Source organism: Lepidothrix coronata, unplaced genomic scaffold, assembly GCF_001604755.1.
Source record: "Lepidothrix coronata isolate B3197 unplaced genomic scaffold, Lepidothrix_coronata-1.0 Scaffold310, whole genome shotgun sequence".
Taxonomy (NCBI): domain Eukaryota; kingdom Metazoa; phylum Chordata; class Aves; order Passeriformes; family Pipridae; genus Lepidothrix; species Lepidothrix coronata.
Genome location: NW_016690490.1, coordinates 90,153 through 212,048, shown reverse-complemented (window position 1 = coordinate 212,048; position 121,896 = coordinate 90,153). Strand labels below are relative to the sequence as shown.

The window sequence follows — 121,896 nt, the reverse complement described above, 5'->3', positions numbered from 1 at the left end:
AACCTCAAATTGGCAGTGCACCTCGAGATTAAAAATCTGCCCAGCACTATAAGAAATGGATGTTTTCAGCAGAAAGAAGAGAATAGGAGTTAACAACACTACAGTCTAATATCACTCAATTACAAGGTATATTAAGGCTACACTAAGGTGCCTGTCATGAACACTCTCGCAGGAAACACTTAAAGGATGAAAACCACTAGGCTTGGAAACAGTTTTGTAGCTATTATTAACCTGGAAGAAGGGTGAGATTCCTATCAACTGACCTTTTCAGTGAAAACCTATGTGTCAGGCACTCTGCAACCATGAAGCCCAAGTAATGTCTTTTATTTTCAAAATGTGTAATCCTGACGAGAAGAAAACGCAAATAGATGTCTGAGGTCTTCTATTTTTCTACCAGTTACAGCTACTGTCTGTTTTAGAAACACAGTGAGATTTTTCTCCTAAGTAAGAAAGCAGAGTGTCTCTGTGGTGGAGTGAGCCTGAACTGGGAAGCAGCTGCAGGTGTTCTGAGGTCTTGCTGGTACAGAGGTAAGAGCAATTCAGGCTGCATTCGACGGGGCTCCTCAGCAAGTCCCTGTTCCTGGAGGCCTGCTCTCCATTTTTGTTTTAGGCCCATTATCGCAGACTGATCAACTCAACAGGCGCTTCCATCCTGCTGATACTGCAAGAAGGCAACCTTTGTGATGTCACCTTATTTTGGCATCGTCCTTTTTAACCTCTCTAACCCCTCCTGCGCGCCTGCCCCACACAGCCAGCGGGCCGACACCTGAGGGGAGCGGGTGTGACTCGCAAAGCTCCCAGGCCGGCGGCGCTTCCCTCCAGGAGAACCTGTCGCCGCGCTACCCCGGCGTGCGGCGGGGCCGGGGCGCGGCTCGGGGCCGGCGGGTCCCTCGGCGTGCGGCAGAGGGCGCCCCGTGTTCCGCAGAGCGGGGCCGGGAGGAGCCTCCGGCGCGGCCGGGGAGGGACGGAGGGAGGGCTGGAGCTGCCACGTCCTCGGCGCCGAGCGGCGGGCGGGGAGCGCCAGCCCGCGCCTCAGCCCCACGTGTGGCGGCGGAGCGGGGAAGTTGCCGGCGGCCGGCGCTGCGGAGTCTGCCCCTCTCCCGCCGCTGCCCGTCCCTCCCCGTCCCTCGGGCGAGCGCAACTCCAAGTAAGGGCGCGCGACGGCCCCGCTCCCGCCCGCTGTCCCGGGAGAGGCCGGTGGGTGCGGGAGGCGCTGGGAAGGGGGCGGCGGGGAGCGCTGCGACGGGGCGCGGGTCGAGCCCGCGGTGTCCCGGGGGAGGCGCGGGGCGGCGGGCTCCGCTCCAAGGCGGGACAACTTCCCGCGGACTTTGGCTCCGAGCGCTCCGTCCCGGCGGCCGGGGCGTCGCGGTTAAGCCCGGAAAGTTTTGGAAGGCGGCGGGCGGGCTGGGTGCCGCGGCGAAGAGCCGGGAGCCAGCCTGGCTCGGCGCGGGCGGGCGGGAGCCGCCGCCGGGCCACGCTGCAGAGCCCCCGAGAAGCACCGCTGAGAGGTTAACGAGGAAAGTAGCTGTTCAGATGACTCATAGAAGACTTTCGGGATTTGTGTGGTTTTGCCTTTTTTTTTTTTTTTTTTTTTAATATACCTAATTTCGGTTCCCAGTCGCGAATACAGTTGTGCCGGGAAACGACTGAGACCTATGTTTAAGCAGCGTGTTGGAAAAAAAAAAAATCTCAGGAAAGCATTAAAAGGTGACCCAGGATAGAATCAAAACAATCTATTTTGACTGTAAAAACGTGGGGTTTGTATCTTCTTTGAGCGTGTTTTGTCCCTGCGATGAGCTGACGTGAGTTCGGTGCGTAGTTTTGTGGTTCTCTTTATTGTTGGTTACCTTAAAAAAAATTTATTTTCTGCTGTTTATAAGTCGATAATGGTTCATAGCTTTATTTTCTCTACTGCTTTAAATTTTCTCGTGTCACAGAGATTTACATTCCGTGGTTCCTGTCCTGCCTGAAATTTGTATGATATTTTTATCGATCCGTGTAGTACCACCCTGGGCCGGACCTCTTGGGGTTTCCGTATTTCTCTCAATTTTGAAAATCTGATTGTCAATTATTTTTAGCTTTGTTCAGAATTTCCTACCTCAAATGAACTAGAAGTCTTATAGGAATTCCCTGATGCCCTGTTAAAAAGAAAGTGAAATGAGTTTCTCATTGGTACATTTTTAATAACTTTTTGCTCTCCTTCACTCTCTTAATTGCCTTTTAGTGGCCTATTTATAACATACAGGTCTCCTAAATTGAAGCTAACAAGAAAACTGACTTTAGATTGTTCTTAACTGTTTTTGATTTTACTGATCTGTGTCAGAAAAAAGAACTGCTCCTTGTCACAGCAATTTTAGCCCCTAGTTTCCCTCATGCTTTGTGGGAAACATTGAAAGGACACCTACCAACAGGAATTTTGGGTGCAGCTGTCAAATACCCCCCAATATTTTGAGAGAAGTGGGAACTACCTGTTTCTTTATTGATTTTTTCAAGCGTGGACTTGCACAGGTCTCTATTCTGCTCTTCGAGAGGGTTTTTGGTGGAGCACTTGGCTCTAAAGGCATGGTGGCTCAGAACAGCGTGGACAGCACTGGCAGACATACAGAAATAAAGACAAGCCATTAGCAGAGCTGGGCATTTTCAGATGCTGCCAGGGTGGACATTGGAAAGCTCTCCTAGGGAGTCCTTAGCACACATAACACGCTTTTGCGATATGATTGGTGTTCACAGACTGATGGGTTTGGTTTGTGTGAGACGTAAGATGTTTAGTAGTGGCCGCATGTCCGCACCTCCTGTTTGTAGAACACTGTCAGAGCTTTGTAGCTATCCCAGAGCATCAGACACAGGTGGAAGTTGGCCTGTGTGAGGTGACAACCCTCCGTCATGCTCCCTAGCTGATCACGGGCTCCTTGCTGCTTGTTTGGATGTGTGCGTGCAGTAATAGTGCGAGAGAGGACTATATGCTCACTGGTTGCTGCTATATCACTATGCTAGCAAAATAACTTCAATATGTTTTTAAAAATCAAATCATGTTTTTTAATGCATTAAATGAACAGGGAAATGCTTTTGCATATATATAAGATATACATGCTGATTAGGTGATATGACCTATGTTCTTATTGGATGGTAGCTAAACTATACCCTAAATCTTTGATCATGGCGATGTAATGCAGTTTCCTTGTTCGTTTTTGTTACAAATTTTCCTCCTTGTCTTTCTCCTTTGCCTGTCACCTTGAAGCTCAACGAGGCTTGTCCTGGTGGTGGGGTCCCACCAAGAAGCAGTGGTGAAGAGATGATGAAGGAATTTCTCCATGAGGAGTCACAGGAGTCCAGATTCAGCAGGCAGCACTGCTGTCATAGGGACCGCACTCAGAGAGAGATACATTGATCTTTTACAGTAGGATCAGGGTTTGAGGAAACCGACCACTAATTCTCTCTGCTGAACTGGGCTGGGTTTTGCTTGTACAGCTACAGCTGTGCTCCAGCTACTCCCAAAGCCATCTGAGCCCTTCAAGAACGGATCTGGCATCTCTTGATTCAACTACTTTGGTGCAGGTGCTCCATAATAAAATGATCTTTATTTCTGTACTAATCTCTCCATCATGGATTGAAAGAAACATATATGGGTGGATTGATGTCTTATGGGTGGATTGTTGTCCATGATGTGCAATTTGTGTTGCATGCCAGTATGGATTTCTCTAGTTTTTGACTGATTATGGAAATCCTGTCATGCTTGGAGAAATGTCCAACAAAGAGATCTTGACTGTTGTCTTCTCTGGAGATTTCCCCAGGGCTGATTGCTGTACAGGGCCACCAGAGCAATGGCAGGGCTGTAAGACCACAAGTTCTGTAACCAGGTGAGGTTATTCTTCACAGGGTGAGAGACCCTGAGTGGTCTCCATGACTGTGTTGTTTTATGTTGCTGCCTTTTTGGTTTTTAGTTGTTTTGTTTTGTTTGTTTGTTTGTTTTTTTAATTATAGCAGTAACAGCTTTAGAGTAAGTGCTCCATAAAACTGAGAAGTTACCTTTGTTTTTGCTCATTATGGGAAAGAGTTATGTTAACAGATGTGGGCTCTGTGAGGATTTGCTGAGCTCTTAATCCTGTTTGTGGCTAATAGACCATGCTAATGTGGAAGAGCATCTCTTTCAGTATATAAAGGTCTTAACTGCTCCCTACCTTACAGAAATGTGGTGTTAAAATGCTCTAATTGTCTTAGCAGTAGTGACAGGCCATGAATTCATAGATGTAAAACCCTGCCTTTTTTTTTTTGTTAGATGGAGAGAGATATTTTTATTTGTTAAGACAAACCCTAAAATAATTGCTGTAGGCAACAGAGGAACCAGGCTTTTTATATTGAGTGGGGCAAACAGCCAGAGGTCAGGTATTTGAGTCCTTTAGGCACACGTGTATCTTGAGGGGATGAGAATGTGTGTTGGTATTCTCTTTGTTGTCTTTTGCCCTATCACTAGTTTAATTTCAGGGTTGTTTAGGTTTGGTGGGGGTTTTTTTGTTTGTTTTCATCCTTCTTTGTTTTTTGTCTTGTACACCGGTTTTAGGTGCAAAGAAGTTAGTCACTTCTTTCTCTCTTAAATGTCCAAGCTCTACGCTTTTGGATGTCAATGTACCTAGAAGTTTCTGTTGCCCGTTGTCATTAGAAATGTTGTAGAACTTCTCAAAATATAGGGCATGCCCCATCAAAGTATTAAAGTTCTGAAAATGCAAGTATAATTTTAAGTATATTAGCAACTTGACAGAGACTTATCTTTCTAGTCCGTCAACATGCTGGTCAAAACTTAATCTAAGTAAAATAGTGTGCGGTGACAGGACTTTCCACTGCAGTTTCATGTGTTTGTACAAAACACCGCTTTCCACCCTGTGTAATTAATGTATGCTATTTAAGTAGCTACGTCATTGATGGGGGCTACATTCTTGGGGGTCAAAGGAGTTACACTGTGTAGTTTTGTGGTGAGATGCTTTGTGGATAAAAAGCTTCTGAGCAAAGCGTCTGCTTGCCTTCCTGTTTGCTCGTATGCAGTATTAAAGGCACATGCAAGACAGGGACCGTAGTTCCACCGAAGTTCCATATTAACCAAGCATTCAGTGGGAGATGTTGATAAAACCAGAAACTGGAGCTGGGCTTCTAGATGGAACATGGAGGGTAAGTGATTTGTGACACTGACTCGCAGTATGCAAGACACTTGATTTTTGGGTTTCTCTTGAGTGGAGGTTGCTAACAGTGCTACAACACTTCTATTTGCCCCTATCTATAACAGCTGCAAGGGAAGGCTGCTTCCAAGACCGTAATGCATTCTCTACTGGGCTTATAAAAATGAGACAGTAATACAGAAATTTAGTGAAAGTGTCAACCTTGAGGAATTTTTTTTCTTTAAATAGGTAGTAACAATAAGGGTGGGCTTCTCTCAGTCTTCTGCCTGTGGACCTGGAGGTAAACGGATTTAGAAAAGGAGTCTGACTGCATGCAGAATGGGTAGGTTCTGAGCCACTCAGGCGGGTATTGACTTTCTGCTTTATGGAAGAAGGTCAAAGGAGACAAGTGTACAAGGTTTTGCGAAATGGCCAAATGTGTGGTAGCAGGAATGCTGAAACTTACTTTGGACTTACTAAAGCCTGTGAATCAGGATAGAATGTGAACTCGTGCCCTAAGCCTTAATGCCAGCTTGTCTCTTATCCGATCCCTTTCATGATCTTTATTTTATCTTGTTTGGATTGCACGTTTTCCATTAGACGTTTCTCATTATACTTTTCTTTGCACTGTAGGTATCTGTATTTTTCTTTCCTATTTACGCCCAGCTGTTCTTTGTCAGTTTGTCTTATTTTATTTTTAATTGCATTGTTAGATTTTTCTCCTGTGCACCCCTCATGTTGTTTACATTTGTTCTTCCTTTATTCATCTTCTTATGTTTTCCGCCTTTTAACTCTTATCCTTAGAGGAACCAGTTTTACACTTGGAGACCAGCCCTTTCGTATTGATTGCCAGCTGCTTTTATTGAAACTAATTTGCATTCTCTGCTCTTATTGTGCTAGACAGAGGACTAGTGATTTTGAGTAAAGCTCTTTCCCGAAAGGCTTTGCTCAGAAATTGTCTCTGTATTTCACAAAAAGAGTGGAAAATAAAGAGTAGCATCAGTGCAGAAGCTGCTTCTGCCTAAACCAATGTGTTTGTGTCTGTGTCACAGAAAGAGTAGAAATGTGGCCTGCCCTGCTCCAGGCACAAATGACTTCTCCAGCCTGAAATGAGCTGGTGTGGTGAGGGGAGTGCAGAATGACATGGCCATGTATTTACTTATGTGGGCAACCCTTAGACTCTGGCAGTAACAAATCCAATCCATTTTGATTGTGACTGTGTACTGCCTTGGTACTTTTGTTTATGAACACTTATGTAGCTGTGATTTTTTTTTTTCTACAGACAGGTCATAAAAAAAGCTATGAATAGTAAAGATGTACTACAGTTAAAGAGTTGAAGAGCTGTGGTTGCGTGATGGTAAACTTGCAGGGGGGGGAAAGAGTTAAATTAGAGATGACTGGAGAGACTTTAAGACTGGAAGTACCATCTGCCTTCAGATAGGCTCTTTCAATGAGTCTCTAATAAGGCTCCTCGAGCCTTACTAATTATTGCTAAGTATAAAACCCTTGTGTTTGGGTCATGTTGATTTTGGGCTTTGTATCGTGGTAGAGCTATGGATAATCATGACTTGGATGTACCATACCTCAGGATGTATATCCCATCTCCTTCTCAGACTGCTTTGGGTTTATAAATTGGTCTCACTGCTTTTTCACCCAATGTCTGTTTGGTTTTGTCCGACACCTTGGCTTTGTTTGTATATTTAGAAAGGAGTTCTCTGACCATGGTACAGTGCTTAGTATCAGGTCTGGAGGGGAGGTGTGTTACATAAATTTGTTATTAAAACTCATTGAAGTGTTTTGCCTCTCAAGTGTTTATTCTTAGCATGGCTACTTACTGGTAATTATGTGTCAATAGCATTGTTGCATCATGAAAGATCTTGTACTTTGACATTCAGCTAGAAGGATAACAAAGAGCAGGATACAGCTTTTAGTTATAAAAATGCACTCTCAAACACAGCTTAGGTACATGGCTGTCATGATACAAATAAGATAGAAGATCCCAGAGCCTTTTATTGGACGTTACTGGTGCCAGTATAGAATATGGCTCTGAGCTTGCAGTCATGCCACAGAAGGGTTCAGGAAATTCACCTCTGGTTGCTTGTTTTTGCAAATTTAGGTCTGCTTGGACAAACTAGTACACTTGCTGTGCTGAGTATGGCCATCAACTCAACCTTTACAATGCAGCCTACTTTGAATAGAGGAACATACAGTTAAACTCTAGAGTAGTTTAGGACGGAAACTAAGGATCAACATGTGTCTGAAGAGGCTTGAGAGGTTTCAGTGTTGAAGCTGCACAGCATCAGAAAAACTCAAGTTTACTGAATTGATAATTGTTAAAGAAGATGCTTGTAGTTATACTATTATAATCTATGAAGTATGTTTGAAGGCTTGGAGACTTGGAGTTACTTGTGATGAAGTACTTCAGCATAGAGGAAAAGTCTGCATGTCAACTTTTTGCCTTAATGTTAGAGTTTGATACTACTATTTAGAAGTCCTGCTGCTGCTTCTTGCTGCTGAATTATTATTTGTCTGCAGAGCTAGCAGTTTCCCTCCATTGTTTAAGTTCTACAGTTGTAAGAGAAATATTTAACAGTACAGGAAACTGTCTGTAGAAGTAAGATTTGATCTGAAATCTGATTGCCTGAACTATAGCTAAGTCTTTTACATTTCTAAAAATTGAAGGTGACTTAGTTCTTTCTGTTCATAATTTATTTAGGATGTTGAACTCATTGTACAGTAATCTCCAACAAACACACTTTTGTTTTGCTTTTAAATTGCTTTATAAAGTGAGGAAGAGAAACAGAAATATTTGTATAAAATAATTTTATTGTTTTTTTTCCCATGTCTACCAGCGATAGCACTGCCTTCCTGCATGGGAGAAAGTGAGACCTTTCTGTTTTGTTTCCAAACAGAACAAAATGTAGAAGCCAATAGAAGTAGGAGTGAGAATCCATTTGGCTTTTCAAATGGTTGCCTTTGTTAATAACAGGATGGGTTATTACTATTGAATATGATGGGGTTTTTTAAAATAGAAAGTTATTAAATTTAGCATGTGCTTAATGGCGGAGTAAGGGGAGTTCCAAACACCGAAAGAAAACTGTAGGAATAAATCTTTGGAGCAAATTCAGTAACAAATAGAAATATTCAAGTTGGTCTGTATATCTTAACACTGATTTCCTCCTGGACTAATTGTGCCCCCCCCCAACACAAAGAAGGTATAGCTGTACTGTGCCTTGCAGACTGACTGACGCTTTTCTGCCCACTCTTTCAAATAATTATAGAGGAGTAGGATCTTGTCTGTAACCCTTTGAGCTTTATTTCAGTGCTGTACTCAGTGTAAAATGCAGTATTGAGAAACTGGCCTTCTTTAGCATAGGCACAGCATCTGGAGCTGGTTTGCATCTCATCCTCTCTGAACAGGAGTGAGGAAGTTTGGGTCTGCCTGTGGTGTTCCACCCTGTCATACCCCATGACTGGTTCTGGTAAATCAAAGCTGTTGACAGCTGGCTTAGCTATTTTTTCATGTTTTTCCTTTGGAACTAGATGATCTTTCAGGTCCCTCCAACCCAAACCAATCTATGGTTCTCTGTATATGTTCCTGCGATGCCCAAATGCCCGAGGTCAATCCTAGCTGTCCTTTGTGACTGAAAAACTTCAGTGGGGTTTGGTGAGGGCTGCGGTTTATTTGGGATGGGCTTTTTTGAGAGTTGTTTTTTTTGGTTGGTGTTGGGTTTTTTGGTTTTTTGGTTGGTTTTTTTGGTTGGTTTGGGATGTTTTGGGGGTTTTCAGAAGAAGGTACCAGTGCAGTTAGTATTAAGCTTTTAACTTCTAGATATGTTTTGGCAAAGATTATTTTTGGTTTCCCGCCCCGCCCAGTGCCTCTCAGAATAGTGAAAAGAACCCTCTGGTCCCTAAAGCTTTCCTACTTAATGCACTTCCTTGACCTTTTCAACTACTTTGTGCTTTTGCAAGGATATAAACCTGGATATTTTACATATCCCATGTTACTGAACTAAATGACAAATTTGGGGTTTTGAGAGATATGAGCTTTGATGATAAATGCATTTTTTTCCCCCGTATAACTTTATCTGTATTCTCTGTGCTGGGCACTCCTGAAGGAGAGATTCAGTGTGAAGAGAGGTCTTCTGACAGTTTTGCCCTTAGCAACCCTTAGAAGCACAGGAGAGGAAGAATTAAAGGAAGGAGCTGCAGTGTGCAAAGTCTGAAGAATTAACATCAGTCCCTTTTTCATATAAAGGAAGGAAAGAGTTGACTGGAGGAAGAAATCTTTCCTGTGGTGCTGGTAGAGAAGCACAGACAGTATTTGAGAGCCAGATAAGACCTCAGAAGCAGCAGAAGCGTATTACACTGCAGAAGCTTTCTGGGTTGTGATCAGTGTTCTAAAACACAGTCTAAGAAACAGTCAACAAAATACGTTTCCCAGGGGTTGAAAAGACTTCCAGTTAGTGAGTCCTGTTCCTCTCCATGTATTTGATAATCCCCATATAATGCAATTCAAAAGTATTCTTAAACTTAACCTTATTTTAATTAAAAAGAGCATCATGGCAGACTATTCCACATTGCATGTTTGTTGAACAGCATATACTATCTGGACAAATGACTGAAAACTTTGCCACATGGTTTTTATTTGTTGCTATATTTCATGCCAAATTTTATTTGTTGCTGGGGTTTTTTTCTTACGAAATGAATGGGTATGAACCTTTTGCTGAATATTTCTATCCCATGAATGTTTTTACTCATTGCGTGAAAATATATGATGCTGTGTTACCAAAACAGAAAAAAAATCAGGTTGTAGGCATATATTGTAATGTCATCGGCATTTTTTTCCCTGTAAGAATTATATTAGATGCCAAAGGCTTGTTAAGCTTGAGGAGGGATATAGTCGCTTTCCAAAATAAATGCTATTTATGAAAGTTTATTTCAAGTTGTCTACAGGAGAGTGAACATGCAAGCAATAGGGTATATAATGTTTTCTTTGTAACATACCTTTGGTAAATGTATTTTTAAAGGTTGGTAATCTGTTTCCTGTCTAGGAAACCAAGGAAGTCAAAGAGAAAGGGAGATTATGGACGTAGCTGTTATTCAGTGCTGTGTTGTTTCTCTGACTTCCATCTCCTGCACAGTTGTAAGCTCTGCAGGAAAGGGATATGCAACTTGTGTTGAAAACTTTTAGATTTCCTGTTTCTCTGAGCAAGTAGGTTTCTGGCTGAGCAAGTTAACTTTTACTGCTGGGCCATCTCTCCATGTTTTCCCTTGCCCTGGAAAATTTGTGGTCTACACTGTTCTTGACCACCCTGCATAGTTAGCAGTCCCTCCAGTCTCACAATGCCAGCAGTGTAGCGGCACCAACTCTATACAAGTCCCTTTGAATTCTGCTGTCAGTTGTATTTCCTATGAATAAAGTGTTGCTGTTTTAGAATTCCAGGGAGCCCTGAATATAAACGTATCAATTATGTGTCAACACAACAGCATCTGTCGTTGAAATTGGGTATCATTTATTTGGCATCAGCATAGCAAAGATTTGGCTGACAGCCAGAGTGAAATATTCCAGCAGAAACTGCTGCAACAGGAGCCATCTCTGAAGTAATTCTGTGAAATTCAGGTGCCCTAACATAATATTTTAATATATTTGTAAGACATTAGGGACCTTAAGCAAATACCTTTCATGTTGCACATTCTTGCCTGCTGTTATTTCTTTTTCATGGCTAATTTTTTGTTGTTGTTCCTGCTCTCTGAAGAAATACATGCAAGGTTCTAGGATGTATATATCCCACAATTTAATATCATTTTTTGACTTTCCATTTCTTATTTCAACATAGTTTGCATAAAAATTCCAAATGAATGGAGACGATGCCTGCTTTGGGGAAACTTTGCTTAACTATGAAAGAGGCAAGGCTTTCAAAATAGGAGCATAAGAAATTGTCCCTTTCCTTGTAAAAGATATATAGTTTACAATTTTTTATTAATAATTTAGTCTCTCTCATCTTCCTTGCTTTTTCCTAAATTTGTTCATAGATCTAAGTAAGTTTCACATTCCTAAAGATGTGAGTCAAAACAGTATTTACATAACTGAGTAAATATTTTAGAGTACCTGTGGGAAATGGGGAACTGGGATCACTTTGGTCTTATAGATGATCCTTATTATACTTGAAGGAGGGGAAAAGATAACTCTTTGATTATTGATATAGCTTGTAATAGTTAGCTGGTTGATTTTAATACCTTTTAAAAAATGAAAACAGGAGCATCAGAGTTAGAAAGACAAACTCGAGATCATGTAACGTATCCAAATGTTTACCTTGTACCTTTTTATTGACTCTGGGCTACAATCAGTCCCCAACCCTTCATCAAATTAAAGTTTCTCACTTGTGTGCTAAAAAACCTCCTTTCTAGGGAAGCTTTAAGAACAATACAGAGATAAGAGTAGTTGGAAGAAAATACACATTGGATTTTAAGTGCTGGAGGAAAAGCTTGTAGAATAAAGATGAACTGCTTTATTTTAAAGTTTTTAGGGTTTTTTTGTGTGTTCCTTCCTCTTACCTGAGGTTTGAAGTCCTGTGGAAGTTCAGTTTCTCTCAGAGGAGAGAGAACAATGAAAGGGAGGTCGGTCCATCATATTGTCTGCATTTTAAATAAGTTGGTTTCTCTTTGGGCAGAAAAGAAATAGTAAATTTGGATTAGCTCTTAACTTCTTATTCTCAAAAGAAATCAGAAATCTAGAGTTAAGTAATGAAACCTCTTTAGGAAAATCAATGTTACCTTTATCCGAGCTCAATTTATTCAAGAGGTCAGCTTTGTTGGCTGCCCTGGCATATCTTGAATTTAATGATTAACCTCTTAATGACTGTTCATGTAACTTCCATCCGGTATTTTATATAAGCATAAGCCAAGGTGATAATACAACGCTTTAGTAGAATGGTGTGTGCTATTCAGGGGAAAATCTCTTTCCAAATCCTATATGCAGAATGCATCGGCCCCAGTGAAACTGAGAGAAGCCCATTAAGAAATCCGATAAGCTGTCTGCTCTCTAGGTGAGTTAAAATCTCTGTCCGGTGTGGTAATCAGTGATGTCTAACTGGTGGCTTATCTGGTAATGGTGCTGTCGCCTTTTATAGAGGCGCCTTCCCTTGCAGTTCCGCCAGGCGTGGGTATTCATTTCAGCCACGTACAACACTGAGTGTCGAAGTGAGACCCTGTAATAAATTTTAAAATCCTCTTCAGAGCTGAAGCCGGCACCGTCTTGTTCTGTTGTGTCGCCCTTCGTTTCAGCAGGTTTCCTTGTGAGATCTCTCTAAGTGCTGTGTATGCGGTAGCAGGCAAGAGGAGGGAGAGTGGGCTTTCTGTGAAAGCAGCACGGAAAAGTGCAGCATTAGGTTCAAGTTTCAATGTAATGTCAAGTACTAGTCAGTGGGCTTGCTCCAGTGGTAATTTTCTGCAGGTAAAAAAAAAAAGAAACATATAGTTTTGGGAAGTAAATATCAAAAATACTTCAGAAGTAGCTTTAGTTAATGTAATAGCCTGTAAAGTCTAAATCATTTTCCTGTTAAAATGGAGAATGTGAGGAAGAGCAATTCTAACGTCAGTAGTCCTTTATGTATTTATCTCCATAAAATACAGACCTGGTGTCCTTTCCATATCCATAGAAGTTCATGCCCATGGGGAGACCTGGCTGAAACCTGTGGAGCACTGCAATAGCAATCGAGACAAGTTGCCAAATGGGAACTGAACTTTTCATCAGCTCTTGCCATATGAACATAGTCCTCTGTCTTTTGAAGGTGTCATCTGTTGGTAGTTGCTTCCCATCAGTGTTTGTTCATCTTCCTTCTTTCCTTTCACTCAAAGAGGGGGAATTTTGAATGCAACTGTTATGATGGTTGGAGTTTTTGTTAATTGTTATATGCTTTTTGCTTGTGGGTTCCAGCAAGTTAGTTAGCATTAGCCATGCTTTGTACCTTATTTTGTATTTCATTCTAAACTTGCTATTGTGAAAGATATTAATATTGTGTCATTTCTGTCTAGAGGTTTATGAAAAACTCTGACCTGTTGTTAGCATCCCCAGTTGATTGAAACTTCAGCGTACCCTCAAGGAAAGTGAGATGATACATATGGTACAGCACAGTAGATAAAAGGTTATGCTTCTCTCTTCCCTTTTTCAAAAATCTGCTTTCTGGTTGTAATTCTGGTTTCAAGTCTTGGATAATTTGTGAAAAGAAATCTCAGTGTTGGACAGAGGGGTAAGCAATGGCTGATGGCCTATATCATAGGGTGAATAAGCAGATATGATACCTCTAGCCCTTTGTAGGAAAAAGATGGTTCTGACAATCCTTTTGGAGGTGTTGTGTGTTGCCCTCTCCTCGAAATGCACAGAATGTGCTTGTTGATTCCCACAGGTTTTGGAGAGCCCATGCTATGGAGTATGGGTTCATTACATTTGGCGTTATTTAGAATATTCAGGTTTTGGACTGGTTAGTAAGAGGCTCCATGAAACCACTGTCTTGTTTTCTGTCCAGATATTTGGTTTATTTGCCTCTCTGTGTTGATCCTCTATCCCTCTTCTTAGTCTCCCCTCTTCCTCCCAGTTCAAATTAATGGCAGTTTTTGAGGAAATGAATATTTTCCTTTTCCTTTACACTTGCGCCAGAACATCAAAGGACAAAATGCCACTTCTTCACTCTTAGGAGTGAAGTGCTATTTTATAGCACCCTCGGATTAAATATTGGGGTTGCTAATCTACTTCTCGCACCGTAGTTCTTGTACTGAGGAACAGCCTGTTTGGAGCAGTGTTTGCAAAACCATTTCAGTGCATCTCACTATTACCAACTCAGTACTGCAACCTTATATAAGCCAGTCTCCATCCACTTAACTCCAGAACAACTGCGGTGATTAATATTTATATAAAAGCTTTCATGTTTCCACTGCGAAATTGTCTTACTTTGAAAAGAAAAGGTGGCTTTTTCCCTGTTGACTTCATGTGAAAAAGCTTGCAAAGGCTTTCAGCAGCACTGCAGCTGAGGCAGGCATCAGGAGAAGAACTAGGGTCATCTTTAATTCGGTATTTCACTTTGTGAAATTGCCTATTCCAAAAGAAATAAAACATTTACATGTATATTAACCAATGTTTGCCAGCTCTTGGAAAAAAGCCAGTTCTCTCAGGGCCAAACAAATGCTCTGAGTGAATGAGTAATAATCTGCTATTGTCACTCCTAATTTATGGATGAGTAGATAGAGCAATGTTTGCCATTTTAAGTTGTCCTATTCACATGAAAGACTAGAAATCATGATTAGCTATCAGCTTGGATTATCGATAGCATGTCTGTTTATAGCTGGTTTACTCAGTATAGCTGTTGCAAAAGTTCAAAACCTCCCCACATGATAAAAAGTAACTGTGGAAGAGGATGAGAATACATAAAGGTTGCAGAGGTTTTGGGACACTAATTTGGAAGCTACAGCCAGAGGCTGAAAGATACATGGCATATCCTCTTTATAAATGACGTGTCAGGTCTCTCTGTGCCTTGTTTATTTTCTGAGGAAATTTGTATCGTCATCTTGCTTGTAATAGAAAATTAAAAATCTATGGATTCTCAAGATAATGGCTGTATTGAGCTTTTGTTGTTGATAGATGAGGGGGGGCATAATCCTGAGTACCTTACAATGACATTTTTCTGTGTCTCTGAGCCTTTCCATTTGCTTAATCTTCCAACAAGTGCAGTTAAAAACAGTTTTGAAAACTTTGTTTTACACATTTATGAGCATTCTTTTGTCATGAAGTTAACAACCATCTTGGCACAATTGGGGTGAATAAAAATAGCAATGAGAAAAATGGGTGTTTCTAAAGGGAACACTTAAAATCCTACCCTATGAAGGCCATATTAAATACTGCAGAGAGGCACACAGCCCCTCTGGAGTAGGAGTTTAAGGGAATGAGAGTCACTCTTGAGATTAAATTGTCCACAGATTGTCCTGTGAAGTCTCCTGAGATCTCCTGACTGGCTGTGGAGGAGTGTGCTATATCACACCTAAATACATACGTAGGAGATGGATGAGAAGTAGAAACCTCAGCTGTCAGCCACTAAAAGGAAAGAAACACAGTAAAGAGGTGAGGCTGATCATTGATGTCTGTCTTCTCTGATGGATGGACTCTTCCACTTCTTTCAGTCTTTATTTCACTTCCACGCAGCTTTTCTCCCATGCAGTGGTTTGTCTTTCTTTTCATTTTCCTGCTTTTCTTGCACGCTGAGGGGGCTTTCCTGTGCTTTCGGTCTGGACTTCGTTGTCTTGCTCACCTACTTACACTGCATCATAACTTTCTTTTTTCCTCCCCCCCCCTTCATTAAACTTCCTATCTGTCATCTAGTTAAATGAAATAACAGCGAGAGCAGTTGGTGTTGATGTTGTAGATACCAGGATGTCCACAGCCCAGAGTGCAGCCAGTAATATTCTGTCTGTAAGCTGTGGAAGGCTGACTCTGAAGAGATGCCTAAGGACGTGATTCCTCAGCCCCTCTGAAAGGTCAGACGTAGGACTTAACTTCTGTACTGTGTAGCCTTAGCTGTCACTTGGTGTTCACAAGCACTTTGATAAGATTAAAAACTAATATGTCCCTGTTTTGAGAGAAGGTCAAATAATACATGATTCAAACTCTACATTCAAACCCTGCATCACGGGCAGGAACCTTTAAACACCTGTTCCCTGCACACGCACGGTTCCCAAAACCATCCATGGGCCCCAGTGCTGACTTGACTTCCACTGTTAGGGGTTCAGGGAACAACTGAATACTCCAGTAAAATAATATATAATAATACACATATCAAATGTGGCTGATATAAACAATGAAGTAAAATGAGTCGTATTTTTAAGAGCTGGTCAGCAGCATCTTAATAAAAATGAGGGGGTGGGAGGAGAACTAACTGTACCACAACACAAACAAAACCCCCACATTAAAGACAAAAAAACCCCAACTCCCCCAAAACCCAACCCACAAAAACAAAAAAACCCCCACCCCAAACCAAACGTAAGAAACCAACACTCCAAAAGAAACAACCCCACAACCAACCTACCCAGCAGCTTGGAGCAATGTTTCTTGAAATTGCTCTAAAATATGAAACTATTAAGATTAATCTGAATCAATCTATACAGAGTAAGATAGATGTGTGCCTAGATCTCAGCAGCAGCAGGTGCTTGCAGTATTATAAATAGAAAGCAATACAAATTGAGGTGCTTATTAAACTTGCCTTTATGATGCTTTGAAGAATTGCCATAGAACAGAAAAGAAAAATTACTAGAGGCTCTGGATTAGAAGGATGACTTAAATAGCTGTGCTGCCAAAGGAAACAGAACATAAACTAGAATAAGTGATAGACTTGTTCAGAAAAGGTTATCTAACAGCAATTTGTCTCTAACATGGAGAGGTTGGCCAAGAGCTTTGGAGGGTTGAGATTGAACAGAGGAGGGCTTAATTTTTTTTGTCAATTTTAATACGGTATTGAGTTTTAATACATCTTCCAGGAGATTGCACTGTAATCCTTTGTAGCACTTACGTTTCTCAAGTTTTTCCTTAGTTCCCTTTTCTCCTTCCCCCAGCTGACAAAACCTAATTCTTTGCTGTGTTTGTGAAATGGACTCGTTCAGAATTTTTGTTGACTTTCAGATAAGGCCATGATGAGGATCCTGTATGTTGTCCAGCATTTTCTAAAATTCTTGAAATACTGTAGGGCCTCTGCAGAGAAGTGGCTGAGTGGAGCAGCTAACAAATCGTCAAATAAACCAGATTAGAGCAGAAGGCTCAACTGGCAGACTAATAAAAATAGATCAAAATCTGCAATGTTTTTTTCTTTAATGAGATACTCAAATTGATTTCATTTGGCAGGGAGTATATCGGGAAGTCTTAGTGTGGGAAAATCAGTGCTTTGGGGAGCAGTGAATTGCCCCATGTGAGATCTACAATACTACTTTTTAATAGCCAAACACAGGCGTGCTTGCTGGTGGAGACAAGGTCTGCAATGTCACAGTGTTGCTCCTGCACCTTTCTCATGCGGTTACTGTCTTGGAAAATGGCTGGCATAGAAACAGTGAGGACATCCAGGTTAGAAGTGGTGATAACACATGTGCACATGCAGAACAAGTGAGTCATTATCGCAGAGTGAAGGGGGAAAGGGGACACAACAGGACTCCTGGCAAACATACCCAGATCTCCTTGGCACTGCACACATGGGCTTACATGAGCTAAAGTGGCTGTTGTGCCATACTAAGCATTTAATATATTTTACCTATGGTTAGGAAATCACTTGCATCCATGTGCTTATGAGTTGCAGGAAAAAGACAACCTAGCCAATGCACGAGCACCTCTACCTTTGGAAAAATTCAGCAGGGAATGAAGCTGGTATCTTGAATTAATCTTACTGGGTTAATGGAGTATTATGTATCATTGGTGAGTCTCTGAGAGCACTGTGAATATAGCAGATTGCTTTAAAAACAACCCGAGTGGAAAAGAAGGCTGTACAGGACTAAATGAGAAGGGTCAAAGTGAATACTGTTGCATAGGGGGAGGTCACGTTTTGGTCTTGGTAAGTGCTATAAGAGGAGGTCCCTTGTAGTTTACAGTGGTTGAACTGTGGTACTGATCGGTAGCTGTTTGCTGAATGTTGCAGAGGAACTTCGGAGACATCCTTCTCTGACTGCCTGGGCTTGCTCGTAATGGACTTTGTTACACACACGGCTCCACATCATTTTACTTCTGAGTTTTTGAGCTGGTGGAAAGTCTTGGCAGTAGAGGTGTAAATAAGAGTACATAAATAGGTGGTGCAAAGGCCAGTGTTGCAGAACTGATGAGGCAAAATAGGATTATGTTTAGAGGGTGGCTTTGCTGTATTTGGTTAGACTGTGCAAAACCTTTTTCTTTTTGTCTGTAATTTTATTAAGTCTTAATTAAAATTTCTGCATTTAAATTAGTTTACATTAATGTCACACTGTCTTATTACGTGTATATTGACAGACACTAACAAGGATTTGATCAGCCTAATCCAGCTGTATGTAATTATGTGCCTTCTCCTTAAATAATTGCAAAAAATCTATCAATCATGGCAGGAAAGCCAACTGCTTCATTATAATGTGGGATTATTTAGTGAAATGTAATAAGACTTCAAGTTTAAGCTGGAGAGTAAACAGAATGAGATTTTACTGAGACCAGTAATAGGAAGAGAAAATTCCCCACCCATCCTGTGTTGCAAGTCTCAGTTCTTATCTTCCCTTCCCCCCCCCAAAAAAAGGTGTCCTGATTGCATCGTTGTCACACTGATGTTGAGAACATTTCTGTAATTGGAAAGGAATTTGGGAAAGATGTAGATTCCTGACTGCCAGAGAAGAGGTCTAGCCTAAACCTATGGTGCTGTTCTAATGTAATGTATTCATTGATAACTTGATTACCCAGATCAAATGAGAGCATGCAGAAGGCCACTGAGGTGGGAATGAAAGCCAAGCACTGCATAAGCTTTAAAACATCTGCCCTGCTTGGAAAACAAGTAAGGAAGGGAGTAACACAGGCACCCACTTCATCAATTGTATTTGGGTCGATTTTTGTGTGATTTAGTTACGTTCTAGTGCCATACAGTCCTTCCCTGCCACATGTACAAGCAGGGAGAGACAGGCATTTTGCCAGCAGTCTTTCCTCAGCCTCCTACTTGAAAACCATCCGTGCCAAAAAAAGGTTGAAAAACCAGAACTTCAGACAAGCCCTGAAGGGGGTGAGTTTTGAGATCTGAACCCTTTGTCGAGCGTGCTCCAGCACTGCATCTAGCTTGCTTTAAAACTGTGAATACCTCCAAGTTACTGCATAAAATAAAATAAGTGCAGTTGTTGGTGCAGTGCTGTCCATTTTCCCCTGCAGGACTGTCTCAGGAGTATTTCAGGAGCCCAGGTACATGTACTTTTGCTTATACCTGTGGCAGAAAGTTCTGTGTCTTGAGCTAGAAGAGCAAGATTTCCCTTTGTGCCTTCTGAAGAAACAAACTGTTTCTTCAACAAGAAGAAACAAACTATTTGTTTCACAAATAGTTTTGAGTCCCTCATACACAGATTGTCATGTGGTCAGAAAGTATACATATCTGCATGTTGCCCTGGTGTCTTGGGACTGTTCTTTCAGCTTTTCTCTTGGTCACTCTCCATTGTCCCCCTCTCCAGTGCACACACACGTGTGTACACGCACACCCCCTGCCGCCCCAGGCTCAGCCCTTGCCTTTGTGGGTTTTGTGGGTTTAGATTTAACATTCCATTCTTGGTGTGGGCATGGATTTTCTGCCTGCCAGTCTTTACCCTGGACTGAATTTTCAGTGCCAAAGCTTTAATGATAGTAGAATTATAATGAAAAGCAGTGACAGTCCCTCAGCTCTCCTGTTTGCATTACAAAACTGTAACATCAGGCTTTCGGACTGGCTGGCGTTCTGCCTGGTGCATGCCTCAGGGATCTGTTTCCAACACCTTTATAGTGATGCTGTCTCACAGAGTGACTGTGTTGGGAAGCTCGTAGTTTGAACAGGAGAAGTATCAGCCAGACCTCATGCTGGATTGTAGGTAAAGTGTGTTTCCCATCTAGGTTGTCATCATATCAGAAGATGAGCGCTGCTACCTTCTGGTGACAGTTCAGCTTGAGGTGTAACTTAGCAGCGACAGTTGAAGGTCTCAGTGGGCTGGCACAGTTATACTGGACAACAGGAACATGGTTTTCACACCAGATTCCTGATGCTGCCCCTTCTTGCAGCTGCAACATTCTTGGGATTGGTCTAGGAAACCAGCACTTCAATTTTGAGGAGCTCTGACATCAGTGACTAGTTTATTTTTATTATTTATTTAGTGTAGCTATTCAGAAACTGACTGAATATCCGTAAATACTCTGGAAAGAGAAATGTTTTGCATCCAAAGGAACATTGTCAGAAGCAGCTGAGAAAATTACTTTTTAAGAAACCAGCTGAGCAAACACATAATATCAAGTCACCTGCTAGGTGTTGTGGTTTGCTGCATTTATGCACGAGATCATCTGTAGCTGTAGAGATGGAGAATGGCAAGCTCTTCTTGTATAGCCTCCCCTATGAATCAAATTTATGCAGTGGCAGAAATTACATGTTTGTTTTTCTTGTGTTTTCAGTAAACATTAGTTGTATTTCTTCACTGGACTGCCTGTTGCAAAAGTTGTCTTGATGCTGGTTCTTAATCTGCAAAGAAAAATACGGGTTATTTATCCACCTGTTCATGGAGCAAAATGATTTGTCTTTTTATTTATTTTGTTTTAATTGAATTCTGCTCTGTTTCTTTGCTGTGTTCGGGACAGATAGTATTGCACTGCAATGCTGTATGTGTCAAAACCACCATCACCTCGCCTCTGTTTAACAAGGCCTTCCCAAATGCAAAGATCCAGAGCTTTTTGTTTCTAATAGAGATTGCTCGCTATACCCAAGTCCTTAGAATTGTGAAAATCATATTGAAATAGCTTTCTGCTTTGGCGGCCTTGCTCTCCCTGACTCTCTGGCAGCATTCACTGCTGGCTTTCATTTTCCAAATGCTGTGAGTAGTTTGGAGACTCTCAAAGCTACATTTACAGTAAATGTGATGTTGCAGTAACGACAGGTCAATTCAGATTTAGAAAAAAAGCCACCACCTCTCACTGAAAAATAATGTTAAACTGACTTCAAACAGAATCTTAATAGTTCCATATTGTTATGTGTGTAATTAAAAGCTTTTACCCTTGAAAACAGGGTTCTTTTGATTTGCTAATTGTAATTCCTCGCTACAGTCAAATAGACTGAGGTAAATTTTTATGGTATTAAGAATTGGCCTCATGCTGTAACATGAAAATCCATTTTTCACAGAGCAAAAAATTTCTCTTAATGCTTTTCTTCATTTTTAGCAGACTCTGAAATCGTGACAGTGTCACTGAAACAGAAGATCTCAAATTTAGCATTGCAAGCATTATCTTCAGCTATGCATCAATTCTGCTGTGCAGTTTCAGTCTAAAAGGAATGGAGGACCCAGAGCATTTGACCATGCAGAAGCAAAAGTTATTTGTGTGGCTGTTGTTGCAGTTGTTTGTTTTGTTATGGAATGGCTTGTACAAATTAAAAGTTGTGGGGTTTTTAAATAGGTGATAATTTCTCTTCTTTAGTGATTGCACAGAGCTGTGTTTCACTACCAAAAGAAGCTGTCCTGTAGCTGTAGGAATATTCACTTAATCATGGGACTGCTTTTGTGTTGCTCAAAGTGGTTTAGCTGGGAAGGCATGGAGGAGGGATGGAGGATGAGACTAGGATTGAAGTGTTTTGTTAATGCTCTGGGCAGGCTTGCCCTTTATGGTTCAGCTCTCTTAGTCAAATCGGCAAATCTCTACTTCTAGTCTTTGTCACCCACACAAGTGGTTACACAGAACCAGTCAAATAATGAAGATTTTTTAAACTATAATTTTACATTTAGTGTTTAAAATTAAGTGTCATAACTGGGCTTGACTATGATGGAAATCGTGATGGACGACCTCTGCTGCAGTTGCCTAAAACTGTTACAATCAAGCTTTTTTGCTTTTTTTCCCCTCTAGAACCCCCTGCATAGAGCCAGTTTGGCGAGGCACTGAGTGCCTAATGTGTCTGATTCAAACACAGGGGCAGGTTTAGCTTCTGTCTCTGCTTGGGAGTTGGGTGTGAACTGGTCCAAGTGCCCCCTGCAAATCCTATCCAGGTAATAGCCACACAAAGTAATGAATATGTTCTTCAGAGATGATGTCAGGATTGTTATTCTTCTGACACCTGCCAAAACTTAAACAAAGTTTATTCCTGCAATGACCAGATTCTTAGAGTTGCAGGAAAAAAAATTCCTCATCCAAAATGTGGTATGTCACCTTGAGGTAAAATCAGTTATGGAGTAATGATTAAAAAAATAAATCTGGGTTCCATGGGGTAGCCTAAAATAAGACTTGTCCTTCATTAAATTCGTTCGTGTAATGTGCAGTTCAGTCATTCACTAAAACCCAAACCATTTGCCTGGTTTCAAAGGTAGGAAATAACATGTCTCTGTTGCTTAGACCCCACTTTAATTAAAGCTAGAAATAAGAGTGATATTACTTCAGTTAATTTGTTGATTCTGGGTTCCTTGTGCTGGCTGGGGCAGCACGTCATGTCAGGTTTCCTTCTGCTCTGTCAGAGCTGCCTTGCAGCTCACTGGCCACTGGCTCAGCTGCAAGGAAGTTGAAGTTGCACGAGGTAAGGGGGGATTAGAGCCTGGTGTGTAGAAGACCCTGCACTGCTGCTCTGGCTGCACAGAGCTGTGCCTCCGTTCTCCTGGGGCCATGCAAGGAGAGTGCTTTGTGCCATGGCCTGAGGCTTCAGCAGCCTGCGAGGAACAACCCTGTTTCCCTGGTGGGAAGGGTGGTCTTTGTCATGAAGATGGGGAGTGCTCCTGTTGTAATGACTGCTCAATGCTGAGTAGTGGTTCCCTGCTAACCAGCCTTCCTTTTGCCCCTTTAGTTCCCACCTCCTTCTCTTCCCAACTCTTAGACCCAATTCTTCCAGCCTGTGTGTAGCAGCTTTGGCTGCAGTACCCTGAAGTAATCAGCCCAGCAGCAAAAATTAGTAACAAGCTGATAAGCTTGTTGGTTTGGGTTCTTGACTCTGATGCTGCTATGTCCTGGTGATTGAGAACTACTGGTTTGGGGGCTTTTTAATGCTCAAATAATCTGAGGAGTATTGTCTGGTTAGATTTCTTGTGTCCTTTTTCCCTAGTGTTGACAGGCAATTTGAATACAGTGTGTCCAGACTATCTGCTGGTTTGTTGTTTGGTTTTATTTTTAATGTCTCAGTAACATCCATGGCCCTAGGGGAAAATTTAAATTATAAAAATTAATTCTTGTCAGATTGATTATTTGAATTTCAAGTTGTTTTGCTGTTCCAGAAATGTTACAGCGTCGGTTTCAGGATCATGAAGCCAGGTTGATCCAAATTGGCTTTCAAACACTTGTAATTTTGGATTTGGGGAAAAACTAGTCATTTTAAAACACACGGCTAATATGTTCATACTGTAAGGTTGGTGATAGTAAGTTCTTTAGACATTTTGAGACGTGCAGTTACACCAAGTGCAGGTAAACAAAACCTTTTGTGCGTGTGTTGCATTTACAGTGATCTCCAGGTTTGCGATACTCCACGAGCACTGGTGTAGCCAGAGTCAAGACTGCCTTTCGAGGCTCACAGGAATAGCCATGTGTGGCATGAGGAGCCTTTGATTGCAGATTACTAAGGCTCAGAGTTATTTTTACCGAAAAAAGGAGTTCTTCTGCAGCTGTTTGAGGGTTAGAGTTTGCACAGGATTGAAGTCCCCATGGGACATCACTTTTGCATGGACCTTTTGATAGCAACTTGCTCTGAAATGTTTTAAATGGGCAGTGCTAATGAATCTGTTAATTACACCCATCCCAATGCCAAATTATTTCCTTCCTCTCTTCACTTGAGTTCAGCCTTCCCAGTGCACAAGCAGGGTGATTGCTGACTGAAGGAGGACATATCTCAGTAATGTCAGATAAAGTGTTCTCATGAGCTGTGCACACCACAGGAAGCAAGACCCTAATGTTGTAATCCTGTCCCTGTCACTGACTTGATGTGCTTTATGGATCTGTTTCTTTCCTTCCATAATTTTTAGTAGTCAATTAAGTCCATAGGGGCTGGCAAGAGGCTTGGCAGCAGAAGGGGATAGCTGTGGCACCCTTACTGTGCTTGTGTACAACATGGGCTGTAGAATTTCCTCATATACCACTGAGCACTGGTTTTCCACTGCTGTTTCCTACCAAGATGAACATAGCAGAATCTACAACATCCTGGACTTTTCCTGTGGGGAAGTGTTGTCTCTTGCAGCAACTGCCCAATCCTGGTAGTCACAGCCTGGCGCCTGGTGGCAGCAGGAGCCTGGCAGCAACTTGCAGAGATTTACCACTTCCATTTTATGGTTAAGATGAACCCTAAGGCTCATCGCTCTGAAAACTGTGGGCCAGTTTCTATGCGAGTCCCTCTTTGCCAGTAGCAAAGCCAAGCAACCCAATCTACTGGAAACATATCTGGAGATTGATGCCAGATTCCCAAACTGGAGAGCATCAGCTTGCAATTCAAGTGGTGCTGACATTTGTGGGAAGGCTTTCTGTTCTAAGCCGTCAGATGTTAGCCAGTGTATGTAATTAACTTGGTGTAATTTTGCTTCAGAATGAAATATTCATTCAAAAGAGACACTAAAAAACATCCTGATGTTTTTAATGTCTGGCTAGCAAGTGATGCTACATAGATCAAGGCATACATTTATTGTTAGAGGGATTGGTTTCATGGCAACTCCTGTTTGTTGCTATGGTACACAGGAAGTCCCAAAGACTTTTACTGTCTGTCACTTATTGGGTCTTGTGAGTAATCTGGATACAAAACTCACTGACACACACTATCGGTAGAGACAGAAAACAATACAAAAATACGGCCTGAAATGCTGTGGTAGTCTAATTATCCCAAAGGACAAACGTAAAACTTTATTTTTTGGATAGCAGTTTTTCTTGAGTTTGGTAATAAAGCTTGTGACCAGAGCAAGAGGAGAGGGACTGGAAATGGAAGGGGTAAAACAGATTTCTTTTGCCCCAGAGGAAATTCAGGAGTTAGTTAGAGAAGTGATAAAACAACAAAACCAAACCAGAAACCCGTAGTTCGCAGAACGTGGAATACCAAAAGCTCTGCCCTGAATCACTAAGAGAGTTGATGATTTGCTGGGAATAAAGTTATGAAAGTTTAAAAATTAAATAGTCCCATTTGATTAAAAGACTGATACAGGGTGTTGTGTTTAGTTTCTCCATCCAACTGCTGTCTACCTCTCCATCCCAAAGTTCATTGACCACTGTTATATATTTTGATTCTAATGGTGCAGCGTGTAGAAGGAATTAATTCTTTACAAGACTTTAACTTTACTGTTTTCTCTTTTGAAAAATATCCCAAGCACCAAAATTTCTCTTCTGTGCTTTATCAAAACTGAAATGAAGGGTTTGTGTTAAAGTGCAAGTTGAATTTGCAAAGTTTATGATCACAAAACAACTGCCTGTGTGTGCAGGAGATGCAGAATTGATGAATCTGGCTGAACACTGACATCTTGTCATGCTTGAGATTTTTTTTTTGGGGGGGGTGCTTTTTTGTTATTGTTTTCATTGTTTGTTTGTTTAGATTGTATCCAGGAAGGACCATTTAAAGCCAGAAATACTGATGGTTTGATCTGTTATCGGTTTTCTAGTACCAAGTGGTTTCTCTGATAGTCTGGTTGATTGCAGCAGTTCAATTTAGCAGTTATTCTGCATTTTACCTTAAATATTGCAGTATCTCACTAAGCTTATTGCCTGAATGAGATTCACAGCAGGCAGATTGCTGATGTTATGAGCGAGGGTGAAAACTCCTTTGTAGCTGCAGATAACCTAGAGGTGAGTATTGTTGCTTGGTATGTGAGTGTTTTAGTTCAGTTTTGCTTTTGTGGTTGGGCTGACAAATCAGGTTGAGTGCTAACACCAACAGAAAGCATTCCATTTTCAGTGAAACCTCTTCTTGTTATTTTAAAAAAAGTAGTCGCAAGACAGCTTGTAGCATTGACCAGAGACAATACATCAAGAGGAAGTTGTGTCTGGGGTGAACTGAGAGAGCTTTGCAGTTTTGCTTGATGACACATGCTCCTCACCTACAGCAGCACATTAAAATCATCTTTATATTTTGAAATAAGAGGGAAAGAAAAGAGGAAGTTGCAGTAACTACTAATTTCTACATACATTTTATTCTGAGTATGTTAGAGTGGTGGAAAAATGTGAGTTCATAATTTACTTCAGTTCAGCTCAGGATTTGACACCAGTAATCGTTACTGTCCAAATTTGTGTTTAGGTACGTGTGGCCTGTGTCCAGCTGTTGTGCTGTGGCAGAACCGAGGAATGTAGTGAAGAGGAGTGTAACCAAGGGCTGGCACCCGCCCTCACTGCACAGTCAGCCTGATTTTGGAGGCTTCTGTACCATGCTGTGTTTTTGTTAATCTCACATTATAGATACTTCTGCTTTTAAACATTGTCTAGTAGATGCTTCAGATCAACAGCCTTCTCCTTTATTAATGACTGCTTGTCTACACCAGTGATTTGTAAGCAGGCTGGTTATCACTTGGGCTCTTCTTCTTCTATCAATGACAGCTGCAATAAGAATGACAGCACTGAGTCATGTTACGATTTAGACTTTGTTCTGTGGCAGCAGAACCAGAAGTATTAAATTAAGCAGTTCTTTCTCCCCATTTCTTCCTGTTAGAATACACTTTATTCTAATAAATGCGTGTTGTGGGTGATAAACACTTACGATAGGGCGTGTGCTTGCCCGTCCTCATTCTGCAGGTTTGTGGGGAGCCACAGCCCCTGAGCAGGGGCCTGCTGCTCTTTGAAGGAAGGGGCAGCTGGTACCCTGTGTTGACACAAGACTAATTCATATTATTTTCATTAAGTCTTCAGGTGTGTTACCTTGTTTGCCTTCGAGGATAAAATGTATGGTGCCAGGCTTTGTTTCTGGCTTAACAGAGTGCAAGTTCAGGGCTCTTGAACAGATATATGCCATGATGAACTGCTCTAGTTTTTAAGGGGAAAGTATTATGTGGATGATCTGAGTGAGCACACTGAGATTCTCTTTCCTTGAAAGAAGTTGCATTAATGTCTGTTGGATGAAAGATTTACCAAGTGGAACAGCAAATGGTTTTAATAACTGGAATATGAATTGTTCTCTTTTTCTTGCAGTTTCTTGCACAGCCAACCACTTGAAGGAGAAGGAATTCTTCAACCCCTTGTTTCAAAAGACCTTGGACTGTTTTCTGCTGTTCCACTCCCTTTGCTCCCACATTCGGCAAACAAAAGATCCGAAGAGGAGGATGAGGCAGCTAAGAGGAAAACCCAAAAAAGAGACTTCCAAAGATAAAAAGGAGAGAAAACAGGCAATGCAAGAGGCTCGGCAACAAATCACCACCGTCGTGCTTCCCACGCTGGCTGTCGTAGTACTGCTGATTGTTGTGTTTGTTTATGTAGCGACTCGTCCAAATACAACTGAATGATGCAGCTTTTCAGACTCTCTAGCTTTGGGGTATTAATAATTTTACCAAGAGCCAAAAGGAACTCTCTGCCACTCTTTCAGTACTTTACAAAGGAACTTGCTGGTATTTTCAGTCTTTCTCTTGGTTAGGGTCCTGCGGATTCTCTTTAGGAATGTCACATAAAACGTATTAGTGAATATGCCAGTACGTTTTATGGCCCAGTTCATGTGCCTTTCAGACTTTTAAAATGGTGTTTTTCTTAAATCTGTTTGAAGCTCTATATTGTAAAAGGAAATTGTGTTCTGCTATAAATTTGTAAAAAATCAGCTTTCGGCTTTTATCGTTGTTATGGATAATGTTGCTCCCATGAGCTCTTGTGTGTCTCCTTCAGAACTTCCAAAGAAGTACATTTCTTCTTTGTACTTAATGTCATATGAAGTGCTTAGATTCAGAAAGGATATATTTATTTTTTGAATAAAAGAGAGAAGTCTTACTTGGAATCTTCAAATTATTTTGCAAAAAATGTGACTTACTGTGAAAGCCTACATTGTGTAATAATTTTTTCATTAACCACTATATAGTTCACTCAAAAAGAATATCTTTTTGGTGTGAGATGCCAACATGCAAAGTGAATACTTCAGGCTCTGCTGGAAGGAATCTTACAGAATTTAGAAAGGGAGATTCTGCCAGGTTACGGTGAAGTACCTAATAACAATCTGCATAAATACAGATAGTTGTTTATCTGAATGTTCAATATTTAAATCTGTATNGGCAATAAAAAGGCGATTTTGAATACAGCTCTTGACTATTCTTTTAATTAGGAAAGAAAAGTAACATGAGTGTAGCTTTTGTCTCTAATCTCTGCTGAAGTGAGTTGCTGTCCTGTGACATGCCCCATCCCCTCATTTGAAGGAAGCTGTGAGCACAGTTTGGGCAGTTTTATTCTAGTAAATCAAGCTATACATTCTCATCAAAATGCTTCACTGACCCTGTGTTCTACTACAGCTCTTTCTCATCCAAATCTTTTAAGGCACTCAGTAGGCATTAACCTTCAGAAGACTTTGGGGAGGGAATTTGAAAACTCTTCACTGCTGCTTAAACGCAGGCCAAGCAAGGAAGAACGTGATGCTACAGTGCACTGAAGCATGGCAGGAAGTATTTCTGTGTCGAAAGTCAAAGACCTCTCGGTTCTTTCCCTCACATGTTGTCTTTTGGCACAGGAATAGTCCCAGCAAAGTCAGTGGGAATGTTCAGAGTTCCAGTGACATAGGGGCTGTGCTTCCTGTGTTACCCTTGTGTACTGCTATGCAGAATGCTGCTGCCAGCCAGAGTTACTGTACAAAAAACCAATTTACGCAAGCAAATGCAGGTCCTTGTAGTGCACTTTGCCCTAAGGCCCGTGTTCCCACAGTGGGATGAGCCTGTGGCCAGCTGTAAACCAACTCCACTCAGAATGACACAGATACCTGATGGTGCAGGGATGGCCACGGCTGCTGATGCTTGCTGTGCCACTGCTGGCAGGAGCATCTAGAATTAAACTAGCCCTGCAGACTAAGGTGTTTTTGAAATTCAAAATTCACTGAAAGCTAAAACGAAGAGGTTGGATGAATTGTTAGATTGTTCCCCTGCTCAGCTTGCATCATAGTTTTTGGGATATAAGCACGACAAACACAGAGAAGATGGCCATTGTGGTGTGCCCACGAGTGACCAGCGGGAAGTCTGCTGTGGAACCCGTGTGCTCAGTGAGCCGTTACTGACACTGAAATTATCTGTGCTTTGCACTGAGAACTGCTTCCTTCAACGGGAGAGCGATGCATCTGTAAAAGTAATTGCTTAGTCTGTGTCATCTCCCAGCTGTTTCTGTTCTCCCAGGCACCAAATCCTTGTCCTATTTTTATTTTATCCTCAGTCAGGGATGGCTGAGATGGAGCTCTGGTAGATTGCACCTTTTTCAGTGGAGCTGTTCAGCTTGAATAAAATTTGTGCCTGAGGACGCAAACAAAAGCGTGTGTATTTTACATGTGTGTGTCCTGGGGTACTTGGTGTCTTGGGCTCTAGAATGGAAGCAGAGTTTCTGCTAATCACTTCCATAGGTTCCTCCTCATCCTCCTCTTTTGTAGATCCTTAACCAAGATTTTCCTGTCCCTGCTTGTTCTGTGATACTTTCTGATGGCTCTGACAAAGTCCCTGTGACATTCCCATCTCTGAGTAGTAGGCTTATTTCAGTCCCTTCCACCTGCAGGGCTTTTTTATGAGCCCAAGCAATGATTTTATAATTTGGAGAGCTTTCCCTGAAGTTGTTCAGAGTCCTTATGTGATTTTTCCCCCTTTTCATTTTCTGCAAGAGTTGAGTCTGTGACACATGAGAGCAATGAGCTGATGTACTGGTTGATAACAACTAAATAGGTAAAAGGTCAGTTGGGTTAGATAACATTTATTATTACTTCTCTAAGGAGATGTTTAATTTCTGCTGCTTTTTCTTATTCCCTCTGTCTCTCGTAGTCTGAAAATTCTTCGGGTCACAATAATAATCTTTTCAGAGCCAAATGTCCATTAATATGAACCTATAGCTTGTTGCTAATAAGAGACATTGTGTATTTCAATTCTCTGAGATGTGCAGTTATACTGAGTGCTAATTGAGAGGACATTCTGAATGATTCCTTATGCAGAAACTGGAATTGATTTCACAGTTCGACTCTTAAAAAAAATATTTTTTTCTCTAGTAAACAGTGAACTTGGATTCTAACATTTTCTACCAAATTCCTTTTTACTAGTATTGAATATGAGAATGTGCATTTGTAAAAAAGGTATGAAGCCTCTGCAGACAGAAACTGTCAAAAATCACTGGGTAATAATGGGGAAGTAAATTAATGGCAGTTGCTCAAATGTCAACTTGTGTGAGCTTCTCAACTGAAGGTGTAACTGTGTCTCTGGTTTTTTAACTGTATGTATTACTCCAACTGTCAGTTGCCTTCAAAAATGTTTTAGAAATAGGATTTCAAACCTTTTCCCAGCATACAGTAGCTTGTGGGCAAAACTGAATGATTTATTACAAGCATTTTACCAGAAAACTCATGCTGAGATACTTCTTCAGCAGTGTCTTATGATATGGTTTCCAAGAGTGCTCATTATCAGGTGAAGTCATTAAAAACCTGCCATTGCATTCTGATAAATCAAATTATAGAAGCAGTTTTTTAAACCCAATTTTCCAAAGCATAAATCAAATCTAGTCAAATACTTAAACATCAAAGTTTGAATGGAATTTTATAAATGTCTGCAAAGTGCTAAGAAAACAAAGCAATTGTGTCAAGCATTCTTGCAATGGCTAAAGCCGTGCCCATCTGCATTACACATGGACCCAGCTCACCAAAGCCAAGTGAGAGAAGCCAGTGGCACTGCTTGTGGTCAGAAGGAAGAACTACACGTACTTTAAGAGCTCAGAGAGATTTACTTATTCACGTCCTGATGTTCAGTTTAAATACATACATCAGAGAAGATGAACTGTTCTTTTTCCAGACTGTTTATGTTCAGGTTTGAACACTCCTGTAGCTCTGGAAGAGGTGAACTAGAGCCTGCACTTTGCCTCTGATTTGGACCTGCACTACAGAGACTATGACACTAAGTTGGGAGGAGCTGATGACTCCTTTGAGGGCAGAGAGGCCCTACAGGGAGACCTCGACAAATAGAGAGATGAGCAATCACCAATCTTAAGAAGTTTAACAAGGGCACGTATGTGCTGGATTCTCCACATGGGACAGGGCAACCCTGGATGCGTGTATAGACTGGGGAATGAGAGGCTGGAGAGCAGTGCTGCAGAGAGGGACCTGGGGGTCCTGATCAGTGGCAAGTTGGATATGAGTCAGCAGTGCTCTGGCAGCCAGGAGGGCCAACCGTGTCCTGGGGGGCATAAGGCAAAGCATCGCCAGCTCGTTGAGGGAGGGGATTGTCCCACTCTGCTCTGCACTGGTGTGGCCTCGACTTGAATATTGTGTGCAGTTTGGGGCATCACAATATAGGAAAGATATTAAGCTATTAGCATCCAAAGGAGGGCAACAAAGTTGGTGAAGGGCCTTGAGGAAAAGCCATGTGAGGAGTGGCTGAGATCACTTGGTCTGCTCAGCCTGGAGGAGACTGAGGGGAGACCTCATTGCAGTTACAAATTCCTCGTGAGGGGAAGAGGAGGGGCAGGCACTGATCTCTTCTCTGTGGTGACCTGTGACAGGACCCAAGGGAATGGCCTGAAGTTGTGTCAGGGGAGATTTAGGTTGGATATTAGGAAAAGGTTCTTCACCCAGAAGGTGGTTGGGCACTGGAACAGACTCCCTAGGGCAGTGGTCACAGCCTGACAGAGTTCAAGAACCATTTGGATGATACTTTCAGGCATATGGTGTGATTCTTGGAGTGTACTGCACAGGGCCAGGAGTTGGACTTTGATGAATCCTAAGGGTCCCTTCCAAATCAGGATATTCTATGATTCTTACCAGGAGAACTTTCTTACCAGAGCAGGTGGTTCCAGTTCACATGCCAGGCACCAGCAAAGCAAAGCCCTGCCATCCATGCCCCAGCTGAGCATCTTCATAATCACTACAGATGGAGCTCTTAGTTGATGTTGTCTTCTGCACAATACCTTTATTTGGTGAAGCTTCTACCAAAAAAAGTTTTGCTATGGTGCTTACAGGGGATGCTGAGGACCAGGACTTCAGTAGGATTTCTTGCTCCATGTGTAATTTTACAAGGGTTAATATCAAGTAAATTCTTCATCTGTTGCAGGAAATTTGGTGACAGAATGGTTCAGGACTGTTCTTTGCATGCAAACATGTTCTCATAAAGTAACTGGGCATTTTTTCTTGATAAATCTGTTTCAAGGTCCCTGGTAGTTTGGTTAAGAGTAGATTAGAAGAACAAACTGATCAGTCTGTTGATTTAGGAAGAGACACCACAGTGCAGCATATCAGTGTCTAGGGGCACTGCTCAACCCACTAGCAGAAATTTATATGCACTACATTAAATTGCAGCCTATTTATGGATTTGAGGATATTCGTGTGATTAAATAGAAACTCCAACACAGTGAACTTTGAGATCTGATCCCTACAGTGAGGAAAAAACAACACACAGTTCCCACATTGGTTTGGCCAATTCCAACGAACTCTGCTTTGAACAATCCTTAGGCTAGCATTGTCTCAGCAGACTGCTGTGCCTGAGAAAAAAAACCAAAACACTTCCCTAGCACAAGGGAGTTAGTGTACAATTTAGTGCATAGCTATTCTGAATGGAATGTGCTTATGAATGCTATAATTGGCTCTCAGGTTGTAAAGCCAGACAAGAATGTAAGCCCATGATACAGGCTAAGGACCTTCTGCCAGTGCCCTCTGCCTTCTCCTAGCTGTTGAGTCTCTGGGAGACCCAGGAGCAGAAAGCAGCAGGACTGAATGGAGTTCAGTGCATACCTGAGCTGGCTGTGTAATCCAAGCTTTGATGACTGGCATGATACACCACAGCTGTAAAGTCACCTGAGGCTCACCTCATTAGGCAGTCTTTGTTGATGGCTTCCATCTCATTCTCACTGCTGGTGGTAGTCTAGCTTTGAATTATTAATTGCTGGTGGGCTTGATTCTAGGCACTGTTGTACCACCGTTAAATCAGGAATTATAAGCCATTCCAGTACAATAAAACCAGAACAGTGAGACTGGGGGGGTCAGGCACTTTCTGTAGCATCTCTGATCACAGCAGAGATTTATTAGCCTTTTGACTGGGTAAGCTAAAGTCATTGTTTAAGTCTACCCATTGGAAAAGCAAGAAAGCTGTGCCTGTGCTCATTCATTTTTGTGTTCATTTGGCATTTGTGTTTTGCTGCTGCAGTTTGCATTCCTCTCTGCGTGGCTCAGAGTACGCACCATCTGACACACTCCCATTCTTACACTCCTAAATTTCCCATAGATAAGGGAGTAAGACATGGAAGAAAATGCATTAAATACCCAACTTTCATGTGAGGCCCTTTTAAATGATTCTGTTCAGTTACTGTCATTTCAGGCCTCTCAGAGTAAGTTTTGGGGAGTGAATTGGACAGCAATGCTCTGGCAGCTCTTATGCCACCGACTATTTCAAAATTACATCTTGATGAAACATGTTGGCGATTGCGTGCACATGACCTCGGTTTTTCCTTCAGCAAAAGCTGGTGGCAGCCTGAACCATTGTTCTTTGTATTTAAAACAAGTCTTTCAACTGGGAGCCAAAAAAATGCTTTTCAGTAAAGCTTTGAAAAATCATCAAAGTCCAGCAGAGCTTACAAAAATTTTCCATTGCCTGGCTATTCACAAAGTAGAATAGAAATTGTCTATATGTTTTGGGCAATCCATAGCTCCTGAACATTGTGCCTTGTCCTGTCAAATGAACTTAATGATTAATAATTCTTTTTTTTTTTTAATTTTTATTGGTGCTTTCAGGGATTTATAGCCTTGGACCCTTCTGATTATTCCTTTTTATGACAATATACATACATGCCCAACCCCTGTTTATAAGGTGTGTAATTTCTCAGTCTTTATTATTTTTGCTGTCCATCATTCTTTAAAAAGTTTTTTTGCCATGATAATATCAGGAACATATCTCTTCTTTCAGAAACCTCTCATCAGCTCAGTCAACCTTCTACCTTTTAATACAATAAGGTATTCAAACCAGTGGTGTGGCTCCAACCATACTGTGGCAGCAAAGGGCTCATTTAAATTGGGGATTGTCAGATGAGCAACTTATGCTGTTTGGCTGGGGAAGAGAAGGGTGACCTTTCTGGTAGGTAGGTGTTAAAAAAATGGCACTTTGATCCATACTGTCTAAGCACATTTGTGGCATAATATACTCTGAGCAGGCAATAACAATAACAAGTAGGCTGTTAAGCTACAGGTACTTTGCAGTTTTCAGTGCTTTTTACAGGGACTTTATTATATGGCGTTGCACAAAAACCAGGCTGAAATTAACTCTTATTGTTTCATTGGCCAAAATTAGTAGCTTGGCCAGATCTTAAAAAGCTTTAGAAAAAAAAAATCTTATTCATTTTTTGATAATTTCATTCACTCACTCTGTATCATCACACAGACCTTGAGACGTATCCTCATGCCTGGACTGGACTCAGACACATACAGTTCTTCGAAGACATGGAGCATACTGTTATCTTGTGTGTTTAAATGCCTAACTGGTTAATTTATTTCTCTTGCACTTCTGAAAGACAATATTTTACTGTCTTTTCGCTTCTACAGATCTTGCCTGGCTTAAAATTGAGCTTTGTTTTCAGAGGTTCCTGAATTTCTTCACTAGTTCTTTTACAACTCCCAGATGCATCTCCCCTTAAGTTGAGGATGCATACATATTTAGTTTGTTCAGATGTCCTTCCGTCATCTTTTTATTCAGTCCTTGTTCCTCCAGCTGAGTCTAGTAATTTTCCTGAAATTTCCTGTAAAAGGTTCTTTGATGTCCTCATCTTCATTACTCATTTTACTGCAAGCTGAGCCAAACTGGTATTTAAAATCTTGGTATTTTGTGTAAGTGCGATGTAGTGTATTTTGTCTTAATGGAAATATCGCATCGAAAAAGAATTTACATTTTAGCCATGGTCTTGAATATTAATGAGGCTTCTTTTACTCACAAACTGGAGCAGTTTGACAGCCTGGTATTATTTTTATCCAGATTTTCCCAGGAAGTTGGCAACAGTATATGCTAGAAAGCAGTTCTTCAGTATCTCATTCACTAAAATTGGTGGTTCATCAACAGTGTCTGTAATTTCTGTTTCGCTTGCACAGCAATAGAATTCAGTATGAATTGCAAATAAAAGGAATCTCAACATTTTGCATTTTTTCAGCACATGGAGTTGAATTAGCTCTGCTCGGTTATATAACTCTTCCTATGTTGTAGAAAAATGTAAAGAATTTAAACCCTTACCTAAGACAGATCACAAGTTGTCTGAAGTTAAAGTTTTTTGTCCCATTCCAATGTAGTTAAACAAGGAGCCAAAACATCAATACCCAAAGAGATGCTTTTGAATAGAGGATTTAAAAATTATAAAATGTTAATGTAAAGATCAGGCTCTGCCCCGGGTGAAGTCTATAGGTCTGGTAAAAGGGGCAATATGGGTGTCTTTAAAATATATACTTTGTCTATTTATGTTCCCCTCATGGACTGACATGGCTTAGAGTGTAAGAAAGAAAGAGGTCGAACTTCTCATTTCCAGAGTCCCAAGGGCTACTTCCACAGCCAAGAATAACCAGAGCATAGATAAGCTCTTTATGCCAGGAGCTATAACATGGCTAAAGGCCCTTATTAGTCTTCTCTACAATCTAGAGAATTTCTCTTGGCTGATTCCAATTTCAAGGGAATAATTCCACTTATTAGCCCTCTGTACACTACAGAATTTTAATATCTTACTTATTTTACAGAGCTGCACACAATTTGACTGCGCAAAACCAGCCTGTATATTTTAGAATATGTTTAGAGTTTATTTTGTAATATAGTCAGGTTACAACGTATTTAAATCCATAGGATAACGATGATCTTATTGAAAACATGGTACTAAAAATAAATGGTATTGGCAATGTGCCTAAATGCATTAAGCAACTAGTTGCAGATTTTAGTTTTAAGAAACTCATGGGTCATTACTTGGTTTTCTTTTCTTAACTGTGTGACTGGCTTAAGTATGTCTGCTTTGCTGTATCCTGGAATGTTTTTTTAGAATATTTTCAGAATATCTTTGCAGCTCTTCAAGGTGCAAATTTAAACGTTCTTCAAACTCTCTTGCATGTTTATCTTCCTCTTGAAGGAACTTTTCTGTTGTTGCAAGGAAGGACATCTCATGGGGAGACTGAGCAAGGAATAGAAAATCATGGTTATTAAAAGCCAGCAAGTACTACAACATGTTTTCATTATCAAATTCTAGATGTGAAAAACATCTTGACCTATAGCAGCTAGTAACGCTATAACGCTTTATACCTCACCAAGAAATTTTTAAAGGCATCCATGTACCTAAATGACATCAAGTAAACGTGATGTTTGATTATCTCTGATATTCACAACATTAGAATGTAGATTTAGGATTAAAAATTTAAATATCCCATTAGACAGAATTGTGCTGCTGCAGAACCTCTAAATTCTTTGGATCAGCTACAGGTCATGTTAGTTATTTGTATAATGTAGACCAATGCAGAGGACAATAACATTTTTTGGAATTACAAAATATAATTAGTGTTGGATACTGCTGCTTGCCTCCTGGAATTTTAGCTCTGCTTCTGTGATGTGATGCTTTCTGAGGAAAGAAAGAAAACCTATGCTCATTTCAGTACTATTAACTCCAAGCTCTGACATTCTGGAGAATGTACTAAATTTTATTCGCTGCAAGTAATTCAGCTGAAAAATCTCCTTTCCATTTAATGAGCATTCAGTAGCCTTAGACATAAACAATACCAAAAATCAGCCTTAAAATTGTTGTCATGGGATTCGGAGTTGTATGAAGCAAAGGACATTGAGTGAGTCTCTGCTGGAACAAGTTCTAAATTTTTAAGCAGCAATTTTTGTTAATTCTTTTGCTAATACTTAAGATGCATTCATCAGAATGTCTTTATCAAAAAAAAAAATGAAATAGTTTTTCTTTGCCTAAAGATACTATGCTTGTTTAAATTCATTCAGTGCTTATTTGTATAGATAAATGCAATTTTATGACATGAATTTTTAATATTTGACTAAGAAGAAAACTTAGTATAGTAGCTGTAATATTAAAAGAAAGATTATTTTCTATCTTTATATGGTCATATATTGAGAAAAATAATTGGCATTTTTAATTTTAATTAAACCATATCTTAATAGTTCTAGTTACTGATTGAGTTATTAGTCTGGAATTTTGGGTTTTGCTTTTTCTAGAATTTAGAAAGGAGAGTTAATATCTCAGCACATCAAATAAGAATTCAACTATTCAAATGTTCTGTGCTAAAGGCCAATTTTATTACACCTGTAAGCTTTTACTGTAGACTCCATTGTATCAAAGTGGGATATTCCGTATTTCCACAGCAACTAGAGACAGATTTGGGTTTTGTTTTCAATTTCGTTGGAAACTACCCTTTAGCAGCTTGTAGGTCCAAAAAATGCTAGGTAGAGAAATGCTTTAAAGCACCATTCTATTCAAACTATTTGCAGGAGACTTTGAGATGAAATTTAGAGATTTCCTATAGGAAACCCCTTTTCTTTTTGAAGTACAGCAAGTAAGCGATAGCTGGAAATGAATTCTGAATTTAATACCATCCTTCTAGAATGAGACAGGCTTCCTGATGTATAGGGCTCCTAAAATGAAATTCACAGATAAAGCAGAATCTTCCTTTTCTCAGTCCCTCCAAATTAGTGTTTTACAAGGATGGGGGAGAAAAATTTGCCATGTACGAGTAAGAAACTCAAAGGTATTGGATCACTGTGTGCCACAACAGTCCTCTATCAATCCATGCACTAGCAGGAATAAGAAAGAATGTCAGTCTTCTAAAGTTTAAGAAACTGGAGGGAAATCACCTGTCTTCTGGTTTTCTTTATAAACCCATGCATGATTTCCCACCCATAAATTATCAGTGTTTTCACATGAAGAGTTTTATCTGAGATTCTGAATGCCATGGCCATATGCAGATGTATTCCTTCATGAGGATCACAAATACATCTCCTTTTGACGTTAGGACTTTACTGATAGAGTTGGCAGTACTATTTTAAATTATTTGAAGAAGGCTTTTGTATTATGAAGAAGACATTAATTAGATTTGGAGGCTTTACTTAAAGAATCACCATGTGTTTTGCTTACTGAATACCAGCTCTGAAATCACTGATTCAATACTGAGCAAATACTTGCAGTGAGAAGCATGAGAAACTGGGAAAATCTCAATTTGAAATATAAATTTAATAGGTGTCATCACCTAGAGAAAAAAGTCATGTCGGACTTTTCCATATGGACAGCAGATTTACACAGGTGCTAATCTTTGGAAACACTGCATCAAGTTACAAGAGATCCTTAGAGATTCGTTATAACAATGCTTGCAGTTACTGACTTGTCATTTGAAACAGGTTGGCCTCATGATCAAGCTACCTTCCTAAACTGCTTCCTTTGCTTCAACTGGTATTTACTTTGATGTGTTTCTTCTTGAAATACACTGTAAACTCCAAATGAGACATTTCTGAATTCCCTCACAGTTGAGAAAAGAATGTTTATCACTTAGAATAAGCAGGTCATGGCTCCCCACTGAGGGTCAGACATCACACACTATGATTTTAGATGGGTCCCTAATGCACTGTTTTTCATGCACTTTGAGAGAAGGTTTTATCTAAACAGGTCTAAAAGGCAACATTCCTTGTTAGCAGCTACGCTTTGCTTTCCAAGCCTCTGGTCTGTTCTTTCATTACATTCTTTATTGTCTTTACTTTTGGCATCTGAGGAAGAAAAACCATAAAGAAGCTGCTTTAATCCATGTCTCAGATGAGATTCATGGTCCCTAGTTTTGAATTTCTTTTCCTCAGATATCGCTTCTTTTATGTTTTTTGGTTTCCTAACAGGATCTGGATAGAAATGGGTTCATTGTAAGCTTTCCATCTAACTTGTTTGGGTAATTAGGCAACAAGGACTCTACTTTTTCATTTCCATGCTGCAGCTGATCTCATATTTCTTTGGTGTATACCAGTAATGAGAACCACCTTTTTGCCTCATTATTTTCTGGAAATGAAGAAGTGCACCTGATAGAGATGCATATTTCTACATAGGAAATATGTCTTCTCTTTAAATAAGAACTACCCAAAGTGGTTATGCATTAACTCTGAATTGCTAGGGAGAAGCCCTTCAGGAAAGGACGTTCTCTCTCAAAGACTGCCTAATTAATTTGCCTAGAGTTAATCTCTCATTTGCCCCATGAGTTGTCTCAGCATTCTTGGATGCACCTTCAGCAGGGCAGCAAGAAAGTTTTAACACTTGGGATATTTTAGCATTTAGTGTTCAAATCATGAATGGTCAAGCCCCAGTGTTATAGTCTTCTTATGCTTCGATGCTCCTACTTTCCAGGAAAGATTTTATAATACTGGAAGTAGAAATTGGTCTGGCTAATTTTAGTCTCAGTATGACTAAATGTTGAGGCTTTTGGGAGTAATTTCCTCTAACCCTACACTGCGATACATCTTAAGCAGCAGGTACAGATGCCTGTCTTAAACATGATTCTGCTCATATATGAAAATAAAATTTGAGATGGTTAGGAAATTGCTGAGTGACATAGGAAGACTTTTAGAGGGCCTAAGTACCTAATCAGCTAGGTAAAAATAATACCAAAGAGTGAGAGGCATGGACTACAGCATGCCTCACGGTAAGATCACAACTGTCAAAATAATTCCTAATAATGTCCAGTGGTAGAATTTCCACAACTTTCCATTGTAATCTATTTATTAAGCAAGTTCTCATAATCATGCTAGAAAGTTTCCTAATGCCTAATTTAAATTTTCATTGCTCCAGCTCAAGTCTTTCTTTTATTTCCAAGCCTTGAAAGCAAGAAAAAACATCTGTCCAGCATCTGAAAAGAGACATGAGAAGGTATTTGTGACTAAAAGATGAGGCAATCATTTTCTGAAACTGTTCATTTCAGAAAGAGAGCACAGCCCAAAGTGCTGTTCAGAGAAAAAGTATTTCCCTAGATTTGGAAAGCCCTGAAACCAGAATTTTTGGGGTTATTTCCAGTGACTCCCAGCTGAGCTTCCTAGTTTATTCTACGGCAAGAATTACTCTACACATGTAACCTCTAAGTAATTACTCTACACATGTAACCTCTACACATGTTCTCTAAGAAAGGGCAGAGGTTCCAGTGGAACATTTACTAATCTTTGTCTGAAGGCTCTCTACCAGGAGGAGAGATGTAAGTCTTTGTCTAAAGCCCAAGGGACTGTTTTTTCTCTTCCCTCAATACCGCAAGACTAATTTTGGTATGTATCAGGACATCACCTGGAAATCTGATGTTTTCAATTTGTCCTACAAATATTCTTCAGAAAAATAGTGCCTTATAACATTTTCAGAAGTTTTGAATATACTGGAGATTTCACTTGGGTTCTGTCCTTGTGTCCTTTTCCCCACAAGTCTGGAAAACTCTGTCAAAGAACTCTGGTTTGCAACGTACTGTATCTTTTTTTCCCTCTTTCTCCTTGATGCAACGGCTTTCCATTTGAACACAGAACTCTAGAAAAACATACTGTTGAATGATTTCAGCACTAAAGCTGTGGTATCCAGTGTCAGCCTGAATGATGCTTTTATTTCAGTGGTCTGAACCTGTACTTGCTTCAATGCCACTGATTTGGACTTGGTCTCTGTACGGGAAATATCCCTTGCTTAATAGTTGTGTTATGTACTTTGCCCACACACCAACTGGAAAGTATTTTCCCTATAACCTAGTCAATTGTCTTAGCATTGACCCTGTCCTGAGTGCCAGCTGGGAAATAGTTTCACTGCAAAAGTGTGTCAGAATGGACATTTTTCCCAGGCTAGCTGAAAACAGAAGCTTAGGGGTCTCATGTCTCTGAAACTTCTGACAGAAAAGAACTGGTGTTTAGCAGTCTCTTCTGAAAAAGTCCAAACAACTCTTTTCATGATTAGCACTTTAAAGAGGAAAACTCTCAAGGCATGAGAAACCAAAAGCCATTTACTTAAAATTCCTGTGAAAAATAAGAATATAAAACTGGAAGTGTGGTCAAACACCCAGGACTATGTGGTTTTCACTGTTCTCAGGCTAGTGGGACACAGATGATGAGACCACAGTCAGTGAAGGGCTGCACTGCAATCCCTGCTTCCTAGGCAGGCCATTATTATGATGCTTCCTATCAACAGTGAGATTCCAGAATGTGGAAATAGTCTTCCAGCAGCAATGTCTCTGATAGAAAAGGATGTGTGTTTGCTTCCAAAGTGGACAGCAGAACTGGGATACAACAACAACAGACTGCTTGAAGATGACTCTTGGTGTCATGATGCCTCTTCGCTCCTACTTTCAGGTGACAAGTGGCAAGGAAATTGCCTGTAAGTTCCCCCTAGTAAATGCTGACGTCTTCCCTCTTCTACAAGTTCAGCCACAGCCCTGCAGCTGAGGATCTCCTGGTTACAAAGATCCATGTATCACAGCTGGGCAGAAGGATGTTGACAGTTCATTCCTTACCCTGTTAGTTCCAATACTTAATGATGGTAGAGTTCCGTGGTTTGAGGTCAGGAAAACAAGTGCTAAGTTTTCAAGTGCAAAAAAATAGTGGCCTGTAGTGGAGGCCTAAGGAAGAACAGCAGATACTAAAGAAGAGGATAAAACTCAAATTTAAAGAGAGATCTAAAGCCAAAGAATTACAGAAAGTTTTTTTAAGTTGTCCTAGGCAAAGTGTAATTTGTGCCACTTATCATGGAGATTGACCATTTCCAGCCTATGAATACTAAAAGAATGAATGCTGTGCTATTTCTCTTTCATTTTAAGAAAAATAAGGATTACAGCCGTTATAATTTCTGTTCCTTTTCAGATAGAATAGCTAGCATATAGAAAATAGTTGCTGTGATTCCTCTGATTTCATCCATCAGTCAGATGCTGTAGAAACTTGACTTGTCTAACAGCACTTAAAAGCAGTAACTTTGCAGGTATTATGGAAATACACTTAGAGCAGAGTGCTCTTACAGAGTCAATATGATGCAAAGTGCCCCAATATAGAAGCCAATAAGCTAAAATTTAGAAATCTTTCTCACAGTCACATAATGGCAGGTAATTATCACCATCCTTACTAGAACAGAGGTATGGCTCAGTAGGGGATGTTTAATCTCCAGAAAAACTACATTTCTGTTAGGGTAAGATATTTCCATTTTTTGCTGGGCTGGCACTGTATAAATAATAATAAGAGTGATCTAATTTTTGGCTCCTCCAAGGCTGCACTTGGTCCACAGATGGATTTTTGAGAATGTATGTGTTAAGTAGTTACTTACTGATAATTTGATTTCTTCTGATAATTTCATTTCTTCTCCACTGTAAGCAGGGCTCAGTAAACTGCCTGTTCTGCCCATTTTAGGATATGGCCCACCAAAGCCCAAAGGATACCCCACTAGTGGTGATGGAGATTTATAAACTATTTTCTTTTCATGACCTCTGTGAAGTGGATGAGAAGATAAAATGCTGTCACTTTTTGACCCAGTGATATTGCCTTGGCCATATAACGCAGGACTACGTTTTCTGTGGTGTCCACTGGCAGTAAGCATATCAGTCTGTTGACATTCCATTTCCCCTGCATCTTTATTTTGGAATGATCTAAAAGAAAAAAAAATCAAAGCATGAAAACCAGTTAAAACTATTAAGCTATCACAGCAAAGCCAAAGGTTTTTGTTTTCTTTGTTTACACAGTTTTGGTTATTTAGCTGTTCAGACTGCTTCATGCATGAAGTTGTGGGCATTACCAAGTTGCAGGAATTTAGCAGCTTTCAACCTAAGTTACCATAAATGCCAGGGTGTGCATTCTCTCTCTGCTTCAGCTGTGACTTAAATCACCCTAATTTAAACCCTTTCAATGGAGCATAAATTGAGGAACCTTGCCTTGGCTGGTGTAACTGTGTCAGGACAAGAGCTAAAATACAAACTCACTTCAGGAATTGAAGATGCCAATACTCCTTAAGTGTTTGTTACCCATCCTTTGCTAAAGGTCATCATTTCTTTAGCTTTTCAGTAGAACAAACTATGGAAGCACTCCTCAGCCATGTCCTAGCTTATAGTATGATAGGAACTACAGTGAATTTAGCCAAACAAATAGAGGAAATGAAATATGAAAGTGTGAGATGAGAGACAAAAACTGTTATCAGTGGTTGGATAATTAGTAAATTTTGATCTAATGTCACCTTCAACAACTAGCTAGAATTTAGAATAAATAAATAAAAAATACTACAGGAATATTTGATCCTGCATTTTTACTGCAATGATGCTAATTTTGCCACTAATTTAATGAGAATACTTTGGAGATTAATATAAAAAAATTAAATAGATTTTTAAAATAAACTTTCTAAAAAATTGTACAAGAACATGCTTTTGTAGCTATAAGTGAAATCTTCAAGCTTAAGAAAGAGTTTTTAAGTATTTTATGATGTTCTGTAACTCTTGTATCCCACTTAGAATGATCAGAATTGATGTATTATATGATGTATATATATGTATTCATATGTATATATATGATGTAAACATTTGTATTCATTTGCAGTTCTGTAAAGCAAAAATTATTACAGATAACAGCAACTTAGAAATTTTCTTCCCATTCAAAATATTTTCTTTCCTGATAGTTAACTGAACAATTCTGATACAGTACTGATCAAAGAAGAATTTTGAGTCTAGCTTGATCAAATGTCTGCTGAATTGCACTAATTATCAATGGCATAATTACTTGTATTATATATCAAAACATGCAAAAAAAATTATTTCAGATACTATAAATTTCTGACTGAGGTAAAAATTTCCATTGTACTGAGGCCTGTGCTTATGATGAAATTTTAATCTTGTGAGGTAACCACTAAAAGACGATAGCTGTTTGAGCAGATTCTATCATTGCAAATATCCTAAAACACTTCAGTAATTTGAAATGCAGCTATAAAAACTTTTAAAGAGCATATTCTGTGCCACTAAAATATAATTATTATAAATATTCAAAAGTATGCAGTGCTGCATACATTTTTCTTTTTAAATAAAAACAAGAACTTGCCAAGTGCAGGGAAAAGACTGTTTTCTGCAGAAAGATCACAACATCATTTTCTAATCTTACTTTAAATTATTTGGTGTTGGGAGAGGGTGGCTGTGTAGCCTTGATGGACCTGCTCTTATATAAGCCCTTTGCTGGTTTTGGCTGGGGTAGAGTTAATTTTCTTCACAGTAGCTGGTATGGGGCTGTGTTTTGGATTTGTGCTGAAAACAGTGTTTTCATTACTGCTGAGCAGTGCTCACACAGAGTCAAGGCCTTTTCTGCTCCTTGCTCCACTCCACCAGCAGGGAGTCTGGGGGTACGCAAGGAGTTGGGAAGGGACTCAGCCGGGACAGCTGATCCCAGCTGACTACAGAGATATTCCAGACCATATGATGTCATGATCAGCAATTAAAAGCTGGGAGAAGGTTGGCTAGGCATCAGTTGGTGGGTGGTGAGCAGTGGCACCATGCATCACTTGTTTTGTATGTTCCAATTCTTATATCATTATTATTATTATTATTATTGTTATTTTCTCCTCCTTTTCTGTTCTATTAAAATGTATTACAACACACAAATTTTACTTTATTTTACCCCAGTTCTTTCCCTGGTGGTGGGGGAGTGAGTGAGCGACTGTGTGGTGTTTACCTGCCCACCAGGTTAAACCCAGACAGCCCTGAAGCATGAAACTGAGTATTCAATAAAGGGACTGTGTAGAACAACTCAGAGAACTAATGAAGAACGTATTTTTTCTCTGATTATAAAAGAAGCAGTGATTAAGATACTCTTAAGTATCTTAAGAATGCTATGAGAAACCAAAATTATAAGCACAAAACTATATTAATTATATTACTATAATTTTGTTATTACTATAATAATAATATTAAACATTCTAACATAAAACTCTCTGAGACTATTCACTACATCTTCCAGTTTTCTAAATCACCAAAAATGTTTACCTTTATGGAGGCAGAGTTTTCTCCTTTCCTTCACGTTCTCTTTACATAAACACACTCTACTCTTTGGGCACAGGAAAATACCTTTCTGCTTTTTTTTCCCCTCCCTATTTTAAAGTACATTCCAGATATTGTTTGGATGAAGGGCACAGTGAAAACCTGCCACAATTGAAGATAAATGGCATGAATAATAAAATCACAGATTTTTTTTTTTCATCTTGTGTTCTGACCTTTTTGGAGGTAATTTTCTCTCTAAACTTATATACATATGAAATCTATATGATCCGTGTTCTTTTTTTCCCTTCAAAACTGCTTCTCTATGTGTTTAATAACAATTATTACTGCTGTCTTATAGTTTACTTCTTTAAGACCAGAATTTTCAGACTTGAGTGCCTGCAGTTATGGTAGCTTGCAGAACAGATACTGCTCCCTTGCACCCCCCCTCCCCCATCCCCAAAATAAAGGACTGATTTTTAAAATGAACTCCACTTCCTACTGTAATCCACGCTGGGGCTGCTTGGTATTTTTGAAAATCATGACACCTACCCTGAGGTACTTTGATATGGATACTATGCCTTTACTTTGGACAGTGTTTACAGCTGGGGGTTACATTTCTATCAGTTCAGTGCAAAATAATATCTAAGACCAGAGATCTACTACACAAATGTACAAGTAGGCAAATATCTGCAAATTTTTAAAAAACTGTCCACTTGTTAAGACTAGCAATGCAAATACACTGTAACTGCAGTTGAGTAATTCATGTTTTCAGTGGGATTACTTCATAGGGTATTTAACATGTACACATACTGCACAAAAATAATATCACTGTTGACATGGTGACATATGGGACAAGAAGCAAAAGAATTATGTCCTGACAAAGGGAATTTATATAAACAGGCATCATCTTTCCAGACTCGTATATAAAATCAGCCTGGTCCCTATGCAGTCAATGACTTCAAAACAAATTCCTTGCACAGCCTGTGCTGGTTGACATAACTAGTCTTGAGAAAGAAAACAACAGATCTTTAATGACCAGAATGTCTTCAAGAATTTGTGTCGATGCTTCTACCTTGCAAATCTAACTGCTAGCTACATTTTAAAAACGGATAAAATGTATTTTCATGAAGAGATTGTTTTCACTGCTTCCACTTTATCTATTGCAATAACTGATACAGTGATGAGTGTGACTAAGAGTGTGTGACCTCCAAAGGGTGGTGAAAACCTCCTTAGCACAGATACTCCACTGTCAACACACATCATTTAAGCAATCCCCAGCTACCTTAGCAGCCATTCAGTTCTCGCCTTTACCCTTCACTTTTGCCATATGATGAAAGTGCATTCTGGCTTGACCCAGTATGTATTTTGTGCATATTTTTATGGTAAATAGATAGTTTTTCATTTGGGAACTCACATGCATGTTTTAATTTTGGAAGAAACAAACTAAACACATCAGCTTCATCAGAGAAAGTCCTCTTCAACCATGCCAAAATATAAATCAACTGTATGTGGTCAAGGTCTAAATAAAGGATTGAAATCTTGAGGTTGGGGAAAGCTTATGTAAATGGCAATTAGAAGTAATCATATAAGAGAACAGTATTTAATTGAGGTGGTTACAGGTAGAATGTGGGCACAGTCCTTTTTTAGCAAAAAGATGCTATTCCTGCATATCTTACTTTGTAATGTTTAGAAATTCACTGTACACTGAAAGAAAGAAGAAATCGTATTGCTTTTTAAATTGCTAACATAACTTCCTGGAATTTCCTGTTTTCTTTAGAGGTCTCGTTTCTAAGTCATCATGGTGCCCATACCCAGGATTCCAGTACTGATTGAGAGATATGACTGAAAAATACCGTAGAATATATATATATACCCCTCCCTTGCACAAACACCATATTTTCTATTTTTTTACTATGTAAAAAAAGTTTTTGTGCCCTTTCTCCAGTGCCATAATTACCATGGAAACAGAACTGCAAATTAAACCAGAAATAACAGGGTTTATGCTCACAATAAAATAAACATACCCCAGATTTTAACTCAACCAACATCAATTCCCTGGTTTATCTGCATATATTTGATGATTGAAAATTTAATTTTAGTTTTCTGGGAAAATTTTGAGGTAGTCCCCTGTCTGGGAACTGAGAACTGATAGTATAGAGAGGGCCCAATCTTAAAAAGACTGGCTGGCTGATGTGCATATACAGTACATATGAAATTTGCAGATTTTTGGAAATCTGTGTATGTATTTATTTAGCTAGATAGCTTTTAATTCAGGAATTCAAATGTGTGGTTTAGATCCTGAAAACTAGACTCAATATATCTGTTTCATCCTATCAATTATAATTTATATTGTGTTCTGTAGTGTGGCTAAGATTTCTGCTATGGGAAAGGTTAACTCTCCCAGTTTTGGTTCAACATTGGTCTTCAACGGCTATGAAATCAAAATTTTGCAAATTACGGGCATAGTTCTATTGTCTCATACATGTACATTCTCATAAATGAAATTTCACAGTCCCTTATGTACAATTGTAAATTCTGAGAAAATGGGGAAAATTCTATTTTTTCTCGCTTGAGAAGAGTGGAAGCATGAGCAAAAATTGCACTGACCAATTTTGGTGAAGTTATGAGACTTACAGATGCAGAATAATCTGTATCTTGGTTCGTAAATATTTGTTTCTGCAAAACCTTCAACATCATTTGAAACTTCATAGGAAAACAGCCATAACTGCCACTTCTGTTTATGTCTATATATATGCACATTATGTATATGCATATATACACATACATATAATATATCTCTTTATTTATATAAACATGAATACTATGTCCAACACTAAACAACCTTCTTGAAAAGGAACTTCTAGGCAAAAATACATTGTGGTGGCACTCTATTTTGCAGAAAGAAAATAATTTTGTATTTTGCCAAAAAACTATATGTAGGAGTTTGAAATCATAAAATGTACAATTTTGGCTGCAACTATTTCAACTTTGCTTCACAGAACTATTTTATATTAGTGCTATCATGTAAGTTCTTTATTACAAGCGATCAAAACATTTAGCTTCCTATTAATTTTTACTTTCCTGTACTGTGAAATATTGCTTAGCAGGGACTTTGTTTTCTTTTTTTTCCTGCAATGCCATGAAGGTAATTCAGTGCCTCACTGAATACAGGGAAATAAGAAGAAAGTCATCACTACAATGTTTTCTATGAGTCTGAGTATTCTTAAGTCTCATTATTTTTCCCTAACAAGGAGTTTATTGTAGTAATGACTTACTCAGGGCATCTGAAATTATGTTTCTTTCAAAAATCAGGTCACCCCAGAACACCAAAACCAGACAAGGCATTAAAATACATTTAATGAAACTTCCAACAAATTAAACTGGAGGGACACAAACCTTTTCAGCAGGGGTTGTAGTTCAAACTGCTTATTAAGATAACCTCCCATGGAGCAGTTACCTCTCATGTTGGTTTTTATATCCTTTCCTTGTCTTGTTTTTCTTTGGCAGTAAAAATACAGTCTGTCCTGTTTTGCAAAACCTGGAACTTGGGATAACTTGAGCAGCACATGAAAAGTTTTTAAAGTTGTTTCATGTGCTAAATACTAAAATAGGGATAAAACATTTCTGAACTTCATTTATTGCCAAATTCCATCAGCCACCCAGAAAAATGTAGGAACTGCTTACAAATATACTAACTAGTTCTGATATTTATGTTGGTGGGAGTTCTGAATGAACAGAAACAGAAAAAACTTAACAGTTTTACCCAGATAGATGCTTCCAAAACACTTACAGGAAGTTTGATATATGTGTACAATCTAATTATTACCTCTCTTCCTTTTCTTGCATCTTTGAATGGATTTGGTAGCTGTGCTCTGTTTCTCCATATGTATCTGTGCAACCCAGTATTGATATTTCTCTGTCATTTTGTAGTTTAGCAACACTATTTTCTAGTCTTAAATTCTCATGTTTCATTTTGTGAACAGAAGCTGTGAAATTTCCATGTTCTTTGTTACATAAATCTATATTCTGTGAAGAGATAAAACCATCATTACGTAGTTATTTTTTCCACAATAAATGGGTGTATTTTTAACAAGCAAACACAAAACAATGTTCCATGCTAAAGAAAGACCTAGATACCATATATAATCATCCAGCATTTAGAGCAAACCAAGATAATTGCCTCCAGAAAAAAAAATCACTGCAGATAAATGAAAATGAAAGAAAAACAGCCTCTATAACACAATAAAACAAATTAAAATTTCTCAATAAACATACATTCAGAATATTATTGTTGTAAATTCATCGCTTGCTTTGCAAAACTGATGACATAAAAGCAACCATAACAGCTATAGCTGCAGACTGTATTGCTCCCTCCAGTAACAATTCCTCCAAAAATAACAAGAAAAATTATAGAAGTTCATTACTATCCTAGATAGAGGGTATGTGCACAGGCACAATTTAACACCTGTGTTGAGACAGTCACCTTCAGTTTCAGAGGCAGTAAAGTAAAGCCACATTAGCACGGAGCATTTTGTCTGTTACTAAACTCTGCTTCTCACTGGGTCAGCCCATGTGGCATACAAGTCAAAATACTCAAAGTGCAAGCCACGTGTGCACTGTGACCAGGGGCTAGAGCCCATCCACTAGGATACCAAAAGGGGCAATGGAGATTAGCTTAGGAAGTTGTCTAGCCAGGACACTCTGCTCTTTTCTTCTCTTCTCCCATCACTTATTCCATGAAGCCTATACTGCACACCTGAGCTAGCTATTTTGGAACTATCTCTCTGCAGAGTACTGCACTGGATTGTGTAATCTATTTGCCAAAACAGTGTACTGTCACCAACAGGAAATTCTCAAAATGTTTATCAGATTGCACACAAAACACTAAAACCCCTTGCATTTTATTACGTTGTTCTTTCATATATTTCCAGATTTACCTTATTCCTTTGGAACCCGGTAACTCATGAGTATTACAGGTTTGGTTCTTAGTATACTGCTAGCACAACTGTGCTCCTGCACCTGAAACCTTGTCTATTCCTTGCACTAGCTGGTTTGATGTCACCTCTTCCTGTGAATCTTGCCTTGCTTAGCTACTTTTAAGGGAAACTTATGAGCCAAGCTGGAATAGAAATGCTAGAAAGTATAAGAAAAATTAATATTTTTTGTAATGATGGGGGAGCAGGGGCTCAGCTATGTCTTGCAAGTGGGAGGAGTGGCACAACAGAGGAAGAAGGAGAATGCTAACTCATCCTAACAGTAATAGATCTAGAATCAGCAGTTAAGTTACAATGGCATGTAACCCCAAAACTGAGCTGGCACAGCTATGTTTCTTTTGAAATCTAAACCCTGAAAGTAACCCTGTCTGATGACGCATTACACCACACTGACTTAGGCTGACACAAGTCTGAGAGGTCTGTGTAGTGCTCCACCATACAGCACAAATGCATCCATAAAAATCTCCCCAGTTCCTGGAATGTGAATATCAAATATTTCACAATCTGAATATCAAATTTTTCACAGTCTTTATTGTTTAGATCCTCACAATACTTTAGTAAAGCAGGAACAAATTATTAAGCCCACAAATCCACTGAAATGTATATTGACCTTGGTATATGTAGTAACTGGATTTTACTGCTAAAATTTAAAAACCATGTGAGGCATCCAAGGACTCTTGTCAGACAGCTCTTCCCAATCTTCAAGGAGAGTATCACTGTAGAGAAGAGCTAGACATGCATGCACACATCCATCTTTGTTTCCACAATAATATATAATATATAAATACACATATATCCATAGTAGAGTATATGTATATATAGGTAAGAAATCACTGACAGATATATATGCTATTTTTTTAAGGGTGTGGATATACATGACATTCTTTCATGCATTTGTCAGATACAGTAAGACAATTAACAGGCTACAAATCCCCCAAAAATGTATTTACCTCAGTACTTACAAACAACATTCCAGTGTTTGGGTTTTTTTAATGATAGAGTAACTGCAGATGTTCTGTAAGCAGGGGGCATTTTGAAGTTTTTGTGGTAGGCAGCAGGTATCTTTATAAACTAAAGTTCTACATAACCTTATGGCACACTTTTTATGAATTAAATTTTAAACATCTCCTGTTTGGAGAGAAACAAATACTAAACTCTGAAAATAAGGTGGGTGGAGCAAAATGTGTCAGTTTTCTACACTGTTAGGTAAATAACATATGAACAAAGGTGTAAAATACTAAAAGGGACATATTTTTGTGTCTGTGAGGGTGACTGTCTAAACCTAAACAAGTGACATCACTTACAAAAAAATAGGCTCCCAGAAACTGTTTAGTGTCTAGACAGTTACTGAAAAATTTAGCTTATTGTTTAATACAATTAAGGTAGAAATTACTCCTAGCTATAACCGTCTTCATGCTGTGTGTGAACACCACTTGGTTCTGATTATGTTGCACACCTTATTTTTATTTATTTACTTTATGCAAGCCAAAAATCTCTAAATCTGTCATGGTGTCAATCTACATTTACAGTAAGTATACATAACTGTTCTCCATACTTCATATATTTAAAAAAATTACCATGCAACTTTCCTGCTCCTGGTTTTCCACCATCTCTTTTAGATGTGTGTTTTCAGATTTGATAACTTGGTATTGGAATTCCAATAACTAGGAAAAGATTAAATTCTTAGTTAAATACAAGAATATTACTGTTAACTCGAATAACACTGAGTATAGATATTTCAGTTTAATTTATTTAATTAAGTAGTACCAATACTTAGTATAATATTTTTAAATACAGCAACGATAAAGCAGAAAGAAGCATTAAGCCATCAATAGAAGATTTACAAATGTCTCTGATTTTACTTACCTTTTTGAAAGAAGTAAAGACTTATGAAAAAAAGGAAGTTCACATGCAGTTATGAGATACAAAGAGGGACAGATTTTACAGGTCACAGAAACTTAATGAAATCCTAGTCATGATGCCTAGAAATGACATCTACTCTTTCAGTGATATGATCAGGAATGTGACCTGGTAAAGAGCGCCACACACTAGTGGACATCTCTAATCTTCCCCAAACACTAACTTCCCTATTGACAAAAGTAAACTATTAAATTAATCACAATTTTCAATATGTAGTGACCCTCTCAGAAAACCCACAGTCAACCATAAACCTATAAATATAAAGGTTTTTTTTTGTTTACAAACTAAATAATGAAGATAACATTTGTTTTTAAAACTGTAATTTGCCATTAAAACACCGTTATCTTGAGAGTTTCCAGCTCTAAAATTATAAGAATTTTCTGTGCAGAAAGAGCTTTATATAACACTAAAAATTAGAAACTTTCTAGATAATCAAATAAACAGTTCTAGTGATAAAGCACATATAATAACCACAACTTGGAAGTTTTCAAGATCTTTTGCATGTTGAAATCTAGTAAGAAAAAACTGCAATTTGGATGTACAGTTGACATTTATTAGTGCTTTTGTGTTCCAGTGTCAATTTGGCTGCTTTAGTAATACTACACAGATACTACAGCACTACTGATGAAAACTACATGAGAAATGTAATGTCTTTTTTCCACCGATAAGGAATGTCATTATCAATAGTGTGGAGTAAAATGATGTAAGATGGTTTTGCCTGCTTGCATACCTGTTGTTTTGCTAACAATTTATCTTTTGTCTCTAACTCCATTTTTAACTGTCTTTCCAGAAGAGTAGCTTTCTCCATGATAGTTGCTATAGTGATCTCCTTCTGATGAAGCTCCTCTGTCAGGTCAGAGATTTCTGTCTTCATTCTTTCCTGCTCAGAGCAATGGGACTGCTCCTCTCGATAAATGTGGTTTCTTATCTGTAGCAAATACATTTCAAAAAGAAAAAATGTTGTGCAGTAAATATCATTGCATCACTTGCTACTTATCAGTGACTTTTTTTGCTGTTGCTTCCAAGACACCAACTCTTCTAACTGATTCAGAGATTTTGAGATTGTAAAATAAAATGTCTTCATGAGTCAGCGCACAGAGCTTTATTTATTTTTACATCTTTTTTCAACACTTCTCTTGTACTTTCATTTGCATATTTAGTATTAGCAATGAACAAAATATAACATATTTCAATTAACGTTTTAAAAGAAAGTAATAAAAATAAAATATTGAAATTTATGGTAAATATCCAAGAAAATATCCACTCAATAAGCTTAAGTATGATTTATTTATATTGCTCCTAAGTTAGTTTAAAATAAGTTTAATGAAACCTAAATTAACTCAGGACCAATATAAATAAATTGATCTAGAGACCCTTTAATAAGAAACTATGTTAGAAATAAAGGGTATATATGGTAAATCACTTTATGAGAATTTTTCCTACCATTACATATAAAAATTTAGGTCAAACTTTCTGCACTATGTCCTGTGCAGAGTTCTTCAAAGTATCAACACAAAGATTGTTTTCATAATCTTTCTACTACAACCAACAGTTTAGTGCTGATAGATTTTTTTATTGTCTAAGAAACAAAATTACAAACACCAGCCTAACAACTTTTGAACCCATTTTAATTCCTTGCAGTACTGTACACAATGAGTAACAGATGACATTTCATTTTTATTTATGGAAACTGCACAGAAATGTTAGAATTTTAAACAAAAAGATGTAAATGCAAAAAACCTAAGAGCTTGATCATGACTGTCATGCCAAAATTCTTGCATCCAAGTCAGCTTCATCGAAACAGAGACATTCAAAACCCACTTGGATGCATTCCTGTGTAACTCACTCTAGGTGACCTTGCCTTGGCAGAGGTGTTGGATTAGATGATCTCCAGAGGTCCCTTTCAACCCAAACAATTCTGTGATTCTTGCTTACACTGCTACTCAGCAAAACCACGACATGCCTGTTAGATGAGTTCTGAGCATCCTCTACATTCAAAGTATTTTGGCCTGCCAAGGCATCCACCATTCCACAGTGCCATGCCACGGCTGCTTGCTCACAGCACTTCTGAAATGTGCAATGCAATGTGATGCATGGTTCAAACTAAAGAGCACTGCCCTAGACTGCATAGTAGGTACCTGATTAAGCTTAGCCTTGTGTGGGTATCTGCTGTACTAACTTGTATCAGTTGATGTGTTTGCATATCCTGAGACCACCTACAAGCTACAGCTTACCTCCTATAGGCTATTAATTACTCATAGCCTTGCAGGCTTTATTAGTTGCACGGCATTATCTGAATCACAGTAGTGCTTAGGCATGCACTCTCCCATTATTTCAATGATGTAGGTAGTTACTGCACGGGAATCAGAATGTCAATTTTACATCTACATAACTACCTCCAGAAATGCAACCATATATGAAATCTTTTTCACATATGAAACCTCCATGCTCTCCTAAACCTACAGTGTATTCTCCTGCTCTCTTCTGCGTATCCACATACCCTCCTCTCTTCTAAAAATCCGACACTGCAGTTCAGATCTGGAAATACCTTGTTTAGCTCTTCTTGTTGGCGTTCTTGACTTTCTGCAAATAGTAATAACTCAGTGTTTTTATTTTCTAGTTGCTCAGTAAGTTGAACACGAGATGATTGATGCCTTTAAATAAGAAATAAACAAAACATGAAACAAGCAGAAAGTTCAATACTCTTTACCCTGCAGTATCCTCTCCACAGTGTAGTACTGTGGAACACCTGCTTGGTGATGAAAAAAAACAAACCACAACCAACATTTGGCCTAAACCAGGTGGGAGATGTCTAGAGGTTCACGACACTGCAAGTATATACAGGAATAATCCTGAAAGCTCTTGTAGACTGGTATTTCATATAATCTCAAATGGCTGCAGCAGAGTAGATAAACCATAAAAACACAAACATTTTATTCAAAGGAGGTCAGGGAGAGTCTTAATTGCACTATTTCCAAGGTGTTTTAATGCTGAGAAAATGAAAGACTGTAAACACATTGGTAGAAATATATGAAATGCCTTGATTTGTAAAGATCTCAGCATCATTACAGCCTTTTAACAGAGTCTGCATCCACTGCCTGAAATCTTGTCATATATAATTACCAATGAAAATGCTCAGCCTAAAATTGTTTAGGATCTGATATTTGAATCCAGAGTATCTTTTTAAACAGAGTTAATGTAAATAAAATGTAAGAAAAAAGTCATTAGCTCAGAAGTACTTGTTAATTTAAATATTGTTTTCAACATACATACTTTATTTGAATTTCCTGCGTATCTTTGTACTCTTTGATTTTCAATAATTCTGTATGCAACTGCTGGCATTCCAGCTGCATCCTTCTCCAGAGACCATCCCGTGACTGCAGCTCATGTCTCATTTCTGAAAAGTCTGCCTCCATATTCTAAAGAAACAAACAAATGCATAAACAGTTAAATAAAATCAGACAGCTTAAAATGCTATATTGGAACACATTGTATTCAAGACCTGTATAATTTAAATGAACGGACATACATGATTTTAATTTCTGTAAAAGGTATTGCTTTCCTGTCAGTTCCCTTCTTCAGAAATCTCATCTAAAAATCAGATGCTGAATATTCTTTAGATCTTGCAATGTTCCAATGCATCTGTTTCTGAAACTATCATAGGAAACATCATTCAGAAGTTCTTTATTGTACTAAATGCATCTAAAATACATAGTTTGCTTGTTTTAGCAGCATCATAGAACATGTTTCACATGCAGGAATTAGTGCCATAAGTAACTTCCTTTTTTTTTCTTAACAGCATTTCCAAATTTATAAGCTTGAAAAGTACAATGCTATAGAAATCATCTCCAAAACTAGGTCCATCGGCATGGTGTTAATTGCTTATTTAAATGAACATCACAAAATGTTCAAAAAATCACAAAAAGATTTTTCTTAGGGACTTGACAAATCATATCTCTGCTTTACTTCTAATTTCTGATTGATAATGTGATAGATAACCTGAAGACATGTTAAATTTGGCATAATAAAATATGAACTTCAAAAAAAAAATCAGAATTCCACAAAAATAAACTGAAAACATACTAAAGACAAGGACTTGGAAATATAACTCACGAATAACAAAAGTAGCAATAATAATCAGTTCTTGCAATAATAATATTCAGAGAATATTTATTTCTTGTCACCTAAGATCAAAAAGCATGTTCCAGATTAAAAAAAAAAGGATTTTTCCAAGAATGTTGATCCTTTACCTTTAAAACCATTGCACTGAAAACATTAGTATTTCTCATAATTTCTTAATTTTATTTGAACATAGTTTCCATCTTTAAAAGCAAAAATAAAGCCAAGCCTCTAAAGTTTCAAAAGACAACTGGAATCCAGAAATGACACTGCAAGAAAGAACTTCAAAGGTTTATTTCCCTTAGAGCCTCATATGAGAATGACCTTCCTTTCAAGAAGCCTGTGGTTTTCTTCTGGCTGAAAGGGCTGCTGAAGACAGATATGAAGTGCTTTTACGTTGTTGGTTTTTTTTTTTTTGCAAGTGCTGCATATATGGATTAATTCATCTTATCCTTTGTTACGTTAAGGCCAAGAGAGCTTTTTTAAATACTGAAATGCAAGTCGGGGCCTATGCAGGTGAAATAAAGCTTAATGAACTGTTAAAATTGTCTGCAAGACTTGCTTATTATCATCTTCATGACTTCAACATTCAAGAAATAGCTACAATTATTTTATAATATATGAACCTGGGAGACAGTTACCCCTCTGATTTCATTCTGGGGTGGATAAAGGAAATGAATTTTGCACAACTGTGTGGCAGAAGTGATATTGTCTATGGCGGACTGTAGTCATCATACGTATTTACATAAATTGTATTTTCTTCTGTGAATTAAAGTAGTAGCAGGAAGAACAGCAGTCACAGCAGCAGCTGCAATAATAATTGAAACAGTCCTTCAGGTCAAGAGTTTCACTGCTTCACATAACACTTAAAAATATATATATACACCACTTATTATTTTAGAAAATATTTATTGCATCCGGTTAAAACACCAACATTAAAATTAATTTTGCATCAGAAAAATTTAGGTTTTCTTTAGAGAACATCAAATAAAATGCAACTTATAAAGAGTCTATTTCAAGCTGAAAATTTACCAAACCTTCTCTTTTCTTCTGTGAAAAGTTTTGCTTTGACTAGCTTGGCACGGTTGATACCAAAACGAAACCTCAAAAATTTCCTGATCAGCTCTAGTTCTACTCAATCCTGTTTTGTGGTGGGTTAACCCACCACAGCACTCCACAGCCACTCTATCACTGCCCTCCCCAGCTGGACAGGGGAGAGACATGAGAGAAAGGCTTGTGGGTCAAGATAAGGGCAGGGAGAGATCAGTCACCAGTTACCGCCATGGGCAGAACAGACTCAACTTGGGGAAATTAATTTATTAACAATCAAATCAGAGCAGGATAATGAGAAATAAAAACTAAATCTCCTCAGGGGGAGGATTCTTTACACTCTTCCCCTGCTCCAGTGTGGGATCCCTCCCACAGGAGACAGTCCTCCACAAGCTTTTCCAATGTGAGTCCTTCCCATGGGCTGCAGTTCTTCACGAACTGCTCTGGTGTGAGTCCCTTTCATGAGGTGCAGTTCTTCAGGAACAGGCTACTCCAGAGTGAGTCCCCCACTGTGGGGTTACAAATGCTGCCACAAAACCTGCTCCAGTGCGGACTTAATGGGGTCACACATCCTGCCAGGAGCTTGCGCCAGCACAGGTTTCCTATGGTGCCACAGCCTCCTTTGGACATCCACCCACTCTGGCATGGGGTCCTCCAGGGGCTGCAGGTGGATCTCTGCTCCACCATGAGCCTCCCTGGGCTGCAGGGGCACAGCTACCTCACCATGGTCTGCACCACGGGCTGCAGGGGAATCTCTGCTCTGGCACCTGGAGCACCTCCTCCCTGTCCTTCTTCACTGACTGTGGGTCTGCAGGGCTTTTTCTCTCACATATTCTCACTCCTTCCTCCTGACTGTGGTTGCGCAGGGCTCTTTTCTTCCCTCCTTGAATATGTTATCCCCAAGGTGTTTGTGACTGATGGGCTTGGCCTTGCCCAGTGGTGGGTCCATCTTGGAGCCAGCTGGCACTTGTTCTGTCAGACACAGGGAAAGCTTCTAGCAGCTTTTCACAGAGGCCATCCCTGGAGCACCCCAACTACCAAACCTTCCCAATGCCAACCCACTGTTCAATGTTTTAAATACAATTATATGATGTGTTTCTATGTAAATTAGTGTCTAGCAGTTTAATGCAGACTTTTCAAGAACCAAGATCCCTGTGTGATGTTTTCAGGCTGCCTCCCATGTATGGCTGCAGATAAGTTTGTCAGATAATTCATAAGGTAGAGAAATAGACTGCAGTGTCCATTTGGATTTTCTAAACTTTGTATTTTCTGTACAGCCAACAAACTGGTCTTCCATACATTTCACTTTATCACTTGCTAATTAATAGCATGAAAGAAGTATTTAGCAGCACAAATGAAATGGTCATAGGCATAGAGGATATATGAGGCACAATAAATGTCTTGCTTTCATTGCCATCAGACTTCTTCACACCAGGATTCCCATCTACTGCTCCCTCCTTTACCTATATCACGTTCGACTATTCCCATCCTCCACCTATCTCTCCTTCATGCAAACCTGCTGACTGTTTCTGGCTGACAGCAGCCCTCACACTTCCTTCTTTCTCATACAGACATTCCTAAAAAAGATATTTCCTCTGAGCTACCCCTTTTCACTATAAATTGACGTTACATCAGTTTACCTTATGCAGCTATTTCCAAATGCAGTTTTTCTAATACAGCAGTGTTCCACACCACCAACACAGTTATTCTGCAACTTTCTGCCCTTTAGGTAACAATGTTATGTACATCTATCTCCACTTCTACTTAAAACATCTTCAGTGCTTCCTACACCTCCTGTATTTTCTGCAGGATTCCAAAATTCCTCCTGTTTGAAGATTTTCTTAAAGGCTACAGCACATGACATCTACTCTCTCCATCTTGCAGCATCTATCCGCTTGCTCCAAATGCCATGGTTGTTCCACTCTGTATTTTAGTCCCACTGCTTTTGGTGGCAGGCTTTTTAACAGGCACCAAAACAGAGGTTTTGCTTGTATACCAATAACTTGTATAAGGCAATAGACTCAGTGAACTAGTGTGCAAATGACATGACTTGGCTGTTCAGACAACACCTGAAATTAACCTCTGCCACATGTACGCTAATTCCTATAAAGTTTATTGCATATGCTGTTATAACTCTGCAAGGCTGTCTATAAGCAGAAATGGATCTTTCTCCAGAAAGAGCTGAAGTTACTAGAGGCCATTCAATATATTACTGAACCTAGAAGTGCTTAAATAAATAAGCAAAAGCATAAATGATATATGCTACCAGAAAAAAATAGCAACGAGAATCTCATTCCCGATCTGTTTCAAACATAGCTAGTAAAAAAGGCTGTAAAGATCTTGTATTATCTCAATCTTGTCAGAACTCATATACCAAGACCAAAAGAAGAGGCGCAAATGGGTGTCTTCATAGATCAGTGCTATGCTGGAAAACAGTGATCTAGGGGTAAGGTAAAAACTAATGGTTCTTTACATGGAGAGCAACTTAAAAATTCATTGACTGCAAATCTCCCCTCAAAAATAACAAAGTATACTGCACATTTCTCTATATACTTATTTACTTGCTATAAGGCACAGTGTGCAACAAGGTATAAATCAGATAAAGAGATTTCATAGAAGTCATTTGAATACAAGGAACCAAGTGAACTAGGCTATATTCCTGGAGATGCTATGGATATAGGAAAGTTATAAAACTCTAGGTAAACAAGAGAAGAAAAAATATACTACTACAAATCAAACCCATTTCTGATTTACTAAAAAAAAAATCATACTGTTCACAGATCATTCTGTGTTCCTGCAAAGAATACATCTAATGTACAGATCTTTTATGTAGGCATCTCAATACAACTTTTAAAAGTATACTCCTAAGTAATTAATTTTCCAGCATTAATTCCATAGTCACCATGAAAAACCGTTACTACCTGGCACTGGTTTTGGTAAACTTTTAGATCTTCACGGAGCTTCAGATTTTCCTCTTCGAGTTTATTCTTGTTCCTTGCTATTTCATTCACAGTTGCCTTTAGTTTTTCAATAATCAAATCATCCTTTTCACTTTCAGGCTGGGCATAGGTAATTACCTTGTCTTGATTTTTTTTCTTATTGTGTATTTGGAATTGATAATTCTGGGTCTGCTTCTATAAAGCAAGAAAATATTTTAAATGAATTCAATAATTATATGTAAATTGCTAGGACCAAACCGTTAGTACTGAAATCATAAAGCTATTTACATCTTCACCAGTATTTGCTTAGAAAAGGTGGCACAATTGGAACAGTTTTAATTACTTCTCTAAAGGATACTTCCTTTTTTTTTGGTCTCATGTTCCTTGCCCTCAGTAAAAATATGTTTCAGAAACCTTCAAGGGCATAGAATTTTTTCAAGGATTTTTTCTACCGTGCTGTGTATTTTCCTGGTACTTAATGTTAACGATCCTCAAATGTGAAAAAGGTGATTATGATGACCTACTCAAAGCAGTTGCCTATAGAAAATAATTCGAGAAATGTTCCTCTTTGATTCATTGAACTCAGTAGGAGTTGTGTGTGTGTGCGCCTCAGGATAGATATTAACCTTTGACTAGGGGGCTAGCATTACATAGTTCATGTATAAACAGCTCAGTTACTACAGGAACTGTACTTCTTTGAGATCATTATCCTTAAACCTGGGGAAGAATTATTTGCACATTCTGTAGGATCTTACACTTCATTCAGTTTCTTGTGCTAATTAAAATCCTAAAACCAAAACTTCAGAAAATTGGTTTTGCCACTATTTCTGAATTCACAGGCATTGTGAAGAAGCATAATTACTATGGTAACCGTTTTTGCTGTTTAAAAAACTGTCCACATGGGCCCCTCTACTGGGAGATTAACAAGCAGTACTAATCTTTCAGAAGACTGAAAATTAGTTGAAAAATGACAGCTAAATATAATCTGAAAATCATATATCATGTGCAGACACCAAGCTGAGCAAGAAAATATATCGTAAAAATAAATAGGGTTACAAATACCATATTTCACTGACAAGGACTGCAAGAAGTCATGCTTCAGACAGCTTTTGATGTTATTGACTATGTTCCTGTAATTTGTGTTGGCTGAGAACCTAAGCAGAATGGACCATTGGCTGCATATCAAATGAAAAGCCAAAAGAAATTTGCAGTTTCATTCCTAGAGATAACAAATTAAGGTCCCTTTGACATCTAAGTTATGGACTCTGACATACCAAAGTGTCAATGCATCCTAAGAAAAATATAGTGCAAGACTCCAACTGGCGATCAGAGACCTCACAAAAGAGCAACTAGAGACAAAGACACAGGAACAATTAACACTTTTGAAACAGTTAAGGGGTAACAATCCATCGGAACAGGTGTTCTGTTACAGTTGTGAAGAAAATTGTCTTCAAAGAAAGTTCACTCTTGGCAATGAAAGCCTCAACAGAAAAATGCAAATGATCACTGAGTACTCTATTTTGACTTGTCTAACTATATAATAAATATATAGCAGTCAATAGTTTTGTCAAGTCAAAGACTTGGGTTTTTAACACATTTGTATGGAAGTTCAATAGTTGGAATATAATTGTCTCAGCAACCCAAAACTTAACTGTCATTCTTGGAACTCTGAATATGAGTAAAGAGTCTCATAGGAATCGTTAAGAAAAAGCTTCACTAGATTAAGATCCAATGACCTTAGCAACAGTGGAAAAGGGAATTACCAGTCAGCAACATAATTGGCTTCCCCTTACTTAATTTTCAAGGTGTCTTGTGGCCTAGGCGGTTTGTGAGTTATTTTCTTTTTCTTTTTTTTTTTTAGTGCAAGATAGGTCATCAAGACATCATTAAATCAACATTTTGTTCTGGATTGGAAGGAATTAAAAAAATTAAAATGTGCTGGATCAATAGGCTATATATAAAAAAAGTAATGAGCAAATTGGCGAGTAAAAAAGAATCACAAAGTCAACCAAGGACTGAATCATAACTAGAAAGCTGAAAAATATGTTAAAAAAAAAAAGGGTTAAGTGATCCAGCAAACAACTGCAAGAGTGATTCTGGAGTAGCATATGAAAACTCATTTTTCTGCATAAACAGTATTAGTATATATTTATGATCTTCAAAAAAACGAAGGCTAACAGATTGGAAGGAACTTTATATTTGAGTCAACATAGTCATGGCACATACTACTTGGTAAGAAACTTTTTAAATAACTTGTCATTTTTTTTTTTTTTAGAAATGTTGTAATTTTCATCATGATACTTATTCATCTTCTCATTTACATGAGAAAATTAAAGTAAAATAACTGTATGTATCATTAGATCTTCCAGTATGGGCCTGCCTTACCTAATGCAATATATTCACTACCAATATAGACATGCATTATCAGATTCACTCTGGGCTTAATTTTTTTAAATTAAGTTAAAATAAGTTCTGGCTGAGCAAGCCATTCATTTTCTTCCTAGAGCAGGAAGGTAGGACTTTTACCTGAAATAAATTATATTTCTCGGACAATAATTTTTGTTGAGCATCCAAATAAACAGGATAATTTTGGCAGATTGTCCCATTCTTATCCCCTTCTCTCAATTTAAATTCCTGAAAGACAGAAAAACAAGACTAGAAAACGTAGGGAAAATATCTCTTTTCCATAATCGAGATATTTTTGCAATTTGTATAGTTCTAAAAAAAAGTTAGTTTTGTAATTAATACATAATCTTTCCATAATTTTGGAAAGAAGAAAATAATAACAATTATATAAACCAGCCATCAAGTCATCCCCACCAGAAAAAAATCCAGTCTTAAGGGATATTAATCTGACAAAAATGGATGATAAACATAATCCCTGAATAAAAATTATAAAATATATTATAAAACTATACAAATTATAAAACATATAAAATATTTTAAACAATTGCCATAGATATTAGACTATTACCATAATATATTCATTTTACTGGATGGTTGTTCCTGTGACTTTAAAGTTATATCAATGTCAAGCAGAGTAATCAACAGGGAATCAAATCCTTAATATTCAGACACATGTTTTGAGTGCTTGCTTTTTGCCTTCTTATTTTTCTGTAACAGATGGGTCAGCAGCTACCTTGAATAAATTTTACTTCTTGCCCTCTTTGCAATGGCTACTTTGGGTTCTGAGTTCACCTAGTTTAAACAAAACTCTGTTTAATTCTATTACATCAGATTTATCTAATACTGGTTTTGTATTTGCACTTACATTCATATTTATAGAGTATTTGAATTTGCTTTTAGATCATACCAGATCTTATATGTTCACAAATAGACTTTAAAGGCAGTATACTAAAAAATAAGCAGGAGAACTCCAGTTTAGAGCTGTTGCTCTTTTAGTTTGAAAAGTTAGCAAAATAACAGTGTAATCCTTTATACAGTGGAAACTAATAAACTGTTATGAGAATGTCCTTTTTCACAATGGAAATGTTGTTCCAAAAAGACAGGTGATGTTTTATAATTAACCTAAACTGGCATATTCCCCAAATTTAAAAAATAAGATTTTTTTTCTACGGAAACAAAATTGAATGCTTTTCAACATAGATTAATACAAATCTTATTTCATGGCTTTCCTAATATCTGCCTTGGCATTTAAAACAATAAATATCTTTCTATTTTATAAAACATGATACAAATGGAGTTTCAGACTACTTAATGAGGACTTTAGATTCAAGGTCTTACTGCTGAGCTTAGTAAATTTTCAACACAGTAATTATTTCCTGAATACTAGAATTTGCTAAATATATTCCAAGCACTTATTTTTCATACTGCATAATTAATCAAATTACAGCATTGTCTTACATTATTTTCAAATTTTAATCTTGAATAAGGTTATTCTCAAATTAGCTCGATCAGACAGTTTCACAGCAGTGATATATTTAGACAATGATAGATGTATAGCCCATTTATTATTCTTGTAGTAGCAGCTGTTGGCAGCTATGCTGCCGTCCAAATCGTAGTAGCTTTTCTGATGGTAAGAACTTCCATGTGGAAGAGACAGCAACATCATGGAGAACTACGATGTGTCTAGGATATCTGTGTAGGTACAGTCACCTGAAGGTTGCAGAAGTTAATCTTGTATCTTATAGAAGAACATAAAAGACAGACAAGTCCAAAATAAAGACCCTAAAACCTTGCTTAATTACAGTTAAAGTACAAAAGTACTTAAAATCTACTAGAGGTTAATTTTTTGATCATAAATTCTCAGTGTCCACATCATCTGCATCATAAATCTACATCATAAACGTGTAAATCTTCCCAATGCTTAGCAGCTAGGCAACTAGCTCTCACTTTCAATTGATATTCCTCTGCATGCTTTGCCTGCAGGACCCAGTTTGGTAAGCGCTCTAAGCATATACTACTTTATTATGCTCTTTACAGAGGATGGCCAGAGAAAGTACAAATTTTTTTTGTGATCTTCCTATGCTTCATCAGATTACAGGTTAGACTGTTCTTCCCGTATGTGGAAGACAGTTTCATAATCCTTCCAGACAGAATCGGAAGCAGAATCTTCTCATGTTCATTTTTCTACCCAACAAACACGTTATCTTTTAACAGGCTCTGGAATTCTTCCTTTTGAAGTTGCTTCACTTTGCACAGAATACCAGCAAATTTATTGGGTAAGCAAAAAAGAAGCAGCAAAAGTTAGCACAGCTAGAGATTATATCACTCAGTTATAAGAACTGAGACTGGATACCAGTTTCTGCACCAGTGAATGGAGCCAGAGAAGTATTTGGGGAGAAGCCACCACTTCCAAGCACACTCTCTACATGCCAGTTCTCTGTGTTGCCTAACTTTTCTGCTGGTCCAATAAACATTTGATTAATCCACAGATTGTAAAGTAAACTGTAACTCTGAGAAGATAAGGCTGGGAATTATGATCAGAAATAAGTATCATCCTGTATCCAAGAACAGGTCCACTACAATCCATTCTGTGTCCAAAGGGATAGGAAATGCGACTGGATTCTGTTCTCAGCACCTATTATCTAGTCCCCCAATCAGTATGCTGGATTCTGTGGCAGGTATTTTAAGTGCCTAATCCTTCCTCAGGCTTTACTTTGGGAAACCAGGCACTGAGGTCAAGGTTGTGGATTGTCTCAGCTACACAGGTGCTGTCAAGATATATGTGCAACAAGCAGTTTTCCAAACCTAAATCTTTTTTTTCCACGTAACCCAACATGGTCAAGGTTGTCCTGAGCTTTATAAAACTTGAATTAATGGTAGGTATTATGTGACAGTACCCTGCATATGTAAAAGGTCTGATGAGATCATATAATCCACATATACACATATAATAATCAGGAAAACAGTAACATTTATTTATAGTTACACTTAAAAAAAATTCATATTAATATTAAACTATGCATCTTTCTTGACAAAGCAAGAAAATTATATAATTTTTGTAGAATTATGAGAAAATTAAAGCTTACTGCTATAAATCACAGATTAGTTCTAAAGGGATATTAAAATCAGAATATAATAACAAAGTATTCTTACCTCCAGTTTCTTGTATAAATTTCTTGGGTCAGACGATGTCACTAGGCTTTCCTCACATTCTTCTCTACTGTTGACCTTTTTGTGTTTTAATTGATGTGACTGTAGCTTTTCATAACTATGTGTCAACTTTGAAAACTAAAAACAAAACAGAGTTGAACATGAAAAAATCTATCAAAGATGACCACATGGCCAAAGTTTTCTTTAAACTAGAAACACCAACTGCAGCTTCAGCATTCTAAATGTTTAATCAATGTAACAAAAAATCAATTAATAAAGTTAATCTATTATAGATGAACAAGACTAAGCTCTCACATAAATGTTAGTTAACATTTCAAATGGGTTCATTTGACAGCTACTTAACTCTGCTGAAGTTCTTCATAGCAGTTACCCATAGAGTCACTTCCTTTATAATGTTTATATGGAATGTTCTATACTTGTTTACTGCCATCTTGTGTTGACATTTTTAAAGGATGCTTCGCTAGTAAGAATGACAGATTATCATTAATGTACTTTAAATTTGCATGTTTCTTTGTTATAGAGAAAATTGTGGAAATGTTACATGTGTGATGATTGCATTCTGCTGGAATTACCACAGAGTGTCTCACAGAATTAGATACTAAATAGACAAAAGACACTGCCTACTGATCTTACCATGAAAACCCAGCTTAGGACTCAGAGGAAAGGAGGTAGAGGAAGAGAAGGGAAGGCACCAAGGGAAGTACCAGCCCCTTCAGAAAAACAGCTGGTCTGATCAACAGTTCACTCTACTGCACAAGCAAAGGGTCTCTCTAGTGGCTGTTAACAGGTTTGATACAGAAAACTGACATTATCTAGTAGGGATATGTACATTTGTTTTGGGGAAAAAAAAGCAAACTCAAGAATATTGACAAAGGAAACACTAAAAATATAGTTTTAAGGAAAGCTGAGCAAAAGAACTTTGTGAAGAATGTTGAGTGGAAAAGAACCTTATAACTACTGATCGTGTCTCTTGTTGATAAATTCCTTTAAATTCAGGTATATATGACTTTAAAAATTCCGACTCTAACATAAAGTTCTTTGTATAACCAAACAAAATCCATAAAATCTCATATTTTTGTTAACTGCTCAAAGTGAAATACTGTTTGGAAAATAAACTACTTCCAAGGAAGTAATTGGAAATGGAATGGAGTCCTGTTGAATCAACACGGACTGAACAACTGAGGTTTGTGCAGATGACAATGATGGCCAAAGAAGTCTAGAAAAGATACAGAAACTGAAGCAAAAAAAATTGTATGGAAACTTCCTAGCGACATTTAAGATGAACTTGGGAATCATCATATGGGACAGAGAAAACTAATTGAAAAGATGAAAAGAAGATAGATTGTCCTGGGCTAGAAAGTTTCATGACATGGGGAGGCCTGTGGATAGATCTGACCAACTTGGAATGTCTGAATAGCAATTCTGTAACACAGATTTACAGAGCTGAGATACTGCCTTCAAAACCGAATCAGAAGTCTTGCAGAGTATCTGCCTATATTTGAAGTTGACCTTGCCAGAGAACACAGTTAAGATAAAATATTTGAAATTAGTCAAGAGTATACAGGCTCAAACAACATGGAACTCATTGCCCTTGGAAGAAAGATACCCTTTTGCAAATAACAGTTTTGCTCTTGAATATATTATGGCATATATGAACTGCCTGGGAAGAGCAAACTCAGATAAGACAGGTATTAGAATGTTCAGGCTAAAAAGGTTAGGAAATACAAGATCCAGCAATTCAGCAAATCAGTCTAAAATGGAACAGAACGGCTAAAATCAGAAAATTCAGTCTAAGCATTTAGTGACATAATGACACATAGTAATATATGTATATGACATATTCTAGTATATTACAGACAGATTAGATTCTGGATGTTATCATAACTAGAAACTAGACTAAAAGCCAAGAATCCTTCCATTTAATGCTAGATATTCACTTTAAAACATCCAAGTTGTTCTCTTTGCATGTTTTACATATTAAAGAAAAAGAACAACAAACAAAAGACCAAAAGATGAGGCACTTTAGTGAATTCTGGGGTAGAATTAATCTAAGTTCAGATTTCTGAAAGTTAGACATACAAGCCTGAGCTACTCTGCATTAGAAAAAGCTGCCTTCAAATGCTTAGTCATTTCAGCTATCTTAAATTCTTGTCATACACTGACATGAGTTGTATTCTAGGGGTGTCCATTTCTCTCCACTGACTCTAAAGGGAGCCTGAGGTAGTTCAGATGTAGCCATCTAGCTTTTAAATGTCTAAGCAAGGCAATTAGTTGCCAAGTGCTCAGAGCAAGAATAGATTCTTGTTCTTTTGGTGAGAGATTTCTGTCATTTTCAAAATGAGAATAAATATGAGACATAAATTAAAAAAAAAAAAAAGAAGGAACAAGTAATGAAGATGAACTTCTAAAGTTTTTGCTATTTAATTATGACAAAATGTTGTACATTTGACTGAGTCCAGCAGTGTGGCCTAGGAGTTTCAGGTTACATACCAGGAATTATTTCCCTAATACAAGAAAAATATAGGTATTACTGCATTCAACAGGCACACAATCAATTCAGTGGGACTGCTGCTCATTAAACAGCTGCTTTTAGCAGTACCAAGGGAAAAAAAGTGCAGAGAACAGAAAAGAAATTTGTTTGAAATAGTCTAGCATTCTGATAGCCAGAAAAAGTGATCCTTTCTATTTCTAGTGAGATTAGGGAGGAACAAATCTTGGAAGCAATTTTAAGAATACATCTGCAGAGAAAGCTACGACGCTATTGGTATATAGTGACATACCATTTGTGCAAAACCAAAGTGTAGCTCTTAATATTATACAGTTTAGAAGGTGGGATAACTTCCAAGTGATGATAAGAACCAAAAGAAGGGAGTCAAAGGAGATAAGGCAAAGATTAATATTGTCAAGGAAGCTCTATATTTTAGATATGAGTTTGTGTAGCTGAGAATTGGGGACATTAAAGTAATTTTACTGTAGACCCTGCAGCACTCTAATTCAAGAAAGAAACTTAATAAGGAGACTGGTAAAAGCTAGAGACACAGAGTGGGATAGTCCTGTCTAGCACAGGTGCTTGGAATTGTTCTGACAGGCAGACTTCTGTTTATCACAGAGAATCCAGGCAGACCTCCTAACGTAGGCATTCAACAGTTTACTTCTTCAGTTAGTGTGTACAAGATGGGCATTTCATGAAGAAATATGGTTTGGTGAAAGGATAAGAATGGGGATCAGAAAATAAAATGGAAAGAGCATCAGTGCTGAAACCTTTGTCAAAATAAACAGGATGACTGAGAGAAGAGGAAATGTTTGGAGACATGGACTGGGAAAATATTCTTAAGAGCTATAAATCTAAACTTCTGAATAAAGATAAAAGAAGAAGCAATCAAGAAACTCAAAGAAAGGTTAGGTGGTCTAAGTGGTAACTAAAGAGGAGGAGCTGGGCAAAAAATATAACCAGGTTTAAAGAAAAAAGCTTGTAGGTAGGAAATATCAGATACTTTTTTTCTTTTAAAAAGGAGAAAATGTTGTATTTGCCTGTGGAAAGGACCTGTAGGGTAACTAAGAGCTTCAAAATAAAAATCTGTATAAAAAATGGCCTGGAGTTTTAAATTCAGAAGGTTCAATTTCATTGAAGATCTTAGCAAGAACATGTAACATAAACCAAATCATTTTTAGCATGTGATTAAAAAAATCATTAAGAAGTGAAAAATATTGCAGCAAATGTGAAAAAGGATAGGACAAGAGAGAGATATACTATATTTTGGGCGATAGTTCTGCATTGCTAAAGGTAACTTACATCTTATACGTAAAAAGTCACACTGTTTTTCACTGTGTGATGTTTATCTTCTCCATAATCATGTTAAGATTTTTTTTTTAATGTAATTTGTGTAAATGATAAAACAGCTTTTATTTCTACCTACTTTCCCAAATGACTGAAAGTGTTAATTACAAAACAACCAAAGCATTCACTGCTTACTTACAGAACTGTTTGCCAAATCAATTTTCATATATAAAACAAAATATAAATTAAAGACAACATAACATTAAAAATAAGTAATGCATTTATTTGTTTGATGTATTCAGGTGGTGTTATCACTTCTAAATGAAAATAATGATAGCCAATTTATGCAATCTAAGATGATTATATAGTAAGTGTGATGACTGGAAATTATAACACTAAGTATCTGGTAGGAGAATCCAGTGAAGGGAACAGAAAAATGGCCAGAAAAACAATGCAGAATTGTGTATGTTAACTTCTTCAAATGTGAGAAACAGAAACAACTGAAGTTTCGTAAAAATTTTTGATTTATGATTGAAGTAGAAAATACTGAAGAAATAAAAATGCAGGTGGCAAAGCAAACACAGCCAAACAGAATCATAAAACCATAGAATGGTTTGGGTTGAAAAGGACCTTTAAAAGATCATCTAGTCCAACCCTTTGCCATGAACAGGAAGATCTTTCACTGGAACAGGTTGGTCAAAGCCCCACCCAACCTGGCCTTGGAATGGAGCATCCACAACTTCTCTGGGCAATCTGTTCCAGTGTTTCACCACCCTCACTGAAAAAAACCCAAACTGTTCCTCAGGTTTCAGTTTAAAACAGGCCCTGATAGGAAGTCTGTCCCCATCTTTCTAATAAGCCCCATTTAACTACTGAAAGGCTGCACTAAGCTTTCCCTGGAGCCTTTTCTTCTCCAGCTCTCAAAGCCTGTCTTCACAGGAGAGGTGCTTCAGAATCTTTGTTGCCTCCACTTGACTCGCTCTAACCAGGTCCGTGTCTTTCTTGTACTGAGTGCCCCAGAGCTGGATGCAGCACTCTGGGTGGGGTCTCACCAGAGCTGAGTGGAAGGGAAGAACCACCTCCCTCAACCTGTTGGCCACATTTCTTTTTATGCAGCCCAGGATACAATTGGCTTTCTGGGCTGTGAGTACACTCTGAAATAAATAAAGCTCAAACAAATTCCCGGTATCATTAATCTAGCTTACTCCTGTTTTGATACTATGGAAAGCTGTACCTTATGGAAAACTACCAAATCACTTTAATTGTCCCTTAAAAGCAGAAAAATGTGTAGCAAGAACAGTTTAAATCTTAGAATTCCTGATGTGCATCAGAGTCTTAATAGCATAAATCTAACTATGTTTTATTCATTTTCAGTTTTTGTTAGTCCGAAGTCAGGAAATCACATATCTGTCTTCATAACAGATGTTACAATCACATCAAAATCCATCCAAGCAGTTTGGACATGACAGTACAGAAATTATAACGGAGCCTGGGAGGAAGTTGTAGTCATCATCATTTGTATGACACGATTCATCTTTCCCAAATCCATAACACTACATCTATATCATTTGGCATGTATAAGCTTTTTATAATGCAATCACAAAATAATGAAATTGACATTTTTCTTACTTGAGATTTCAGTGCTTGAAGCTGAGTTTCATAGCTCTGAGCCATTTCATATTTAGTTTTCTGTAAGTCTTCCAATTTTTGTTGAAGTAGTCCCACCTACAGTTAGAATAAGCACTCAAATGTATCTTTTCTGAAGTGTTTCAAAGTAGGTCATTTTTGGAAAAGTAATTTTACACTTTGGAAGAAGACCATTGCTTAAGGGAGAGATATTAAAAATATATTTTAATGCAGTAACCTAATAATAAAACTGGATACCACAAACCCAGATTGTGGTATCAACATAAAATTGGGAGATTTTATAGTAAAAAACCTCAGTGTATACTTATGTTATGATTTAATGATAATATTGTACAAGGCTGTCATAAAAGATAATTTCTGAAAGTTTTTCTGACCCGGTTATGTGAATGCTGTACCCCATTGTGAAAAATTTCCTTGAATGGTTCTAATAAATCATATGAAAGACTTTCCACTACTTATGTACAAATTATTGGAAGACCTCGTAGACTCATTTCAGCTCCCTAAGTACAGTGCCATTTGAGAAAACTTGAATTATTACTGAGTTTCACAGAGATCTGAGAAATATGACCAGGTGCATACATGACACTTACGCTTTTCTGGAAGGACAGCTGGAAGCTAGGCAGAATATGCTAAAGTATTTCAGATAACATCTCTGTACAGGCAAATAAATTGAGGCTTTGAGGATTGGCTACCTGAATTATTCTTTTGGCTCCTCTGACCGCGATGACTAAGGGCAAGTTCCTAATTGCTCATTAGGGAGAGTTACTCCATTTTCAGAACTGCCACTGGCAGTTTAGACACCTAGCTCACACAGCAATGCCCTTGTGTAGACACCTAAATTCAGCTGTCTTGAACTAGAACTGAATGCTATGCAAGGATTTCTTGATGCTTCTGAATGAATACTCAGCAGACAAGACTGTGAAGTACAGACAATACCAAGTACACTGGGGCTTTCAGTTTCGTAAGAAAGTCGAAGTAGTAATACAATTCAAATCTTCACGATGAATAAAATTATCATACAAAAACAGTATATCATGTAAAATGATGAAAATCAGATATAAACAGGAGCTACAGAGACATAATTTTGTGAACCTTTTTGAATTGTACACTTCCATTTAAAATTTCTGATGAAACGAGAAGTGTTGGCATTTAGAAAAAAACCATAAAATTATTTTTTTTACAGTTAAACTGAGGATATTTGATTTAGACTTTAGGGAAACAGAAGAAATATGAGATTTTCAATGACATTTTTACGATCACTTTTCAGAACAGAAGCACAATTTAAAACAAAACACTAAGGATAATTAGTGACCTTTAAAGGGTGTTTGGCATTTTTACATAACAGACCTTATAGAGCATTTAAAGCATACTAATAAGTAAGTACCAGAATAAATACTTCCTTTATAGAACGTGATATTCTTAAATACCTCTTGACCTTTTTGATCCAGTTTGCTTTGGACACTTAATAATTCTTGATCCTGGATATCCATCTTCACTTCTAAAGCTCTCATCTTTCTTTCCCATTCCAGTTGCTTTCTGTTTACCATGATGTCAATTTGATGCACTAATTCCTGAAGTTCAGCTTCACATGGAGAAGGTCTAAAAGCATAAAAAGAAGAGATTTATTTTTTCAAGAGAGAAAACAAATTTTTCTTTACATTGCTAAAACTTTATTTTAATTCTGATGGAATTAACCACTTTTCAACATCAGAAAGAAATGAGAAAGGTAAATGACGCCTTCAAATATAGGTTTAGAGTCAAATGCTCAACTTTTGACTGCACTAAACTGAAAAAACAGCTTCTTAGTATGGATATGTGTTTATCAAAGATCTGTTATTTGGTGCTTAAATTGTGCACATCCCTTGTTTTGATAATTATTACAGGAAATTGGAGCAAATTTTTTAGATTTGTAATGTCATAATTAAAATTTTACGTGATTTTTTTAAAGTCAAATTCTCTAAAACTTCTTTTACATCAACAAATCCTTGAAACTATAATATCATCAATGTTAAGCTTGGAAAGGCTTTTTAAATACAGACATAAATCTTAATGCCAAAAGGCATTAATGTTAAATGTTAAAACTGTTACCAGTGCCATAATGCCATTTTGAAATTCAATATCAAACATAGGATGATAATAAATGAAGCGCAAGCAAGTAGTACACTGTGATCTTCATGTTTCAAAATAAAACTACCCCCCTTCCAAGTGCCTCAAACTCATCTCAAAAGTAGCATTAATGATGCAGTAAACTTTGATCCTCTCTGGGTGGAATATAAAACAGGCTTTTGAAAACAGAAAACAAAGCCATACTGCATCAGGACTACCTCTTCTTTGATACTGCTATAAGGACCTGTGCCCTTCCAGACTCATGTAATGTCATGTGGGAACACCTTGGTGAACCACCAGCAATGACTCAGACATCTTATTTCAGCCTTCGGAAATAGGTACTTCCTTTACTGTGCATCGCGTGGATCATCTAAATATTATTATGCAAGTGCAAAGGCAACTTCTAGCCTAGATCATCAGATTACCCTTTCAGATCCTGACTGGCACCTTTCCCTTTTAAATTTCACTTCTCTCTTTCAGATCATCCCACAAAAGGCAAATTCTGCAGCCCTTGCTAGAAAATTTTCTCTCAGTGGTGCTTGAATTCTTCTTGAACCTAGACCCACCAATATATAAAAAAGGGAGATGCTGAAAGAAAAATTCCTTCTGAAACAGCTTCTCAATTTATCTTCACTATCTCTAATTTCTTACATGGATCCTCTAAGTACACTTGCAGCTGCAAAAGGACAGCTGTATGTGAAGAAGCTACAGATTACTGCTTCTGTTCCACTATCAAAACTACTCTGTACCATGTCACTGGTATTGCTAACAGTGCTGCAGTTATCCCCACCTACTAGCACAGAGGTACTATTTGTGCTGTAACTATTATTTTAGTCCACTAAGTGTTTTGAAAAGAATGCTAACTAGCCCCTTCATAATATGGCCAATCATGTGGTATCAAAATCATGAGAATTTATTTTTTCACTGGTGTGGAATGCAGTGGTTTCTTTTGTTTAATATGCCACCAGGTAAAAAACCACACAGACAATGAATTTGCTCATAAAGCAAAGAAGTATGCATGGGTTTTTTTACCTATACGGATATAGCATTCCCACTTTGTAGAATACATACACCAAATGGGATTCATCATACAGGGAAGTAATGACTTGTACTTAAGCAAAAGGCAGCTTTTTTGGGGGGGTTCATTTACTTTGAAACAGCTCAAACCACTTAAAGGTAGCTCATTTTAAAGTGATGTAGGCAAGCTCTTAATCTTCTTTTATTCTGTTTCCATATAGCTGAAAATAGACATGATTCATATTCTGCTGTCATTAATATCTATTTATCTTCATGTAAAACTAAATGTTTCCAACTTTAGACAAACCAAAATCCAGATTAAAAGTTTTACTCACTCCAGGCCTTTATCACAAATGATTTTTGCACTTATTAGACTTTTCTAGCCCTATTTATTTGTCTTTTGGAGTTCTGCACAGGTCTGTATTTTTCTCACTGTTTCCTAGTAGACACAGAAAGAATATTATTGTCCATACTCTTTAGAATAAAATTGTAATTTAGAAACTGCCATTTCAAGAAATGTCTTGACTGTCTGTCTCTACTTCATACCTTCTTCCCTTATTACTCAGGTTTGCTCACAAATAGGAAAATAAGTATGACCCTATTTATCCAAACACAAGCAAAACTTATGCAGTTAACAAATATTTCCATCTTACACAGAACATTCATTAGTTTTTGGTATTTAACTCAGATTCTTGAACCAATATTAATTCATTTTATTATTGCAAAACTTGCTTTAAAAATAGGAAATACGTAAATCAGTTGTAAATAGTCCATTAGAATCTTCTATCCCAAAGTTCTATTATAAGAACTACAATTAATTTATTTAACAGTTTTCAACCATACAGCATCATACAGATTTGTGGATGGATTATTTGTTATTTATGAGTCTTTGCAGATGCAATATAATTGTCATGATTTCTACCACCATTACTCAGCCATCTTCCCAAATTTTAAAGCTTCTGCATTATCTCTGGAATACTGTCAGCACAGACTGAAATGAATGTCTCCTTTCATTGAATGTGTAGCCTAAACTACTCTTCCAGATTCTTTGTATAGTTAATGGAAATAAATAACTACCAAGAATTCTGGTTTATGATGGGACAAATCACTCTAGAGTCATCTGCAATAGCATAAAATTTCATATATGTCGATTAAAACACAGGCAAGGCGGAATCTGACCTCTTGAAATAGGCTTCTGATTTGTAAAACAGTATCCAAAGAATATCAATCTCTTGTTTTTTTTAATTCAAGTTTTTATATGACTACATTTACCAATCATATGACTAACAAAAACACTCAAAGCAAAAGGGCCACACCACTCAGAATATAGTATTTTACTACAGTAATTTTTATCTATCATGAAAAGTGCATCCACTATTCTTTAGTACAACAAGGTCACTTTCAAATCCTATTAAAATCTTTCTTGGGCCAGAATAAGGTGTGAGAGATTATGCCTGTTTCTATTATTTTAAGAAATACTTTTACACTTAATATATATCACATTACCTTGGACTGTTTCTTGGTACTAATGACAGAATAAACTAGTTAATTTAAAAAATAGGTAACAAGTTTATTTTTAAATTATGATAGATAAATATTCTGTTTAACTTATTATATGAAGAAGTACTTCCTATATTTCTGTTTTCCTTGAAGAGGCTGGATGGTCCTATATTCAATCTGACTCGTGTTTTCACTTCTTTAGAAAGACTTTATGCTGTACTAACATATTTTTTTAGACTAACATTAAAAGAACTAATCTTGGATTATGTAAAAAAAAATAGATGTATTGTGATGGAAAGTGCACTTCATACTGGGGGAGAACAATTGTGGTTATTATCTGTGGAAAATAAGACTAGGGCTTTAGCAATGAATAGTCTTGGATATAAGATTTTTAATGTTTTAAGAGCTGTGACATGTAAGTTGATACTGCTTCAGCGTAGCAACTTCAACTGTTTTTAAAACAGTTTGAAATAACATTTCTTAACATCTTAATAAAACCCTACATAGCTTTCATTTCCCTCCCTTTTGTTCAGGTATGGATATTTTAAAAATTAAGTAACTAACAGCAACAGTGAGTAGAGTATTAGCTAAAGCAGTAAGATGTGTTGTCTTAATTATCAGTAACCTCTCCAGTTTGCATGGAAATAAAAAGAAATTGAGCATCAAGTTTGCTTCTAAAATCATTAATATTTTGTTCCGCATTTTTAATAAACCTGCATAATTCAATTCCATCATATTCTCAAGTCCCAAGACACTAAGTCATTACTTACTTAGTGACAGCTTGTTCCTGGAACAATTCTAAGGCCTCCTCCATAATACTGATTGTCGTTTTAACCTGTTAAAACACCAAAAATCAAGTAATTCAGATTCTTAAATGCATACATTTACACAGCCAAGTAGTACATACTGGATAGTACTACGCTTTCCTTTAAATCTCTGTAATTTTCCGATTGCAAACAACAAGGACAGTGGAATGCAGCTCTAGTTACAGGCTGGAATGGGGAAGACGAAAACTTCTGGAATAAGCTCAGATCTGTGACAGCAGCTCTCGCATTTGGGGCAGCACTGACATACTAGAGGTGGTGCTAGCCTGAGCGTAGCCCTGGCTTTCCATGAGGGACACTCTGAAACACATAAACCTAAATTTGCCATAGATCCATGGCTGCATGCATCAAACATTTCTGTTCCTTTGAGCACCAAAATTAACCTACATCCCGGATATAATTGCTCTCAAACACAGTTTTGGACTCCTATTGATTATTCACTCCCTTGCTTGGCAGGTGAGGTCTAAAACAAACAGTCATCAAGTATCTCAGCAGACAGATCAGAACAAGGCTGTTACTGGGACCAGTCCAGTTCTGTGGGTCCAGCAGGACATGAGGATGTGGGGGCAAGCCTGCCTGCATCCAAGAACAGGAGCCAGCCACACTATAGGTGATGGGGTAGCATGAAACATCCCTAATTCCTTATGGGAGAGAGCAGTGGGGGCTCTCAAGAGTACACACGGAGGTGTGGATACTGTCACAGGGCACTGCAGCCTTGGCTCCACAAGGACCAGGCACCTGAGGTGACACAGGCACAGGAGCACTGGCTCCACAAGGACCAGGCACCTGAGGTGACACTGCCACCAGGGCACGGGCTGCACAGGGGACCCGCACCTGAGGTGACACTGCCACAGGACCAGCACTTCTGACTCTGTTGGAGACCGACGCCTGAGCTGAAACAGGCACATGGGCACTGGCCCCACAGGGGACCCATACCTGAGGTGACACTGCCACAGGGGCACTGCCTGGCTCCAAGAGGGACCGGGCACCTGAGGTGACACAGGCACAGGAGCACTGGCTCCACAAGGACCGGCACCTGAGGTGACACTGCCAAAGAATCAGCACCCGTGACACCATAGGAGACCGACACCTGAGGCGACACAGGCACAGGGGCAGCCACGGCTGTACGGGCACCTGAGGAAACCGGGGCACCGACAGCACCCCCTGGGTTCTCGGCACCTGACGAGACCGGGACACCGACGGCATGCCCCGCGCCCCCGAGGCCTCCCCCTCCCCTCCCGTTACCTGCCGCGTTCCCCCTCCGCTCCTTCCGCACCCGCTGTCTCTATGGCCTCGGTACGAGCCCCGCAGCCCGGCCACCCGCCCCGGCCTGCCCAGTCCCGTCCCGTCCCGTCCCGTCCCGTCCCGTCCCGTCCCGTCCCGTCCCGCCGCAGCTGCCGCCCGTCCCGCCGCTCCCCGCTGCCGTCGCCGCGGTAACGCGGAGGGCGGCGAGCGAGGCGGGAAGGCGGCCGGGACAGGGCAGGGACAGGGCGGGCACCAGCTCCGGCCGGGAGTGGAGGGGGGCGCCCAGGGTATCCCGGTGTCACGGCCGGCACCGCTCCCGGTGTCTTTTGCAGGGCCCCGCGTCCCTCCAGTAGCCGCCCATCGATCTGAAGGAAGCTGGAGCTGGAAAGAGCACCAGGGGTAAAGAACATGTACTTCAACATAATTTAAGAAATCGGTAGGCAAGATGGTTTGAGTTTTTTCTCCTCTTCCTTTTTTTTTTCCCCCTCTCCTTCCTCTTAAAACACTGTTATTACTAGATATTGAAAAGGCTGAACATTATTCTTTCCTTCCTGAATGACTAACTATGCTTTTGTAAAAGGGCTTCAAATGATTTTCAGGTTTTTTTGCAAACGACCTCGACCTGATGACATTTCTCTTTACATTCTTGTGGCCTTCAGTCTGTCTTATTCAACAACAAAATGCTTTTAGGAATCACAGCTACTTCAGCTTTTTATAGGAATAATTTCGGGTTTTTAGGTTTAGTGAGTTTTTCTACCAGGATGGTTCTATTCACTTTGTACTTATTGTTCTGAAATTGCACAGAGCATTTTCGGGAGCTGCTAGTCTGCTTCTGTACACTAAATTTCAGGCTTTGACTTTGTTTTACTTAGTATGTTTACTGAAATTAGCCAAGTGAGCGGCATTTTTAATATCAGGTCCAAGGAATAATCTATTTTATTTCATTCCTACATACAATGCTGAGGCAGATGATTTTCATGTCAGCAGAAATGCTGTTTCAAGCTATGAAATATGAAAAATACCTTTTTTAAATGAGAGACTAAAATAAAATTATATGCAGAGTTTCAAGAAAGTCACAGGATTACAGAATTGGTTGGAAGGGACCTCTGGAGATGACCTAGTCCAACCACTCTGCCAAGGCAAGGTCATGTAGAGCAGGTGACACAGGAACTTCTGATAAAACTTGCTTACTCACTCTGGCAAATAACAGACAATTTTCCCTTGTAGCCTTTCTAAAAGATTACTAAAATATCTTTATTTTTGATTTACACTTCTTTCATGGCTGTGTGTCGTTTCAGGAGTATCCCAGGAATGCTGATCTCTTCTCTGACGAGTGACAGAACCTGAGGGAATGGTCTGAAGTTGTGTCAGGGCAGGTTTAGGTTGGATATGAGAAAAAGATTCTTCACCCAAAGCCAAAATGCTGCTCCTGAGCTGAGGCCATTGGCTCCCAAAACAGCATCTCACAGCCCTGTAGCAGCCTTGAGCCCCAGTTATGGCTGCACCATGTCAGAGGTGGCCTGGAGGACAGGCAGCCAGGCACCTAGGGAAGAGTGGAGAAAGTTGTGGGACCTGTTGTTGCACTCAGAGCCCTGAAAAAATTTTCTTTATTACACTCTGTAATACTTCATGACACTTTTCTTTATTATTTTCTTACTGTAATAGAATTAGTGTTTCAAATATAATTTCTTCTAATTGAAATAGGTTTGAGAATTTTTTTAAATAGTGAAATTTGGGATGATTTATTTTAAATACATAACTTTAGGATGATTTAAAGTATTGTGTACTAGAAATAATTTTATGTAACTCCTTGCAAATTTCCATTTGTTCATCCGCTGCAACTGAAGTGCACTTTTCATCCACATTTCCTGTGCATATATTTTAATTTCCTTCGTGTCTCATCCTCTCAGTGGTAATCAGTTATTTAGAAGTTTAACTTCCATCTGTCATGTACAAATAGAACTGGGAGGGGGGCAACTTAAAAAGTACAGAAAAATAATTTTTAAGTTACCTATCTATATTTCAAAGCTTTTTAGAAGGACAATTCCACTGCCACTAGCCAGAATTGTGCTTCTAACTCTCTGATGTACATTCAAATATCTCATTCACTATATTAGAAAAATCTGATATCAAATTGATGACCTTTCCTATTTGCTTTAGCTCATCCACATCATCTCTTGACTAGACCTTGCCTTATGAGACTCAAAACTTTTATTTGTGACTTTAAAGAACATTCTTTACAAATGCCTTACAAAAGCCCGCAAAAAAACCCAAAACCAGAAACAAACCCAGATTATTTTCAAAACAGTTTATAGATTAAAATATCATCATCATGGCTAGGCTTCGCGAACGAAGATTTGGGAAGGGCTCTACCCACGTTTGTTACAAGCGCGCTGGTGGCTAAAAAGGCCAATATGAGATAGACATGTCTGGTTGCAAAAGGCACAGCAGAAAGACTCCTTAGGTGGTATATTCTGCAAGACATGATTCTTTTCTCCTCGAGAGTGATCCTGTGTGCTTTCTCAAAAGCATCAGCTGCGTTATAGATGGTGTGTCTCCAGGCCTCCCGATTGGAGGCCAGAGTAGACCAGTTATGATGATCAATATGGCCAAGGTTGAGATGTTGTTTCAGGGAGTCCTATAAGTGCATTTCTGCAGAAAAAAGGAGAAAGTAGATGAGGGCAGGTAAGGAACATAACAGAATGTGAAGAAATGTCAAACAAGGCAAGGTACAACACTGATACGTTTATAAAAACAAGGGGGACTGGGCGTTAGCTAGGAAGATGCCTTGCAGGTGGATCTAGACAGATTGGAGCATTGGGCAATGATTAATAGGATGAAATTTAGCAAGTCAAAATGCTGGATTCTATACTTAGGGTGGTGACATTTTGGTACGTTTCTAATACTAAAGCAATAATACACAATTTAATGTGGCATATTTTTAGAGCAGAATGAAAGTGGTGGGTGGTGTTAAAAGAGTAGCATAATGTAGGTGTAATCTAAGTGATAAACGATTATATACCTACTGATTGTTCTTCCTAGGTATTTGTCACTTTAATTCTTCAAGATGTTTGTTGGTTTTGTAGTATGAGACATAATGGCAGGTAAAAACTAAATGCATTTGTGTATTTAACTTTAAATACAGTTTATATTTACAGGACATATTCACACCTTATTTTGCAATCTCAGATGACAGATATGATTGAACATCTTGTTGCAGTAAGCTCAGTGTTGCTCTCATAAGAAACACTGATTTCTTTAGCATAGAAACCACATTGATATAGTGATATTTATGTGATAGACTCATAGCAACTCTGTGATAATTTATTGATTGCATTCTCTGTGTCAGTTTGAATGTTTATGAACATACCAACTTAATTTCCTTATAGAAAGGAAAAGAAATAGCTCAGTATAAGCCATCCATCAACAACAGTGCAGAAGTCACTGAGAGACAATTAAATCTATGCAAAAAAATCCTTAAGACATAAGCAATAAGAGAAGAATGACATTTTAAAAAGAACCTTTGCAAGAGGGATTTCTACTTGTGAAAATTAGATGGGCATAAAATGTGCCTGAAGATTCTGAAAGGGCCTAACTAATTTACTGGCAGGAGTTGATAAATCCTGACATAATACAAACATAGAGGAAGAATAGTGTTTCTAAATATTTTATTTCCAGTTTAAACTGAAAACTACTCTTTTCTTAAGCAGCCTATGAAATCACTGACGGGAAGAAGAGAAACAGTTTGGATTTAGTAGGATTTGCCAGGTAAACCAATTGACATGTCATACTGTAGGCTGGAACCTTGTCTAAAAGTGGAGATTGTAAGAATCCTGTAAGAGGAAACCTGAAAATTAAGGGTAGTGCTCTGGGAGAATGCAGAAAGGAGATAAAAGTGCCATTAGGCCGGTTTTTGTGAGAATTACAACTTAGTGGTTCTGTGTCAATCTCTAAGGATGACAAAATATAATCACAGAATCACTGAGGTTGGAAAAGAACCTTAAAGTTCATTGGGTTCAGCTTCTAACCTAGCACTGACAAGTCCCTAAGCACTGTAGTCAACACTTCCCTGTGCAGCCTGTTCCAGTGCTTGACAACCCTTTCCATGAAGACATTTTGCCTAATACCCAGTCTTAACCACTCCTGACGCAACATAAGGCCATTTCCTCTCCTATTGCTTGTTACTTGGAAGAAGAGGTCAACCCCCACCTAGTTATAGCCTCCTTTGAAGTGACTGTAGAGAGTGAGAAGGTCCCCTCTGAGCCTCCTTTTCTCCAGACTAAACACTCCCAGCTCCCTCAAATACTCCCCATCAGACTTGTACTCCACATCCTTTCCCAGCTGTGTTGCCCTTCTCTGGACACGCTCCAGCACCTCCATGTCTTTCGTGGAGCGAGGGGCTCAGAACTGGACACGGGATTTCAGGTGCAGCCTCACCAGTGCCAAGAACAGGGGGACAATCACTGCTGTGGCCCTGCTGGCCACACTATTGTTGATACAGGCCACTGTATCAACAGGATACAGGATGCCACTGGCCTTCTTGGCCACCTGGACTCGCTGCTGTCAACCAGCATCCCCAGGTACTTTTCCACTCAGCAGCTTTCCAGCCACTCTGCCTTGAAGGTTGCATGGGGTTGTTGTGACACAAGATCTTTGTTGAATCTTATCTATATAATGCTAGATATTGTATGCACAAAAGAACAATCTGTTTTTTAATGTTTGCTGCTTATGTTTTTCTGGAAACTCATAATAATGTTTAGCATTACTGCAACATCTTTTAGCGTGGCATAGTCTTTCCTTTGTAGTTATTGCTACTGAAGCATAACAATATTTTGTGGTTTAACAGCATGTGAATGGTTTCTACTGCTCTATAGGCCAAGAATATTTCTGGGTTAACTTCTTTTTACTTATAAATTAAATTAAATTAAAAAAAGAGAAAAGATTCTTCAGATTGTGCATTTCATCTGTTGCGATATATCCTGCCACAGTTGCTTCGGTTGCTGTATTGTGCCACACCAACATAAGGATTTGTTAAAAATTATCCTGGTTAAAATAGTCAAGTTACAGAAAAAATATAAGCTCTCTAAAAGCATGAATTTACCTTTGTACTGTCTGAAGGGATTACAGGAAACAAATTGTGCTTTGTTTTCATCCTGAATTTAAATTATGATAAGTCTAAAATTTAATTTTCAAGGGCACAAAATGTGTGAACAACTGTAGAAGCTACTTTTGGTCACATTTAAATTTGATGACTGAAGAGTAGATAACTGGAAGTTTTGCAATCTTGCATAGATTTAAGATTTTCTTTTTTGAAGCAAGCACATTAAGTGAATGTTCTGTTGAAATAATTAACAGTGCTGACATTTAAGGTGTCAGCCAGGGTTTCAGAGTTAGCAACTGAGGAGATGTCATGGGAGTCCACGTTGCTCACTTGCATAAGAATGTATTCATATAGAATGCAACACTGTATTGGTTGTATTAAGATGGTATTTTCAGGTTATGCTTGGGTGATCAGGCACTCTTCCCTAAGTAACTTTATTGCTTTTACCTTTGGGTTCACTGTTTAGTTTTCTACTCATCTACTAATTTTTAGAATTAGTGTTGGAGTACAGCAATAGAACAATTAAAAAGTGTTGCTGTGTTGCCTTCTACAGAAATTCATTATGAAGCCTGAGCTATTTGGCTTGCCCGGCAAGGTTAAGCCCCCATTTTAACTTGACTGTAAAGAGGTATTTGGTCAGTCAGGTTGGAGACTCAGAGGCACATAGGACACTGGCTGTGTCACTCTCTGGCTTTTCTCTATAAACAGAAAACAGCTTTTTATCAGTCTAACATTTAAACTTAACCTTCTGACCTTGACAGTCATAATTCTATTTAGAGTGCAAATAACAGCATCACAACATTTGTTTGCTGTCTTTGCCTTCTGCAGACACTTGCTCTCAGCATTTACATGCTCAAGGCAGAGTCTGGGCTGAGCAAGTACTGCACCTACTTGAACATCAAGTTCTGCTTAACAGTTGGCATCTTACAATGACGAAATTTCAATAAGTGTGAGTGCTCCTTGCAGGGCCAACTGCATCCAGATATATAACAGCAACAGCAGCCATGAAAACTTTGCTTCAGGTTTCTGATAAAAGCAAAAGCAAGCAAGGCTTTCCTATGGAATCTGAGCTAACAGAAATATTTTCTAGAAGCTGAAAATGAGGGTTGAAGTGCTCTCCCATTCTTAATCGGAGTAATCAAATTACTTCTAAGGGTGGAGCCTTAATCCTTGACTTTCCCTTCCCAACCTGGACATGACCACCTTATAAGACTACATTACAACATTATTGCAGGCATCACTGATTATTGTAAGTACTAATGTTGTAAGTACTATTCTATTATCCAAAAGGTTAACGGTCAGACAGATATAAGCCATGATCAGTTTATTTTTTATTTAGGGTAGCTGTTCAAATTAGTGGGGAAAAATGTGCAGGACCCATCGGGAAAGACACAGAGGCACGTGTAATGCAAACACGCACAAACACAAATGTTTGGTCTAAATTACATTTGTTTTGAATGTTTGACTGGCCAGGGCAAGTACTCCACACCTGGAGTACTGTGTCCAGTTCTGGGCCCCTCAGTTCAGGAAGGATATTGAGGTGCTGGAGGAAGTCCAGAGAAGAGCAATGAGGCTGGTGAAGGGACTGGAGCACAAGTCCTATGAGGAGAGGCTGAGGGAGCTGGGGTTGTTCAACCTGGAGAAGAGGAGGCTCAGGGGAGACCTCATCACTCTCTACAACTCCCTGAAAGGAGGTTTTAGCCAGGTAGGGGTTGGTCTCTTCTCCCAGGCAACTATCAGCAAGACAAGAGGGCGTGGTCTTAAGCTGTGCCAGGGGAGGTTTAGGTTAGATATTAGGAAGAAATTCTTTACAGAAAGGATAATCAGGCATTGGAATGGGCTGCTCAGGGAAATGGTGGATTCTCCATCCCTGGAGATTTTTAAGATAAGACTGGATGTGGCAATGTCATAGGTTATAAAAGCCAAGGGGGAATTTTTCCTCCCCTGCCCCACTGTAAGAAAGATGGAGTTCGAATGGGAAGGAGAAGGGGGATGATTAGCTTTACAAAAGATCTAACTGGCAGAACCGCATTCCCAACTGATGGCCCATCTGAGACTGGAGTGAGGGGGGAGGAGTTTTGCTCGGTGGCTGGCCCCCTCACAAAGGGGAGAACAGTTTCGGGTTTCTCTCTAGAACGGAGACGGGGTCTGTGTGTGTGCATTTGGAAAAAAAGCCTTGAGGACGGTTTTTCTTGCTCTCGACCTGGTCATTCCTGACCACTCACCTCGGCTTGCTTGCACACTGCCCTTGCCTCCAGCCTGAACCTGCTGTGATTTCATTGGAGAGTTTTGTGCTCATTGGGAGAAAGGGAGGAGCCTTGAAACACTGTCAGCCGAGGACAACAGTGAGTTCCGTGGGGGTGGACTGCTCTTCTTTTCCCCTTCTTCCACTGGGGGAGGGTCCCCATTTTTTGGCTTCTCCAGTGATCCGAGACCCCCCCAGACCCCCCCTGTGGTGACTGCCAGAGCCCAACAGTGCCCCCTGCAGGCCACCACAGAGCACTGCAGGCTCTGCACCTCCGGTGATCCAACAGCGCCCTCTGCCAACCGTGATTAGAACCGCGCTAAAGGACAGAGAAGTATTCAGACTGTTTCCTTTTTTTTTTTTTGATAGGGACTTTTGGGTACGGGACTATTGTCTAGTTGTTTTTGTGTTCTCTTACTGTCTTTGCCAACATACATATATCTTTTAATAAAGGGTTGCTATATCTTTCTTTTTTTTCCATAATTGCTCGATTGGAGCCTCTTAATTTTGGATTTACAATTGCTGAGGAGTTTGATCTGTCTCATAACTCATCCTCCTTAGCAAACATTCCAGTCTCTTCAAATCGAGACAGGCACTTAGTGCCATGGTCTAGTAACCACGGTGGTGTTGGATTGAGGGTTGGACTTGATCCCGGAGGTCCCTTCCAACCCAACTGATTCTATGATTCTATAATTCTTGGAGAGGTATTCTTGAAGTATTCAATCTGCCAACTCAGTAGGTGCAGCAAGAAAATACAATAGCTGACTCAGGCCTTTGCTCTTTTATGGCTTTGAGATAGCTTGGCCCAGTTGCTGCTGTACATTTCTGGGCCATAAGTCAGAGTTCTCAAAGCAGTGGCTCTTGCTGACCTCTCTGTCCAAACTTGGCTGAGCCAATTTGGGGTTGAGGGCTTGGTTTTTCCTCACTGGTACATTCAAACTTGCCACCTTCTGCTACTTGCTGGTTCCAACCTGACCCAGATCAGGTCTTAAGGCCAAGCAATGAAGGTACCAACAGCAAAGTGTATATACAGGGAAGGGTTTTCTGATGTTCCTGGACATTGTCACATTTTATGTTTTTTTTCCATGAATAACTGGCCAGGGTTTGAGCCCATTTTGGAAAAAAAGAAAACAGGAAACATCACTGTTGAATTTCATGAACTTTTACCTCCGACAAATCATCCTTTGCATTGCTCTGTCTAGGAAACAGCCATTAGATCTATTTTTTTGTTTGTTTGTTTGTTTGTGGTGTACATACTTTAGAAGCTGATACCATTGATGTAAAGTGGTGACAAGAAAGTAGGAAAGAAGTCAGCCCTGGTTTTATTTGTGTCTCTGGCCTTTGAGCAATGAGAGTTATTTTCTGTTTGCTTTCTCGTACCTAAAACACAAGACTTCAGAATGAAGATGGTCCTGCAGCAGTCCATTACACACATTATTGTGGTGTGTGACAAACACCAGAATTAAGGGAAGAGTGAGAGAGGCTGAGGAAGGACTACATAGATAAAGAAGACAAAGTAGATACAGAGCACATGGGGAAAGGAGTTGGGAGAACAGTAGTATGCTGTAAAGTAAGAGGAACGAGATTCTGACAGTAAGGACCCAAATCACCTTTGTATATTTGGAGCTGTTTGGGATGCTAGTTGCTTGGTGATGCTGGGCAAAAGAGCATTTGAAAGAGAAGTTGTATCCATAATACAACATTTATGCTTTTTGGTCCAATTTGTGACATACCCGTGTTCCTTAATTGATTGTTGAGTCCATCCTGCCATTCATGGCTCCCCTGCTTCTGGAGAAGGAAAAGATTACAGGTCACATGAAACAGAGGACTAAACAAAAACAAAATGGAGAATCAGTCTTCCTTTCAAACTTTTGCAACAAGTATGAAGGAGAAAGTTTGAATGGAATTTCAGAACTTCATTAGCTACTCTTGTAACGTGGCACTAAACCCAGATGTACTATGGACAAAGGTCTGCAGAGAAGATTTTGGTTCAGTAAGAACTTAATTGATTTCTGAATAACTAAATAACATGGTTATTACTAATCACTAAATTATTACTAATTACTTATTACTAATTATTAAATAACATGGTTATTACCATGTCATTAAATAACGTGACTATTGACTAATGTTAGAGCCACCGTGGAATTGTTCTACAGTGAACCTTTCATGATCTTGAATATTCTTCCTCTGCCTTAAAACAATTGCAGTTCCATCTCTTTAAAATCTTCCGTATCCTTCACAGCTATCTTGCTCATTCTTGTTTAGGACCATTCAGATAAAAAATTACCTTTGACTAGAAATGGTGTGTTCTGCATCCCCTACTATCTCAGGAAAGGCTCCATTTTTTTCTGGTGCTGCTTACTTTTCAAATTCAACTGTTGAATAATTAAATTATAGACTTTTAGAGTTTCCTAATCGTGTGCCATAAGCACAGGGATTTGTGTATGAGATCAGTGCCCCAAATGTCCTTATTTAGTCTGCTATTCTAACTGGGTTTGTATTCCTGACTAATACCTGATTGCTGCAATCGATGATTGAGTGAATATACTTTTCTTTATGAATAGTTTGTCGATGTCCTAGGATCCTCTGGGACAAAGGCAGCTGCATCTATATAAGGTGATAATAGTATTTTCCATCTTATCAGAGAAAAGTCCACAGCTGGGGACATATTAAAGCAATATTTTCAGCTCTCCACATTCCCAGTAGTTTAAATTGAAAAACCAAATATAAAATTGAAGACTAAAAATAGCTTCCCCCCACCTCGATTCATGATATTATAAAGAACCTCCTACATTACCTCCTTCTCTCAAAGCCATAATGATCTTTAAAGGCCAATTCTAATGATCTTTATATCCAGTCTAGATTTTATTAACTGAAACAGGGTCATTCTTCTGGAAGTTTTCTTCAACAGGCAAATAGAGCTCACTGATGTGATTTTTTGGGTCTTTGTCCAAGATTTTCCTAGTTTCACTTCTCTGCACCAAGAGGTTCTTCTTCCTACTACAGAGCAGTGAGACAGGGCCAGACAAATCTACATTGCAGCAATTTTTTCGAAACATTTCATGCTCTGTGCCAAAACCATGCACTTATGTCAACGCAACTATTCAGTAGGATAACTGATCACCTGTATTATCTGGGGATGCTTGAAGGCAGTGGATTTTAGGCCTTCTTATATACGGTTACTGCAAATACAGAAGCTGTCTAAGCCAAATCTATACACATAACTTTTGGCAAATAGAGAAGGAGGGTGGTTCTTTGAACTCATGAATTCTGGACTCAACTCTGAAATTTGTCATATGCTTCATACACTTTTCAGCAAACTATTTGGATTAATTTCCATATATGGAAAATTGAGATAACATTAATTATATTCTCATTTGCTGACCTATCCTTTATCTTTGGATGTTGCGTAAGTGACCCTAAAAATTTCCTGTTTATTATGCATGTAATATATAGGAAAAAGGGTCCCGGCTTGGTTAGCAAGTCCTGCCATCCAGTAATTCTCATGGCTGGGATTCGATAACTCAGTGTCTGTGACATTAATTATTCATATACATTTGTCATTCACAGATTGTTCTTCTTACTCACTTCAGCAAAAGTAGTTTAATGCAATTTCATCTTGCTTGACAGAGAAAGATAAAACTAGGCCAAACTAATGTTTCTGTTAAGATGCTGTAATGAAAAGGCATTCTGCATTCTCATCCTGTTTTCCACTGTGGTTCAACACATTTCATTGCTCATTTTATGACATGACTGCTAGAGTTGCACTGAAATCAGACCAGTTGCATTCAGATTTTCAGAATTGGTTGGGTATTGGAAATTTTTATATGGCTTTTAAGCACTACTACATCTGAAAATTAGGCTTTTAATATAATTTTTGATCTATTTATTTAAATAATTATTTATTTCTTTAGAAACATTGCAAATGTCTTTGTTGCAGGTTAGTATCTTTGTGCTAAAAATCAGCCAGTTTTGACTATTTAAGATTAAGTTGCTTTGATGGTTTTTGTTATAGAGTGTGAAGGATTTTTCCCACCGAGTTTTCTGCTGAAAAAAATTCCACAGATCAAAGCATCAACTGACATGCTGATAAAACTTCTTTTACGTTCTCCTTCCATTTTTTCAAACCTGGGGGAAAAAAAAGCTTGTGTTCTTTTGAGGTGTTGAACGCTTTATCAGTGCATAGAGAATAATTATATTTGCAAAATTGCAGAGTGCTTTTTAAATAGACTCACAACATTGCTGTCCTTTCCTTAAGTTTTGGGAAGTGAATGTTAATCCCTTTTTTTTTTTCTTTAAGAGCACTTCTAAGCCACATGGCTAGTCATCTGTTACTGCCACATGGAGCCAAATCTGCAAACATTTCTGTTTCTACCTCCTGCATATTTTCAGGGTCTAGTAGGTTATTTTTCATAGTTACAAAACTTGACATGTGTTGCTGCACAAATGGTGGATTTGGAAATATCTTCTACCATTTTTAGTGTGTACTCAGGCTTACATTTCTGCATCATTCTCACTGTCTGGAAAGTCAGTTATTGTTGGTATATATTTGGTATGTGCATAGTTTGTGTAAGGTATAGTGTGCATACTTGGTGTAATGCAGAGCAAAGCAGCCTAAGATGAAATCTTTGGATCAAGAAGAGGATTTTACTCAACTGCATTTGAAAAATGCCTAAGGAAATCACTGGTCAGTTGAGAATACACTATTTCTGTATTAAGCAGTTTCCTGTTACAACACCCTTTTTTGTTATCTTTCATTGTGCGTATATAACCTCTGCACTATTAGCTTCAGTAAAGACAGATTGCCTCTTGCTACTAAGGATTTTCTGTTTGTTTTTTTTTTGTCTATTGCTATTAAGGATTTTTCCAAGGCCTTTGTACCTTAATATTCACTTGCAGTGAGATACATGGCAAAATAATTTTGTAGCTGTTTACACAAGGCCAGGCATAGATTTTAATACTGTTTTATAGTTCTTTGGAGCCAATTGTGTGAACATTTTTTATTTTTGTTAAATAACGTTCAATTGTGTTATTTTCATTTCATTAAACATCTTTTCTGTAGCAGTAGGTTCTGGATGCCAAGTGGTATTTTAGACTTTTTAAAAAGTTACTGTCTAGCAGGTGGTTCGTGGCATGTCAGCAATTTCGCAGTAATTTCACATTTTTGTGTTACTGGTTTGTGTTATTGATATGCAACAAATGGGAAGTAATTTAAGCTGGTTTAGCCCTCAGTTAAGGAAGCTTCTGGTAAGAGACTCTTCACATAGAAATTTTATAAGTTAATGAGATGAATCACAGAATCATAGAATGACAGAATAGTTTGGAATGGGAGGTAAATTTAAGGGTCATCTAGTCCAACCTTACTGAAGGAGCAGTGATATCTTAAACAAGATGAAGATGAAGAACAGACAAAGGAGGAAAAAAAAGATTTCAGTGACTTACACAGCATGCTGTGTATTCCATGATTTTTTTTAACTGTGTTTTTGAACACAAGATAAATGATATGTAGGAAGTGAAGAAAAATACAGACAAGCTGTGAAATTTTTTCAGTTACATTATATCAATTTTGTAATATCTGTATTCCACAAAAATATATTTGGCACATATGTGTGTTTAAGTTACCTATACCTTTAAATCTACAATTAACATAAGTATCTAGATGTCATTTAGGTATGCAACAGATTTCTCAAAATCTGGCTAGAAATCATGCTACTTTTCTATGATTTTAGGTCCAATGAAGTTAATCAAAGTCTCAAGACCTTTAAAGGTCTACATAGTACTTGTCTAAAGCTGAAATTTCTGACTTTCTGTCCCTTGATAGTCCATGAGAAGAGACTAGCATTTCTAGGCCCACTTCACCTCTTCCTAATTTATATAACTCAAATGAGATTGTTAAAACTTGCCTTTAGAGTCCCTGTTTCTGTCTAGTGACTATAAAGGAAAGTTACCCTGCCTAGTTTGCATAGAAAACTGTATATTATGTGTCTAAAGCTAAATGAACAGAATTTTAAACTCAGGAATCACTTTTCACATCAATGTGATACTTTTCACCATCTAAAGAAATTAGAATAGCAGAAAATACACAGGCAGTTTGAATATATAGTCCTATTACTTAATGTGACATTTCTTTCTTTAAAATGTTGCTGCTGATGAAATGATACAGAGAAGCTTGTCAAAGCAATGTCTCATAAAGTGAGAGATGTTATTTAATAGAATTTTGATTCCTTGACTTGCTGTTTTCTTTTTCTAAAAGACTGCTTTTTGAATATAATTTTGAGTGTGAGAGGAACAGGAAGTGATAAGTACTTAATTCCTGTTTGAAAATTAACCATGTGATATTTCTAAGGGTAGTTATTCAAGTGTTGTTTATTTGGTTTAACTGTAGAGCACTGTAACATCTCAGAGACCTCCCAAAGCCAGATTATTATAGACATTTTATTTCTACACATTTCATTTTGAGATCTAAGATGTGGTGTTTCTACATAGCAGGTCACGAAGGAGAAGGTTTCCTTAGTTACACATAACTAATTCTGATTAAGAAGTTAGTATTGCAATTATTATTGTGTGACTTTTTTGGTATTCTTATATTGTATCATTTTCATGCTTTCTTCTGATACTTTCAGGAATTGTTGCTAGTTAGATGTGGAATGTCTGGCAAACTTAGTATTGTTTACTTTGGATGGTAGAGATCATATTCAGACATCAGTATTTCTAGAATACCATTTATCCTCAGAGAACAGTGATTTGTGAGTGGAGAGGGACACTTTCTCTTTAAGTAAAAATAACTTTCAGCTTTTTTATTCATTGTACTTCACTTTGGAAGCTGAAGGTTTTATTCTTATATTATAACTTTGGATGAAAGGAAATACCAAACAAAGCTATCAGAAAGTTCTACAGTTCATTGTTCTTTGTGTGTCTTTACTTGTTAATTTTCAATAATAACTTTGCCAGTAGGATCACTAACTCTTTCTGTTGTATTATTGGCAGATCTTTTGCCAAGGTTGCAGTCATACCAATAATCAGGGGCTTACATAATTCTGTACTAATCTATAGGTTCTTTTTCAAGAATCCATATATTACACATGAGTATTCTTCTAACATCTTGAACAATCATTATCTTCTGCAATACTATGGATTAGCTTTTACTTTTGGAACAAAGTTAATGTGAGTATATGCTGCTTTCTGAGATGATTATTCCTCTGTGACTGCTGTGCTTATTGTCTAAGGAGCTTTGTATTATTTTTTGAAGTTCTGTAACTACCAATAATGCAATGGTACATGCCCCTAAATGATTTCTTTCTCATCTGGATGTGTTCCTCTGCCCCTGATTATTTTCCTTTATGTTTCATATATGCTAGTAGATATTTCAGTTACCTTATGGTGTCTACTATAGTACCAGACATCAGTGTTTAGGCAGCCAAACCCTGCCTTTTTCTGCGTGTTCTCAGCATACAGAACAAACAGATTTTTTTCTCTTCTGGAAATGAGAGAAAAAGATCATTTTGGCCTTCTGATTTATGGCCTCTACAGATCCATGGTTTAGCCTGATGTTCCAGCATTCTATAACTCCCCTGAAGCTCATGCACCAGCCTTCCATCCCTTTTCCTTTTCCATTCAGAAAGAGTGACTATGTTTTATAATATTGTTTCCTTTGGGCAAGTGTGTTGCAAGGAGAAGAGAAAGCTGTGCATTTTGAGGACTATGGATGGCAGGAGTTTCGGAACGCACGCAGACGATCAATATGATCAGGTGATGTTCAATTTATTATTTAAATGAGTTAACTTTTATACAGTTTAGTTTTTTCCGGGTACGTGATCACAACAAGGTGGTTGGATAGCTCAGTCTGTGCACGACTCTCATGCCTTCAGTTCATTGGTTCTGGTGCTCTGTCCACGCAACCTGACATCATTCATGCCACCCAAAGTCCCTCCTATCGATCTGCCTTCAGGGGCTTTCCGAGATTTTCCAGGTGTCCCTTTATCTCTAGTTTTCCCACAACTTTCAACTATAAACACACTATTTTCTCATACCTTACAACTATAAACATACAGTATTCACACAGCTAACAACTATAAACTCACATAGTTTCACACAGTCTGCAAATATAAACGCCACACAGCTTGCAACCTCCAAAGTTATCTCAAGCGAGGCCTAGTGCTTCTTAAAAATATGAATTGTTCATAATGTGTCCATTTTCCTGCAAATACTCTGCAGTGGACAGTAAGTTAAGAGTTGTTTAAGAGATGTAATATTTTTAGAGATTTTTTCCTGAAATTTATTTTCACCTTGAAAGTCTGTGGTTAATTTACGGCAATTTTATTTTTATTATTTCTTTTTTCTATCTCTTTTTCACCTTGTCCCCTCCATGCTATCCTTATTTATTTGCATTATAGTGACTCCTACAGAATACATGCAGGATCTGAAGCTTCATTTATCAGACATCACACAGAGATCCCTGCTCTAAAGCTTAAATCAGGAAACAGAGAAAACAGAATCAGAAGGCATGAACTATATTCCTAGTTAAAAATTCAGATTTTTTCACTTTGCTTATATATGACAAACATCATAGGTGTATGATATATTTAAAATGTATACTTTTTAGCAGACTGTTCAACCTGACCATCTTCATTTGCCAGTTACTCCTAGATATCTTCTTCTTCAATAATACTAAGTTCTGTAAGCTTTGAATTTTCTTAAGGCTTTCTTAATGAGAAAGCAGGGCTTTTAAAAGAATAGAATTTGTATTTTCTTTGATTTAAAAGCCTGTTATCTTTCCTCACAGTAATGTATTCTAATGTAATTCAAAATGACTGATACTCATAATTCTACAGAGGTTTTTGGTTTCCAGAGCTACATAGTGTTTCTGTAGAAACACTGCTTTTCTTTCAGTCTTTTGCAATAGTAGGTTTTCTGTAAGACCAATTTACTATTTTATTTTCTGAGAATGAGGCATTCATCATGTTTTACTGTGTCTTAATTTATGAACCCAGTCACTTTTGAAGAAATTAGTGGATTTTTCATTGATGTTTTGTCATTGAATCACAGAAATGTTTAGGTTGGAAAGGCCTCCTTTAGATCAAGCCCAGTGCCACTGTTCAAGCAGGGTAAGCAAAAGCAGATGGGATTTCATGTTTTTTAATTTCTGCCCATTACCTCTTGTTGCCTCAGTGGGCACTAGTGTGAAGAGTCTGGATGCCTCTTCTTCATTGTCTCCCATCAGGTATTTATACACATTGATGAGATCTCCCTGAGGCTTCTCTATGCTGAACAGTCCCATCTTTCTCAGTCTCTTCTGGTATGAAACAAGTTCCAGTCCCTTAGTCATCTTTGTGGCCCTGCTCTGGAGTCACTTCAGTAAGTTCATATCTGTCTTGTACTGGGAAGCATTGGGCTCAGCACTCCAGCTGTGGCCTCACCAGCCTTTGACCTGCTGGCAGCACTTTTCCTGGTGCAACCCAGGAAGCTGCTGACTTTCTTTGCCATGACAACACCTTTCCTGCCTCAGGGTCAGCACTGTTGTCCACCAGGACAACCCCCATGTCCTTGTCTGCCTTGTCAGCTGTTTTTCAGTCAGTCAGCCCCCAGCATGTACTGGTGCATGGCATTATTCCTCCCCAGGGGCAGGACTTTGCTTTTCCATCTTTTCAACTTCATGAGGTTACTCTCATCTGATGTCTCCAACCTGTTCTGACAGCATACCAATCTGGACTACCAGCCACTCCTCCCGGTTTTGTATTATTTGTGAACTTTTTGAAGGTGCACTCTGCCCTACCATCCAGTTAATTAAAAAAGGATAAAAAGCATAGGCCCCTGTATTGACTACTGGAACACGCCACTAGTGACTTCCTTCCAACCGGACTTCTTGCAGCTGATCACAATCCTCACAACAACTGTTCAGCCAGTTGTTAATCCATCTATCTATCTATCTATCTATCTATCTATCTATCTATCTATCTATCTATCTATCTATCTATCTATCTATCTATCAATCTATCTAGCTCTCTATCTGTCGCAATTTTACTCTGGCCCAATTTTTCAAACCCCCACAAAATTGCTAAAAAGGTGAGGGAGGTTTTACAGAGGCAAAACATACTCAACGTGGGGGAATAATATTAAATTTATTGCTAACAGAATAAAAACTATAGAATAATATATACAACAATTCTGACTAGTTTTTCCTATGATGACAAACCCATGTATTTACAAAACAATCCCTCCTCCCCCCACACTATCTATCTAATCTATCTATCTATCCATCCATCTGACAGTCTATTTATCTAACCTGAACTTTGTCAGGTGCTTGATGAGGATGTTATGGGAGATGGTCAGTGTCAACAGCCTTACAAACGTGGAGCTAAGCAACATTCACTCCTCTCACCTCATCCGTCAAGCTAGATGACTATCAGGTTGGCTAAGCATGATTTCCCCTTTGTAAATCCATGCTGACTAGTCCCAGTCATTTTCTTATCCTTCATGAGTTTGGAAATGTTTTCCAGGATTATTTGCTCCATCATCTTATTTGGGACTGAGGTGAACCTGACTGACCTGTAGTTCCCTGATTCTTTACAAGTGCTCTTCTTGAAGATAGGTGTGTCATTTACTCTCTCATAGGCTTCAGAAACCTGTTCCAGATGCCAAAACCTTTCAGAGATAATCAAGGGTAGCCTTGCAGTGACATCAGCAGGTTCCTTCAGTACTTGTGGGTGCAGCCCATCAGGTGGACTCCATCACCTGAGCCTCCTTTTCTGAAGGTATGTCTTCCCTCCCGTCTCAGACTTTTGCTCTGATCTGGGACACCTGGGATTCCTGAAGACTAAGCTTACCAGTAAAGACTGAGGGAAAGAGGCACTGAGAATCTCATCCTTTCTCATGTCATTTGTCATCAATTCCCCTGCCCCATTCAGCAGTGGGCCCATGTTTTCTCTAGTTTTCCTTTTGCTGTTAATGTACTTGTAGAAAGCTTTCTTGTTGCTCTGCACATCCCTCACCAGATTCAACTCCAGGCTGGCCTTGGCATTCCTAATCCACCCCTGCTTCCAGCTCCTGTACACTTCTCTTTATGCCTGAGTTCAGCCAGGAGCTCCTTTCACACCTATGCAGGCCCCCTGCTACCTTTGCTTGATTTCTAACTTGCTGGGGCGGATCTTTCTTGAGCTTGAAGTGGGTGATTCTTGAATATCAACCAGCTCTGCTGGACCCCTCTTCTCTCCCATTGTCACATCATTTTATTCAATGGCTGACATTTATTTTTAACAAATTTTTACTACATTTTTAAAGATTTTGGTTATAGTAAATTGTTTCCTATTTCTGATGAAGAAACTCTGTGTACAAAAAGACTGACTGTTACAATGATTAAAGGGTTTTCGAAGTATTTTAAAATTATTACAGTTATTTAATGTTGCTGTTAGTTTCCTGTCTACACTGCCAGTAGTATTAACATGAAAATTCTCTTACACTATTCCTTTACACTACACTGGCAGTCTTCTGACTTTCCCTATCCCATTGAAGGGTCCAACTGGAGAAAGCAATAGGAAATGCAAGATGAAGAGCTGTATCTGAACTGGAACCTGGCTTTACCAGAGTGTGTGTCTGTTTTATGTCCAGTTCCTGTGTCTTTCATAAATCAGAAAGCCAAATGTTGGACTTTGGCAGTACTGGTGTGAGATATTTCTTGCATCATAACCTTATGATTAGAAAACTTTAGAAAAAAAAAGATTTGCTAAACTGATTCTACCCTTCCAAAGTTTAGAGTATCTCTGGTAGGGTGCACTTTCTATCACTTTTATTGGAGCTTGATCAAGCTACTGTGTGTAGAAGAATTAAAAATTAAAGAAATGAGAGGAAAAAAAAATAAAGAGAGATAGATTCTGCAGAAGAAGAGGACATGCTCTGATGAGAGGAAAGAAGTCTTGCATCCTGATCCTCGTTGCCTGTCTTTGTATATTTTATGACTTAAAGACTAAATGTCTTTCAAAAACCTTCTTATCACTGGATTATAGAGTCTACAATATAAGTATACCCATAAAAAGAAGAGACAGTGTAATGGTACAGTACAATCTAAATAGGTGAGTTAGACAAAGGCTTGAAGAAAATCACAGCTAGTTAGTATTATGGTTATCTGGTGCCTGCTAGTTTGAAGTCCTGTTTTATCCAGAAAGACTATCTGGATTTCTTCACGTTACTTGGAGAAAGTGTACACATAGCAGGCAAATATGTTTGAATGCGTGGGGAATATTTCTTCATTACAAGTCATTAGTCTATATTGCCACCCAGCTGTGATCAAAGAAACTCGGATATTACAGGGATTGAATATTTTACTTTTACTTCTGTTCAAAAAACAGATTACAGGGTATACTTTATTTGCAGCAGGAAAGAGTATGAACAGACTGTAACAGGAAGGATAAAAAAAGGCCATTTGTAGCATTAATAGGCACAGTCTGAATTTGTAAAGAGAATTTCCTCAAAGGACACAGGCGCTGTGGGGATCCTTATCCTATGGGGCATTGTACTTTAACATGACAGCTGTCTTTTGCTGCCTCTTTTCTTCCCTTTCATTTGAAACATATAAGCTGCAGCCCAAAACTTTAGTATGCATTTACATTTTTGTTTCACTAAGTCCTAAAAGCATCAAAATATCTATTCACTGTAGTTTATAGTGGACCAAACTGTGTATTGGGACATGTGATTCTATGTTCAGTACTGAAGTAGGACTGGAAGGAATAAACGAACAAATGCTTATGATGAAATGCATACTAAGAATATTGTAAAACTTGCATCCGGTTTCCAGGTTTATGAACATACAGATTTAGAGGGTATAGAGAAAAAAAATCATTACCTGCACTTTATAAGTAGATAAAGTAAGGAATACAAAATAAAGACAATTATCCATGCATGTTTTATTTTCAGTTTTTCTTCAGAATTTTAGGGTTTTTGAATCTACAAAGAAAAAAAAAAGAATTTGCTGTAGATTTTACCACAGGTGCAGAGTAGAAGTTGTCTTGATATACAGGTATGTAAGATGCAGTACCTATATTAAAGGCAGCCAAATTATAGAAGTGTATTTGCTGCCTTGATAGCTGCATTATTTTGTCATGTGTTAAACCAACTATCTTCTGTTATGATTAACTTAAAATATAATGATGTTCTTGTGGCAACAAATCCCATGAATACAAACTTCAGTGTTAGTGACTCATTTTTACACACCTTTTTTCAGATGACCTGCCGTCGTCAATCAAGTGCTTTTTTCTGTTGGTCTTCCAGACTCTTCAGAATTTATCCACACCTCATATTAAGTTTGTTGCATGGCAAGCTGATTTCCTTTCCCAAATTAACACTGTATTGACTCTGAGATTGGGAGATCTTGTGTTGTGATCATAGAATCATAGAATTGACCGGGTTGGAAAAGACCTCCAAAATCATCAAGTCCAACCCTTGATCCAACACCACTGTAGTTATTAGACCATGGCACTAAGTGCCACATCCAGTCTCGTCTTAAAAACCTCCAGGGACAGAGAATCCACCACCTCCCTGGGCAGCCCATTCCAATGTCTGATTACTCCCTCTGTAAAAAATTTTTTCCTAATATTCAACCTAAACCTCCCCTGGCACAGCTTAAGATCATGCCCTCTTGTCCTACTGCTGGTGATATGTTGAGATCTCCAACACAGGCAAATGAGTCACACTGGTTCAGATTTTTTTCTGTGGAAATATAAAGAGTAATTTATCAAGGAGCTGTGAAGTTTGAAAGTGGATGCAAATGGTAAGCATGAACTGTGTTTTTCCAGAGGAACATTGACTCTTTTTATTTACATTTGTGATGATTTCTCCTGAAAATTCACTTAAATGTTACAGGAAATATGTGCAGCTAGATTTCTAGATCACGTAATTTTCTAGCTTTCCTTGAATTTAATTTCTCAAAAACAGAATGTAAATTTATAATTAACAAAGGATTGAAAGTAAACTCTCTGGTGATCTGCTTTTCAGTGTGGACATTAGAGCATTGTGTCCTGAATGCATCTGTGTCAAGGACTACTCTGAAAATACAATGAAAGTCAGAAAAATGGGAAAAATAAAATGGTTGCAGTTGTGTAACTTCAGAAATGCAACATGTAGGAAACATGCTGAGTGTTTTATAGCACTTTCTGGACATGTAAATTGATAAAGTTCTTTCACTTGTACTTCTGCGAGCTCTGCACAGCAAGAGGCATTCCATTCCTTTACTGCCATTGATAAATGAGTTGAATTATTAGGACTGAAGGCATCAGAAACAGAAAGAACTTGGCATGATTATCAAATCAATCTGTAGCAAATTTTAGGACAAATAGCAGCGTGGTCTTTCATATATGCCAAAGTAAACAGCTTGCATTAGAGGCACCAAGGAAACAATAAAAGTTGGATCCCTACAGTGCCATTTGAGGTTTCTTTTCAGAGTGTAAGTTTTCAGAATATTACTGCCCTTCAAACACTATGACCGTATCACAGTTCAGAGATGAATTGTGAATGCACCAGAGGGCAGATGATATTGGATATGAAAAGAAATGTGAACTCCAGAACAGAAGTAATGCCGGTCAAGTTCTGTTTCAACAGGGACTTTTAAGGATTTAAGGGTCTCTTCATGCCCAGAAGAGATCATAGTGTCCAAATACCAAGCTAGTTATGAAGAACAGGAGTGCATAGACATCTGATAATTAAAATCACAATATGGGGTAGAAGGAGGCTACAAATGTGTTGAAGGTTTGGTGTCTGCTTTATGCTGTAAGCCTTCATGCCTAGTGAGGAGAAAGAGGATTTCAAGAGCAATTTCAAGAGCAATTTCAAGAAAGAGCAATCCTTTGCTCCAGGATGCTCTGCCTTTTCCAGACTGCCATGTTCATATTTTGGAGAAGAGAGCGTTTGTTTGTAGTTACATATACTGAGTAGCTCGCCTACCTGTCATCAAAATTACATTCATTGTTTTTGTTTTCCCCTCTAATAAATTTGGCATAAAATGTTTCCTATGATTAGTTTGCATTTCCTCCCATTTATTAGTCATATCCATTGTTTCTCCTTTTTCTTTTCCCTGAGAACAGGTTCAGTTATTTGCAATGTGTTGCTGGAGTGCCTAGCAAAATGAAGCCAAGGCACTGCAGTGTTCCTGCAGTACTAATGAGTAATAGTAGTTCCAGTAGTAATAGAAGGACTGGTTTGTTTAATAAATTTAGAAAGGAATTGGTTTGGGTGACTTAGAGCAGAGTGAATGCTGCCTGACATTTTCCAAGGAGATGTTAATCATACTGTCTTCCTAGAAAAAATAAGCAAAATAAGGGAAAAAGAGAACTACAGACTAGTTAGTGCCCTTGGGGCAGGGAGAATATATAGCTGCTACTGTGAAAAGATGTGGGAGGTTGGAGTGCACAGAGATTTTAAACGGCTATTAGATATTAGAGGCTGTCACAAGTATAAACTGGGCATCTCAATATCAAAATGACATTGTGAAGAATTCAGAAATAAAATAACACCTTTCTGCTCTTACAGGCATACTTTTTAAGAAAAAAAAAATCACAGCACTAACTCACTTCTGTTGTTTTATTTTTTATGTTTTGTTGCAAAAGAATATAAGGATCCAATTTAACAATAATGGTTTTGTCTTGAAAACTTTTCACTGAAGTAAGTTTAAGACTTTTGTGAACTATTTGCTTAACCATATTAAGTGGGCCTCTGAGAAGCAATGCAGAGATGCCCAAGTGAGCACTCAATGAAAGTCACTGATCTATTAATATAACTCTATACAACTAGTTTGCACATTAATTAATGTCAGGAGAGGCAAAACGGAGCTGGACAAAACCTACTGCATATATTCTGTTAGGTGGACAAAAAACATTCATTTTGGAACCATAATCTGTTCCCATCTGCAATAATCTGAATGGCTTAATATATGGGATGAAACATATGGTTCAGTGCAAGCAAGACACATAGGGGCACATGGAGGACAGGGAGGTGTCCTGCCTTACAAATCCTGCCTGACCAAACTATTGGCCTTCTACCGTGGAGTGACTGTGTCAGTGGGCAAGGGAAGAGCTAGTGGATTTTTGTTAAGCCTTTGACATGGTCTCCCACAACATCTTTCTGTCAAAAATTGAAGAGGTATGGATTTGATGGATGAACTATTCAGGGATAAGGAATTAGTTGGATGATCGCATCCAGAGAGAAGTGGTGAATGGCTCAATGTCTGGATGGAGATCAGTGATGAGTGGTGTCCCTTGGGGGTCTGTGTTGGGACCACTGCAATTTAATGTTTTCACTGATGACATAGACAGTGGAAGTAAGTGGACTCTCAGAAAGTTTGCAGATGAAGCTAAGCTGTGGTGCAGCTGGCACACTTGAGGAACAGGATACCATCCAGAGGGACCTGGACAAGCTTGAGAAGTGGACCCATGGGAACCTCATGAGACGCCAAGTGCCTGTACTCGGCACTGGTGAGGCCACACCTCAAATACTGTGTCCAGTTTTGGGCCCCTCACTGTAAGAAAGACATGGAGGTGCTGGAGCGTGTCCAGAGAAGGGCAACAGAGCTGGTGAAGTGTCTGGAGCACAAATATGATGAAAAGGGAGCTGGGATTGTTCAATCTGGAGAAAAGGAGGCTCAGGGGGGACCTTCTTGCTCTCTACAACTACCTGAAAGGAGGTTATATGCAGGTGGGGGTCAATCTCTTCTCCCAGGTAACAAGCAACAGAATGAGAAAAAATGGCCACAGGTTGCACCAGAGGAAGTTTAGATTGGATATTAGGCAAAATTTCTTCATGGAAGGGGTTGTCAAGCACTGGAACAGGCTGCACACGGAAGTGGTGGGATCACCATCCCTGAAGGTGTTTTAGGCGTGTAGATGTGGCGTTTAGGGACATGGTTTAGTGGTGGACTTACAGTGCTGGGTTAATGGGTGGACTTAATGATCTTGGAAGTCTTTTCCAACCTGAATGAAGTTGTAATGTAAATGAAGTAATTATATTATTGAAAGATGGTATTATCACAATGAGGTTTCTGCATTGTTACTTTGTCTAATGGACATCCATTCTATTATGTACTGCACGGGTAGTATAATTTCCATATGCAGTTTAGGAAGCAGAATATCTTGCAGCTGACCTTTAATCACTTGCATTGAGTCTGTTCTCTCTAGCGATGTATTCTACTTTCAGCTTCTGTGAATTGGACCTGATCAGATGCTATTATGAAACAGAAAATGTGTGTGTTAATATTGAGACAAAGAGCAAATGACAACAGAAGTAGAAATGTCACACCTGATGGACCAGATTCTCATTTTATTTCCATCAGTTATTGCAACATAGTGGAATTACTTCAGCAAAATTCTGCCATAAATAAGCAATTGTGACATTATCATGATTAGAGAGGAAGCACTATCTAGTAAATAGAAAAGAAGAATTATTTAATATGCTCTAATGATAGCCAGTTATTTTCTGCATGATCTCAGGAAAGTGACTTAGTCTTTGTCATTCTATTTTCTTGTGATTTAAGTAGGTCCCACTAACAATTTGCTACCTTGTTGGATTGTTGCGAGGATAATTAAAATTTCTCAAGCACTTTGATACCTCCAGGTAAAAGGAGTAAATAAATGTAACTACATAATTTTTCTAGGTGGATTGAAAAAATAACTTGCAATTTCCAGGGTTTTATTTATAATTTCAGTGGTTGACTTAATGAGCCCTTTACATCAAGGTCTTGTTATATGAAACGTATGATTGAGTGTATACATTAGATCTTAATGTCTTAAAAGGGACTGGATTACTGTGGTTCAAGAACAGACTGATTATTTTTGTTAGTTGAATGGGAATGATGGCACAGTTCCTCTAGCATGTGGGGAATAATCTTACAGTATTATAATTGTGGATTTATTATCATAAAATGTACATTTGAAGGGTATGGAAAAAGCATCTATAAGTCACCACTTAATTTCTACTTTTCTGCCTTCTTTGTCTTTTCACTTTCCACAAATCAAAGAATCTAGGAAGTTATTCATATTTACAGTTGAAAGCTGTATTTTTTTTTCTATTACTACTAATGGAAGGAATATCCTCTCTGCAAGACTGCTTTTCCTCTAACACACATTAGGTTTGTGAGGGACAGGTTAAAGGGCTATTATGAAACCATATCAAATTACATTTGTTAATATCTAACCTAAGTGAGCCTTCTTGCATGTTAATCCTGTGATTTCTTGTCCTGTCCATCACAGGAATGCAGAATGAGTTAGTCATTTCCACATTTTGGCAATATTTTATATAAGAGCATACAAACATGGTATCTTTTCATTCATTAAGTCTAAACAATCCTGATTCTTTCAACTTCCTACGACGATATTTTCTGAATCAAGTCTTAACATTTGCTGCTGCTCTTCCTTTGACTGATTCAGCTCAACTGACTCCTTTGGGGGTAGTGCCTGGGGTTCCGGCCTGGTTTTGAGACAAATATGTATCTCAGGAAGGGAATAAAGGGACTGACAGTAAAGTAAAAAAAAATTGTCTCATCAACCAAATTCTACTTCCAACCCCAAAATTACATTAACATGGCCTGAATGAGAATATAATCATATAATGAGAATATAATAAGATCCCAAGTCATGAAAGATTAGCATTTTTGTATTCTTAACAGTAGTTCAGTGCTGCTAAATCATAGTAGTTCCAAAAAGGATGATTTAGGATAAAACCCCCCTGCAGATTTAATTGATCCTTTTGTTAGCTATTTGGTTTTGTCCCTTGGTGTGCTGCCTTCTCTTTAGCTCTAGGGACTGGAAACTTAATTTAACTTCTCATGAAGCCTACATTATTACTGTATTGAAAGAATCTAGAACTATAAGAACAGAACTAAATATCACCAAAATTATGATTAAATTTAGAAAATTGGTGACAGTAATTTGCATAAAGAATAACAATCTGAAAGCCATTGATTTGCTAAATAAGTCCATTTTTCTATAATTTTTGGTAATGTACAGCAACATTTTAAAATCAACTGAGCTTTCTGTCATAGAGTTTCAGGCAGCTATGATTTCTTTATCTTTTCTATTCTATTCAGAATTTTTACCAACTTTCCCACTTTCCTCAGTCTGCTGAGTTTCAAGTTGAAATAGCCTTTATATAAAATGTAGAAAACAGCAGATAAAACATAAATAATGTTTATTCCTGTATGCAGATTTCCCTGCATATGTAGTTTCACATATCAGAAATATGTTTATAACTTCTATAGATGGTTTTTCAACTCTAGGGGATCTAAAACAATGAAGGATGATTGAGATTGCTTTCTGTAGTATTTTCTATTTACTATTAATCTGTTTATGATTCTGAAAGACTTGTTCCAAAGTCTATTAAAATACATGGCAGACTTCCACAAGTTTTGGATCCATCCTTAAATAACTAATAATATTCACAATGTATTTTCACTTGAAAGCATAAGGTTGTCATAGTATTTTTTGTTTCTTGTATGGGTGAAGCTGTTGACTGAGAATTGTGGTTTGTCTAAGCCGGCTCAATTTTAATAGAAAAATTAAATTTGTGGCTTATATATCCTCCAAGACTGGTACATTTCCATTGCCTGGTACTGTCTTGATTTGCAATCTCTTAATTCTCAGTAAGATACTGAGATTTTACTGTGTTTATGTCAAAGCAGAATTTGGTCCAATGTCCTAAAGTTTATTTACATGTGTTCTTAAAGACCAGTTTCCATTCAGGAATGGAAATCCACATACGCATTTTTTAGAAAACAGTGCTAATTTGCTAACAGCTTGACAATAATTTTGCATTTTGAATACCTCCTAAACTCTAAAGCACAACCATAGAACATCAATAATTTTCATAATGTATAGAGATTAGAAAAATCTCTAATCTACAGAGCATTGTCTTCTGTTGCAAAGTATTTGCCACAGAGGCAATAACAATAACTTCAGAAATGTTTGTTCTTATTATACAGAATGCAAAAGTATGTTTGAAATCAGTGGAATGAAATGTCTATAGGCCATTTTGAAAATCCTTTAAGTACTCTAGCTGCAAATTTGCACATCCAAAAGCCCTCAAAATCTTGCAGCACGGCATCAAACAAATGTGAAAACTCTAGTGAACTCTGAGATAACTACTGAGATGTGTAATAACATCTGTTAGTGTATGGTGTCTAGTTCACAGCTTGCTGAAAAAGCAAATTCTGCATCTTAAAAACTAATTTTGAGAAGTTGGGGATGAGAAGTTAATACTCCAGAAGTTTTAATGCAGAAATAATTCCCCAATATCTAGCTGTAGATATACTCCAGGGATCTCAAGGGCTTTTGTTTAACAATATCCTGCTTGGTGGCTATGAAAGAGTCTGAGAGCTTTGAAGTTGGAGCTCTAACAAGCTTTCTTGTTTAGAACAGGATGAAGCTCTTAAGAACACAAATGTAGAGATAACTAATCAAATACATGCTCTTTCATTATTCAGCCAGTAATTTTCTGAAGAAACAGTGAATTTAACTGCCTTGTTTAATCCTCTGGAGTCACAGAGCTCAAAAGCTGAGGAATCTGAAGTTTTTCTGCATCTGTTGATGACTTCTGAGGAAACAAGCAAGTTGGCATGGAATCAGTCAAGTAACTACCAAAAAAGTAATGTGAATTAAAGACTCTAGTATAACAATTTATAACAGAAAATTTCTGACCAGCTCAGGTGTCATTTACAGATTCTTGGTGTGAATGAAAAACACAATAAAATAGTCTGCCTGTACTGATGTATAAAATTATATGGCACTAGAAATTCAGTTGCTCCAATTTGGTCATGAAAGAGAAGAAGGACTACACAGAAATGCATTTCTAGTCCATCTCACCTTGCTGTCTAAGGTATTATACTTACGTGATAATGAAGAAAGCTGTGTTCTGCTACTTTCCAAGCATAAAATGGGGCAAACAGATGAATTAATAATTTAATCTGAAGAAGCCACGCTAATTTGTAACCTTAATATAGTCCTTTACTTAATGTTTAGAAAAGTCTTGGGGTTGATCTTCTTTTATGTGGTGAAATTTTGGCATCTAATGCAAAAAAAGTCTTCTGCACTTAACTGAAGAGGTACTTACCTTTGACATGTATTTTTAACATGAGTGGAATTGTCCTTCATCGTCCATAGGGCCACAAGAGACACATGTTTATGTTGAATTGGTGAGGTTAGGTGAAATTAATCCTACGTTTAAGAAAGAGCAACTTAAAAACAAGATTGCACTTGGGTTTTATTCACCAAGTTATGAATATTTTTCATTACCTGTTCCTGAAAAAGTAGGGTGTCTGTTTTCTCTAAGGTGTACACACACACACACACACACACACACACACACACTCTCAATTCCTTCAAAATCACCTTTAAATTGATTGCAAACAACAAACAGTTAGAGAGGTTCTTTTCTTGTTTGTACTCCAAAGCTGTGTACTGATCCTCATTTCTCCAGCGTGGACAAATTTTTTAAATTAACCTTGTCATATATGACAAGTTAAACCAGCAGATGTTTAGTGCAGTTCCCGTTATCAAAGAAACATGCAGATGCTGGCAAGTAACCAGTTTCTAGGTTTGTTTCTCAAAAGAACTGTCCTTCAGACAGCTTTGATATTATCAGGAAATAACATCTGAAGTTTATGACACTGCTACACTTCCATCTGTCTCCAAACTGATGGTGGCAGGTGCATCTATCCATGTGCCACTTCATATCATGCTGAAGTTTAGAACCATAAATCATTCTGTTGCTGCAGTAGTGACAGGTGCAGGATAACAGATGCAGTCTCCAATATATTAAGAGAATGCCATGATTTATTTGAATTAAGGTGGTCTGGGGTTAGCAATCTGCTTGAAACTAGATAACCATATGGTGCATGGCTGCTAGATGAGAATATTTGCTGGTAATAATGTACTGTATTAAAATGCAAGCTCCAATATTTGGCCTTGGAAAGTGTCTCTTGACACCTGTGTCAGCTCCTTGAGATGCCTGAAGACTACATTATGTGAGCTGAAGTGCAGAATGCCACTAATCTTGTGACAGCAAGCTTGGCAACTGGGTACAGGTTTCCAATAGAGTGAAGATTTTAAACACGCAAGCTTTCCCAGTGGCCTGTAAGTTTGGCATGTACCTAAAAACCTGATTGAGGAGGGGTCTACAGGAAGAAGTTTTCTGATGAAGCGTTAATTGCTTTACATTTCACTTGTTAGTAAAAATTATCATGATGAACATATGGGCAAAGGAAGGATAACTCTGTAATTAAGAATATAGAAGTAAAAATTACAGAACTGAGACACATGCAAGAACAACGTTAAGATTGATGAGTTCGAGTCAGGGACAGAGTGTCATCTCCATTACAGATTTCTCTGTAAAGAGACCTGAGAATACACAAAGGTGTATTCTAATAACAGTGGTCTAACAACAGTGGTTCCACACAGATTTCAAGTCAGGGAAAGCATAAAAATGCAGTGATGTCATTTAGGGATGGTTAAAAGTGTTCTTTATATAACTATGGGCCTGTTATTCTGATCCCAAAGGTATGAGAAGTTTAAGAACACATTGTCAGGGAACAACCAGGGCTGGCAGTTGTGAAGGAGCTGGCAGGGGTGGGTGGAGGCCTCAGGCAAGGCTGGTGAGGGCAATTAAGTACTATGAGTGCCCTCAGGGCCCTGACACATATTTTGATGGAAAAAGAAACCAAAAACAATGAAAAAATTGGGAACAAGATAAATTGCAGCTTGGGTTTACTGAATGTGAATTGCATTTGAATAGCCTGACATCCTTCTTTGCTAACTCATTTTCTAGACAAAAGAAATGTCATGGATGTCATCTGTCTGGCCTACCAGCCATATGGGAAATTGAAGAAGATGCAAATTAGTGGAAGAAATTTCAGGTGAATAAGGAATTAGATAGAGGAGAGACAGCAATAGGTGCCTTTGAAAGGGGATGTACTATGCAGAGGAAAGTCAGGAGTGGAGTTCCTTAAGGAATAGTCCAGTGACTGATGCCTTAACTATTTTCACATCATTTTAGAATTGAATGTGGAAATGTGCTGACAAAACTTGCTTATGACATTGTGTTATGGGAAATTATTGGTACAGAAGTAGTTTAGGCTATCACACAATAAATAAATAGATGATCTTCAGATTCAAAGTACTGAAAATGGGAAAATAAATCCATATATGTGGAAAAATATCAAATCATGAATTTAAGGAATAGTAGAAAGAATTTCTGCAGTCACCCAAGAAGACACGTCTTGAAAAAACTAAGAAGGGATTTCAGGAGCCTGCTTTTTCACAAAAAGATTATGAGCAACCAAAGACATGCAACTACAACACTGTACAAATAATGCCAGGGCATTGCATTAGTAGGTTTAGTAGATAAACAGATACTAGATAAAGATGACATTGTAGTATCCTAACAGTTGGATGGACTGCTCTTCAGGAGTCTGTCTCCCTCTCAACTGTAGCAGGAAATCAGATGTCTGAACTAGATTCCTACTTTCTATATCAGTAAAACAGGTGAAATAAGTGACACTTCTAATTAATAGTTAGCTGGAAATCAGGATTTTTCATTTGCACTGATTGTATAAAAGAACAGTAGAAAAACCTGACCAGTCATCTCTCCATGTGTTTTCCAGCAGCTTCCCTTCTCCTTTGTTACCAAGTTCCTAGATCGGTGAAATGAAGCAAGCTGATCTCCGATTTTAGGACCTATTTGTTCATAAAGATTTAACTGTCAAAAAGCTCTATCTAACAAAGAACATCCATCCTTATCTAAGTCCCTTCTCATCTCTAGAGTCAAAGTACTTTGCAGACAACTGTAAGAACCTTGTATCAATGCTCTCCTTGCCACAGATAAAGAAACCAAGGCACAAAGGTGGCATATCTTGCCAAGAACCACAGACAAGGGAGTCATGCATGGGAACAGACTCCAGTAGTCTTGACTCTCAGTATACTGCCTTGTCTACTGCTGTGTGCTGCCTCCCACAAACGAGTAACAAAACAGTTTGCAGAGATGACCTGTAGCATTCCTGACACAGTAACTATCCAGAAGGAATTTTTCCAGGCTATCAGATGAAACAAGAGAGGCAGAGAGGACAGTTTTTTGAAAGAAGAAATGTTTGGCTGAGAGACAAAGGTACAGAATTTTGTAGATGAGAGTTTTTATGTGCAAAAAGAACAGACAAGAAGCAGCAAGATCTTTTAGGCTTGTTAGGTATTAATTAATATGAAATTGTTACAAACCTAAAACTGGAAACCCTAGGCACCCTAGGCAACAACAATAAATTACTGAAGTGACAGATTACCCAGCTGTTTTATCCAACAACATCCACATGGATATTTAACAGAGCACCTCTGGATATGACTGATGATATAAAAAACTGAGGGATATCAGCTCTGGTGGGAATGGCCTTTTACAGGGAAAGATCAACAAAATCTATGAATTTGAGAAAGGGAAAAGGAAAAAGGAAATGGGAAAGGAAAAAAAAAAGAAAGGAGAAATGGAATACAAGAAAAAGGAAAGGGACATAGAAAAGGGAATTTTTTATGGCAGCTAGCTGAGAGGTGAAGTAGTGGTGGTGGTGGACATTCTCAGAAAGTCTTTCTCTCCTATGCTCTCTTTGGTGTTCTGTCACAGATATTCTTCCTAGAGTAACTATATGATTCCACCCCTAGGCACTCCACCTCCTTATTACTCACCCTTATTCCGTGTGCTAATCATACTGCTCAGAGCATAGTTTGATTGCATACATGTTGCCCAAAGTTAATGGTCTCCTGTGCTTTTTGCAAATGTATCACTGGGCAATGCTGGTTGGCTACCTAAAATACTGCTACTTCCTGCTATTGGCAGCTGCCAGACACCTCATATTCCCTACCATACCATTATGCACCAAAAGCCACAAAACAAATGGTGAAGAGGGATAGAAAGCCGAAAAGAGTGGTTCACATAGTGGTAGCAAATGCTTCTCATGAGAAATCCAATGCAGTGGCCATAGCTGTGGTCCAGAACCAAGAGTGCAAAGCTGGCAGGATGACAGCATTTTGTATAAAGAGGTACAAAACTCTGTCACAGCACCCTTGAGGTATGAAGGTGCAGAGCTGCACAGAAAAGTAACTGTCAGACTGCAGTGTTGCGAGGGAAAAGCAGCAGAGGTGCAGATGGAAAACTCTTGGCATCGCATAAGTTGTAGACTCCTCTGACGGGGCTGCAGCGCAGGGCAATAAAACCCCTCTGATCCTTCAGGCAGGCAGCTGATCGCTGCAGTCAGGGAGAGGCACAGAGTGCTTTCCCCAGTGCCAAAGGTTGAGCACCAAGAGAGGACTCCCAAACAACTCCCTCTCTCTCTGCCTGTCACCCTTCCCATCTGTCTGTCTTTTGGAAAACCGTTCCTTCTCCTACATGCTCCTAAGAGACACTTATATTTTCCTCCCTACCTTGTGGAAAATCTTTTCATGTTAACATGTGCTCAAAACTTTATGGTTAAGGTATTGTTTTATTCAAAGATGCCCATGATTTCTTCTGTATCTTGGGATGGGAGTAGACTAGGGCTCACATTCTGCAGTCACTGTCCTGACAGAGCTGTGAGAGCTATAGGATTTATGTGAAATCCATAGTTTGGAATGAAGGATTTGGTAAAAATGAAAGAACCAGGGCCTAGTCATATTCTCACTTATTATCATGAGCTGGTAGCAGCATAGCTGCAATTCTGCACATGAATTCAAAGTTCACAGCTTCCAAATAGGTCATCCAGAGGGCAGCAACAACTCACAGGATCTCTGGTATATCATTACAAACTCTTTCAAGATGTGCAAGTAGGCAGATAGAGAAGAAGAACATTGTCCTTTTAATACTTGAGGAAACAAAGAACATCACGGTGTGAATGATAAGCAGTTGGCTTTGCACAGGTATCGTCTGGTATTCATAGATTCACAGAATTTCAGGCCACTAAGAAGTCTTAAATCATTTTTATTGACTCACTGCCTGTTAGAGGTTAATACATTTCACCCAGAGAAGTGAGCAATTTCTCTTTTCAGGCTACAATGAATGCCATTGAAATACCTTTGCCCACTATGGTTTCAGGTGCTGCTAAAGCTATTTTTCTTGCTTAAGTTTCTCAAAGATCCTTCTGTTTGTAATTCCTACAGGAAACTAAAAACAGCGGTGAAATATGTCTGACCTTTTGATCCTTTGGCCAGCTGGGATTTTTCATCTCTCACAAATGTTCCATCTTCTCTTGTTAGGATCATTCTTTTAATACAAATTTATCCCATTGCACTAACACAGTGTTCATTAAATTTCCGTTATTGTTTTTAATTAGACCACAGAAATGTGTTACTAGCTCTGACTTCACATACTGTGGGATTCTACACAACATTTGAATCTCAGTGGCATCCCATTAACCATCATCATTTTTGCTTGCCTTAGCTGTGGTCAGCTTCAGGGATAGAATGTAAAAGTGATCATCTTCTGTCTTCAGTCAAGCTGAGTAATGAGGCACTCCTTTACTGTCCATTCATTTTACAGTTACTGCTGACCCCAAATGGCTCTTCCAGTGTTGCACAGCAATGCACAAAGTGCCTGGCTTTGGAAAGAGTCCAGTTTCCCTGAAATAATTATGGGCAGCAGAGAATTAGTATTCACTGTCTTTTTTCTAAGTCATTTTCTTTTCTTTCAATGTCTCTGCTAATGACTGTCATCATGTTGTGTTCCTGCATGATATGAACCTGGATTTTTGTCTATCTTGCAACATTTTCGTAATCATCGCATTAATAAGACTGCTTAGTGTTATTGTAAGGACATTTACAAGGATGCGACTTACTTTGTCTCCTAGGAGAACACAAATTCCTGTATACACTTATACTGACCACAAAGGTCAGTTGGTGTTAGTTACATAGGGCTGTGTACAGGAAAATGGATAAAACAAGTTAGGGCACTATGATCCACATGGGGGTAAAACAAAATGAGTAAAAACTGGGTGCATGATTTGGCTTAAAGCATCACATTTAATGCGTCACACTCTACCTTAGAGGCCATTAACAAGTGGGATGCTCTGTGGCTTCCTGGGACCTGCCCCATTTAACATCTTCACCAACCCTCTGGAGAAGGGCACACAGTGTGCCCTCTTCACAAATTTGCAGAGGCCACCAAACCAAGGGGAAATGGCAAACACTGGAAAACATTTTTAAAGAGAAATACAGGGAAGGTGAGCAAAACTAACATTCTTTTGAAAATCTAAAATACCTTCAATGAGAGAAACTCAGACAAAGGGAAAGTTATAATGAGAGAGGTAGGGGTGTGCATGTATGTACAAGTGCATGCATGTGTGTGTGTCTATTTGGATATGTACGTATACATATCAGAAAAACTTAGATGGATTCATCAACCCTGTTGTTGTACTTGTGAGCTACCTAGTGCACAAAGCTACAATGAAGCAACTAGTAATTTGAATTCCTGATGTGCTTACTGAGACTCTAATCTCTGAAGTAGTTGATAGTACCTTAAAAAAAGATTCTTTCAAAAAACTGCATTATACTATATGCAAAGGCCTACTGCATATTTTAGATTAATTAAGGAGTGAATGCTGTATCACGTGGTGATCTGTCTCTGATGTGTGCTACCCAGTCAGAAGTAAATGAATGTTATTAAAATTGTAAGGCTAGCATTAAAAAAGGAATCACTGCACAATCCTATGTCAGACTTCTTGTCCAGCTGCACTGTTACATAGTTTTTAATTATCACGCACATCATCAAATACTTTATCTACAGCACATCTTTTATCATCAGCTTTACCCTCATTCAGTGAATGATCTCTCTTCTTTATTGCTTTAAAACACTAAAACCTGCTCTGAAAACAAAAAGATAATTTCCTTTTGTGATTTTCCATGTGGCTTTTTATTACCAGAATATCCAGGCACGTATTTACTGTTGAATAATTCTTTAGGGTGGAGGGGAGATAATCTCATTTTACAGAGTGAGAATTGAGAAACAGAGGTGAAACAAGGGACCTTCCCCTGGGAAATAAAGAACCCAGGTGAGACTTTTTGAACACCCATATAACAGCCACTGCTGCATCAGTACAGCCCTCCACTTCAGAATAAACCACCAGGTTCAGCTTCCCAGTTGCTTCAACACCTGATATATTTTAGAACTCTTCTTTAGGCTGAAAGCAGATCCCAGCCTTACTGGGATTGTACTGGGGGATATCCAGTCTAAGCGCCTGGCACTGCATGGGAACACTAGGGTAGAGGTAAGGGTAGACTACTGCAGTGCAGGGCAGTGGTGGGCTTCCTTCATCTGGAGCCCACCCTTTCTCTTGGCTGTCACCTTCCCTGGCACCTTCCCTACTACCAGTGGCCTCCTCTCTTTCTCCACACCTACAGGCCTCTTACTATTCCTTTAATAGTAACGTCTTTCTATGGCACAAATGCTTATGGCTCCATGTCATTCTCCACTGTTTATCTCCGCCTGATTTTTCTTCCTCATTTTCCCTCCCTTCATGCAGTAGCATGCACTAGTTGAAGAGCTGTGCCCAAGTACTTCAACAGTGTGTTTGGTGTCTCATTGGGCACATTTCCAAGTGTTTGTAGCTGTAATTGGGGCCACAAATTGAAGTGAGCTCTCAGTGTGACACTTCAGGCCCTGATTAATATTTAATTAACATAGTCCTTAAGCAATGAGTCATCGCATAATGTTTCTTTTGCAATCTTACCCTGATTTTTGGTGTGTGATTCGTGTAATCTTTTGTGAACTCTGTCACACCCTTCACCATCATGGACAACCAACTCCCAATTACAGAATTACACTGTGGGAAACCAAACAGGTGTTGAGGCTAGAGGTCCTGAAGCAGCAACCCAGCCAGAGGCCTCAGAGATAACGCTGGATTACACCATTCCAGTAATGAAATCAGGAGCTGTCGACAGACAAAATACTATTCTGACAATACTGAATATTTGCATTTTTTATGCAGCTGGGAATCAGAATATACCAACTGTATTCTTTTTAACCTGTACAAACTTTTAGCAAGTAATCCATAAGTCAAGCCTTTGAGAACCAATTTAATTTCTAAACTCAGTGTAACATTACCATATATTTCTTTGAGAAGACACTTCCTATGTTTCTAAAAGTGGCAAAAACAATTACTCTTTTGAGTAATAATTAATGAAAAAGCTGATACAGGTGTTACAAAACTGGGGATTTCCTCTCTGTAGCCTGACTCTTCTTGCAGTGTTCCACGCACTGGCTCTTCATCTCCACTGATGGTGATTTCTACTTGCTGCTTACGAATCACAGAGCCACCTTTCAAGTACTTTTTCAAGGCTGTGTGTTCAAGTGAGACCAACAGCTGTCCCCATGATGCTTAAGAACCCACTAAAGGACTAAGGCTTCAAAAAACAGTTTAATCAGTTTAATTTTCTCTCTGCTCATTTTAGAAAAGAAGGCAGAGTAGTGCTGCCAGCCCATTCTTTAAAGGATGCAATGAAATCAGCACTGAGGGAGAAGAGCTGGGTTTGAGGAGTAGCTTTCCCCCTTGCTGTGCTAAATGTTTATGCAAAGTGAAGGGAACTATAGAGTATTGGTGTGTGATGGACTGAAAGCTGTTGAGTAAATGTCTGAATTAAATTATGTTGGTTTTTCCCCTCTCCTTTTCTTGGCAGAAGACCTTAGCAAGTTGCCTTCTGCTTATTTATTGACACTGCTGTTTTCAACAACTCTGAATCGCTACATAAGACGAAAAGAAACAAAGTAGACTAGTATGGCACAGTAAACAGTTTGATAGGTCAGGCTATCATAAGCTTTCCAATGGGGAAATAAAACAGATAATATCTGGGTTGTTAAAGTCTCCCAAATGGGCAGCTGCCCAGTTTTCAGTAGGAACTCTGAAGAGCATTGCAGACATCAAATATGACACTTTTAATAGGGCTTGTACCATCAAAACAGAGCTGTGCTCAACAGGCGGAGCGGCCGAGCTTGGTTCTTTCATTAATTCTGTTCCTTTGAGCTATTTGCACTAACGCGCTCCAGAATAGTGAGTGGGTCAGATCAAGGGTTTGTCTGGCTCGGTATCCTTCCTCAGAAAATGTCCAGAGGTACATCCACAGGGACCAGAGAAAGCACGCAACAATAGTTCACCAAAATGTTATTCTAGCTTTCAACAGTTTGCAGCTTGGCAGCTTCCTGAGTCAGAGGTGATGTCTCTGTTTTCAGTCATTCTCTAAGGTTTCTTTTTCATAAATTTATCCCTCTAGTCCATGTAAACTTCTTAGTCTTCATAGTACTCTGTACAGAGGAATTCCATGGTGAAAATAATGTTCTTTTTAACCTGCCATCTGCTACTACATTTGATATTTCTTAGCTTTTCTATTGGGAGAAGCAGATAATGACTGAAACCTCTTCACACTCTCCATTTTACTTGTCGTTTTGCTGATACCACTATAAACTGTTTTTCCCAGGATCCAGAGTAAGATGAGGCAGATCTAGTAGGCAGATATGGACCATTTTCTGTTCTGAGAATCAGTAACTTTGCCAAAAATGGACATTTCATGTAAGCAAACTGTGAGGTCATGTTGAATCTGATAAATAGTTAAGACTGCAAAAGAGGAGGATAAATAGGGAAAATGTCAAAACATTTCATTTTGACATTTTCAGAATGAAATATTTTGTATTTGACATTATCTATCTGAAACCTACAAAGTTCTCTTCTAAACAAGAAAGTGGAATGCAAGGCTTACAAAAAGACCAAATAAGCAAAAAGACAACCAAACTAAACCCTTCATTTAGGATTGGATAAGAGATTTCCACTTAAACCAAAACTGTCTCAGATTGTTTTGTACAACATTTGAATAGAAATGTTGTTATATTTCCATTCAGACCAAATTCCTGCTGTGGAATTTTTCAGTATGGCTGTCTCTGTGGAACAGAGACATCTGCCATGTTCCCATCCCTATTTACAGGGCTCTGAATGGCTTCCCCTTTTCTCCAATATTTTTGGTCCTTATTTTCAATTGCCATTCTTTTATTTGGTCACACACATTTATGTAATAGAAGGCAAGTACAAACTGATTTAATATTACCAATGCAGAAAGATCTGGCAAGACTTGGTCTTGTTTAACCTTCCAAACTAAAGGTTAGCAAGTAATATAGCTTCTCCATATAAATGCATAAGGACAGACATGTCAGGGAAAGGAGAAAATATTCACTGAGTGAAGATGATTTAAACTGAAAGACAAAATTGGCAAAAAATCCCAAACCACCTCATGTAAAAGAATTTAGCTAAGAAAACTTTAAACCATATGAGAAGCAAATTTATGGAGACTAAAGGGAATAGAAGCATATATTTAGGATGGAACATGATCAGTTTATAAAAGACGTACATGATAGAGTAGTGTAGGATAAAACCCAGAAATTTTTGAATGTTTTGTGCCTTATTTAAACTTTATGGAAGTATACAGAAGGTATCTCATTTGCTACAAATCCAATATGTCAAAGGATCACAGCACTACTGCCACCCACCACATCAATATTGGCATGGATGAATATTTTGCTAAAATATATCTGCATGATGAACTGAATCCTTGATGATTGAATCCTGGGTAAACATGAACCAGAAAAGCTGAGACATAGACTCATTCGTAAAAAGGTTGAGGTTTGCCTTATAAAGTGTCTACACTAAGCTGAAAACAAACTACCTCTTAGCTGGCAACATTAATCCTAAACTTTTGGAATTTTAGTTTGATCTGCGGATGTGGTTTCTACAAATTGGCTCAGGAAGGTGTCTTTGACTCCCAGGTGACACCTGCTGTCAAAGATGGGCTGTCTTCTGGAATTATCATTGTGAGAGAGAATAGCTGAACAGCGATGTAACATTTTAGGGTGCTTGGATGATCACTGTGGCTGGTGGTGTGATTTGTGCTGGACAGTTGGTCACTCTTGTGCCTGGTACCAAAAGGGAAATGGTGTTGTTCCCATGTGAGGAGTTAAATGCCTGCTCCTTGCTACTCTCCTTGCACTCATCACTCATTGAATGATGTCTAGAAAAGATGTTTACACCACTTCCTGTCTTTAAAAATACATCCCATCCTCAGTAGTGGCTACATGCAATACATACTAGCCCAAAAAGTCTACAAGGCAGAAATTATTGTGCTATTTTCTTAGCATATTTTCTTAGTCACATCTGTGGATCGAAGGTAACTTTAAATGTTGTAGCACACAGAAGTCAGCCAGGTAAGCCTCCATGTGCTATAAATGGTACAAACAGAGAAGTCACTCTCTGCACTAAAAAGGTGATGTATGAGACATATGTGCCCAGAGGGAGAGAAAGCAAAGAGGAGCACATCACTGTGCTGGTCTGAATGCTTGTGCATAATTTCCTGCAAAGCAGTTCAGCTTCAGCAGAAATGATGGGAAGGCATCACTGGGACCAGCCTGTACTTGTGCTCTTTGCTCAGGTTGGTGGGCGGACGTCTGAGACCTGCCAACCACCATAGGATGGTCTGGCCACACTTGGGCTGTGGCTGACCCTCGTCCCTGTCCCTTTACCTCCTGTGCTTTTCTGGCTTTGTGCTATGAGACATGAGAAGTTGTGGATGCCCCATCCCTGGAAGCGTTCAAGGCCAGGTTGGATGGGGCTGTGAGAACCTGGTCTAGTGGAAGGTGTCCCTGTTCATGGCAGCAGGGTTGGGACGAGATGGTCTTTAAGGTCCCTTTCAGCCCAAACCATTGTGTGATTCTATGATTCTATGATCACCGTGTTGGGAAGGGCACTGCCCTTGCCGTCACTGTCACCCTCAGCCCCCATCTCTCCTGCCCTTGCCACACCACTGCCTGACACTGAGGGACATCTCAACCTATACATTGGTTTTAGGTATATGTACGTGTGTTAAAAATTACCCTGCTGACTTGAACACTTTGATGAGGATGAGTGATGTTCCTTTCTCACAAAGAACAGACTTGAATGACTACTCACTGGTTGCCCTATGGCACGGTCCTCAGTACAACATTTTAGAGGAGCCAGCTTTACCATCTGCAACTAAGGGCAGCTGCTGATCACACTCTGCCGTGGGCTGTCCATGCCCATGGGCTCAGGGCGACACCGGGGGCATTAATACACAAGCACCCCCGGGTTTATGAGGTGAGGTCATTAGTGTTTGTGCTGCTTTCCACTTGATGGCAGCAGAGTCCACAGCAACGGGTGCGGGCAGGTCTGTGTGCGGATCTCTGGTTGTTAGTGATGGGGAATGGCAGGCGATGAGTCCTCACGGCAGGAACGCGGCTCTTGAAAAGAATATTAAGTATATTTCGATAATATGGATTTGGATAATTTGGATGTATGGGTAATAATATGGATTGCAAATGTAATGGTGGTGAGACCAGCTCTGACAAGAACTGGAGTGCTCCTGCCTATTTCCAGAAGCAAGAGGCATAAATACAGTCTTTTGCAAGAGATGAAATCTCCACCACTGTTAACTATGTATGAGACCAGGTTTTCTCAAATTTTCTTAAAAAATTCAGTAGCTTGGGAGAATATTTCATATGTCAGGTTAGTTTTGTCTGCTTTCAGTACAAACGATTTGTTCTGAATTTCAGTGTAATGTGCAAATAGAAAGCAGCCAGAAGTTTATAATTTCTGAGGCTGAGCCAGTTTTTGGCATCCACTTTACAATTGTTTTCAGGGAGGTGTCCACAAAAGAAGCAAAATGAGAAGAATTTCAGAGAATAAATAGAGAAATGCAGCAAGGACATAGATTTACAGAAAGAATATTTTCTGCAAGGTAATCAGCTACTCTGTAGGCAAGTCAGGCTTTTAATTAGGTCTGTAGTTGCAGGTGTTTCCTAAGAGCCTAATCAGCTTTGGGGGAAAATATTATTTGAGGCAAACTAGAGAAACAAACTTTTCTTAGCTCTGTCTCCCACATTTCACCTCACAGCTGCATAATTTACTGTGGTGGTTTTTTAAACTCTTTTGGCATACTGCAAGGTCTGAAATGGAGGCTGGTCTTGTTCTTGTCTTTGCTCCAATGTTAAATTAACAGAAATAGTACATATATTTTCCAAATCACATCAGACACTAGTATAAAAGTGATCATCTTCTTGGAAATGTTTGCCATTGCTATTCAATGGCTCTTCATTTTCCTGCCAGGATAAGTAATATATTTTAAAAAGAATAATTTCTCATTGTAAAGTTATATACTCTGTAAACTGAAGAAAAGAGTCAAAATGTCAACTGCTTTGGACATTTCTGTTTTGTTAATTCTGGTGGAATTGCAGGTGCCATGTTATTTCTGCTGCTTGAAAAGCAGGGCAGAAAAACTTAGTGGAGGAAATTGGAAGTTACCAGAAAGCCCACCTACAGCTTTCCCTGACAAGTCACTTTCTGAAAATGTTTGCTCTTTTTGAAACAATATGCCACCCCACCATCTTGTGTCCCTTAAAAAGCACATAAACCCCTAGAAAAATAAAACCATGATAAAAAGCACTTTCTTACAAAAAGCGAAGAGGTAAACAGATGGGCGTATAATCCCTTGTCTTTTCTTGCCTCTGTTTGTCTTTCAAATGGAATTCTGGTGTTTCACATACTGCAGGGGCCATAGAAGGAGTTAGCAGGAATAGCAGTGATATTCAAGACTATGAGTTACTTACTTTCCAGATATTCATCTGGTTTTCATGAGAAAGGCTTAAAGCAATGAAGTAAGACCCTACAGAGTGGACATCTCACTCCAGCTTCCTTGTCTTTTTTTTTTTTTTTTTAACGTGCTTCAAGTTCCCTACAGGATTAACTTTACAGAAACTTTGAGAGCTTATGGGATGTGTTGGTGGGATGGTGAACTGCCAGAGGCACTGGAGAGAGAATGATGCTCACTTTCTTTCTCCAAACCTTTTAAAAATTCCTGCTTCCACAGGAATTTCACTACTTTTTTTTTTTAAATTTGCTAAAGCATATATTTGTGGTTTAGTAACTTCTGCATGCTGCAGGTATCTGTTGCACTAGTCAGTGTTAACTCTGAATTACTTATTCACTACTTTGAAACAGAGTTATGAATAGTGGGGTGTGTGCAAGAAAATCTAGATGGTGTGTCCATCATCTGCATTGACACACACTTTTTTGACCTAAAATTACTCTATGACTGTAGTGCATGACATATTTTTAAAATTCTATGAATCACAATTTATTTTCATCTTTGGGGAATGTGGGAAATATATTACAAGCCTCTGACACAAGTATCGTAGCCAGTAATGTCAAAATTTTAAATTTGCCTAGGTCTTTATATTCCGTTCATGGAAGGTTTATTAAAGAGTTAATGTATTATTAATCATTAGAAATATATTACAGTTGTAAATCAAGCACAAGTGCATCAGAAGCGTTTATAACCTGTGGTTGTGGATAAGCATTCACAAAAAAGTCACCAAAAAACCCCTATATACGTTGAAATAACCATTTATTAGAACATTTATTACACATGCAGTAATATTTACAGCCTTACCTTGCAGGCAACTTTGATTGAGATTTATTTTTTAAAGTCTGAACTTTCTTGGTGACAATTTCTGTGAAACTTCCTTGCTGCCTGATTCATCTAACACTGCAGCTGAACAACACTGGGAGAGCAAAACCTGCCAAGCCGATTTTACATGTGACAATCAAAGGCAAGGACTCTTGACAGGAGCCTTTTAATGAATCCACGTGAGACGGATGTGGGTTCCTTCACTGTAGAGAGAAGAGTCTCACAACGTCTCACAGAGATCCCTTCTAATAGTAAGTCATCTTTTGGAGATAGATTTTTCCACCTTGTTTTCAGAAGCAAATAATGCCAAGTGCCACAATTGGGACATTTTACTTGGGAAATGAGTTTCAGATACTAAGGGGAAACTTATTTTGAGACCTGTGATGGGGACTCAACTGCCTGCATTTTGCTTTCTCTCTAACTCTGATTTGGCAGGAGATGTCTGATGTATTCCCCAGTGAATGACACAACTTTGCCCACAGAGAAGCATAAAGCTGAATGGGGAATAACAGCGCTTTGGCACAACTTCTTAGCATCTTCTTTTGTCTCCTTGTGCCACATGCAGAGATGAAGACTCCAAGGTACTTGTTGGTTAGTAAGCAGGGCTGCTCATACAATTCAGTGCTACCACTCCTACAAGCCATGATATACTCTGATGCTTACTGCTACACACACTACCTAACATCTGTATCAAATAGCAGAGAAATTTGTAATTGAGTGTTTAGTGTGATTTATTCACTTAATTAGAAAGAGTTTGAAGAAACTGCTTATGGGGAGTTAGAAATACTAGACAATGGATGAAAAGATGCAATCCTAAACTATCGGTCAGATGTGGGCTCTGAGCTTTGCTGCTAGAACAGCTCTTGAATAAAATGCCAATAGCCTTTCTGCTTCCTTGGTTGCTCAGTGTGACCTGGTAAAGACAGCAATAGGAACACCACTGCCTAATGCATAACAAAATCCAGGCTCTGGATCCCTGGTATCTCAGGGGGCAACTGCTGCAATAGAACAAGGCAAATTCAGGGTTATTCCAAATAATGGCAACTGCTAGTTCTTCCCCCAGGGCTTTTTTTGGGTTGTTTTCTCAGAGATGGGCAGGATCCAAACCCTGCTGTCTTATAAAATTGCATATTTCAAACCTTTCAAAACATTACACATGACAGTTAGCCATTTAGATCCACCTAGAAAGGCAAACCCTATATTTGTAGTTTTTTCTCTGCCAAGTGTGTAATTTTCTTGTCAGACTAGAATCTTCTTCATACACACGCATGCACACACACACACACAAGTAGAAATCTCCTGCTGTAGACTTTTTTTTTCCTGGAAAGAATTACTTTTATTTTCTCTTTAGGAATAGCCTAAAAACTTATTTTATCCCTTACTGCTGTGTGAGAAGTATTAATTATCTAATGATTCCACTTTATAGGGGTGAAAGGTTTTTGA

At 38.5% G+C, this 121,896-nt stretch overlaps 2 protein-coding genes across 15 annotated transcripts; one reads left to right on the top strand and one right to left on the bottom strand.

The window, feature by feature from the left end:
* Nucleotides 1-1,014: 1,014 nt before the first annotated feature.
* On the top strand, nucleotides 1,015-28,038 carry SMCO4 (single-pass membrane protein with coiled-coil domains 4). Of its 8 annotated transcripts, none has more exons than XM_017837817.1 (3): nucleotides 15,126-15,261; nucleotides 15,563-15,674; nucleotides 26,956-28,038. In XM_017837817.1, the coding sequence occupies exon 3, from the start codon at nucleotides 27,087-27,089 to the stop codon at nucleotides 27,264-27,266; it is 180 nt and encodes a 59-aa protein (XP_017693306.1). In that variant the 5' UTR covers nucleotides 15,126-15,261; nucleotides 15,563-15,674; nucleotides 26,956-27,086; the 3' UTR covers nucleotides 27,267-28,038. The 8 variants fall into 8 exon arrangements, with proteins under 8 accessions (XP_017693313.1, XP_017693310.1, XP_017693305.1 ...); XM_017837818.1 differs by having other exon boundaries at nucleotides 15,545-15,674; XM_017837824.1 differs by lacking the exons at nucleotides 15,126-15,261; nucleotides 15,563-15,674 and adding an exon at nucleotides 1,015-1,147.
* A 7,714-nt stretch (nucleotides 28,039-35,752) lies between these two features.
* DEUP1 (deuterosome assembly protein 1) lies at nucleotides 35,753-77,981 on the bottom strand. 7 transcript variants are annotated; one of them, XM_017837776.1, is made up of 15 exons: nucleotides 77,930-77,981; nucleotides 76,320-76,384; nucleotides 72,354-72,525; nucleotides 70,909-71,004; nucleotides 65,484-65,618; nucleotides 62,451-62,558; nucleotides 61,199-61,273; nucleotides 59,907-60,119; nucleotides 55,090-55,235; nucleotides 54,365-54,470; nucleotides 52,547-52,744; nucleotides 51,474-51,560; nucleotides 48,729-48,928; nucleotides 42,223-42,541; nucleotides 35,753-36,087 (listed from the first exon to the last, which is right to left on the bottom strand). In XM_017837776.1, exons 2-15 carry the CDS (start codon nucleotides 76,361-76,363, stop codon nucleotides 35,917-35,919), a joined length of 2,070 nt encoding a protein of 689 aa, XP_017693265.1. In that variant the 5' UTR covers nucleotides 76,364-76,384; nucleotides 77,930-77,981; the 3' UTR covers nucleotides 35,753-35,916. The 7 variants fall into 7 exon arrangements, 6 of the variants coding, with proteins under 6 accessions (XP_017693265.1, XP_017693263.1, XP_017693264.1 ...); XM_017837774.1 differs by lacking the exon at nucleotides 77,930-77,981 and adding an exon at nucleotides 77,619-77,695; XM_017837775.1 differs by lacking the exon at nucleotides 77,930-77,981 and adding an exon at nucleotides 77,650-77,683.
* Nucleotides 77,982-121,896: the final 43,915 nt, after the last annotated feature.

What these genes read in the sequence shown, in the direction of transcription:
- DEUP1 (XM_017837772.1), bottom strand. Translation starts at nt 77,450, where the DNA reads ATGGTGTCACGGGTGCTGATTCTTTGGCAGTGTCACCTCAGGTGCCGG. An exon ending in CAGGAACAAGCTGTCACTAA is followed by an intron (nt 72,526 to 76,319) that starts GTAAGTAATGAC and finishes TTATGCTTTTAG; the next exon opens with ACCTTCTCCATGTGAAGCTG. An exon ending in AGGAGCAGGAAAGTTGCATG is followed by an intron (nt 48,929 to 51,473) that starts GTAATTTTTTTA and finishes ATCTCTTCACAG; the next exon opens with AATATAGATTTATGTAACAA.
- SMCO4 (XM_017837824.1), top strand. Translation starts at nt 27,087, where the DNA reads ATGAGGCAGCTAAGAGGAAAACCCAAAAAAGAGACTTCCAAAGATAAA.